The sequence below is a fragment of the Megalobrama amblycephala genome, linkage group LG3, assembly GCF_018812025.1.
Source record: "Megalobrama amblycephala isolate DHTTF-2021 linkage group LG3, ASM1881202v1, whole genome shotgun sequence".
Classification (NCBI taxonomy): Eukaryota; Metazoa; Chordata; class Actinopteri; order Cypriniformes; family Xenocyprididae; genus Megalobrama; species Megalobrama amblycephala.
The window spans coordinates 29,154,445-29,276,340 of NC_063046.1; the positions used below are offsets into that span (position 1 = coordinate 29,154,445).

At 37.2% G+C, this 121,896-nt stretch overlaps 11 protein-coding genes, 1 long non-coding RNA gene and 1 pseudogene across 30 annotated transcripts; 7 read left to right on the top strand and 6 right to left on the bottom strand.

Annotated features, from left to right (window-relative positions):
• The first annotated feature begins 3,905 nt into the window (after positions 1-3,905).
• LOC125265030 (low choriolytic enzyme-like) lies at positions 3,906-6,228 on the top strand. The gene is made up of 9 exons (XM_048184950.1): positions 3,906-4,061; positions 4,181-4,211; positions 4,290-4,352; positions 4,492-4,644; positions 4,725-4,842; positions 4,948-5,126; positions 5,531-5,612; positions 5,800-5,921; positions 6,083-6,228. The coding sequence occupies exons 1-9, from the start codon at positions 3,993-3,995 to the stop codon at positions 6,085-6,087; spliced, it is 822 nt and encodes a 273-aa protein (XP_048040907.1). The 5' UTR covers positions 3,906-3,992; the 3' UTR covers positions 6,088-6,228.
• A 4,121-nt stretch (positions 6,229-10,349) lies between these two features.
• LOC125265031 (low choriolytic enzyme-like) lies at positions 10,350-12,630 on the top strand. Its single transcript, XM_048184951.1, has 9 exons — positions 10,350-10,504; positions 10,624-10,654; positions 10,733-10,795; positions 10,935-11,081; positions 11,150-11,267; positions 11,373-11,551; positions 11,949-12,030; positions 12,138-12,259; positions 12,421-12,630. Exons 1-9 carry the CDS (start codon positions 10,436-10,438, stop codon positions 12,423-12,425), a joined length of 816 nt encoding a protein of 271 aa, XP_048040908.1. The 5' UTR covers positions 10,350-10,435; the 3' UTR covers positions 12,426-12,630.
• Positions 12,631-16,278: 3,648 nt separating this feature from the next.
• On the top strand, positions 16,279-18,338 carry LOC125264040 (annotated as a pseudogene).
• Positions 18,339-20,972: 2,634 nt separating this feature from the next.
• LOC125265026 lies at positions 20,973-28,672 on the bottom strand. Its single transcript, XM_048184941.1, has 2 exons — positions 28,510-28,672; positions 20,973-28,307 (listed from the first exon to the last, which is right to left on the bottom strand). Exon 2 carries the CDS (start codon positions 28,064-28,066, stop codon positions 22,304-22,306), a length of 5,763 nt encoding a protein of 1,920 aa, XP_048040898.1. The 5' UTR covers positions 28,067-28,307; positions 28,510-28,672; the 3' UTR covers positions 20,973-22,303.
• A 932-nt stretch (positions 28,673-29,604) lies between these two features.
• On the top strand, positions 29,605-32,763 carry LOC125265033 (low choriolytic enzyme-like). The gene is made up of 10 exons (XM_048184952.1): positions 29,605-29,642; positions 29,894-29,995; positions 30,178-30,181; positions 30,304-30,366; positions 30,457-30,600; positions 31,496-31,613; positions 31,794-31,972; positions 32,081-32,162; positions 32,243-32,367; positions 32,632-32,763. Coding segments are annotated over exons 2-10 (783 nt in total). The 5' UTR covers positions 29,605-29,642; positions 29,894-29,929; the 3' UTR covers positions 32,634-32,763.
• Positions 32,764-39,563: 6,800 nt separating this feature from the next.
• Positions 39,564-42,269, top strand: LOC125265034 (low choriolytic enzyme-like). Of its 3 annotated transcripts, XM_048184956.1 has the most exons (9): positions 39,564-39,579; positions 40,111-40,195; positions 40,333-40,336; positions 40,483-40,545; positions 40,636-40,779; positions 40,940-41,057; positions 41,250-41,428; positions 41,556-41,637; positions 41,719-41,851. In XM_048184956.1, the coding sequence occupies exons 2-9, from the start codon at positions 40,124-40,126 to the stop codon at positions 41,849-41,851; spliced, it is 795 nt and encodes a 264-aa protein (XP_048040913.1). In that variant the 5' UTR covers positions 39,564-39,579; positions 40,111-40,123. The 3 variants fall into 3 exon arrangements, with proteins under 3 accessions (XP_048040913.1, XP_048040910.1, XP_048040911.1); XM_048184954.1 differs by lacking the exon at positions 39,564-39,579 and adding an exon at positions 42,100-42,269 and having other exon boundaries at positions 40,137-40,336; positions 41,719-41,843; XM_048184953.1 differs by lacking the exon at positions 39,564-39,579 and having other exon boundaries at positions 40,098-40,336.
• LOC125265035 lies at positions 39,577-40,360 on the bottom strand. The gene is made up of 3 exons (XR_007184192.1): positions 40,327-40,360; positions 40,060-40,184; positions 39,577-39,981 (listed from the first exon to the last, which is right to left on the bottom strand). It is a non-coding gene; the product is annotated as an uncharacterized LOC125265035 (long non-coding RNA).
• A 13,389-nt stretch (positions 42,270-55,658) lies between the features above and the next one.
• Positions 55,659-64,563, top strand: c1qtnf4 (C1q and TNF related 4). Its single transcript, XM_048184957.1, has 2 exons — positions 55,659-55,884; positions 62,069-64,563. Exon 2 carries the CDS (start codon positions 62,074-62,076, stop codon positions 63,217-63,219), a length of 1,146 nt encoding a protein of 381 aa, XP_048040914.1. The 5' UTR covers positions 55,659-55,884; positions 62,069-62,073; the 3' UTR covers positions 63,220-64,563.
• Positions 64,564-66,750: 2,187 nt separating this feature from the next.
• ndufs3 (NADH:ubiquinone oxidoreductase core subunit S3) lies at positions 66,751-69,850 on the bottom strand. The gene is made up of 7 exons (XM_048184958.1): positions 69,694-69,850; positions 69,247-69,303; positions 68,786-68,883; positions 68,518-68,667; positions 68,140-68,265; positions 67,726-67,845; positions 66,751-67,009 (listed from the first exon to the last, which is right to left on the bottom strand). Exons 1-7 carry the CDS (start codon positions 69,746-69,748, stop codon positions 66,848-66,850), a joined length of 768 nt encoding a protein of 255 aa, XP_048040915.1. The 5' UTR covers positions 69,749-69,850; the 3' UTR covers positions 66,751-66,847.
• A 2,493-nt stretch (positions 69,851-72,343) lies between these two features.
• ptpmt1 (protein tyrosine phosphatase mitochondrial 1) lies at positions 72,344-74,376 on the bottom strand. The gene is made up of 4 exons (XM_048184979.1): positions 74,087-74,376; positions 73,917-73,997; positions 73,609-73,800; positions 72,344-72,720 (listed from the first exon to the last, which is right to left on the bottom strand). The coding sequence occupies exons 1-4, from the start codon at positions 74,231-74,233 to the stop codon at positions 72,589-72,591; spliced, it is 552 nt and encodes a 183-aa protein (XP_048040936.1). The 5' UTR covers positions 74,234-74,376; the 3' UTR covers positions 72,344-72,588.
• Positions 74,377-75,067: 691 nt separating this feature from the next.
• celf1 (cugbp, Elav-like family member 1) lies at positions 75,068-105,235 on the top strand. 16 transcript variants are annotated; one of them, XM_048184960.1, is made up of 17 exons: positions 75,074-75,376; positions 77,116-77,158; positions 78,571-78,638; positions 86,583-86,705; positions 90,856-91,043; positions 91,381-91,463; positions 91,714-91,762; positions 92,445-92,579; positions 93,315-93,394; positions 93,959-94,120; positions 95,458-95,527; positions 95,754-95,924; positions 97,454-97,570; positions 97,875-98,063; positions 99,088-99,231; positions 99,413-99,584; positions 102,909-104,856. In XM_048184960.1, the coding sequence occupies exons 4-16, from the start codon at positions 86,602-86,604 to the stop codon at positions 99,538-99,540; spliced, it is 1,620 nt and encodes a 539-aa protein (XP_048040917.1). In that variant the 5' UTR covers positions 75,074-75,376; positions 77,116-77,158; positions 78,571-78,638; positions 86,583-86,601; the 3' UTR covers positions 99,541-99,584; positions 102,909-104,856. The 16 variants fall into 16 exon arrangements, with proteins under 16 accessions (XP_048040920.1, XP_048040924.1, XP_048040919.1 ...); XM_048184972.1 differs by lacking the exon at positions 86,583-86,705 and adding an exon at positions 81,038-81,170 and having other exon boundaries at positions 75,076-75,376; XM_048184963.1 differs by lacking the exon at positions 78,571-78,638 and having other exon boundaries at positions 75,068-75,376; positions 97,457-97,570.
• A 164-nt stretch (positions 105,236-105,399) lies between these two features.
• nudt19 (nudix (nucleoside diphosphate linked moiety X)-type motif 19) lies at positions 105,400-110,652 on the bottom strand. The gene is made up of 3 exons (XM_048184978.1): positions 109,788-110,652; positions 107,407-107,614; positions 105,400-107,276 (listed from the first exon to the last, which is right to left on the bottom strand). The coding sequence occupies exons 1-3, from the start codon at positions 110,550-110,552 to the stop codon at positions 107,044-107,046; spliced, it is 1,206 nt and encodes a 401-aa protein (XP_048040935.1). The 5' UTR covers positions 110,553-110,652; the 3' UTR covers positions 105,400-107,043.
• A 1,581-nt stretch (positions 110,653-112,233) lies between these two features.
• On the bottom strand, positions 112,234-121,364 carry slc7a9 (solute carrier family 7 member 9). 2 transcript variants are annotated; one of them, XM_048184977.1, is made up of 13 exons: positions 121,287-121,364; positions 118,994-119,136; positions 117,507-117,654; positions 116,482-116,724; positions 116,280-116,405; positions 115,836-115,935; positions 115,427-115,471; positions 115,164-115,287; positions 114,550-114,653; positions 114,347-114,443; positions 114,033-114,182; positions 113,362-113,536; positions 112,234-113,119 (listed from the first exon to the last, which is right to left on the bottom strand). In XM_048184977.1, the coding sequence occupies exons 2-13, from the start codon at positions 119,093-119,095 to the stop codon at positions 113,058-113,060; spliced, it is 1,476 nt and encodes a 491-aa protein (XP_048040934.1). In that variant the 5' UTR covers positions 119,096-119,136; positions 121,287-121,364; the 3' UTR covers positions 112,234-113,057. The 2 variants fall into 2 exon arrangements, with proteins under 2 accessions (XP_048040934.1, XP_048040933.1); XM_048184976.1 differs by lacking the exon at positions 121,287-121,364 and adding an exon at positions 119,987-120,368.
• Between the last annotated feature and the right edge of the window lie 532 nt (positions 121,365-121,896).

Here is a 121,896-nt window from a genome sequence, read left to right on the forward strand (position 1 = left end):
CTTTGCTTGTCTGGCTGTTATGACTCAGTTAACAGCCCAAACAAAATCTAATATAAGAATTCAAGGGTCAAGAGCCAAACTAAAGCAAACACTCATCTCCACGATGGTCGCTTAAAAATTGTGATTTTCTCCTTTGGTGATTCTGCGTGTTCGTCTATATCGGATGTTCAGAAGACGTCAAAAAAAAAAGACGTCATAAAAACTTTCATTCTGGCCCCTCAGTGGACGTCTTTTCAACCTGAGCCAAGACCTCAAAAAGACGTCTTCTGGACATAACTTTGTTCAGTGGGAGCTTTCTCTCAGCCATAGGACCTGCAAAGTTTTTTTCTCTGGTGTGTGCTGCGGTTAGTCATACAAAAATATAATTTTAAACTGATAATAATGTACGATGCGCTGTGTGTGTGTCTGTCAGAGCATGCTAGCTGAGCGCGAGCTCAAACCAGAATACCCTTTTTGATGCTTGATCGAAAATATGTGAAAGAGTTTTTTTCTAGTCGACTAGTAGTTGTTCATTTAAGCTATTAGTTGACTAATCACATTTATATTAATATAATTTCTTAAATACTGGAGAGAATAAACCATAATAAGGAGCGTTTACATAATATAGGCTATATAGCACTCAAGGGCACGCATAATTGCCATAAAGAACCGGCAAAAGTAATGATTATGAGTGTGACAAAAACAGCAAGGAGACATTTTAACAGTGGCGGCTGGTGCAAAAAATTTTTGGTGGGGCGCAAACATTTTTTGTTTTAGAAATGCAGGAATGAATAGGCTAATTGTTAAATAATCATTTAACAAGTGATATAATAATGTATCATTACCGCTTATCTAAAACATGGAAAATTCATTATTTAAAGCATGCCATAGGGCTGGGATCTAAAAAAAAAATTCTGTATTTAATTTAAAAAAAAAAATTACATCCTGCCCAATATTGTCCTAGAAACAATGTTCATATTGAAGGCTATAAAAACAAACATGAATGTAACTGTGTAGTACATGCTATATTATGTGCAAAAAAGGGATCAAATCACATTAGGCCTAGGCTATATTCTAAAATTGTAACTTTACAATCTAAAAACAAAATGTTTTTTAAAGCAGAAGTTAAATACACTAAACAGTCTATTTAAATACCCTACAACAGTCACTTTACACAGTTACTGCTATCGTACAAATACACTTAGTTGTATTTTCAAAATTCTACATATGGCATAATTATGTTCGCCAACAAAAACGAATTTTCAACTACAAATATTTTTAGCAAAATGTGTTTTACTCATATTGAACTCCGTCTGTTTGGCGCGCATGCGCGCAGCGGCGCTCGTCCACGAAAGGTTGTGCTTGCTGAAGGCTCGTCCACGACTGACTGCAAAATGGAAATATTTTCTCGACTTTCTAACATTTGCAGATGGAGAATATATCTGTGAAGTGTAAATAATGCACTGAGGAAATTACTGGATGTCACTTCAGCATAAAAAAAAAATATTAATAGAAGTATGTTTGTGTCCACCAATCGCAGCACAAGTTAAGGTTACGTATGATGACGAAAGCACGTTAGTGCGAGCCCTCCCGGAACCCAAAGAGAATGCATTGAATCGCGCCACTACTGGCCAAGCCCTCATTTGAGCAGTTTGGGGGCGACAAAAAAATCGCCCATTGCAGATAAGAATTGAGGACGCTGATTGGCTAAATTTTATGTCACATCTTGAATATATTTATATATTGAATAGGTATTTGACTAAATTCTACAAAGACCCGCCTCCTTTGGGCGATTTCTCGATTGCCCCTCAGCTGAAATTGAGTGGTGCACACAGAGAGGACATATGGTGATTGTGAAAAAAAATATTTTCCACAGATGATTTTCTAATATATTACATCATACAAATATACATTTAAATAATTTATATGATTATTATTTTGCGTGTGTGGTTCAGGGAGGGCGGCGCCCTAGCGCCCTCTATTGGCCAGCCGCCACTGCATTTTAATTGTTTATTAATAAAGTAATGTTTTCTGAATCAGTGTCGGCTGCAAAGATGAAGTTGACATTGCTGATTCTCATTGCTGATCATCTGCTCATATGGACGCGCCTAGAGAGATAACGCACATTTCATTCGGATTAGGCTATATAATCAGAGTAGCCTCTTTCTTTTCGTGTTTAATTACTTCATTTTACTTAAAGTAGATATTTCAAGCTTTCTATAGATATATTTCTCATGTCTGCGAGGCAAGCAGCCTCTGAGTTTCGGTTCATTTAGCCTATAAGACGCGCTCCAGTTCACGCGCCAGTGATCGCGCCCGCGCCTCCATGTCATGATTTTATTGTCTGCTATATTTGCTTGTTATATATTAAATCCAAGCAATTGGTTGATGAAACATTGATTAAAATTAAGATTAACAATTTTTACAAAACGAAATTCACTTTAAAGAGAGGCTTTCTATAAAACAAAACTTAATGAAGTGTTTAAAATCATGTCTGACCCACTCCATGTCTCCCGATACATTTGCGCATCTTATGATGAATCTTACTCATGCTGTTCACTTTTCATAATCGAATAAATGGATTTAAAACATAACATAGGACTATTTAAACATAAATATGAAACTACGTTTTCTTTAATGGCTACCAACACAGTACAGAGAAATTTCATGTCGTGAGCAAGAGCGGATCATGAGTCAGGAGTCGCATCAAGAATAATTTATTCTTAGACTTATATGTAATATTGAGGGCATTCAATTTATTTGGCATATTTTTATTTTTATTTATTTATTTATTTTTTAAGTAACGCAATAGTTATTTTCCCTGGTAATTAGTTACTTTTATAATGATGTAACTCAGTTACTAACTCCGTTACAATTTGTGAGAAGTAACTAGTAACTATAACTAATTACTTTTTTAAAGTAAGGTGCCCAACACTGACCATAGGAAATGAATACAGGTCATTTTTGACCCATGTGTGTAAAATTGATGTAGACAAACAAAAACTGTGTTTGTTTATAAAGTGAGAAAGAAAAAATTTACATAATGATTTTTGTCAATCAAAAACAAGATATTTAAGGAATACCTGGAATAAATGAATGATAAAATAAATTTCTTTTAAATATTCAGCAAAGAAACACTCAACCGTTATTGAAATTACATAGGAAATGAATACGGGTCATTTTTGACCCAAGTTGCGCATTAGAAGGGGTTTTCATAGCTTGTGCATCAAAGGGTTAAAAACACACCAAATTAATATCATTGGCTTTTTCTTATCTCTTAAAATACTCCAAAGTAATATCATTGGCTAGTAATATTCACCCTAACAGTTATTTTCCATGATATCATCTATGGGGGCTCTTCTCCCACACCTCCTTCCCATGTACTCCCCGACCTTTCTGCCATATTCATTTCACCAATTAAAACTTCAGGTGTTGCTTATGTAAGGGACAATTTTCTTAGTAAGGGTGGCCGACTGCCAACTACTGTACATCTTTTACCTTAATCTCTCATGGCCTTCTGCCAAATGATGGTCAACACTTTTCCCATTGGACAAATGAAACATTGTATCAAAACAGTCAATACTCCCAGGAGGCATGAAGCCTTCACGTGACACCCTTTAATAATGGTCTTGTTCATTTGACAGCCGCCTGTTGTCTGGTGGAAAATTACCAACAAAATATGCTCAGTGAGCTCAGTTGACCCTTACAGTGAAATAGGCCAAGAGGCATCACAACACTTCTAGCTCTATCTCTTCTTGTGGATTGGCAGACATTGACCTTAAAAAAATGATTTACAAAATTACAGCACAAATAAAAATCATTAATTCAAAACTGAATTACTCATTTAAGCACTTGCACAAACACAAGCACATTTCTGCTTTTAAACCATGTGGTATTTTAGCGCTGAATTCATGAAGGCTGGGTTACTGCACAGAAAAGGAAGTTAAGGCTTTCTGAAGAGTATATAACTGTCAGCTCTGTTTGACCCAGAGGTTTCTCAGAAAGCTCTCATCATGTACTTGTTGGTGGTGGTCATCTCTCTACTGCTGAGCTCTGTTCCTGCTCAGAGTCGTACTATTCAGGTGAGAACAGTCAACAATATCCGACATGGAAAATAATAGCATCAGCATCTTCCTAATGGGAGCGGCTTTTCATTTTTAACCTTCGGTTTCTAATATACATGTTTAAAATTCTTGAACAGGATATAATTGAAAATATCTCCGGGGAGACAGGTAAGATGCACAGAAAGAAAAAAACTAAAATGTAATTTTTGCAGTGTTTTATTAATAATTCACTGATTCATATATCAGGTGACATCACTGAGAAAGATGATAATGCAGTGTCAACTATAATTGAAAACACCAAAAATGCAGGTACGAGTTTGAAGGCTATAAGTTGATGGTGTAGGCACATCTTTTGTGTATCAGTTCCTGGCAAATTCCTCAACTCTCTTTATCATTTAAATTATATCACCAGAATCAACATACTGAATTATTGTGCAATATACTGCAGGACTGGAACAGGACAGGCCTTTGATCAAGTTTGGAGACATCGCCGTAGCAAGCGGGCTCGAGAATGCAGATCCATGTACTGCTCGTGGGTGCAAATGGGATAGAAGCAGAGATGGAAATGTCTATGTGCCCTACGTCATCTCCAACCAGTACTGTAAGTGGCGATGTTCACTAAATTTGATATCATCTCATCAGTGTCACAATGTTCTGTTCAACAGTCTATTTCTTCCACAGCTCCAGCTGAAGTAAAAGTGATTAAAAGAGGTATGAAGTCTTTTGCGAAAGTTTCCTGCATTCGATTCGTACCTCATAAAGGGCAGAGGAACTTTCTCCGCATACAGTCTCATTCTGGGTAAACCTATCAAGGATCCTTTCTATCCCATTTCTGTGTATATGCTAAATGTCCTTTCCCTTTACATAGGCTAAATGTACGACTGATGTGTTATGTGGTCAACAGATGCTATTCATATTTGGGCCGCCAAAGTGAAGGACAGGTTGTTTCTCTCCAGAGTCCTGGGTGTGTCTATCACTATATTGTTCAGCACGAACTCCTTCATGCTCTCGGGTTTCATCATGAACAGAACCGCAGTGACCGTGACAAACACATCCGAATCCTTTATGAGAACATCTATCCTGGTATTTTTGTTAAGAATTCTTAAGAGAAGCTGGAAAAAAAAAAAAAAAATATATATATATATGTTTGAAATTAGGCTTACATTTTTACCTTTTTAAAATGGTTTACAAACATGTAAATATGTATTTAAAATATATAATATACATATGAATATAAATAGTATATTTTATAAATATATAGAGTGAAAAGTAAAAAGTATGAATATAAAGAAGTGATTAAGAAGATAGAGTTGAAAAGATAAAGTTGAAAAAGATAAAATAGAACAAACAATAAGAAAACAATATGCATAAAACAGGGCATATAGCATTTAGTCACAATTGCATGTCCTGTAGTCTAGATTAAACTTCACTGTGTTTTACCAGATTTACAATTACAGTCCTTAATACTTTCTTGTGCACTGTAACAGCAATGCAGTACAATTTCAACAAAGCAGACACCAACAATCTGGGTACCCCCTATGACTACAACTCTGTGATGCACTATTCAAGGTAAACATTCTTGTAGTGGTCTGTAGTTCAGAGGGGAATATATATATATATATATATATATATATATATATATATATATATATATATATATATATATATATATATATATATATATATATATATATTGGATGTGCTAAAAATGTAGTAAACAATGTTTACTCTTATTTGTTTATGTGTGTGGTTTTAGGAAAGCTTTCTCCTGGAATAATGAGCCAACCATGATTCCCATTCCTGACAGTAACGTTGTGATTGGTGAAGCTAAACAAATGAGCCCCAATGACATCCTACGCATTAACAGACTCTACTGCAGTACGTTCAGCCTTTCCTGTCATTTGAATAAAAAACAGCATTTGTGATTCTGAAAACTCCACCTTAGACCACTAGGCTAAGCATGTCAAGCAGGCTGGTGGTCTTTATAATTATTGTCTTTCATTTCATGTTCTTTCCTTCTTTTTCTTTTCTTTTCTCAGGTTAAGAAAAGTGCTGATGGGCTGTATGAAGAACATGTTTGTTCATCCTTTTTTTCCTAGCATTCTTTTTAAAGCTTTCCTTTTTGCACATCACAGTGTCAAGTGATTTTACTTATTCTATTATTATGCATCCTAAAAAAAAATTATAACAGCTTGTCTTTTTTCCTTTTTTGGCAATCCTTTTTCAGTAGTAAAGCTGGTGAATACAATAAACTGTGTTGTTGTCTTGATATTAACATCAAAAGAATGATTTCTGAAGGATCATGTGACTGAAAAGTAATGGCTGCTGAAAATTCAGCTTTGCATCACAGGAATAAATTACATTTCAAAATATATTAGAAGAGAAAACAGTTATTTTAAATTGTAATAATAGTTCACAATATTACTGTTTTTACTGTAGTTTTGATCAATAATAAATAAATGAAATGCTGCCATGGTGAGCATAAGAGACTTTCCAAAAAAAAATATTCCAGACTTGTACAGTGTACATCAGTTAAATTACTGATACTACAGTACAATAACCATAATAACTGTAATGTTCTCAATACACAGAGCAATATCACACTTTTCAGAAAATATCAGCAGCATCTTTATAGGACATAAATCTAAAATCTACATCAAAGAAAACTTTCAACAAAACAGCTAGATGATTCTGTAATTATCTGAGAAATGCACACACACTTCTACATAAGCATTCACATTCATTCGCTGGATGTACTAATTCACATTATTTCCCTTATCTGACCAGAAAAACATATATTATTACATGAATAAATAAAAAAACTCAATTAACCACAAGATGTCATGTTTAGTCATGTCAAAGCCAAAATGTTTGGCTTATGCAAATGTTGCAATGTCCTGGAGTAACTTTGGGCCTGTTATTACGAACTTAAATACCACAGCCTACCTAAATATTGTTGCTGACCATGTCCATCCCTTTATGACCAAAGTGTCTTCAGATGTCTACTTCCAGCAGGATAACGCACTATGTCACAAAGCTCAAATCATCTCAAACTGGTTTCTTGAAGATGACAATCAGTTTACTATACACTGTAAAAAAAAAAAAAAAAAAAAAAAAAAAAAATCCAAATTTTACAGAAAATAACTGTGATTTTTTTATGGTGAAATTTGAATTTAACAACTAACATTAAACAATTTAATCAAAGACCACATCCGGTATAAGTGAATCAGACCACTTCATGATGATTATATCATCACTAAAAAGCAACCAACATCATCCTCACATCCTCACTGGCTCACAAGAAAGCCCGCAAGTCAAGTGAAGTCGTCTTTATTTATATAGCGCTTTTTACATTACAGATTGTGTCAAAGCAGCTTTGCATTGATAACTGGTACATAATTTTTGCTGCACAGCAGCTCTTAAAGAGTTCTTATAGTGTCAATGCAGGCAGATCAAAGCACTGTTGAATAAATGTCAAGAATACTGTTGAATATCAAATGTCAAGTCAAATGTCAAGTGTCCCCAACTAAGCAAGCCAAAGGCGACAGCGGCAAGGAACCCAAACTCCAACAGGTGACATCAGGTGGCAAACAAGTGGCAGGCAAATAGGTGTTAAAATGGAGAAAAAAAACCTTGGGAGAAACCAGGCTTAGTCAGGGGGCCAGTTCTCCTCTGGCGAACAGTACTTTGTTACGAATCAGGTTGCTATCATAAGTCAGATAGGATCGCAACAATTGCTGCAAACAGATTTCTGAAGACAACCTGTCCAAGAGCATGAATTACTGGAACCATGTCCTGTGGTATGATGAGACTAAGATAAACTTGTTTGGCTCAGATGGTGTCCAGCATATGTGGCGACGCCCTGGTTAGGAGAACCAAGAAAATTGTGTCTTGCCGACAGTTAAGCATGGTGATGGTAGCATCATGGCCTGGGGCTGCATGAGTGCTGCTGGTACTGGGGAACATCGTAAACATTAACCATACTGTGTGACCATATAAGTTATAATATGATTACCTTAAATTATAATGAATTAAGTGTATCAACAGATAGCCATCACAAGTCAAAGAAGAAATTTCTTAGAAACATATTTTACCTAGCTGACGAGTATCACTCAGTCGCTTTGTGTTAAATGTCAAATGCAGTTACGCCGGGTTTTTGATCAGCGAATATGTGAATATGCAATTTGTCCATCATTAAAATGATGGTATCACATTAGGCTACATCATCATATGAGCGCTCAGTTTTTCCCTTTTTAAAATACGTTTGGTCAAAATCTCAATTTATAAAAGATGTAGTATTACTGTATGCACAGACTATTTAAGGCTATTTGTAGGCTATTGGCTATGACTAACTTAGATGGCAAATGCTAGCCCCCTCCCTCTCTCTCCGCCGCCGGTCTCAGGCCTCAAATGCATAAAATATGAAACTTTATAGACATACTAGTGTTTTTTTCTTAAAGACAACGTTGTACTTATTCAAACAACAAGATATTTATTTACCATTGCAAGATGTTCAGCTGCTCTGCTGTGGAACTTCAGTTCGCTGCACTCAGGGGGCGGAGTTAAGAGGTTTGACTGACAGTTTGAGCGGATCCAAAAAGATTTTGTCACAAGCTCTTTTTAATACTTTTATTAGGCTAAATATATTTACAAATCAGACAGACAGATGTAAAGGGTGACCGATAGCATTGATTTATTGAAGAAAATAAATCAAATAAAACACCTCCAAAAAAAGGGCACTTCGGACTGTAAGGACAAAAAGGGCATGTGCTCTGCACAGGTTGAGCCCTGCCTGTGCACGTGCCTGCTTTGGACACAGTTTTGACATGTTCACTTAGGGTGTAGGCTACTCACTTTTGGTGCCAGTTATTTTGACAATAATGGCTGTATGTTGAGTTATTTTTAGAGGACAGTAAATCTGTACTGCTATACAAGCTGCACATTGCTTATACTCTAAAGTATATCCAATTTTCATTTCTATAGTGTCCCTTGAGAACATAATGAAATAGTTGGTGAAATGTGAGGGGTGTACTCACTTTTGTGAGATACTATATATATATATATATATATATATATATATATATATATACATACAGTACAGTCCAAAAGTTTGGAACCACTAAGATTTTTAATGTTTTTAAAAGAAGTTTCCTCTGCTCACCAAGGCTACATTTATTTCATTAAAAATACAGTAAAAAACAGTAATATTGTGAAATATTATTACAATTTAAAATAACTGTTTTCTATTTGAATATATTTCACAAAGTAATTTATTCCTGTGATGGCAAAGCTGAATTTTCAGCATCATTACTCCAGTCTTCAGTGTCACATGATCCTTCAGAAATCATTCTAATATTCTGATTGTTTGTTCTAATATGTTGTTTGCTAGGGGGGTACGGGGGCATGCTCCCCCGAGAAAATTTAAATTTCCCTAGTGTACATATGTGCATTTTTAAGACGTTTTAAGGCCAACAAATTGGATAACAATTTAAAACCATGTCAACAAATAAATGCATGCACAGTTTTGAGGCAGCTTTAATCGCATGTTTGGTAATTTCATGACTTAACTTACAACAGAACAACGACGGAGCACGGTCGTACTTTCTTTTGCACTTTATTTAAGCTATAATAAAGTCATTATGCAGCGCGCGCCGGCGCATTTGCGCATCTTGAGTGCGCGCCACGAGCACAGTATAACGGCTGATTGGACAGTTATGTTAATTTTTCGGAGTTTTACCGACATAGCCTGACATCATCTAATCTGACCGCAATTCACTGTTGTTCAACTGAAACTCCCTCGTCGTCACCTAACGTTACCTTTTCCGCGCTCGTTTGACTTGAGCCTGGCGCTGAGGCGAAGTCGGAATGCGCCTCTGAAAAGTGTCCCGTTTGTTGTGGTCGTAAAGAGACAGTTCTATATAAACACAGCGTTTTACTTGGCGATGTTTAAAAAAAAAAAAAAAAGATTTTTATTTTTGGTATTTTATATGCTCTGTTGGTGGTTTGTGGAGTAGCATAGATAAAAATAATTCAGCAGAGGCGGGGATACATAGAAGGGGGGAAATCCCCCCGTCCCCCCTACAAATCGCACCCTGCATATATATATATATATATATATATATATATATATATATATATATATATATATATATATATATATATATATATATATCTCATAAATCAGAACAAATAAAAATCATTAATTCAAAACTGAATTACTCATTTAAGCACTTGCACAAACACAAGCACATTTCTGCTTTTAAACCATGTGGTATTTTAGCGCTGAATTCATGAAGGCTGGGTTACTGCACAGAAAAGGAAGTTAAGGCTTTCTGAAGAGTATATAACTGTCAGCTCTGTTTGACCCAGAGGTTTCTCAGAAAGCTCTCATCATGTACTTGTTGGTGGTGGTCATCTCTCTACTGCTGAGCTCTGTTCCTGTTCAGAGTCGTACTATTCAGGTGAGAACAGTCAACAATATCCGACATGGAAAATAATAGCATCAGCATCTTCCTAATGGGAGCGGCTTTTCATTTTTAACCTTCGGTTTCTAATATACATGTTTAAAATTCTTAAACAGGATATAATTGAAAATATCTCTGGGGAGACAGGTAAGATGCACAGAAAGAAAAAAACTAACATGTAATTTTTGCAGTGTTTTATTAATAATTTACTGATTCATATATCAGGTGACATCACTAAGAAAGATGATAATGCAGTGTCAACTATAATTGAAAACACCAAAAATGCAGGTACGAGTTTGAAGGCTATAAGTTGATGGTGTAGGCACATCTTTTGTGTATCAGTTCCTGGCAAATTCCTCAACTCTCTTTATCATTTAAATCATATCACCAGAATCAACATACTGAATTATTGTGCATTATACTGCAGGACTGGAACAGGACAGGCCTTTGTTTGGAGACATCGCCGTAGCAAGCGGGCTGGAGAATGCAGATCCATGTACTGCTCGTGGGTGCAAATGGGATAGAAGCAGAGATGGAAATGTCTATGTGCCCTACGTCATCTCCAACCAGTACTGTAAGTGGCGATGTTCACTAAATTTGATATCATCTCATCAGTGTCACAATGTTCTATTTCTTTCACAGCTCCAGCTGAAGTAGGAGTGATTAAAAGAGGTATGAAGTCTTTTGCGGAAGTTTCCTGCATTCGATTCGTACCTCATCAAGGGCAGAGGAACTTTCTACGCATACAGTCTAAATCTGGGTAAACCTATCAAGGATTCTTTCTATCCCATTTCTGTGTATATGCTAAATGTGCTTTCCCTTTACATAGGCTAAATGTACGACTGATGTGTTATGTGGTCAACAGATGCTATTCATATTTGGGCCGCCAACGTCAAGGACAGGTTGTTTCTCTCCAGCGTCCTGGGTGTGTCTATCACTATATTGTTCAGCACGAACTCCTTCATGCTCTCGGGTTTCATCATGAACAGAACCGCAGTGACCGTGACAAACACATCCGAATCCTTTATGAGAACATCTATCCTGGTATTTTTGTTAAGAATTCTTAAGAGAAACTGGAAAAAAAATATATATATTTTATGTTTGAAATTAGGCTTACATTTGACCTTTAAAATGTTTATAAACATGTAAATATGTATTTAAAATATATAATATGCATATGAATATAAATAGTATATTGTATAACCATATAGAATGAAAAGTAATAAGTATGAATATTAAGAAGCGATTAAGAAGATAGAGTTGAAAAGATAAAGTTGAAAAAGATGATAAAATAGAACAAACAATAAGAAAACAATATGCATAAAACAGGGCATATAATATTTAGTCACAATTGCATGTCCTGTAGTCTAGATTAAACTTCACTGTGTTTTTACCAGATTTACAATTACAGTCCTTAATACTTTCTTGTGCACTGTAACAGCAATGCAGCACAATTTCAATAAAGCAGACACCAACAATCTGGGTACCCCCTATGACTACAACTCTGTGATGCACTATTCAAGGTAAACATTCTTGTAGTGGTCTGTAGTTCAATGGAGTATGTATATTGGATGTGCTAAAAATGTAGTAAACAATGTTTACTCTTATTTGTTTATGTGTGTGGTTTTAGGAAAGCTTTCTCCTGGAATAATGAGCCAACCATGATTCCCATTCCTGACAGTAACGTTGTGATTGGTGAAGCTAAACAAATGAGCCCCAATGACATCCTACGCATTAACAGACTCTACTGCAGTACGTTCAGCCTTTCCTGTCATTTGAATAAAAAACAGCATTTGTGATTCTGAAAACTCCACCTTAGACCACTAGGCTAAGCATGTCAAGCAGGCTGGTGGTCTTTATAATTATTATCTTTCATTTCATGTTCTTTCCTTCTTTTTCTTTTCTTTTCTCAGGTTAAGAAAAGTGCTGATGGGCTGTATGAAGAACGTGTTTGTTCATCCTTTTTTCCTAGCATTCTTTTTAAAGCTTTCCTTTTTGCACATCACAGTGTCAAGTGATTTTACTTATTCTATTATTATGCATCCTAAAAAAAAAAATTATAACAGCTTGTCTTTTTTCCTTTTTTGGCAATCCTTTTTCAGTAGTAAAGCTGGTGAATACAATAAACTGTGTTGTTGTCTTGATATTAACATCAAAAGAATGATTTCCGAAGGATCATGTGACTGAAAAATAATGGCTGCTGAAAATTCAGCTTTGCATCACAGGAATAAATTACATTTCAAAATATATTAGAAGAGAAAACTGTTATTTTAAATTGTAATAATAGTTCACAATATTACTGTTTTTACTGTATTTTTGATCAATAATAAATTCTTGAAATGCTGCCATGGTGAGCATAAGAGACTTTCCAAAAAATATTCCAGACTTGTACAGTGTACATCAGTTAAATTACTGATACTACAGTACAATAACCATAATAACTGTAATGTTCTCAATACACAGAGCAATATCACACGTTTTCAGAAAATATCAGCAGCATCTTTATATGACATACATCTAAAATCTACATCAAAGAAAACTTTCAACAAAACAGCTAGATGATTCTGTAATTATCTGAGAAATGCACACACACTTCTACATAAGCATTCACATTCATTCGCTGGATGTACTAATTCACATTATTTCCCTTATCTGACCAGAAAAAACATATATTATTACATGAATAAATAAAAAAACTCAATTAACCACAAGATGTCATGTTTAGTCATGTCAAAGCCAAAATGTTTGGCTTCTGCAAATGTTACAATGTCCTGGAGTAACTTTGGGCCCGTTATTACCAACTTTAAATACCACAGCCTACCTGAATATTGTTGCTGACCATGTCCATCCCTTTATGACCAAAGTGTCTTCAGATGTCTACTTCCAGCAGGATAACGCACTATGTCACAAAGCTCAAATCATCTCAAACTGGTTTCTTGAAGATGACAATGAGTTTACTATACACTGTAAAAAAATAAAATAAAAAAAAATTCTACAGAAAATTTTACAGAAAATTAACTGTGATTTTTTTTATGGTGAAATTTGAAATTAACAACTAACATTAAACAATTTAATCAAAGACCACATCTGGTATAAGTGAATCAGACCACTTCATGATGACTATATCATCACTAAAAAGCAACCAACATCATCCTCACATCCTCACTGGCTCACAAGAAAGCCCGCAAGTCAAGTCAAGTCATCTTTATTTATATAGCGCTTTTTACATTACAGATTGTGTCAAAGCAGCTTTGCATTGATAACTGGTACATAATTTTTGCTGCACAGCAGCTCTTAAAGAATAGTGTCAATGCAGGCAGATCAAAGCACTGTTGAATAAATGTCAAGAATACTGTTGAATATCAAATGTCAAGTCAAATGTCAAGTGTCCCCAACTAAGCAAGCCAAAGGCGACAGCGGCAAGGAACCCAAACTCCAACAGGTGACATCAGGTGGCAAACAAGTGGCAAATAGGTGTTAAAATGGAGAAAAAAACCTTGAGAGAAACCAGGCTTAGTCGGGGGGCCAGTTCTCCTCTGGCGAACAGTGCTTTGTTACGAATCAGGTTGCTATCATAAGTCAGATAGGATCGCAACAATTGCTGCAAACAGATTTCTGAAGACAACCTGTCCAAGAGCATGAATTACTGGAACCATGTCCTGTGGTATGATGAGACTAAGATAAACTTGTTTGACTTAGATGGTGTCCAGCATATGTGGCGACGCCCTGGTTAGGAGTACCAAGGAAAATTGTGTCTTGCCGACAGTCAAGCATGGTGATGGTAGCATCATGGCCTGGGGCTGCATGAGTGCTGCTGGTACTGGGGAACTCTGCTTCATTGAGGGAAACATGGCTTCCAACATGTACTGTGACATTCTGAAGCAGAACACAATGCCCTCCCTTCAGAAACTGGGCCGAACGACAGTTTTCCAACATGATAACAACCCCAAACACACCGGCAAGATGACAACTGCCTTGTTGAGGAAGCTGAAGGTGAAGGTGATGGAGTGGCCAAGTATGTCTCCAGACCTGAACCCTATTGAGCACCTGTGGGGCATCCTCAAGCAGAAGGTCGAGAAGCACCATGTTTCTAACATCCAGCAGCTCCGTGGTGTCATTATGGAGAAGTGGAAGAGGATTCCAGCAACAACCTGTGCAGCTCTGGTGAATTCCATGCCCAGGAGGATTAAGGCAGTGCTAGATAACAATGGTGCTCACACAAAATATTGACACTAGTTTGGTCACAGTTTTGACATGTTCACTTAGGTGTAGGCTACTTTTGGTGCCAGTTATTTTGACAATAATGGCTGTATGTTGAGTTATTTTTAGAGGACAGTAAATCTGTACTGCTATACAAGCGGCACATTGCCTATACTCTAAAGTATATCCAATTTTCATTTCTATAGTATTGTCCCTTGAGAACATAATGAAATAGTTGGTGAAATGTGAGGGGTGTACTCACTTTTGTGAGATACTGTATATATATATATATATATATATATATATATATATACACACACACATACAGGGTGCGATTTGTGAAAAACGGACTCAGAGGGGGGGGGGGTGTTTTGAAAAGTTTTTTTTTTTTTTTTTTTTTTAATTTGTTAATTTAAACCACAGTAGAGCTATATATATTTTTGGTAGCTGTTACAGAAACATTTTTACAAAAAAAAAAAAAATCTTCTGATTTAACCTTGAGATTAGAAGTATTAGATAGCTTAGATATTTGCACTACAAAGACACTAATTCTTAATTTCTGATAGAAATGCAAAATCAATCGGTAGTTTATAACGACACACAAACCTTTACATTTAATCGCGTTTGGTCCCATTTATTTTTGATCACAGTGCATACACATACAAACTTTTAGTACAAAAGTGCGCACATTTGGAGAAATGCACATTTACCGAGAAAATTTTGATTTCCCTGGTGTACATATGTGCATTTTTAAGACGTTTTAAGGACAACAAATTGGATAACAATGTCAACAAATAAATGCATGCACAGTTTTGAGGCAGCTTTAATCGCATGTTTGGTAATTTCATTACTTAATTTACAACAGAACAACGACGGAGCACGGTCGTACTTTCTTTTGCGCTTTATTTAAGCTATAATAAAGTCATTATGCAGCGCGCGCCGGCGCATTTGCGCATCTTGAGTGCGCGCCACGAACACAGTATAACGGCTGATTGGACAGTTATGTTAATTTTTCGGAGTTTTACCGACATAGCCTGACATCATCTAATCTGACCGCAATTCACTGTTGTTCAACTGAAACTCCCTCGTCGTCACCTAACGTTACCTTTTCCGCGCTCGTTTGACTTGAGCCTGGCGCTGAGGCGAAGTCGGAATGCGCCTCTGAAAAGTGTCCCGTTTGTTGTGGTCGTAAAGAGACAGTTGTATATAAACGCAGCGTTTTACTTGGCGATGTTTAAAAAAAAAAAAGATTTTTATTTTTGGTATTTTATATGCTCTGTTGGTGGTTTGTGGAGTAGCATAGATAAAAAAATAATTCAGCAGAGGCGGGGATACATAGACCAGAAGGGGGGAAATCCCCCCCGTCCCCCCCTACAAATCGCACCCTGTATATATATATATATATATATATATATATATATATATAGTCTTATAAATCAGAACAAATAAAAATCATTAATTCAAAACTGAATTACTCATTTAAGCACTTGCACAAACACAAGCACATTTCTGCTTTTAAACCATGTGGTTTTTTAGCGCTGAATTCATGAAGGCTGGGTTACTGCACAGAAAAGGAAGTTAAAGGCTTTCAGAAGAGTATATAACTGTCAGCTCTGTTTGACCCAGAGGTTCCTCAGAAAGCTCTCATCATGTACTTGTTGGTGGTGGTCATCTCTCTACTGCTGAGCTCTGTTCCTGTTCAGAGTCGTACTATTCAGGTGAGAACAGTCAACAATATCCGACATGGAAAATAATAGCATCAGCATCTTCCTAATGGGAGCGGCTTTTCATTTTTAACCTTCGGTTTCTAATATACATGTTTAAAATTCTTGAACAGGATATAATTGAAAATATCTCCGGGGAGACAGGTAAGATGCACAGAAAGAAAAAACTAACATGTAAATTTTGCAGTGTTTTATTAATAATTTACTGATTCATATATCAGGTGACATCACTGAGAAAGATGATATACCAGTGTCAACTATAATTGAAAACACCAAAAATGCAGGTACGAGTTTGAAGGCTATAAGTTGATGGTGTAGGCACATCTTTTGTGTATCAGTTCCTGGCAAATTCCTCAACTCTCTTTATCATTTAAATCATATCACCAGAATCAACATACTGAATTATTGTGCATTATACTGCAGGACTGGAACAGGACAGGCCTTTGATCAAGTTTGGAGACATCGCCGTAGCAAGCGGGCTGGAGAATGCAGATCCATGTACTGCTCGTGGGTGCAAATGGGATAGAAGCAGAGATGGAAATGTCTATGTGCCCTACGTCATCTCCAACCAGTACTGTAAGTGGCGATGTTCACTAAATTTGATATCATCTCATCAGTGTCACAATGTTCTGTTCAACAGTCTATTTCTTCCACAGCTCCAGCTGAAGTAGGAGTGATTAAAAGAGGTATGCAGTCTTTTGCGGAAGTTTCCTGCATTCGATTCGTACCTCATCAAGGGCAGAGGAACTTTCTCCGCATACAGTCTCAAATCTGGGTAATCCTATCAAGGATTCCTTTCTATCCCATTTCTGTGTATACGCTAAATGTGCTTTCCCTTTACATAGGCTAAATGTACGACTTATGTGTTATGTGGTCGACAGATGCTATTCAAATTTGGGCCGCCAAAGTCAAGGACAGGTTGTTTCTCTCCAGCGTCCTGGGTGTATCTATCACCGTACTGTTCAGCACGAACTCCTTCATGCTCTCGGGTTTCATCATGAACAGAACCGCAGTGACCGTGACAAACACATCCGAATCCTTTATGAGAACATCTATCCTGGTATTTTTGTTTATTTATTTAATTTATTTTATGTTTGAAATTAGGCTTACATTTTACCTTTAAAATGTTTACAAACGTGTAAATATGTATTTAAAATATATAATATACATATGAATATAAATAGTATATTGTATAAATATATGAAATATATGAATGAAAAGTAATAAGTATGAATATTAGGAAGTGATTAAGAAGACTGCAAAAGATAAATTTGAAAAAGATGATAAAATAGAACAAACAATAAGAAAACAATATGCATAAAACAGGGCATATAACATTTAGTCACAATTGCATGTCCTGTAGTCTAGATTAAACTTCACTGTGTTTTTACCAGATTTACAATTACAGTCCTTAATACTTTCTTGTGCACTGTAACAGCAATGCAGCACAATTTCAAAAGAAAAAAAACTAACAATCTGGGTACCCCCTATGACTACAACTCTGTGATGCACTATTCAAGGTAAACATTCTTGTAGTGGTCTGTAGTTCAGATGGGGAATTATATATATATATATATATATATATATATATATATATATATATATATATATATACACCTAGTAAACTTGTTTATGTGTGTGGTTTTAGGAAAGCTTTCTCCTGGAATAATGAGCCAACCATGATTCCCATTCCTGACAGTAACGTTGTGATTGGTGAAAGCTAAACAAATGAGCCCCAATGACATCCTACGCATTAACAGACTCTACTGCAGTACGTTCAGCCTTTCCTGTCATTTGAATAAAAAACAGCATTTATAATTAAATAGCATTTATAATTATTGCAAGTCTTATTACAACTAATTTGTGTCTTTCATTTCATATTCATTGCTTTTTCTTTCTTAGGTTAAGAAAAGTGCTGATGGGCTGTATGAAGGTGTTTGATGTCTAAGTTCATCCCTTTTTTCCTATAGCATTCTTTTTTAAGCTTTCCTTTTTGCACATCACAGTATCAAATGATTTTACTTATTCTATTATTATGCATCCTAAAATCAGATACCTCTCAGTACATAAAAGATAATAAGATAATGATATTATTGATAATAAAAGATAATAATGTTCCAGTATCAGATGCTTGTGACAAATCAACGAAAGGAGCAAATAATGTGAACTCAAAATGTTCTTTAAAATGAGAAGTTGCTCAAAAAAAAAAAAAAAAAAAAAAAAAAAAAAAAAGCTTGTCTTTTTTCCTTTTTTGGCAATCTTTTTTTCAGTAGTAAAGCTGGTGAATACAATAAACTGTGTTGTTGTCTTGATATTAACGTCAAAAGAATGATTTCTGAAGGATCATGTGACTGAAAAATAATGGCTCCTGAAAATTCAGCTTTGCATCACAGGAATAAATTACATTTCAAAATATATTAGAAGAGAAAACTGTTATTTTAAATTGTAATAATAGTTCACAATATTACTGTTTTTACTGTATTTTTGATCAATAATAAATTCTTGAAATGCTGCCATGGTGAGCATAAGAGACTTTCCAAAAAATATTCCAGACTTGTACAGTGTACATCAGTTAAATTACTGATACTACAGTACAATAACCATAATAACTGTAATGTTCTCAATACACAGAGCAATATCACACTTTTCAGAAAATATCAGCAGCATCTTTATATGACATAAATCTAAAATCTACATCAAAGAAAACTTTCAACAAAACAGCTAGATGATTCTGTAATTATCTGAGAAATGCACACACACTTCTACATAAGCATTCTCATTCATTCGCTGGATGTACTAATTCACATTATTTCCCTTATCTGACCAGAAAAAACATCTATTATTACATGAATAAATAAAATAACTCAATTAACCACAAGATGTCATGTTTAGTCATGTCAAAGCCAAAATGTTTGGCTTCTGCAAAGATGCTAAAGACACAAATATTGTATATTGTTTGAAGTTTTTGAAAGGCACATTGTGAATCACACAGTGCACAAAACCAGGTTCACCTCTTCCTAAATGTCATAAAAGAACTCGTCATCAGATGATCCTTCCATTGCACACATTTCACTGGTTGGAAGCATTGCTCAGCCCACCCTGAGCAATGCTGATTTTGAGGAAGACAGATCATGTAGGTGAGTAAGAAATAACAGAACAATGTTGAGAAATTAAACTGATGCATACAAGAAACTGGCTAACAGCACAAATACAGTTTTAACCACAAGAGTGCCTAAAAAGGACATAACCTTTTGGAAACATGTGTGACCACCTCATTCTAGTGGTTAAGTGTGAGTAAATTAAGAGTCAAACCTAGTATGCCTCTCTGAAACTTATGAGCCCCTTTTAATGTAACAAGTAACAGGTGCAAAAGCAAAAGGTGACTTGACTTACAGTGTTTATACATTTTCATGATATTCAGACATGCATTTACAAAAGCAATTACCATGCAACACTCTCTAACATTATCAACATTACATTTATGCATGCAGACACTTTTAATCCAAGGCGATTTACAAGGAGTACATTTTTATCCGTTCATACATTCCCTGGGAATCAAACCCATGATTTTGGCTACTGTTTCAGTTACAGGAAAGCTATGAAAATCTAAGCAATTAATGTTAAATTGATTGTCTTCTGAATAAATGTTATGATTTTCTTCCGAATATTCTAACAAATGAAAAACATTTATAGAGCCCATCATTAATCCGTAGAATAAATCATGTTAGATTGGAGGCATTGGAGGCATTATAATGATATATTACTGTCATAGAACCCTCAACACAACAACAGCACTATATGTTAACTGTAACAGATTAGGAATTATTAACAAACAAATGTCAATGTATTATTGACAGTTAATTAAAATAATTTTAAATCATACCAAAGCTGACACTGGGGTGGTGCCCTTTCAAAGAGTACATCTTTGTACCTTATCTACTCCTAAACTGTAGCCTACATATTAGTATACATGGTACATAGCACTAAAAAACATATTTAGCCTGTTTTTTGTTTTTGTTTTTTAAAATTTACACATTTCAATTAATAGTAAAATTCCATCAGATTGAATTGAATAATCCTTACATATTATCAAAGTCCCTTTAAGACAAGTCATTTCACTCGGCGGCCATCTTTGAAACGCCTCTCGGGCATCCTGGGCATCATGCAATCTCTTTGAATGGGGATTGGGGAAACATAAAATTCTCCAAAACTGTTCGTCAACCTTACGATTAAATTTCATATTTGAAATCACCAATGAAATCTAACAACAACCGGCTCATAAATTTAGTTTCTAAACGCTCGAATCATGACAAAACTGTATTTTTCAGGCTGGATCAAGCTAATGCGCATGCGCAGACCTAAATGCGCGTCTCTTCGGAGGCGCGAGTCTGACTGTTTCTATAGAAACCGGTGATTCTAACGGCCGCTGAAGTGATGCGATGACTTTATCAGTCAGCGATTGGCTCTTATTTAGAAGGCGGGACTTATTCCGCCATATTGCGCGGTACACTTTCTCCCATTCAAAACAATACGAGTGACACGTCTTGTGTTATTCTATAGTCTTTGATATTATTCATATTATGAATTAAGAATTTTAAATGAGTAAAAAAAAAAAAAAAAAAAATAGAGACTAATAGAACATTTTGTATAAATCTTAACGGAACAAGTGAGTAGACCATTTAGTTTATGTGATTCATATTCATAAATTAAAAAAAAATGAATATGTTTAAATTTATTAATATGAATCACAAACTAAATGGTTCATTCCCTTCGTTCACTCCATTAAGATTTATACATAATGTTCTATTAAGCTCGTTTTCTAATTCTCACTTCTTAATAATATGTAAGGATTATTCAGTTGGGGTGGGATTTTACTATTAATTGAAATGCGTAAATCTTTGAAAAAGGCTTTTTTTTTTAGAGTGTAGTATCTTTTAAAAGGGCCACCCCAGTGACAGCTTTTGTAGGCCAACTTTTTATAATAAAATTTGTATATACTTTCTGCTGAATTCAAACATTTTATATTATTTCAACATAACATTATCCATAAGTAATTAAAGGACATTTTAGAAATGAGTAATGATAAAACACTGGGCTTATGTTCATGTGTGGACACTGGACATGTTGAAGTCATTTTAAGGTAGCACTTATTACTCCTATACAGTATAAAAGTGGAACAGTACAGTAAACTCTTTCCCCGCCATTCAAATATTAATATGAAAATAGCACTAATTTGGCTCTTTCCTAGTAACACATCTCTTAGACACTCAGGGGCTAAAATGTAACAAAGTACGCAATATGATTTTCTGGATAACTGAACTACAACATAAGCTAATGGATGTGTACTGGCTTCGCACCCAGCAAGCTAAACACATCCACTCAATAAACAGTCTTGACACCGGAGTCGTCGTTTTGATTTACTGAATAAATGTGTAAAACTGTAAAACAACATAACACAGAAGGAATACATAAATAAAATGTCACATGGTAAACGTCCAGTCCAACAATGTTCACCAGAAGACAGTTGTACAAAATGATTGTACAATATAAATTTCCCAATGCTATAACATGAAAACATCTACATGTACTTCCTCGCAATCATAATATATTAACAATCAAAAATAATCAAACTCTACTTACAGGCAGTGCCTCGTTAAGAGTTGTTAATCCGATGGACTGACACAGCAAATTAAAGTGCGCTACCATGTGCTTTGCACGTTGTTCTTTTTGAACCCCAGAAACTGAATAAAACATATTCAATCTGCAGAATATAAAACTACCAGTAGAGGGAGCAAAAACACCAAAACAGGCAAAGCCAGAACACTCCCCGTCTGGTATCACAAAGATACCATATACCCTAGCAATTATTGGATTAAACAGCCTGATCTGAAGACACAAGGTATACTAACTCAGATATAGGTCTGTGATAGATTTTTGTTGTCCCATGCTGAACAGTTTTCACCTCCACTTTTCTCACAATACCGTCTGTACTGGGAACAGCCTTCACAATTATCCCCATCGGCCACTCGTTTCTTTTGACTTGTTTGTCTTTGAGCAGTACAATGTCGCCTTCTTTGATGTTTGGATGTTTGTGAAACCACTTGTGACGGTTCTGAAGTGTTCCAAGATACTCCTTCCGCCACCTATTCCAGAATGTTTCTGCTAATGTTTGAACCTGTTTCCATTGACATAGGAGCATGTCTTTCTTACTGAAATCTTCTTGTGGAGTTGGAGGATTACCAGCCTTTTGTGTCAAAAGCATAGATGGTGTTAGGATGAAGGGGAATTCAGAATCTGTGGAGACTGGGACTAGAGGCCGTGCATTAACGATGGCTGTGACCTCAGACATGAATGTCACTAAGACTTCATGTGTAAGCTGTGAGTACTTGTTTTTCAAGAGCATTGAATCCAAGATTCGCCTTGTTAGACCAATCATACGTTCCCAGGCGCCACCCATATGAGAAGAGTGTGGTGGGTTAAAAACCCAGGAACATCTTTGCTCAAGTAGGTATTCTCTCACCTCTGTTTGTTCGTTCTCGCTCATTTTAAGCTCTCTAGAGGCACCAACGAAATTCGTCCCACAATCGGAGCGCAGCTGCTTGGCAGGACCTCTAATAGAAAAGAATCTTCTGAGAGCGTTAATAAGACTTGAGGAAGTCATCGACTCAATCACCTCTATGTGAACTCCTCTGGTACACATGCAAGTGAACAACACTGCCCACCTCTTGCTGTTTGCTTGGCCACCCCTTGTGCGGCGTGAGATCACCTCCCATGGCCCAAAAACATCTAAGCCGACAAAGGAAAAGGGTGGATCCATTTGCAGCCTTTCTGCTGGCAGGTCAGCCATTTGTTGTTCCTCCACCTTGCCTCTTAGTTTACGGCAAGTAACACACCTCCGAATAATACTGCTAATGCATCGTTTAGCCCCAGTTATCCAAAAACCATTGGATCTTATGGTGCCCTCTGTAAGATGTCTGCCCTGATGTTGCACACGTTCATGAAAATGTCTGACCAGTAGGACTGTGATGTGATGGTGAGCCGGAATGATGAGGGGATTTGTTTCTTTATCTCCTATTTCTGCTTGTCTGATGCGTCCACCAACTCTCAGCAAACCATTGCTGTCGATGATTGGATTCAACTTCAAAAGTGGACTATGTGACGGAATTTCACTTGCAGAAGTGATGCATTTCATCTCATCTGTATACACTTCTTGTTGTACACTCTTGATGATGATTTCCTCTGCTTTCAGAAGATCACTTACAGATAAACCCCTTGAGCACCAATGCCAACCTGTGCACTGACTATCGTTACTTGGTCCTGTGAAACAATGAGCAATGTGATGCAGCCGTGCCACAGCTCTGACGACTGTTCTCCAGTCTGAGAATTGCTCAAATCTTTTGGTACCTAGATGATTCACTTCAATCTGCGTAGACAAGACTTTAACCTCTGAGCGAACTTCAACATCTTCCTCTGGGTCAATAAGATCATATGAGTTTGGGTGATCAAAGAGCTGCTCTGATGGATAGTGCAAAAATGAAGGTCCTGTGAGCCAGGTTGTGGCCTCAAGCTTAGAAGATGAAACAGAACGAGAGCCATGATCGGCAGGATTTTGTTCAGAAGAAACGTACCTCCACTGTTCAGGCTGAGAAGACTGTCTGATGCGCTGCACTCTGTTGTTCACATATATATGGAACCGTCTTGACTCGTTATAGATGTAGCCTAACACTACTCTACTATCTGTGTAGAACCTTATTCTATCTAGCTTTAGATGAATCTCTTCTGTGATGAGTTCAGTCAGTTCGACAGCCAGGACTGCAGCACATAGTTCCAGCCTAGGAACAGAAAGATCAGGCTTTGGAGCCAACCTCGCCTTGCCAAGAACAAAGCCAACCTCTGTTTTCCCATACTGATCCGAAGCTTTCAAGTATGCAACAGCTGAGATGGCCTTCATGGAGGCATCCGAGAAGACACATATTTCAGTGTGTTTGGCTTCAGAAAGAGGAATGGATACATACATGCGTGGAATGTTCAGACTTCTTAGGTCTTGCAGCGAATGACACCACTGTGCCCACTCTTCATGTCTGCTTTCAGGCAATGGTGTATCCCACTCATGTGTCTGCGATGAGAGTTCTCTTAAAAGTAAACGGCCCTGGATTGTGATAGGAGCTAGGAATCCAAGGGGATCGAACAAGCTATTCACTGTTGACAACACTCCTCTACGTGTGTATGGTTTTTCAGTGTCGGGCACTTGGAAGGTGAACGTATCCGACATTAGGTTCCACTGTACCCCCAAGCTTCGCTGATCAGGTAAGTCATCCGTGGAGAGGTCAAGGCATTTGATGTCCTTAGCCAAATCTTCATTTGGAAAGGCATCCATTACTTTGGCTCTGTTTGCAGCAATTTTATGAAGCCTGAGGTTTGAAGCAGCTAGTGCCTCTTGTGCTCTTTTAAGCACATTGATTGCCTCTTCCTCTGTAGGAAATGACTTTAAGGCATCATCTACATAGAAGTCTTGTTCAATGAATTTCCTCACATCAGTGCCATATTCTTTCTCTTCTTCTCTGGCAGCTCGGCGAATTCCATAAATGGCCACTGCCGGTGAAGGGCTATTTCCAAATACGTGAACTCGCATCCTGTAGTCCACAACCTCTTTAGACAGATCATTATCACGATGCCATAGAAAGCGTAAAACATCACGACAGTCCTCCCGGACCAAGAAGCAGTGAAACATCTGCTGTATGTCGGCTGTGATGGCAACAGGATCCTTTCGAAATCTTATGAGGACTCCTAACAGGCTATTGTTAAGGTCAGGGCCAGAAAGCAGTACATCATTGAGGGATACTCCATCAAACTGTGCACTAGAGTCAAATACAACTCGTATTTGGTCTGGTTTTTTTGGATGGTACACACCAAATGATGGAAGATACCAGCTCTCCTGACCATCTTGTAAAGGAGGAGCTAGCTCTGCATGGTTATTGTCAAGTATTCTCTGCATGAATTCTGTGAAGTCATCTCTCATCTTTGGTCGTTTGTCAAGGTTGCGACGAAGAGACATGAAACGTCTTGCTGCATACTCCCTGTTGTTGGGTAAGCGTCTCCTTGGCTCACGGAATGGCAATGGTGCTACCCAGCTGTTACTTGAGTCCTTGAAGAATTCCTTATCCATAATGTCCAGGAATAACTGATCCTCAACTGAAGGTGCAAATTTATTGTCATCTTTGGTCTGCTGAAACAAAGACTGACCAAGTCTGCAGCTTGATAGGCTAGGTTTGTGGAACTGGGTTTTCTCATTAAACGTCTCCTTCAGTACAATGTGATTATTGCATGGACTGAAGTAGCTTGGTCTGCCATTCTCTAAGATGTGTGTTCTCATGCAGTTCACCGGAGAGGGCTTGTGGCACTTTCCTAGACACACATTTCCCACAATGACCCAACCAAGGTCCAATTTTTGCGCATACGGAGCATCATGAGGACCGTTGAGTTGTTTGCGGACTTTATGTGCTCGTATTATGTCTCTTCCCAGCAGAAGCAGTATTTCAGCATTTGGATCAATAGGCGGTATCTTGTCTGCTATCTCTTTTAGGTGGCTGTGATGCAGGGCAGCAACTGCGGTTGGTATTTCATCTCGGTTATCTGGCATACTATTGCATTCGATGAGAGTAGGAAGTGGAAAATTGATCTCACCATCTGCAGACTCAATGATGAACCCTTGAGCTCTTCTTCCAGTTGCTTGGACTACTCCTGCACACGTCTTTAATGTGTACGGAGCAGAAGTTCCTTGCACATTGAAACTGTCAAAAAATTCTGATCTGGCCAAGGATCTATTGCTTTGCTCATCTATAATAGTGTAAATCCGCCTGCCTTGGTCAGGGCTGCCAGCAGGATAAACATTCACAAGGCATATTTTAGAGCATGACTTCTCACTAAAACCTTTGCCACAAATCTTGGTGCACTTTGATGACACATCTCCACCGCAGCACTCCTCTTCCTCCCCGCCATGCAGTGAAGGAGGTGTAGAATCAGAACGCCACGGCGCTGGGCCTGGATGGAGAGCAGCCAGGTGTTTGTCACTCTCACATTCAGAACATTTAATTGACACATCACAATTCTTAGCCACATGTTTGTTAGATGAGCAGCATCTGAAACAAATAGATAGCTCCCTTAAGATCCTTTTTCGTTCCTCTAATGGCTTTTCTCTGAAGCCTCTGCATTTCTTGAGAGGATGAGGTTTACGATGTATAGGACATTGCTTCTCAACCTCGTTGTTTCCTCTCTGAAGACTCTTGGTATGAGAAAGGTTAGAGGAGGACATCACATCCGTTTTATGGACTGAAACAGGTTTCTGAGCATGACTTTCATTATACCTGATCTTTCCACCAGGGTTTATGGAAAGTAAAGAAAAATTGAAGCTAGGATCGTTGCGTGCTCTTGCTTCTGCACATACAAATTCCACAAAGAAGGAGAATGGTGGGAAAGAAACTCCATAAGTGTACTTGTAGTGTGAACCCTGCATCATCCACTTTTCTTGTAGTCCAAAGGGCAACTTTTGCACAATAGGATTAACTCCTCTTGCTGTATCTAGATAAGTGAGCCCAGGTAGATCACCGCCATTCTTAGCTGCTTCAATCTCTGAAAGCAAGTCTCCTAATTCCCGGAGTTTATCATGGTCTTTAGCTGATATTTTTGGAAAAGTCTCTATTTTTGTGAAGAGAGCTTTTTCAATAGCTTCCGGAGATCCGTAGGTCATATCTAGCCTCTCCCAGATGAGTTCAAGACCAGCTGGTAAGTTCCTTACATTCACAGACTTAATGCGACGGGCATGATCTGCTGAATCTCTCCCCAGCCATCTAATCAATAAATCAAATTCCTCACCTGCTGTGAGATCAAGGTTCTTGGTGGCATTGAGAAATGATGATTTCCAGGCCAGATAGTTTTCCGGACGATCATCAAATTTGTTAAGCCCAGATGTCACTAGCTGATTTCGTGTTAAAAACTTAGCTAAGTCATACGTGGCTACATCATGACTAGAGTGATGAGTAGGATGATTCGTGTCTCGTCTAGGATGGTGCATGGGCGCAGCTGGACTCTTAGAAGGGTGTGAGAAGCTATGTGGAGAGTGGGGGAATGGAGGTTTACTCTGCTGCCTTTTCTCACTGCAACTGCATTGACTGGCATTCCAAGAGGACAGAACATGATACACCGGTGAAGAAGGCTTTTTCTCTCTATCATCCTCTATATTTTGGGGTAATTCAGGCTTTGAATTCTCTGGTACAGTATCACTAGGTTCACTATGTTGTTTTACATACTCTTCAGTACGTTGCCTAGGACTTTGCTGTGGAAGGTGGAGAGTTGAACTATGTTGTGATCTTTTTACCTCTAGATCTGCGACTGCAGCTTCCATGACTGCCGCTTCTGCCATTGCAGCTTCAGCCTCTCTCTCCTTTTCCATTACGTCTAATGTTGCTTCAAGGCGAGCTTTCTCTATTTTAATTTCCATTTCCCTCTTTGCAAATGAGGCTCTTGCCTGTGCAGCTTCCGCCTTTGCTCTTGCTTTAGTCGCTGCCATACTAACCGTGGACTTGCTGGAAGTCACGGAACGTCGAGATGAAGCTGACTGACTTTTGTCATCTTCCATGACTGGTCCGAAATATAAGCTTGATGGATTTTACCGTGTGGATACTCTGCAGTTGTCGTGTTAGCCTCTATGCCGTAGATGACAATAGCAGGTGAAATCCAGCTTCCAAGATAAACAGCTCTTGTATGAAGCTTGCCTTTTTACTGTACTGGCTTCGCACCCAGCAAGCTAAACACATCCACTCAATAAACAGTCTTGACACCGGAGTCGTCGTTTTGATTTACTGAATAAATGTGTAAAACTGTAAAACAACATAACACAGAAGGAATACATAAATAAAATGTCACATGGTAAACGTCCAGTCCAACAATGTTCACCAGAAGACAGTTGTACAAAATGATTGTACAATATAAATTTCCCAATGCTATAACATGAAAACATCTACATGTACTTCCTCGCAATCATAATATATTAACAATCAAAAATAATCAAACTCTACTTACAGGCAGTGCCTCGTTAAGAGTTGTTAATCCGATGGACTGACACAGCAAATTAAAGTGCGCTACCATGTGCTTTGCACGTTGTTCTTTTTGAACCCCAGAAACTGAATAAAACATATTCAATCTGCAGAATATAAAACTACCAGTAGAGGGAGCAAAAACACCAAAACAGGCAAAGCCAGAACAGGATGATTACATTCAAGAAAGAAAATTAATAGGAATGTTATTACAAGTAAGGATGACTGGATACTCAATGAAGTAAAAACTCTTACTGTTTCTGGTTTGTCTGCATGTGATGGCACCATACTGAGACAGGGAAATTCACACCTGTTCTTCAGTCAAGATTGAAGGTTACACAAGACTGAACTCACTGAGTAATGAAAAAAAAAAACACTTGCATGTTTATCAGTTTTCGTTGAACATTTCAAAGATAATGTTTCTATCCAGACCAGCAAGTACTGTTTTGAGCATTTCCCAACTCTGAAAATGTGACCGAAGATATGAATGCAGGACTCATAAATTGCTGCGATCACAATTTTCAAACACTTTTATATTATTGTATTTGCATACAATATGACTCAGATTTGAGATGATAACTACAGATTTAAGTAAAAAAAAAAACGTTAGCTGGCAACAGCCAAAATCTAAAAAAAAAAAGTAGTTAACTGCAGTTGGTTAAGGCCTGTTCACACCAAGAACAATAACTACATGTATAACTATAATGACAACTATTTTAGTGTCCACACCAACGCAAAATAATCTGTTTATTATAAGCACACACTGCAACTCTGTCGTCTGCCGCTATAAATGCTTGAGCTCAAGGCTATAGAGTAGGTATTATACAAGGTGATATATACTGTAAGAATATATATTATAAGGTGATCAACTTGTAAAATAAAAAAAATGCAATATATGAAAAGATAATGTTTTAAGAAGGGAACAAATACAGTAACAGTAATCAGTTTCATTGACACATGCTCCTATGAAGGGAATTTCACACCTGTTCTTTTTCCAACAGGGTTAAACAAATCTTATCTCTTTTGCCCATATTTGTAAAGATCAGTTTGATATGGACTCAAACCAGGGTATAAAACATGTTGCTCTATGAATCTTGAGGGATTGAGGTGAGAACAGTGGTATGTTTGAGATTCCCATTTATGACATTGCTAGATTGTTTGAGCAGAATAGGAAATGAGGAAGGCAACATGTATTTATTACAAACTTAAATAGGTTGTGTACTATTTGATAATGATATGGTGTCCATCTGTACTTTTTATTTTAACACTTATCATGGCTTTGTATTCCATTTGAGATTTAACATGACAAATAGTGTACTTATCTGTAAATTCTGTCTCACCAAACGTCTGTGCCCTGGTTCTTTCTGCAGGTCTTTTTTCTTACTCATTATAGGTCTTTGGCTGTCATGTTTGTGACCAAGGTTACTTTTGGCCTGTTGGCCCTGCTGCTGGTCTTCTCAGCTGAGGGGAAGGTAAAACACATATTTATACATGCACGCACGTATAGTAGTCTGAAATGGTGCATACAATTTCTTTATATACTAACTCATGTAATATTAAAAAAATGTAATATGATTTCATTTGACTTCACTTATTTTCCAAATATTTTTCTCCATGTCCGTGTGTGTGGTGTTATGGATTTCCTCACATTCAGCCTGGTAAGTCAAATACTCCAGCATATGAGATTGTAAAAAAAGCTTTAAGATGAAACATTAAATGATTCGGCAAAGACACAACTGACTGAAGTAATGGAGAATGTTTTGATGTGTTTTTATAATAGTTGAGGACAAGTCTGCTGAGCTGTCTGTGTCTGAACTGCTGGACAGAGCCAACAGAGGCATTGGTAAGTACTCTCCACTTACTGACCAAGAGACATCAATATGTTGAAATTGTTCTTCATTAAAAAGTCCCAAATGAACTGTTTATGTGTTAGTTCCTGAACCTGATGAGCCCAAGCTAATGGATGACATTGCTGTGAATGAGAGAAATGCTGATCCCTGCACCTCCTATGGCTGCCTCTGGCCCAAATACAGCGACGGCAAGATTTATGTACCTTACGTCATCGCCAACCACTACTGTAAGTCACGGTTACACTTTATTTTACAGTGCCATAGTTACATTGTTATTACTCAAATAAGTACTGAGTACTATTAATTAACTACATGTACTTACTACAGAGTTACAGTTAGGGTTAGGGTTTGGTTTAGTTACTTGTAATTATGCATAAATTACTGTTATTACTATAGTAAGTATGTAGTAATGTGTAACTACAGCACTTTAAAGGTGACAGAGAGGATTTTTTCGTCGACTGAGAATCCAAAGACTGTTACTGAGTTTTTGAAATGAGCGCATGCGTAAGAACAACCCCCCTCCTTCACAGCTCACTTCAAAGGAACGCCTCCCAAAACTCGTGCACGAGTAGTGGAATACGAGTGTTTACCACCGGCATTCGCTGTGTCGTGTTTTTTGGATTCATTATGTCGGACTCACCGCAGGTAACTCATAATCTGCAGTTGTTACTCCTGTCTCCTGACAAAAACATTGCATGCAGCGCCTGTGGAGTGTGGAAAGTTACTGGAGAGCGCAGCCGCGCTCGTCTCTCATAAGGAACGTCACGGCAGTGATTGACAAGCCAGAGGACCAATCGTTTACGCGATGATCGCGTAAACGATTGGCCTCGTGCACAGATGATGTATATTAATATTATTACTTTCAGTGCACCTAATAAATAGTCTTTTATCAGTTAGTAAAGACAGTTTCAAGTAATATTGCAAAAATGTATAAAACAAAACATCCTCTTTAGCACCTTTAAAGTAAAGTGTTACCCAAGTCACTAATATTTTGATTTATGTTTTTACTCATTACATAAAGAAAAAAAGTAGGCCAAATTCTTGCTGAAGTCATGAAGCTGAGACATAATGAAAGGATGAACCTGTTTATAGTAGCAAGCTCTGACCTCTTTGCCCTTTCAGCTTCCCGTGAGCTGGAGATCATCAAGCGCGGTCTGGACTCTTTCTCCTACAGCACTTGTATCCGCTTCTTCCCCCGCAGCAATGAGAGAGACTATATCAGCATTGAGTCTCGCAGTGGGTACATATCTAACAACAACTAAAACTAACATCAGAAAAACCAACACAGAAATAGTTTCATGACAAATCAATCAAAGTCAAAATGTATTTTGTGATGAAAATTAGATCAAGGTGATGAAGAGATGAAGATAATATCTGAGATAGGTCAAAAATATACAATTTGTGGATCTCTGTCTCACAGATGCTACTCGTACGTGGGTCGTCAGGGTTATGCCCAGACTGTGTCTCTGGACCGTAATGGCTGCCTTTACCACAGCACTGTGCAGCATGAGCTGCTCCACGCTCTTGGCTTCAACCATGAACAGACCCGCAGTGACCGTGACAATCACATCCAAGTCGTCTGGGAGAACATCATTGATGGTACTGTTTTTGTTGAAAGAAGAATGCATGTATATTGTGTTGTTAGGTCAGCTTATTTAGTACAACAGATTTCTAGGACCACCAGTAAATGTTTTGTTTGCTCATCAGACATGAAGTACAACTTCAACAAAATCAACACCCTGAACCAGGGAACTCCCTATGACTACAACTCTGTGATGCAGTACCACAGGTGAGAGGAGATGAGGTTTCTCTCTGTGTAAAGTGTAACAGATTATAATCTAACTGCATCTTTGCCACTTGCTCTATTAGAACTGCTTTCTCCAAGAATGGCCTTCCCACTATGATTCCCATTCCTAACAATAATGTTGCGCTGGGCACATCTACTGAGATGAGCCAGAATGACATCATCAGAATCAACAGGCTCTACCAGTGCTGTGAGTGCAACGACACACACATTATTTCTCTTCTTCTCATTCTAGAACTCATAACATGCTTACAAAAGCAGTAAAAAAAAAAAAATACACATTACATTTGGTGGAAGATAGTTTGATTGGATAGATCTTCAAAACATAACCAAAAGGTCTTTAATTCACATTTAAATGTTCAGTTTTTTTATTTACAAATTTAAATGTAAGGCTTGATTAAATGAACTGTGTAATTGAATTGTTTTTTAACCTTGATGGTTTTCTCATTCATAGGAGCAACAGAACTTTCCTTCAGCACCCAGATTTGCAGCCCAAACTACAACAACAAAAGTTCACTCAAGTATCATGTTGACATCTATGCTTACTTGAATCACCAATAAATTTTCCAGTCAAAGAGAACATCAATCCCTTTGTTAGTTAATTTTTCAAAACTCTGGCCTGACTGACTGTGTGAATTTTTTTTTTAGAGAATTATAATATTATTATAAATCAGTGTGAATAATCAATTTTTCTGATGTCATCTATAGTTTGATATTTTAAAGATGACTATAAAGAAAACTATTTATAGTAATAACTATATTTTATTTAATTGACATGGGAACATTTTACAAACAGTTTCCAAAAGTTTAGTAGGCTTACCATATTCCTAAATTATTGAATGAAATTTTGAAGCTGCTGGGTCATATTTGGCTCAAAATTTCATGCTTATGTAATGTCCGTAAACACATTACACCCACTGTCAAAATAAATAAAAATAAATCTTGCTTTTCATATCCATACCAACAGCCTAATTGCGAGTGTGGTTTTGTACAACATGCAGATCAATGAACAAGAAATTAATATTGAAAAACTTATTCCCAGCTACCTTTACAACCACTTTTAAAAACATTAAAAATGGTTGTGACCATAGATGTGGAATCTGGACTTATCAATTGTACTTGCAATGTGGTGTAACAATTTTGAGAAATTCTACTTTTGTATTTTTTCCACCCAAATTATTACTAGACATTTAACTAAAAATGTTTGTTGGCAACAGCCAGAAATCTATCACAGTCACAGTATTTTATCTAATTACGTTTAAAATACAAATACAGTATTTGTACAGTACAGTATTCGTTAGTTTATCATGAGGGATGTACATTGCTTTGTTTTGTTGTTTTTTTTATTTTGATTGTTGTAGTTTAATATAAACATAACAAAAACACAATCAACATGATAATTCAGTTTTAAGATTCATAAGCCATAAGCCAGTTGCATAAACTGCTAAGTCTAGTCTTACAAGTTAGTCATCAAATTTTTTTCTTTAAGACTGTTCATAACTTTTTAAATCAGTTACTTAAAAAACTTAGATTGGTCTAATTTAATATCAAAAAGTAAAACTGATTACCCCTAACTGTTAGTTAATCACAGAGGTGTAAAGAGTACCTGAAAACAAACCATACTTGAGTAAAAGTACTGATACCTTACATTGAAAATACGACTTGAGTAAAAGTCTTAAAATATCTGATTTTAACATTACTTAAGTATTTTACTCATGCTGAATGTAGGCTCAGAGATGCACAGTGAAAATAAGAAACAATTGATTTGTAAGATGAGAAATCATGTTTATTTTTTTAAATCAAAATAAATCTGAACACCTCAATATTGCAATAAATCAAGGTCGACACAACCTTTTAAATGTCTACAAACTCTCAAGTCTCAGTTAAGCTCAAGTGCACAAAAAGGTCATAAGTAAACCAATATCCTTCAAAAAGGTCAATATAGCGGATAAATAAAACAATGTTAAGTAAAATTAAATAGTCAAAGTTTACTGTACGTGCTGGTTTGAGCCTCATCACCAGCTGCAGTCATTTCCTCATCTAATAAATCAAACACCTGCAATCAGCAGCTACCTGCTAATGCACTCGCATTCACGTAAAGTAGCCTTGTTGAAAAGTTTTGGGTGAGTAAAGGCAAAACACACAAGATATAGTACCTTCAATGACCTTAGATGGCGATATCGCGTCTTTATATCAGAAATAAACTGCTGCAGAAAAAGTTAGCTGCCATGAAAAATTTAATTTGCAATTGCATTACTCATCACAAATGTAGTGGAGTAAAAAGTACATTTACTTGCTCATAAATGTAGTCAAGTAGAGAGTAAAAGTTGCCAATATCTTTGATACTCAGTACAACTACAAATAGCCAAAAAGATACTTAAGGACAGTAACTAATTACATTTACTCAAGTATTTTACACCTCTGGTTAGTCATACTAGCTCTTAAGACACAGTCTTAACATAATGGCTATGTTATGCAACTGGTCCCAGGAGTCCAACGTGCTGGTAGTTGAATGATGTTGATCACAACAAACTCAGACATGAGTCAAGTCTTGAGATCTGACTCTCCTTTAAAGTCTAAAGGCAGAAATCCCTGAGAATACAGACACACTACAGTATGTCAATGATGCAGGTTCTTATTCAGAGCTCACAACAAATAGAAGGCCAAACTCTGCTCTCTAGCTTGAGAGAGGACAGAACCTTATGTTTGCAGCTAAGATTTGTCCAATGATGCCACATGGAGAGTCTGAGCTTATAAAAGGGTGCCTGCATTACACACCATTAGATTTGAATTGTCTAAGGGAAGATGCACAGGCATGCCCGAAGCATGGCAAGGAACCGGGGAAACACACATTCCCTTAAAATGTTCCCTTTTGAAAAAACTTGATGCTGCGTCAGTTTCTGACACTATGGGATGTTAATACTCTCTACGCCATGCTGATCAACGCCTGCCTGTGTGCAGTGAAGGTCACCAAACACAATCTTGTCCGGCTTAAGGAATGAAGGACTCGATGGGCCTTGAGCCTTAGTAACCTACATGCATCAGCAGCTAATTAGGACACATCATGTGACACCACAGCCTTGCTCCATAGAAAGCTAAGTGTTATAGTCTGTTATGCACCTCACCAGGACACAAATATTAAGGATCCAAACACAGTGTTTTATGAAGGGGTAATCCACAAATGAAGTCAAAAACAGGCAAATGGTCAAACACAGAGTGAGCAGTCCAAACAATGATATTCAGAGCACAGGCAAGCCGAACAAACAAGGGAAAACACAACAAATCCAAGAAACCAGAGAACAGGAACAACCTCAGGTGATAATCACAGGCACTCTAGCTTGTGACTGTGACATAGGCGATAGGAAAAAAAGCCTCGAAGCTTCCATGCTCAACCATTTCTAAAATGGGGACTCCTGCATTAGACCAGTCCAAGCCACAACTAGAGGACAGCCCAGAGCCCCTACAAGCAGAGCTATCAGAGGAGACCATAGACATAGCCTCAGCTAAGTTACAAAATAATTTATTCAGCATAATAATTAAAATTAATGAATGCTAACTTAATTCTGTCCAAAGTGTTTCAGTAAATAACAAATGATTTATTGTACAGATTAATTCTCGTGTTCAATAGCCAAAATAGCCAATAGTGTTCTTGCTGAAGTCATGAAAGTACCTTGTGCCTGCTGCTGAGTGTCACATCAAAAAATGTACAGTGTTTGAACAACATATCAAAAGTTCTACATTAATCCAGGATCCTGGTTTATAAATCCACTTAAATAACACTTAAATATAAATGTTGAATCTGAATGTTAACCCTTACTCTGTGTGAAAAATCTTGTAAAACTTTTGATGTTCCCAGTCAAAAATGACTGGTCTTTAAGAAATAGCTTATAAATCTCTTGTTATGCTATATTACCGTCAAATATTTGATTCAATTTTTTTTGTCAACTTGTTTTCTTTCAATTAGGACAGGTTTTGTATTTCTTTTTTGGAACTGATTGATAGTAGGCCTCATTGATCTGAGCTTATGCATCTCAGTTTTTGAGTGGAAAAACAGCATTATTTGTGGATAATTTTGTCAATATTCAACAAAAGATGCAACAAATTTGCATTGTTTATCAGACTAGCGAGCTTTATTGCTTAACCAGGAAGTTTGTTTTTAAATGCTTTTGTTTTGTACAAAATAGCATGTCACACTTGTGGTGTTCCCGATCAAAAATGACAGGCCTACAAAAATAGCTTATAAACATCCTGTTATGCTATATTATCACCAAATATTGGATTCAATCTTTTTGTTAACTTGTTTTCTTTCAATTAGGACAGGTTTTGTATTTATTTTTGAAACGGATCGCCTACACTCATTGATCTGAGGATAAAATTAGTCTCTCTGAAAAAGAAAGCCTATAATAGTTTGTGTACATGAACGTATGAGTGTGTGTGCATGTATCCAGCATGTCCGAGGCCTTTATCTTTGAGAGCTCACATGTACATATGTGAACTTGAACACAATGAACATATTCCTAAACAATAAATGTTTCTCTCAGATCAAGGAGGCCTATAATCAGTCAGTTTCAAAAATAAATACAAAAGCTGTCCTAACTGAGAGAAAACAAGCTGACAAAAAGACCAATATTTGGTGATAATATAGCATAACGAGAGATTCTTGACTGGGAACATCACAAGTGTGACATTGCACCATTTTGAACAAGATAAAAGCATTTCAAAACAATCTTTCTGGTTAAACATTAAAGCACACTAGTGTGATAAACAGTGCACATTTTTTCAGATTTGATTGAATATTAACAAAATTATCTACAAATAATGCTTTTTTCACTCTAAAACTGAGGTGCATACGTTTGAATCAATGAGGCCTGTATCAGTTCCAAATTAAATACAAAACCTGTCTTAATTGAAAGAAAACAAGTTGACAACAGGTGATAATATAGTGATAATATAGCACAACGAGAGATTTCTAAGCTCTTTTTTGTAGGCTGGTCATTTTTGACCGGGAGCACCACAAGTATAACAAGTTGAAAAAAAAAAATACAAAAATACAAAAATAATCCCAAAAATTTGGGGAAGTAGTTATACCCTTTGCAAGTTTTAGTCCAATACAATAACATTAACATTTTCAGAAAATACTCTCTGTGTCTACGTGACCTGAACACAACATAAGGGTTAAAAAGCATCCATTATAATGGGAGAAGGAACTTAAGGTTGTGATATCTGATGAGAATTGGGCTGAAATACATGCACACAGAATGACATGTAATAGAATCTGGAGAGAATATAATTGGATGGTGACTAATTGTTATTTTCAAATGCCCCAAATTGTAGCCAAATTTAATTTAAGTCAGTCCAGTGCCTGTTGGAGGGAGTGTGGAGAACAAGTAGCCATGCATACACACATCTTTTGGGACTGTCCTATTCTAGTTCCTTACTGGACAAATGTTTCATTATCCTGAACATTTTTATTAATTTGCCCAGAGACCCCTTTAATAGCTATTTTGTGAGTTAAACCAGATTTAAAGGATTAGTCCACTTTCAAATAAAATTTTCCAGATAATTTACTCACCCCCATGTCATCCAAGATGTTCATGTCCTTCTTTCTTCAGTCAAAAAGAAATTAAGGTTTTTGATGAAAACATTCCAGGATCCTTATAGTGGACTTCAATGGCCTTCAAACGGTTGAAGGTCAAAATTACAGTTTCAATGCAGCTTTAAAGGGCTTTAAATGATACCAGATGAGGAATAAGGGTCTTATCTAGCGTAAAAAGCGTATAAATGTATATGCTTTATATAAACAAATGATCGCCTTCCAAGTGCTTCCACCAAAACCGCACTTTCGTATTCTTCAAAAAGCTTACGTTGTATGTCTATTCTACTTATGGAACAAACAAGGCGCCAGTTCCATTTTTTCCATAAGTAGAATAGGGAAGGCGTAGGACAATGAAGAATACAAAAGTGTGGTTTTGGCGGAAGAACATCCAAGCCGATCATGTGTGTTTATAAAGCATATACAGTTGTATTTTTTTATTTTTTTTTTTGAAAATGACCGATCGTTTTGAGAAAGAATCGAGAAAGAGCTATCAATCTGTCAATCCTTTCTGTGTCCGGGCTGGGTGAGGTTTCCCGTGTTGAGGTGAATTATTTTATTATTATTTTATTTTAGATTGGCTGGTTAACTTTCTGTCATTTTTGAATATTTTGATCCCATGCAAGGTTGTTGTTCTGTGTTTATTGGTTTTGTTTTAGTGGTGTATTGTTACTATTTTTTAAATTATTATTATTATTATTATTATTATTATTATTTCATTTCTTTTCTTCTCTTCATTCATCTTGTCATGCTTTAAAAAACAGTAATACTACAAAAGTTTATGTAAAAATCAAAACATTATGTATCTTTGCACTTTGTACATGTTTTGCAAGATGCTGGTTAATAAAAAAGAAATTGTATTGTACTTGCAATGTGATGTAACAATTTTGAGAATTTCTACTTTTATATTTTTTTCCACACAAATTAAATTTCAGTTGATTACTAGACATTTAACTAAAAATGTTTGTTGGCAACAGCCAGAAATCTATCACAGTCATGGTATTTTATCTAATGATGTTTAAAAAACAAAGTATTTGTACAGTATTCCTTAATTTATCATGAGGGATATACATTGCTTTGTTTTTTTTTTTTTTTTTTTTTTTTTTTTTTTTTTGATTGTTGTAGTTTAATAAAGAAGTAAAAAAAAAATCATGCATTATATCTTTATTACTGTAATAAGATTTAATAATAAAGGTTATCCATCAGCTCTGATAGTTCATCAGGTTTATGTCTAACATGTGTTCCTGAACAAGAAATTAACATCGAATAACTTATTCCCAGCCGCCTTTACAACCACTTTTAAAAACATTAAAAATGGTTGTGACCAGAGATGTGGAATCTGAATTTATAAATTGTACTTGCAATGTGGTGTAACAATTTCAAGAATTTCTACTTTTATATTTTTTCCACCCAAATTAGATTTCAGTTGATTACTAGACAAAAATATATATAAATATATTATTTGTACAGTACAGTATTCGTTAGTTTATCATGAGGGATGTACATTGCTTTTTTGATTGTTGTAGTTTAATAAAGAAGTAAAAAAAAGCATGCATTATTTCTTGATTACTGTAATAAGATTTAATAAGAAAGGTAATCCATCAGCTCTGATAGTTCATCAGGTTTGTGTCTAACGTGTGTTCCTATGAAGCAACAAATGAGGGAATTTCACACCTGTTTTCTTTTTTAAACAATGTGTCAGCATGTTCACTGTACTACTGGTCATATCTGTAAAGTTTGTATTGATAATGTCTAGGTATATAAAGCCCACCTATGGCCATAGTGTTGCAGCGGCTTTGGAAATCTAAGGTAAGAGAACTGGTATGGTTACCCTCTCTACACAAAGTCTTTTATATTTCACCAAATTGTCACATTGTTTGAGCATCAGATGAGAAACGGCACAGGTTTATAATGATCATACATGTATGTGATTATAATTTAGATTAAAAATGTGTTGTGTTCCATTTTATCAGATATTCACATTGCATCTTCCTTGTGGGTCTAAAGTATTACAGTAACACAAAGAATTAATGAGAAGTTATGTTGCATATCAGTGTTATGCTGTTACTTTTTTTACATACAGTGTTTGCATGTCCTGTTTAATCAAGTTTAAAAGCCAAAGTAAAACTTTTGCTATGACATATTATAATGTGAGCCCTGTGATGGACTGGTCACCTGTCCAGGGTGTTTCTCTGCTTTTGCCCAGTGACCCTATATAGGATAAGCAGGTATAAAAAAAATGGATAGAAATTATATGTTTATAAATATTAGTAAACGAACTGAACTGACCTTCATTTGAGGCATTCTGCCTAAACAGCTGTGCCATGGTTCTTTCCATAGGTCTTTCGACACAATGTTTGTGGTAAAGGTTACTTTTGGCCTGTTGGCCCTGCTCTTCGTCTTCTCTGCTAGAGCTGAGGAGATGGTAAGACACACACACACACTTGCATTATGCACCTCTCTGATACTAATTATTGTTATAATGAAGAATGTAAAATGGTGAGTTTTGTTTCTTTTCCATGTTTGTGTTGTGTGTGGTGTTATGGTTTAACTCACATTCAGCTTGGTAAGTCAAATACTCCAGAAAACTGTACATAGGACATATAAAGTATTTTAAGATGAAACAATTCTGCAAATATTGTCAGTTTGTACATGATGAACTGATTTAAGTAATGGTTCAGTAGTGAACATGTTGATGTGTTTTTATAATAGTTGAGGACAAGTCTGCTGAGCTGTCTGTGTCTGAACTGCTGGACAGAGCCAACAGAGGCATTGGTACGTACTCTCCACTTACTCACCAAGACACATCAATATGTTGAAATTGTTCTTCATTAAAAAGTCCCAAATGAACTGTTTATGTGTTAGTTCCTGAACCTGATGAGCCCAAGCTAATGGATGACATTGCTGTGGATGAGAGAAATGCTGATCCCTGCACCTCTACTGGCTGCCTCTGGCCCAAATACAGCGACGGCAACATTTACGTACCTTACGTCATCGCCAACCACTACTGTAAGTCACTAATATTTTGATTTATGTTTTTCATTCAGAGCCCAAACAGAACCTGTACTGTTGCTAGATTTTAGTGAACAACCTAATGCTTCAGTCTTATAATCAGCGCAAAAGCATGCAAGTGTGAAGAAAGGCACATATTTGACCTTTGCCATTTCAGCCTCCCGTGAGCTGGAGATCATCAAACGTGGTCTGGACTCTTTTTCTTCTGTCTCCTGTATCCGCTTCTTCCGCCGCAATAATGAGAGAGACTATATCAGCATTGAGTCTCGCAGTGGGTATGTAACAGAGATAAAATCAGACATCACAGACTAGACAATAGATTATAGTGGAAGTCAGAATGAACATTTCATGATCAATCAACATCAACATGATCAAGCCTTAGAATGAGAAATACATTTGAGATCTAGGATGATGAGGATAAAGGATCCTTCTCTGATATCAAGAGATTAATTTTATTATTTGTACAGATGCTACTCGTACGTGGGTCGCCGGGGTAACGCCCAGACTGTGTCTCTGGCCCGTAATGGCTGCCTTTACCACAAAACTGTGCAGCATGAGCTGCTCCACGCTCTTGGCTTCAACCATGAACAGACCCGCAGTGACCGTGACAATCACATCCGAATCCTCTGGGAGAACATCACTAATGGTACATGTTAAATAACAGAATCCTTTTTGAAGTATGCAATTATAATGATTAGTTCAGTGCTATAGTGTGCATGTACTAGTCTAGCAGATTTCTGAAATAACCAGTAAATGTTTTGTTTGCTCATCAGACATGAAGTACAACTTCAACAAAATCAACACTCTGAACCAGGGAACTCCCTATGACTACAACTCTGTGATGCAGTACCACAGGTGAGAGGAGATGAGGTTTCTCTCTGTGTAAAGTGTAACAGATTATAATCTAACCGCATCTTTGCCACTTGCTCTATATAGAACTGCTTTCTCCAAGAACGGATACCCCACCATGGTTCCCATTCCCAATAGCAATGCTGAGCTGGGCAAGGCTACTCAGATGAGCCAGAATGACATCATCAGGCTCAATAAGCTCTACCAGTGCTGTGAGTGACACATTTCTCTCAAAAGAATAGACCCCTACTATTTAGTTTTGGATGTGTAAATGAGTGATGGCCAAAGATTGCATATATTACCATTATCAATAGCATTGTCTAGCAAATCTGCGATGAAAAATTACACTAAAAACATTTCCCTAATGTACACGTTACCTTAGTGAGTATTTATGTGTACTTTATGTTTAGCACAAAAATAAGAAAGGGGAACTTTAAACTGACCCTCGGTGATCTACCCATCTTTTAGGAGCAGTGGAAGTGCATTCAGCACCCAGACATGCAGCACAGAGAAAACAATTCACTGAAGATCCAAACTCTCACGGATGGTGTTGACTAATGTGCTGAACTTGCATCATTCTAAGCTAAATGTAAACCAATATAAATCAAATAAAAAGAATTTCTGCGAGTTTCTGTGAAGACATGCATCACTCACTGTTTTTTTGTTTTTGTTTTTTAAATAAAGTTATATTATTAATAAATTTAATTTAAATGTAATTTAATAATAAAATATAATAAATTACATTATTGTTCTATAATCTATATACATATTAGTAAGAAAACTCAAGCATAATTCTTAAGTCTTCAAAATTGTTCTGAAGAGGCTGATTGATACTGACCTAAGGTCAGTAATTATGTGATGTGGTATTTGCTTACATGGTTTTCAGCCCAGACAGTTTCAAGAAGCTAAGACATGAGGCTGAGACATGAGGAAAGGAAGCGAGGAAAGGAAATGAGGATGCACAACAGAACATGAGAAGCACCCCCTGTAGACTGGTTTTCCAATTTCCTAGAGAAATCCTTTTAGTTTGATCTGACAGCATTTCCATGCTGTCAATAGAAAGCCAATACATTGTTGGCAGATTCAAGTTAATGAGTGATCTTGTCACTTATATTTGAAAAATGATTCTTGCAAAAAAAAAAAAAGTGGAGAAAACACTCAAATCCACTGTAGTATTTTGACACATTTCGTTAAAATTCTCACACCATCTGATATGGGGTTCTGTGTTTGGGATGTGTTTAGATGGTGTTTCATCAGAAGAGGTCACAACAGAGTAGCATGAGACCAGCGTTTCACACTGTGTAAATTGGCTTAGTTTTGAATAAATTGCAGAACAGCCCTGCGTATCCGCCATTTTGGGGTAAAAGCGAGTCGGCAGTCCACTAGTTTATATGGCAACATCAGCTGCTTTGTTAAAAAAAACAAACAAACAAACAAAAAAAACCCATACATTAAAGCTGAAATCCAACCTGAATGATGACAACACAGAATAAAATACCATCACTAGTGATCATCAAATCATTTTTACAGTTTATTTTACACACTTTGTGTTTAAGTCTTCCACTTTTTTCACAAAACCTTTGCTCTCTAGAAACCCAGTCAGTTTGGGTTAAAATTCTTTAAAAGATCTAGTATTAGCATTATAAACACTGAATTATTAACATACGAAATTAATTAAGGACATGCATCAGAAAAATTGGGAATGTTGGACAATAAATATATGAATATAACAGCTTGAATTTGCAGTGTTGTCTAATGTCCATTGAAGCAAAAGTGTCCAAAAGTGGGAATTATGCGATAATGGACACAGCAATGCATCATGTATCATAAGATCATTATGTTTGTAGCGTGATCTATTAAAACGTACAATATATATACTTCAATTCAGATCTAGATATTACAAACCCGATTCCAAAAAAGTTGGGACACTGTACAAATGCACCAATGCACCAATGATGTGCCAAATGTTTTCTATGGGTGAAAGATTTGGACTGCAGGCTGGCCATTTCAGTACCCGGATCCTTCTTCTATGCAGCCATGATGTTGTAATTGATGCAGTATGTGGTCTGGCATTGTCATGTTGGAAAATGCAAGGTCTTCCCTGAAAGAGACGACGCTTGGATGGGAGCATATGTAGATCTAGAACTTGGATATACCTTTCAGCATTGATGGTGCCTTTCCAGATGTGTAAGCTGCCCATGCCACACGCACTCCTGCAACCCCATACCATCAGAGATGCAGGCTTCTGAACTGAGCGCTGATAACAACTTGGGTTGTCCTTGTCCTCTTTAGTCCGGATGACATGGCGTCCCAGTTTTCCAAAAAGAACTTCAAATTTTGATTCGTCTGACCACAGAACAGTTTTCCACTTTGCCACAGTCCATTTTAAATGAGCCTTGGCCCAGAGAAAACGCCTCCGCTTCTGGATCAGATGTTTAGATATGGCTTCTTTTTTGACCTATAGTGTTTTAGCCGGCAACGGCGAATGGCACGGTGGATTGTGTTCACCGACAATGTTTTCTGGAAGTATTCCTGAGCCCATGTTGTGATTTCCATTACAGTAGCATTCCTGTATGTGATGCAGTGCCGTCTAAGGACCCGAAGATCACGGGCATCCAGTATGGTTTTTCCGGCCTTGACCCTTACGCACAGAGATTCTCTGAATCTTTGGATGATATTATGCACTGTAGATGATGATAACTTCAAACTCTTTGCAATTTTTCTCTGATAAACTCCTTTCTGATATTGCTCCACTATTTTTCGCCACAGCATTGGGGGAAGTGGTGATCCTCTGCCCATCTTGACTTCTGAGAGACAATGCCACTCTGAGAGGTTCTTTTTATACCCAATCATGTTGCCAATTGACCTAATAAGTTGTAAATTGGTCCTCCAGCTGTTCCTTATATGTACATTTAACTTTTCCGGCCTCTTATTGCTACCTGTCCCAACTTTTTTGGAATGTGAGGCTCTCATGAAATCCAAAATGAGCCAATATTTGGCATGACATTTCAAAATGTCTCACTTTCAACATTTGATATGTTATCTATATTCTATTGTGAATAAAATATAAGTTTATGAGATTTGTAAATTATTGCATTCCTTTTTTATTCACAATTTGTACAGTGTCCCAACTTTTTTGGAATCAGGTTTATATTACTATTACTCCACTAGGTCTGAAATATATTGTTCGCTGCAAACATGATGATCTTAAATTAATTAATTAATTATTAATTTACTAATAATAAATGTGTAAAGTTGCATAAAATGGAAATACTCAATAAAGTAGGCTACTCTTTGGTTCAAATCCAACCCTGATAAAATCTCACCTGCCTGTAGCTTCCTAACCCTTCAGACCTTGATTAGCTTGTTCGGGTCTGTTTGATTAAGGTTGAAGCAAAACTCTGCAGGACTGTGGCTCTCCAGGTCCAACGTTCACCACCCCTGGTATAGACACCAACATTGATGAAGACAGACAACCAATGACAGAAAATTCTGAACTGAAAAAAGCAGATCAAACAAAGGGAGCTAATGAGATTATTAAAGAATGACAGGTGAATGAAATGATTAATTAAACTGACTAATTAAACTGACTGAAGAAAACAAAAAATGGTCCAACCAATGAAACACAGCATACAGTACATGTTTCAAGGTCACGTAAGGGTCTACTGAATGGCCCTGGCCTACTGAATAAGGTGCCTCATGTCTTGAGTAGAACCACTTTATGAATAGATTACATAAATTATGTCTTCCGAAAGGATCATTTTTAATTTTTGTTTTTTATTTATTTTTTGATCCATTTTTATTCTCTTTGAGTATAGTGATTTATAGTGATTTTTTGTTGTTTTGAATTTCAGAAAATGACATCCTAGTTTTAGAACGCATGTAAGTCAGAGAATGTTTCTTTGTGAGAATTGAATGGTATGATTCGTCTGTAAGATGAGATTCCATGTGTTGTGTGAAAGGAAGGTAAAGTTCCCTCTCCTGGCAGAGGGTGTGAAACAAACGCATGCGGGGGATGCATGAGGTGGTATGTGGCAGACTGCTGGTCTCTTAGCAACAGCACACGTACAGGAGCTATGAGAGATGAATTCTCTCTTCAAAGTGATATATCTTACATTTACCGATGGGATGATATCATCTTTAAAAAGATATATAATGTTGGTAGTAAAAGAGGGATTTCCTTCTCTAAACACATCCCTCACAATGCTAAACTGCCAACCTAACTTAAGCCCAATATTATGAACAGCATCTGGGAAATTTTAAAGACAAAAGATCCTCCAGGTTTGAGTGATCCCTTGTGTAATGATGTTGTGAAAGGGAGTAGTACACATAAAAATGACATTTACTCACCTTCATGTAACTGCAAACCTGTATGACTTTCTTTCATCTGTGGAACATTAAAGAAGATATTTTGAAGAAAACCGTGCAGTTTTGGTTACCATTGACTTCCACTGTATGGACATAAAAACAATTTTGAGACATATCATCTCTCAAAATATCATCTTTTATGTTCCACAAAAGAAAGAAATTCATACAGGTTTGGAACGCCAGTAAATGATAACAGGATTTTAATGTTTGGGTGAATATTTCTTTAAGTTTTTAATGAGTGCACCTGTGAAAAGGACTCTTTGCTATGCATTATCCACTAGGCTGAATTATTGTACACGTCATTTTATAATGATGGAATAATTATTCTTCCTATTAATAAGTAGGATAATGTAGTTTTGATTTGCAGATGTTTTAGAATAATGAACAAATTACTGACAAAAATAGGTCAGACGATGAAATGCGCACACACAAAATTTCATGACCTATTTACTCTGATCTTCCAGAAAATGAATGAACACACACACCACACATTTTTATATACAAAGAGCACATTCTTTTTCATTAGCTTCTCCTTAAATAGAGCAAATATCACAGAATATCATCCATGGTTCTCAATTATCCGCTGCAGTGTTTTCAGCAGCTCCCCCTAGACAACAGTGTGTTCCAGTTCATTCAATACTGTCCCTCTTCCACCCCCATCTGCTCCTCAGGAGGTGAAAATGGGTTTGAGAAGTCCCCCTGGGGACTGGATAAGCTACCTCCCTCTCTCTCTGATCTTTTGTGCTCGCTCTGCCTCAGTCTCTCACTTTGTGGCAGATGGCGGTTTATCAGTGAGAGCACCAGATCAAGACTCAAACAAATGCTCATAACAATTGTGAGAACCCCAAGTCTCCTTCTCTATTTATTTCTATTTATTTGGCTTGGAAGCCGTTGATTCTATTTTTATTTTTTTATTTTTTTATTTTTTTATTTTTTTATTTTTTGGAGGGGATCTTTTTTAGTACTCCCCATGAACAAATCACATAAGATTTCCTGGACTAATGGGAGGTGTGTCTTTGCTCTGATCTATAGCATCTTCGGATTGGGAGATGTGAAGATACACATTTCTGTGAACAATCCAAATCATATTAAACATGTGAGTGCTCAGGACTGTAATATGCTATCAATAATATTCTCAATTATTGATTGCACTTTGATCCATATTGACTGGACCTTAGAAATATAACCTTAGACTTCATGGTCTTTTCATGACTCGGCTGTGTAAACAAGTGTGGTAGGATTTAGATTGTGCCTTTACAAAATTAACTCTAATTCTGGTGCTCTATAACAGGGGTTTTCAAACTAGGTTCTAGGGACAACCAAGAGGCCAAAAGGGGGTGCTTGGGGGTCTGTGGAAAATTTGAGGACATTTTTTTAAGTTAACTTCTGAATTTAAGGTATTAAATATGCTTAACAGTAATTAAGCAATTTATATATTCCTTGTTTACCAAATTTTATAATGTTATATTCTGCTTTCTAAACTTGTCTTAAACCATGACATCAAATACAATTATTTTATTCTATTGACAGCCCGATATTTTATGTAGGAGGTCCTTCACTCACAAGTTGATCATCATACTTTGGAGCATCAAAAAACTTTGAAAAGTGTTCTCCCCCCAACCTCAGGGGCCCTTTCTTCGTACGCCGCTAACTCGGTTAGCTGGATTTGATTGATGACGATTTGGCATGATCTTGGATTGTTGGGTTCTTCAACACTCATCCTGGACTTGCTGCCATAGCAACATGTCCGTAAGCTTAAACCTGCTCGTGAGCAGGCATATTTAATGTAAACAGGATTAGATTGCATCTTTTTAAGTGGAATTGGTACTTAAAATTTGTCCCAGCCACTGCTAATTTATTTCAAGAGTACTCTACTTATCCAGGGACAATAATTTAAAATGCTAATAATTTACAAATTAATTTGAAAATAATATTATAAAAGTTGTATAGTCTATAATACTAAAGGCACAGCCAGTTTTACTCATTGAAAGATTTATTCGTGATGGAATAATTGCTTTACAATTGTATTGGAGTCTTACACACATGCTGTACAGTTATTCTGAGCCATGCATTAATTTGAATGGTAATGCTATTATGGGAGTGGCTTGATGCAGCGCAGGAGATGCAGATAACTTGATCTTGACTTTAATTAATTTTGAATTAAAACTTTAATTAATGCTGTCATGTAACAAATCTGATAAAAAAAAAAAAGATAAAATTAAATGAAAGCGAATTCCAACATTGAAATAAAAAATGTACACTACAAATGCTTGTGAATCTAAATAATTGGGAATAAAAAAAATAAATAAAAAAAAACAGTGCACATTTCATTTATCTGTTATAACATTTATGTCATAATGTCATTTTGTTCGCATGGCTGTTTCATTATAAAGGTCCAGAAGTTTTTCATCAGGTGTCTTTTCTACACTGAACAAAATTATAAATGCAGCACTTTTGTTTTTGCCCCCATTTTTCATGAGCTGAACTCAAAGATCTAAGACTTTTTCTATGTACACAAAAGGCCTATTTCTCTCAAATATTGTTCACAAATCTGTCTAAATCTGTGTTAGTGAGCACTTCTCCTTTGCTGACATAATTCACCTCATGGGTGTGGCATATCAAGATGCTGATTAGAGAGCATAATTATTGCACAGGTGTGCCTTAGGCTGGCCAGTGGCCACAATAAAAGGCCACTCTAAAATGTGCAGTTTTATCACACAGCACAATGCCACAGATGTCACAAGTTTTGAGGGAGTGTGCAATTGGCATGCTGACTGCAAGAATGTCCACCAGAGCTGTTGCCCGTGAATTGAATGTTCATTTCTCTACCATAAGCCCTCTCTAAAGGTGTTTCAGAGAATTTGGCAGTACATCCAACCGGCCTCACAACCGCAGACCACGTGTAACCACACCAGCCCAGGACCTCCACATCCAGCATCTTCATTTCCAAGATCGTCTGAGACCAGTCACCCAGCCAGCTGCTGCAACAATCGGTTTGCGTAACCAAAGAATTTCTGCACAAACTATCAGAAACCGTCTCAGGGAAGCTCGTCTGGCACTTTGGAGAGGTGTTCTCTTCAAGGATGAATCCCGGTTTTCACTGTACAGAGTAGATGGCAGACAGCGTGTATGGCATTGTGTGGGTGAGCAGTTTGCTGATGTCAACGTTGTGGATCGAGTGGCCCATGGTGGCGGTGGGGTTATGGTATGGGCAGGCGTATGTTATGGACAACGAACACAGGTGCATTTTATTGATGGCATTTTGAATGCACAGAGATACCGTGACGAGATCCTGAGGCCCACTGTTGTGCCATTCATCCATGACATCACCTCAAGTTGCAGCATGATAATGCACGGCCCCATGTTGCAAGGATCTATACACAATTCCTGGAAGCTGAAAACATCCCAGTTCTTGCATGGCCAGCATACTCACCGGACATGTCACCCATTGAGCATGTTTGGGATGCTCTGGATCAGCATATACAACAGTGTGTTCCAGTTCCTGCCAATATCCAGCAACTTTGCACAGCCATTGAAGAGGAGTGGACCAACATTCCACAGGCCACAATCAACAACCTGGGGTGCGTTTCCCAAAAGCATCGTTAGCCAACTAACATCGCAAGTTCCGTCGTTACTTACATAGTTCAACGATTTGGTGTTTCCCGAAACCATCGTTCAAACGAACATTCGCAAACTGCATCGCAAACTTGTGTGGTTGGAACGACAGCTCTCGAGCTGTGGTTAGAAGCATAGTTTCCTGTTTTTATGACATGTGAACTTGATAAATCGTTATCTTGAGCAAAATAAGCAAGCTGACATCAAATACAATGTATATCTTTTATTTCAAATATATACAAGTGTCATTTATATATTTTAGTTTGTCAAGAGATTTAAAGCACTGTTTTTGGAGAGTGCGCATGTGTACGTAAGAACAAGCATTTGATTTAATCTGGAAATAAAGCAAAATAACTGAGGAAAATGACAATTAGTCCTCTAATGCCATGTCTGTAATTTATAGCAGAAATTCTAGCATTAATTCAGTCTCAAACGGATTCATTTAAGGAAGTTATTACTCCACCATCTGCGTGACGTCATTCACCAACGTGGTTGAACGACAGGTTTGCGACAATACGGTTTCGGGAAACAGTCGTGACTAGCTAGTTGATTTGTTCAACGATGCATCATACTATGGTAGTTCAGCAGCGGGTTATATCGTTGTTCGGGAAACGTACCCCAGATCAACTCTATGCGAAGGAGATGTGTTGCACTGCATGAGGCAATGGTGGTCACACCAGATACTGACTGGTTTTCGGACAACTTAATCCTGACGTTTTAATCCATTCCACAAATTTGTTTGAAGAACCAAATTAGCCAGATATCAGTTATCACGATTAGAAGATCTAGCATCTGTCAAATCATCTCAGATGTTTTAAGCGAAGTATGAGGAACGGACCCCAGTTCTGCATCCTGCAAAGTTTGTTCACAATTCCTTTAAAGATATGAACAGCCATAAATGACTCAAAACATATCAGTCAGAAAAAGAACATTCACCATGACAGACAAGGAAAATTCCACACAGCTTAACAGAAACCATCCGACAAGGCACAAAACACTCAATAAGACACACAGTCACCCTTCTTGAAGTGATAAACTGATGGGGTGAGAAAGAAAGGGGGGGGGGAGATAGAGATTGGGTGAGGTGAGAGATTTGGTAGCCTGTAGATTATGCTTGAGAACATGCATCTATTTATTCTGTTTCTTTCTTGCTCACTATCTCTGTCATTCCCTCTCTCTTTGAAGGAGTTATTCTAAGGAGATTGAGAAAAATGAGCAGTGTCAGAGAGAGGATGGTGGGAAACTGGAGCTCAGGAAATTTGTTCCATCTAATCCCCGTAACTGGAGAGATCTGTCAAGGAAAATTCCCTCTCTGTCACTCACTCCCTCCACGATACACACACAAATGCACAGACACGTTTTTTGTCACGGATTGCTGCCATGAGGCATGAGGTTTGGCACCTCTCGTTCCAGAGCAGCTTGTCATGGTCTTAGCGTGAAATTGAAGGGATGTATTACTGATTTCATGTTGCTCAGTTAACTTCCCCTGGCTGCCATGCTCATGTAGCGCTGCTAGCAATGCTAATAAGCTAAACAACAGTTTGTGTTTGCCTCTTGACTAAACAGATTACAACTTGCTCCACAAGTCACTTTGTGAACCAAAAGGTGGTACATAGCTTCTCATTACATTTTGTGTTTTGTAAGGTGTTTTTTCCAGTGAGAAGTATGAAGTCATTCTATTCACTCTTTTAAAAAATATGTTGGGTTATTTTAACCCGTATTTGGTCAAGTATGGACAAACCCAATCATTACATTTAAAAGTTTAAAGGCAGGATAGGAAATTTGTTGCAGAAACATTTATGTTATACTGGTTAAAAGTCTCATCCTGATAGCAATCATCTGAACCAAAACAACAGCCGCTGCGTTCATACCATTAACTACCGTCATTTGGAAGAGATGGAAACCCGTGACGTTATACACGGAGTGATTTGTGACTCGAATTTTTGCATTCGCACAGCAGCATGAAGTGACAACCGCATTCTATAACCGAACTCACACCAGTACATTTTCATGATTCACAACCCCATTCTTGGAAAAAACGCGCTGTACGGAACTGGACAACTAGTTGTCTGTCATGTTATACAGTGCGAGACAGCCGCTATGCTAAGTGGTTTATTGTGTGTAGTTTCATTTTCGACAACTTACAGCGAGGGAGATGAGCTGTGTGTCATCTGATGGTTTTAGATCCAGAGCGGCTCCCGTCAGTTTTGTGTTCTATGCACGACTCAAATGCCGGGTCATGTAATGCCGCGAGTAACGTTAGCCTACAACGGTTAAATGTGTCCGGCTGGCACGTGTTTACATCGGAACTTATGTCAGTTGCTGGTTGAAGAATACAGGCTTGACTCTGGTGGTACCTTCATACAGACAGTATAAGTTGCTGTGGGATCAGGACATTTCGAGACTCACACCTGTAAGTAAATGCAGTTGTCAATCCCAAAAACGGACAGTGTGAATGTAGCCTATGTCAACACTATCAATGCCGAAATGAATCTGCAGCAGTCAGGTTGTACAGGTCAGTGCTCTTTAAGTTGTTAATGTTTCTAAATATTGTAATGTTATGTGCTTTGAGACATGAGTTTAGTTTAACGCTGTCTCTCGTGAGGCTTTTGTTTGCTCCTTGTTGTACTTATTCATGTGTTTTTGACGAGGCGTGGGTGGCTTTGGAGAGCGCTCTGAAATGAGGGTGGGATCTTATGCTTTCAAAGCTAGCTCGCTATTGCTATCTTCTTCGAAAATTACCCTACCTTTAAACCATTTTTAGTGTTTATTTTTTGTACTTTTTCAGCTTTAGCACATTTATATGGATATCAGAATGTAAATTTCAATGTAACATTAAAAAAAAAATACTGCAATACTGCATAATAATAACATATCATTTGACAGTTATATTCAATAATAAATTTTGTATTTGATTTATTCGGTTTATGTATTATTCTTGTAAGCTCTGTGATGAGCTATTATTTTGCTACTTTAATCCTATTCTTAAAGGGATACTTCACCCAAAAATGAAAATGAACAAACAAATATTTTTAGAAAAATTATCCATGTCTGTAATGCAAGTGGATAGTAACCCAAAGGTTGACGCTTCAGAAACCACAAAGAGATCACAATGGTAATCAATACGACCCCAAGCAACATCCTTTAATGGAAATGATAGGTGTGTTTGAGAAAAATAATATACACTGTGTGCAGAATTATTAGGCAAGTTGATTTTCTGACCATATTTTTTTTCCAAGCACATTTTACCAATTCCAATCCACATCAATCTTAATAACTACTATTAATATTGTATTTAATCATTTATAAGTGATATATAATTGTTCATGAAGGCTGGAAATGAAAAATGCCTTATATTCAGGTGTGCAGAATTATTAGGCAGGTTTTCTTTTACAGGCAAAATGAGCCAAAAAAGAGATTTAACTCAGACTGAAAAGTCAAAAAATATTAAATACTCATGAGAAGGACGCAATACTATTGCAGTACTAGAAATTGCAAAGTTAAAGCATGACCAAGGGACAGCAAAATGCTCATTGGGTCAGCGGGGTCATACAAAAACAGGTGGAAAAGAAAAGACACATGTTAACTGCAAAATAATTAAGAATTAAGGTCAAGAATTAAGTGTGAAACCATCAGGAACCCTTTAGTCTCCAGCGCCACCATTTTCCAGAACTGCAACCTACCTGGAGTCTCCAAGTGCAAGGTGTCAGGATCTCAGAGACTTGGGTTAGCTAAAGAATCCTAAAAAATGACCCACTCTTAATAAGAATCAGAAGCTAAAGTGTTAAAAAATGCATGAAGACTGGGTTTTTATAGGCCTTATAGACAGACAGCTTGAGAGTGACTCCTGAAGGACCAGCACCACATTCTCTTGTACCACTGTTTGAAGAATTTATCTTCCAGAATCTGGCAGTAAGGTGTGGGAGTTCACTTTTAGTCCATCTCTTATCCTGAAATGTCCGTCTTGCAATGGACTAAAAATGATCTTCCAAAACTTAATTCTTCACCTTAATTCTTAATTCTTTAGCAGTTAACATGCCTTTTCTTTTCCACCTGTTTTTGTATGACCCCGCTGACCCAATGAGCATTTTGCTGTCCCTTGGTCATGCTTCAACTTTGCAATTTCTAGTGTTGCATTAGTATTGCGTCCTTCTCATGAGTATTTAAAATTTTTAGTTAAATCTCTTTTTTTTGGCTCATTTTGCCTGTAGAAGCAAACCTGCCTAATAATTCTGCACACCTGAATATAAGGCATTTTTCATTTCCAGCCTTCATGAACAATTATATATCACTTATAAATGATTAAAAACAATATTAATAGTAGTTATTAAGATTGATGTGGATTGGAATTGGTAAAATGTGCTTGGAAAAAAAAAAATATGATCAGAAAATCAACTTGCCTAAGAAATTCTGCACACAGTGTATTTTAAACTTTTTAAACCATTACATTAGAGTAATGCTTACCTCACTCAACAAATCTTCCGCACCCTTGTACCACCCAAATCCACCTTCATTTTTTAACTTTAAGTAGTCCAGGGGGGAACTTAGAGCTCGACTTGAGTCTTGTGCTTGAGCCCTTCAAGCCAAATATGATTACCTCTTTTAAGCCCTGTATTCCAAAATGTGAGTTTGTGTTTAGAGGGAGTGTTCGATCTAAAAATAACTACCATCCTCAAAGCAGGGCATCAAAGACATCAGGCACTCAAAACGTCTCATTGAGTATTGAAGAGCTTTGCTTGGATTTGACCAACAGATATTAAATTAAAACAGATATGAATCATTGTGACAATTTGCATTATTGTCAGTGTAGCTCACAGATCAAACTGGATCAGGGTGAATGAACTCTGAATTTGACAGCTAGAATGATATCGCTGTATAAACACCTGTTGCAGCGAAATAGGTCAATTAAGAGCTCAGCCCAGGCAGCCATGATGTGGCTGAAGAGCTTTAAAGTGGCTGTGACTGAAGTTTAGAAGGAGTCTTTCATCATAATAGCATTTCACTTTAGTTTTCACGGCTGAGTCCGCTTGAGGAGGGGTTTGTGCAACCTGTTTTCTTCAGATGCTCATTTCAAGCAGCACTGAGTCACAGGAGGAGAGAGAGACAGAGAGAAAGCTCATCTCACCACATGACCCATGTGAAAGTCACAGAAATCCTCCAGACTTGAGCAGCCTTTGCACATTACAAGGGGACGATTCAATTTCACATCTGAATGAACACCTTCAAATCAATTACGCAAGAAGACACTACTGTATAATAACTAAATATAGCTATTATTGTCCCAAATGCTCATCTTCCAGAGACTACATACAAGCATTCATCGTGGCAAACAATGAGAGAGGGCCAGAATGAATGTTATGGAAACAGATTAATCCGCTCAGTGCCAGAACGATCAGGATGGGGAGGGGGGGCTGCTGGGCACAGGAACATAGACCCAGTCCATATGGTGCCTGCAGAGAGAGAGAAAGGAAGCAAGATAGAGAGAGATAAACAGACACTGATACCAAAACAGATTGGTCATTTGTGTTTAAAGTATAAAAACAAATATATTATTGAAAACAATTAAAAAAAAATTGGAATAGCTAACAAAATCTCAACAAAATAACAAAAGTCTCTCACTCAGTGTAAAATGTCTCTCCTCAGGGACTCTGAGTAATGACTGTTATTATGTGTAGTAGAGGTGTGAAATTACCATAATTGTTGTGGCAAAACTAAAGCCTGTGTGTATTACTGCTTGCCATTGCACTTGGGTCTTGTGAGAAAACACACATATGTAGGATTATTGAATCCATCCGTTTTCATATTGAGTGAGTTCATGTAAACTCATGCATATTCACAAAATTAGATCATAAGAGATCATCATGTCCAGTTTGGCTTGCTCTTAAACAGATGTTTGCTCATGTACACAGAGACAACACTCTCTGGAGTCTCCCTATTGATAATCCTTCCAGAATGGCGTTTGGTTTGTCTGCTCCAGAGCCCCCAATCAGCTTGCAGCACCCCGATTGCTCTTAAATCCTCCAATGACTGTATTGGAGAGTGTGTGTGTGTGTGTGTGTGTGTGTGAGAGAGAGAGAGAGTGTGCGCGCACATGAATGTGTGGGTGTGTGCTGCACCAGACATCAGCAGCAGGTTGAGAGCCGACACACAGAGGAAGCAAGAGAGAGAAAAAAATAATAAAGGGAGAGAAAGAAAAAGAGAAAAAGACACTCTTTCATTCAGTCCACCGAGAGAACTTCAAGACCGCTTCCTGCAGATCCGAGTGCACAGGTAAGCACAACAGCATGAGGATGTGGTCTCTCTTTATCCGTCTCTATCTTGTGATGCAGTGGCTATCGCACCCTGCCGTTTTGTATTCGTCTTTTATCTGATCGACGTAAACACTCTATCAGAGGTGCAAACTTATACGATCCGTCTTGGACCTCTCTGTGCTGCAGTTGTCCTGTCATTTTATGCCAATATGAGATGAGGGGAATTGATCAACTTCTGTGATGATGCTCTCTGGTTCTATCTGATGCTGACATTGCTATTGTTGAACATAGCAGAGAGCAGAGCTGCAACAGAGGTAAACCTTTGGCTGAACGCTTTGAAAACAGCACACGTGGGGTTGATACTAACAAAGCCAGGTCATACGCTCTCTGCGCTCATATCCACATCACCTCGGGACATCGTGAGCGAGGGACAGAGAGAGGCTCTTTGTTGCTGATAGTGATCTGATACGGATCTGCACTGCCAGGGAGATTTCCCCGAAGACACTAAAAGCCCATTCAGCTTGCGCATATGTGTGTGTGCGGAATCAGAAACTGCCTGCTGCCTGTCAAAGTGAATATTTACACAGACAAACTCATTAAAATTGTATGAAATGACTATCCGACTTCCCAATAAATGTCATTTTACCTATTTATAGATCTTAGCATGTAGGTTAAGATAGAGGAAGGGTATTGCACGTTTCCATGGCAGAATTTAAAAAGGAGCACAAGCGCTTGGATTCACACCTTCAGTCAATTCTGTTTTATTGTGTAAGAATCACTGTAAATGGAAAAAAAAAAACATATAACATATTTTAAGACTAAGCTCTATAAAATTACTGTAAATATTTTTAACCTTTTCAAGTGTTCAGGTATGTTGTATTTATTTTAAGGTGGTGTTAAGAAGAGTGAATTTTTTTGCTTATGGCATTGAGATGAATAACAAGATGATAGTCTGAGTGAGAGTCATTATTATTTATATGTATTTTAACGATAGGCTGCATGTGTGTGACATATTTCGTCATAGTCTAACAGAAGAGGTGTTTGGCAGCAGGTTGTTTGTACGCTGGGTCATTACCCATGTCATAGATGACAGATTACACACACACACACACACACACACACACACACACACACACACATAGGGCAGCAGGCGAGCCGCACCGTTAGCTAACTTTATTTAACTCGACTGCTACAGATTACACAGTGAAATACTGAAGCATGAAAAATATTCAAATTGATAGTAGTTCAATTTACAACCACTTATTAGTCTAATGGAATGCTATAAATGTGGAGAATGACTGATTATGTCTGTTACTGGGAGTTTCGGGAGGCGCCAGCTGTCGGGTTCAAGCCCTCATTACGCTCACAGAGTTGTGACTGTCATCGTTCCAATATTTAAATGGTTCCTCACTTTGTCTTTTATCTCTCTCCTGTTCTGCTTCTGTCATGGACTCATAAAACGGTATCCTTTTCTTATCCCCTGCACCTATATCCAACAAGACTGCTGTGTTTTGTCTGTGTGTGTTTGAGATTTAGAGTGTGCTGTCAGAATAGAGGGTGTGTGTGGCTTTGGCTGAATGGTTCAGTGAAAGTAGCAGTATCAGAGTGTTGAACCAAAGGCTGTTAGGGAAAGGGAGAGAGAAAGAGAGAAGAGATAACTGGGCCCTGGAGCACACGCTCACAGGCACTGTGCTCTTTACTGTATGCCGATACTCCACAGACCTTCATTAAACATCACAGTCGTGTCATACACACTGCCCTTCACTTGCTGTGTGGAGTTTCACAGGCAAACTGGGGCCAAGTGTGGGGCCACTCCTCTTTACCTGCAATCACGTTTAGCTTTAAATCACTTTAGTGCTCCTGGTGATGGATGTTAGTGTTTGCTTGAAAAAAGCAATTGTATCCACTGGCTGGAATATCAATAATGTATCGCCTCTCTCAGCAAAAGCTTTGTGAATGCTACAGGCCATCTAGTATCAGTCCATGGAGAAACATCCATTGGTGTCTGTGTATATTTACAAATTAATGCTATAGCACAATCTCTGTGACGTATTTACACTTGGTCACTGCATGTTTTAAGTTAGCATGAAACAGCATCTATCTTCTTTATTGTGGTGTATATCTGAGTAAAATGGTTTCTTGAATGAGAAATAATGTATAGGCCTAGGGTAGGAATTGATTTTTTCCATCAGTAATTGATTGGATTGTTGGATCATCGTCATTTGCTAATTGCTGCAATCTCATATGGTTGATGGGTTGCTGGAGGGGAGGTTTTTTTTACGTCAGTGCTCACGTCATCAGGGGAAAGAAGAGATGTCTTTGTGAGGGGAAGTTAATGTTTTTGATTAAAGATTACAAAGACACATGACTTTTAAAAAAAATTATGTGCATGTATAAATCCTTAATAATAAACATGGTCAGTTTTAATTTCATGGTGACTTCAAAACAGCTAAAGATAGCTGTCTGATCATGAAAAGACCAAGCATAGAAAAAAAGCATTGAGCCTATATACAAAATGCAAGTCAGCTAACTGTAAATGCATCTTGTTTTTCAGGCTATATAAAGTTCACTCCTCCTGCACGACTGACGTCAGCATTGACCAGGCCTGTTCACACCAACACAAATGTTTGGCATGAAAATTCAGTTAGATTTGTCCATGCGATATGTCTGTTCAGACCAAATAAAAAACTGCAGATAGTCTAAATGAAAATACAAAATTACACTTTCACAATTAGGTGGCACACTCAGAAAAGCAAAAATACCCTGGTTACTACGGTACACAAAATCTTCCTCTGCTATTTACAGTCTTCTATCCAATTCATAGATTTATGTAGCAGAAGCATGTCTGGGAACATGACCAAAAGTACACATCTTATTGGATGACCAGTTTTCTTCACAACATCAGACCATTAGAACATACCGAATATTCATCTAGGTGTGAACAGGCCTTAAAGGTCCCGTTTTTCATGGTTTTTTGAAGCTTTGATTGTGTTTATAGTGTGCAATATAACATGTGTTCATGTTTCGCGTGTAAAAAAACACAGTATTTTTCACATAATTTACTTATCTGTATACCGCTGTTTCCACTGTCATAAAAACGGGCTGATGACTTCCTTGTTCTATGAAGTCCCTCCTTCAGAAATACGTAACGAGTTCTGATTGTGCCAGCGGTTCCTGTGTTGTGATTCGACAGCAGCTTAGCGAACCTTGCCCGGAAAGGTCACGCCTCTTACCATAACGTGGAGATGCACGCGCTCAGTGTTATTGTAAACATGTCTTTAATTTTACCCTATCAATTTGAGCCGGAATCAGACCCGGTGATTGGACTGCGGGATGAAAATAACAGCGTTTCGACGACATGGCGACAAACACACTCTACAAACGCAACTCTTGTGTATTCCTGTGGGCGGAGGTTAGTCAAAAAACTGTTTTAGTGACGTCATTAAAGAAGGAAGTAGAGGGACGTAGTCCAAACTGGCCGTTCGATGTAGGCGACTTCTGTTAAATAAAATATCTCGCTTGGCATTGAACTTTGTGCTTTAAAATTTTACAGATTTTATTTATACTCTAACAACAACATTACACACTAACTAAAGTTTGAAACATGGGATCACGAAGAACGGGACCTTTAAGAGAGTCACTATGAATAAGACAAAAAACTCAAACACTAAATAACATTGACCCCCTATGTTAATTAGTCTTTGAGTTTTGTGGGTTAAATTTAAGAAGTGGGTTATATTTCCATATTGCAGAACAATAAATCAGATTTATGTTCATTTTGTGGAGACACATTGCGACCAGTGTTGGAATTACTGTAATATAATTACTTTTCCCTTGCAAAACTAAAATAAGAGATTACTCTTATTTTTTCTGTAATGTAATTACAGTTACTTCTGATGTAATTGCATTAAATACTGTATAGATTATAGAACAATTCTATAAAAACAATAGCAGATTTAACATCAAATAACGTTAAAATGTAAAATGTATGTTTTAGACCAGTTTCATGTCTATTCTTGTATTGTTCAACTGGATGAGGTTGATATGGGATTTAGAAGGTAATTAGTAATAAGTAATGCAATACTTTTTAGAGAGAGTAATAAGTACAGTAATATAATTACACTTTTGAAGATGTAATTAGTAGATAGATTAATTACTTTTTTAAAGTAACTTACCCAACACTGATTGAGACCAAGTGTAACTTAAATCAAGACCCAAGACTAGGGGTTAATTACTAAGCCTGTAAGCAGTTGACCTGCATAGGTTGTTTTACATTATAAGTACATTTTAAACACAAGTTAACAAAGCCTATAACCAGCTGAAAATAGTTTTGGACCTGGAAGTGGTGAATGTTTTAAAGGAGCCAAACAAAACCATACAAATATTATTTGTATAAGAAGACATAAGGGAATCTTTAAATGCATTAAAATGCATTTTTAGGGATTTTTGATCTCTTTTGAGCTGTTGCATATAGACATTTTGTGTTTTTGCTTCACTGAGCTGAAGGGTTTACTCCATGTATTCTCAGAGGATGTTGCAGTTCAGCATTGGGTGAAGATAAAGGTGTAGCTGAAAACACAAGAAAGGCATTGACAAATATTGATGTCTCCCTCCCCTGTGTTCAAATTGTTAGGGCATGAAAGCATCACTCAGCTAAAAATAGAGATCAAACAACAGGAAGAAAACGATATTTTATTGTTACTTTATCTGCAGGTACATTTTAATATCCTGTAACAAACATTAAATGTTAAACAAGTATGGAATTAGTAGCAAATATGGCGAGAATATTTCATAAATTATTTACATGATGCAAAGCCATTTCGTTTGAAACGGATGAAGGATACACATCACGATCATATAAAATCAAAATTTTCTTAAAACATCCTTCTTAATATAATTGCTTTTAGGGCAGCTAAGACAATGCAATTGTTGGAAAATCTTAACCACCTACAAATGCAGATTTTCTCGTGCGTTTCACATGAATATTCTTAAACTATTCTAATACCAAACAGAAAGCAGGACACTATTTTTAGCATGGCTTAGCTCACTGTTTCATCCGTGAAACAGAAGTCCAACTTCTCTGGCATCTCAGGAGATCTCATTAAAAGCAAAAACCTTTTTGCATTTTTATTCATATTTCAATGTGGCAGAGAGATGATGAGCTCCATCCATCTTTAAATCAAACGCTGCTTTAAGGTTTCATGTCTTAATTCATGCAGGAGGCACCGTCAACACTATAATCTGTGTCTTGTGGCTGTTAAAGTCTATTAAATAGAATAAAATATGGAAATATAGCATTGTAGATTGTGGGGGATGGTTGTTCCAGTAAAACAGGGAAAGCGGCAGTCCAGCTGTGTTGCTCTGTAATGGATCTCTGGGACACTGAATTTGTTGAACTGGTTTCACAGAGGGAGAAATGTTATGAAGGCTTTTTAACTGTAGTGTATAGACACAATATTCGCAGGCGTCATGCAGTATCGCATATACACAGCTCTCCCCTCAGGCACACGCTCCAATGGGGCGTAGTTCAGCGAATGGAGGGCTGGAGGTATCTGCGTCACAATATGAGGTGCTTTTTTTTCTTTCTTTTTTTTGCCGTCTATGTGCATATCTATAACAATCACTATCCAACCCTTCTTAACATTTAATATGAATCATTTGATGAATCACAACAAATGGGGTCATTTCACAGCAGCTCTCCTGATTTAAATAAAAATGCTTCAGAAGTGCATTTTAATACCCACATGTTCTTGTAGTCCTCTTGTTTCGTTCGCCATGATATTAGATGCACTATAAGATGGGTTAAAAATTTGCAGTGGGATTTGGGGATGGGACCCCCGAAAGGTATGCAGAAATGATCTGAAAATTTCAGTCACAGTGTTCTGCTGATCCAGTGTGTATCCTATTACTGCTTATCTCAGGGGAAAAGAGAGAGGGTCTGATAATACAGCTCTCATCCCGCTGCATCTACTAAAGGCACTGATCTGTTCTGTTTTGATCCCACCTCCTACTGGCACTTGTATGCATAATGATTGCTCTTTTTTTCCAAGCTCATGTGTCGGTAACAAACAGCAGCTATCATTTACAAGCTTAACTGAAAGTGATAATTTAAATAAGAGTGTTCAACAGTTTTTGTTTATGTTAACGGCTTCGGTTGATGATACTTAACAGAGCTGTTTTATTATTCTTTGTTCCCTTTGCAGTTACAATGCTGCCTGGTACCAGGCCTCTGCTACTGTGTGTGCTGTGTCATGTGACCACCACATGGGCATTCGCCCGCATGTCTGATGCCGTGGAGCTGCGGTCCGCGTTCTCTGTGGCACGTACCAGCAGCATGGAGGGAGGGCCGAAGATGGTCATCACCTTTGACAAGGTGTACGTCAACATTGGTGGCGATTTCGATCCAAAGGCAGGCTTATTCCGCTGCAGGATTCCAGGCGCATACTATTTTTCTTTCACAGTGGGGAAGTTCCCACGCCGAGACCTGTCGGTCATGCTGATGAAGAACCGCAATGAGGTTCAGGCGATCGTGTACGACGAGAACGCCGGAGAAGAGCGGAAAGTGCAGAGCCAGAGCGCCATGCTGCAGCTTGATTTCGGAGACACCGTCTGGCTTCGTCTTCATGGAGACCCTCGCTATGCTATCTACAGCAACACTGGTCATTACACCACCTTCAACGGTTACCTGATATACCCTGATCTGTATGGCTACCAAGAGCCTACACACAAAGTCCACGACAGTGATCATCAACCACCGAAAATCAGCGATCACTTACTGTCTGAGCACGAAAATACGATTACCAAAGACACTGTTGTGGGTATGAAAGAAGAGAGAAGGGATGAAGAGATAAAAGAGGAGGACGGGAGAAATGAAGAGGAGGAAGACGACGACCAGAGGTCGGCATTCTCAGTGGGCCGCACTCAGAGTATTGTGGGAGTGGATCAAGGGTACCCTGAGCACCAGCCCATCATCTTTGACACTGAGTTTGTCAACATCGGCAACAACTTCAACTTAAGCTCTGGTATATTCAAATGCAGTGTACCAGGAGCCTATTACTTCTCCTTCAATGCTGGCAAGCTGCCCCATAAGACCCTGTCAGTGAAGCTGATGAAGAACCATTTGGAGGTACAGACCATGATCTACGATGACAGCGACACTGAGAAGGCCCTGCAGAGCCAGAGTCTGATGTTGTCACTGCAGGATGGAGACACTGTCTGGCTCTACAGCCACCAGAGGGATGGGTTTGGTGCTTACAGTAATCACGCCAAGTATATCACTTTCACTGGCTTCCTGGTGTATCCTGAGCTCCACCAAAGCCCTCCTCAGCAGCAGAAACAGGATAAGACATTGTAGGCCAGTCAAGGAGCCAGTCTGTCTGTGGGTCTTTAGGAAGGGTAAGGTTTTGGAGGAGCGTTTGTGTGGAAAAGTGTGAGTTCCCTACACACAATCTTCTACACTCTCGAGACTGTATGCCATCACTCTTGTGGTTTTGCTTCTTCAGATTCCTTATTACAAAATCTCCAAAGCTTTTGTTTTTATTCTGTTTATCTGCTTTAGGAAGAAATGACTGAGTCAAGCAAGCAGCACCTATAACACATTGGTTAAACAAGGCCTACTCAGCATCCCTAAAGTTGCCATGAAATGGAATTTGTGATTTTTTGTTTTCCCTGTTGTCCATCTGGAATTGATTTATAATAAAGACTGCAACATTCCATAAAATAAGAATTGTCAATTATGATTTCATGGTGACTTTAAGACCTTTGATGCTGAGTTCTCACAAGAATATGATTAAAAATACATGACACTTTTAAATGAATATAAATCATTTGTAAAGATATTAATACAAAATAAAATAATCTGAAATTCTTAGCACTAAAGCACCTATCTCTGCAGAGGCAATTCATTAGATAACTCAAAACTGTGTTTCATAATCTCTCAAATTGAATAAAATTATTAAATGCATGCATATTTCAAATAAGAAACTGTGTTGTCTTTTAAGCTTTTGCACGAAAGATTTGCACGAGAACTCCATCTTCTGCTTTTTCATTCATTATTTTCAGTGTAAAATCAGTGTTCATGGCACGTGCACGCACACACACAAAAACAATGATGACAGCATTTGCCTTCCAATAAACCATAATTCATGTAGTTAGTCAATAATCTAAGTCTGGTTTTGGAACAGCACTACACATTTAAACTGAGGATCACTTCTGTAAATTCACTATATGGCCAGAAACTGCTGAATGCAGGCTGACAGCTTCTAAAGGAACAATGATTTTTTTTCACTGCCAAATACATGTACTGTACACCAACTGATGCTAATGGTTTTGAGGAATTGTACAACAAATATTGATGTTTCTATTTTGGGGGAAAATAATATCAAAGATATTAATCAGTTTATATAATTCTGATTTATGCTGTTGTGTGTATATGGCCATACAGATTTATTTAAGTGACAAAGCATATGAAGTGCACAATTCCAAAATGTAAATACTTTTGTGTTTTTTATCCATTTCTATATAAGTGAATGTTTGCATTTCTAATTTTGTGCCTGGTCTTATGTACTTTTCTGTATGTGTAGTATGAGCTACTTTGTTAAGTAATGTAAAGGTGGTTTCAGTGTACGCTGGATTCTTATTTTGGAAGAAGCCAGTCCTCAGAAGAAAGCCAAATAAAAACTCTGAATGTAGAACTGTTTCTTTTGTCTTGTATTTTCTTTATTAGTGTCCATTTTTAACATCTACAGTATTGTCACTCGTAACAATTATATCTTATCCTGTACAATGTTTTTTTTTTCAATAAAGTATTCAAATATCTTTAGAATCAGTCAAATCTGAATCAAGTAAATGTTTAAAATCCTTTCTAAAAAACATATTTCAACAACTTAAATCTGCAGAGGTACTTAATTATCTTAAGCGATAACAGTGTGTTCTTTTTGAATCCAGATGAGCTTGATTTCTCTATGAATGTCACAGCCTTTGTGAGGTCTCAGAACTAAAGTAGCCGATCAGATTATTTTTCTGTTATGGGGATAAAGGAGATGCCTGGGGAACTTTAAGGTGATTTTTTTTTGATTAAAGTTATAAAAAGCCTGAAAGTGAATCACTGTGTTTGGTGCAAACCATAAACAGAAACACCCAGATAATTACATTTTGTATCGACATGCTGTTGGAAGAACATACAGCAAAAACTATGAAGGAATGGCTTGGGAGAAAAGAGGGTTTCTATTCTAGAATGACCTTGTGAGTGACCAGACTTGAGTCTGACTGAAAAACTGACATTTTCCCCTCTAATTTGGGAAAACTGTTCAATTCAAATTTGACCAAATGATATTTTGAAATTTGAAATGTACAATGCTGCAAAAAGAACACTAGACTATAATTGCTACTAGCAGGCAAAATTTGGAAGATGGGAAATAAGTTTTTCAACCATGAATAAATGTTCTTAAATAAGAAATACTTTCATAAATGTTGAAATTGTCTTCTTGGAACATGGAAAAAATTAGGCAAAAACTTGAGAGCAATATATTTATAAAGACTAATGTTTTAAAAAACAAAATTAGTAGGTTAAAGTGTGGAGTAATAACTGTTAGGGCCAAATGGCCTGTGTGTGTGTGTGTGTGTGTGTGTGTGTGCATATATATATATATATATATATATATATATATATATATATATATATATATATATATATATATACATACACACAATAAAGCAAACATAAATGCCAGAGCCAACGACTGCAGCACACTGCAAAAAATGGTGTTCTTACTTAGAATTTTTGTCTTGTTTCCAGTCCAAATATCTAAAAATTCTTAGATCAAGAAGCATTTTCTTGACAAGTAAACATTTTCTTGTTTTTAGGAAAAATAAGTCAAAATTAAGTGAGTTTTTCCTTAAACAAGCAAAATAATCTGCCAATGGGGTAAGCAAAATAATCTTAATCCAAACTGAAAACAAGATTATATATCTTATTTTTGGTTTGAAATAAGATTATTTTGCTTACCCCATTGGCAGATTATTTAGCTTTTTTTTAAGGAAAAACTCACTCAATTTTGACTTATTTTTCCTGAAAACAAGAAAATATTTTGTACTTGTCAAGAAAATGCTTCTTGATTCAAGAACTTTAAGATATTTTGACTAGAAACAAGACAAAAAGCATTTTTTGCAGTGCAGAACCCCACTCATGGGGGAATGAGAGAACACACTAGCAGCAGACAGCTGACTTGCCACAAATTATAATGAGATTGATAAATGGAAAAGCCACAGTTAATTAAGAAATTTTTATACCTATAACTTTGCTCCGAGCAACATTACTGAATGGCAGTTAAATAATTTTGTGGCTAAAACTCTTAATTTTGCAGATAAAAATCTTTTTGGAAATATCCCATCAATATGACTTATCTTTTGTAGAGGTAACTGAGGTATCTAAAACCTTAGAGGCATTTGGCTATATGCACATTTAACTGCTGAATTACAAAAAACAGTTATCAGACATCAATGAACTTAAGATTTTAATTGATGCATTATTTATACACGCACTAAAATACCTTTTTATTAGAATGCCTGAAATGTATCAGTGTTATATATCTACTGTGTTATTTTTGCCACTCTTTTTCAATTAAAAAACCAAAGAGTGTTATCACAAAACATATTTATTGGGAATATATTTTGCTATTACTTCACACACACACACCTCTTACAATTGTATAATAAAAACATAATCCTGAAAATTCAGAGTTTTAAAAAGAGCTTATTTTTATGTGTGCGAGTCTGTTGTGTATACAGATACAACTATCAACTATCAAAACTAAAAGTTTTAATCTGTGTTATTACAAAAAAAAGAAGACATTTATAAATAAGAAATGAGATGCAGAAGCAGGAGTTGTTTCATTGTTTTATTCAGTTGTAGCACAGGGTCTTATTTACATAAATATGTTCTGATGATTACAGCTCTGAAGGGTCACAGCACAGAGGGAGGGTTACTTTGCTGGTTTGTCCCCAGACTCCAATTTGGGTGCATCTTTGGGCTCCCTGTAGGCTGGGAATGCTTCCCATGGACTGTTCAAGTCAAACTTACGGAACTCCTGAGAGAGCTCGACAGGTTCAGCCACAACCCGCTTCACTTCATCATCATAACGCACCTGAGAAAAGAGAAGAAGAAAATAGCTCAAGAAAATTGAATCCACACCCCTTTAAAGGAATGTTTAAAATTGTGTTGCTCTGTGCCTTTGAACATATACTGTCATTTAAAAGTTTGAGGTTACTTTTTATTTTATATTACTGAGTCTCTTATGATTACCAAGGCTACATTCATTTGGTCAGAAATACAGTAAAAACAGTAATATTGTGAAATATGACCATTTAAAAAGTGTTTTCTTTTAATGTACTTTAGAATGTAAAGTATTCCTGTGATGGAAAAGCTGAATTTTCAGCATCATTACTCCAGTCGTCAGTGTCACATAATCCATCAGAAATCATTCTAATATGATGATTTGGTGCCTAATGAACATTTCTTATTATTTTCAATAATATTTAATTATAATAATAATAATTAATGCTAATATTTTTGTGGAAATCATGATAAATAATTCTTTGGTGAATATAAAGTTCAAAAGAACAGTGTTTATTTGAAACAGAACTCTTTTGTAACATTATAAATGTCTTTACTGTCACTTTTGATCAATTTAATGTATCCTTGCTGAATAAAAGTATTAATTTCTTTGGAAAAAACAAAACAAAAAACATCTTACTGACACCAACTTTTAAATGGCTGTGTAACTGTGAAAAACATTTCTGAGGAGGAGATGTGGCAATCACTAGAGAGTAACAGACTTGACTTCATATTTAGTGCATTTACCTCCACATATCCAGACAAAGGAAAGTCTTTCCTGAATGGATGACCTTCGAATCCATAATCTGTTAAGATACGTCTCAGATCTGGATGGTTTGCGAAGAAAACTCCATACATGTCCCAAATCTGTAATGAAACATTCATTTCAGAGTGAAACAACAATGTCTCTAAAATTTGACAAAACAGACTTAATATCTGCATGCAACCACAGCTATGATACATGATCTCATGGACCATTGACAACCCACAAGACTCCCTCATTCAGAGTCATAGTAGGTGGGAAGTAGCTCAGGGGCTTTACTGCATGAGCACTGCAGCTTGTTGTGCCTGAGCATATGCTAGACCAAACAGACATCTATTTTGCAGTCTGAAATATACAATTGTCAAAACTTGTTCATGAAACCTCAGTGAGACGCATACCTCTCTCTCATACCAGTTAGCTGCCTGGTGCACAGACACAGAGGAGTCAAGGGGAGACAGCTCGTCAGTGTAGGTCTTCACTCGGATACGAGAGTTATAGCGCAGAGACAGCAGATTATACACGATCTGAAAAGGAAAAATTGGATCATCAATCCTTTGCAGAACAGTTCCAGAAATGTCCTGATTCTGATGGATGTGTATTTCCAATGCCAATAACTTTCACCATCCAGCCTACCAAAGTATGCATATTATGTGCAGTACTTTTATTTTCTTTTTTAATTATTTTAGTTAATTCTATTAAAATAAACTAACTTGTTTAAAACACAAAATCAAGATAATATTTTATGGACATTTCATAGTTGTGGTGAGCATGCTCACCTCAAAGCGATAATGCCTTGTAGGGACGTCCACAGCTGTCAGGTCAGTCATGTTGCTGAACTGAGCGTTTGTGTGATCTTTCAAGAAGGTGAGAACAGGTACGATTCCTTCTGGGTGGATCATTACCTCCAGCTCATTAAAGCAGGTGACCTAGGATTCAAACAAAAGGCTGTAAATAGAGCCATTTTGAAGAATTGCAGAGTGCAACTTTAATATACAATACTGATCTGTCATCTGAAGATAAAAGATAAACATGTGAATAACTGACCTGAACTTGTTGCACATATTTGGGGAGAATCTCTGCAATGTATTCACCAAACTCTGAAAGCTGAGTGTGGGTGACTGGATCCTTGGGCCTTACAGTAGCTAATGCAAAAAAGACATTTAGTCCCACACTTAATACTTAAATGGCTTTAACTACTACTAACATTTAAAATAATCATTAGATACAATGCACTTATTGTGTACATGCATGTTACATTGTATTTGAAAATTACTAGCTGTAAATAATTTCTGTAATTACCTATACATTTACACAGTTTACACTTTAACCCACACCACTACACGTGTCCCCAACCATAACTGTATCTCACCAATACAAGATGATCATCATAACATTGTACCTAACAAATTTGTTATGCAAGTACTAAGTAGTTAAAGACACCTAATATACAGCAACACGCACCGCTAACAACAATGACAGACTTCTACACATCTAATGTTACTCACGTCTGGTTTCAGTTGTCGTTGTTCTTGTCTGGACAATCGCAGCGCTCTGTCTAGCCACTATGAGAAAGATTAATGCATCATATAGTGTCATTACGGCAAGTTCAGATCAAGACATCAAATGAACCAAATTGGTTGCTTGTGTCCAATGAAATTCAAACCACAGATTACAGATTTCCAAATAATGCAAAAAAATATTCTCTCTAGAAGCGTGATGTCTTAATTTCGCGAATAAGAGAAACTGTATTTGCCTAATTGAGATTATAACACTCAGTCGAGACTGTCATTAGCGTTCTGTGTGTTTGTACTGTCTGCTACTGGAAAGGTCAACAGCGAAGAAAAGCCTAAAACACAGAGGAGCTTGTTTGGGTCCTGCACAGTGACAGTAATGGTTAAATGAGTAAATAATTCATCTTGAACATGTCTGTGCTGTTCTTGTTTATTTCTTACCGTTTAGACTTCTTCCAAAACCGCAGCGGACAAATCTAACCAAGGAGGCCGCCATCTTTACTTCCTCACCGCGTCCTTTCTCGCGCGATTTACTGATACTGATTCTGATGCTGATGCTGAAGTTACAGATGCATTTGGCAGTGCGCTGCTGCCATCTTCAGGCGCTACATTAGAGGCCATTAACCCTGTAAGCCTGACATGCGACGTAATAGTCGAACTGAACAATTTATTTTAGACAAAATATATTTTTGTATGTGTTTTTTTTTTATTTTTTTATTTTTTTATCATATTTCATACATCATGCTTTTATGGCCCATATAGTATGATATATATAGGACAAAATGGAGCTCTCGAGGAGGAAAGAAACATCTTTTTTCAGAGGCTAAACCTGAACACAAATAGGCCTATGCAATTTAGTGCAGTTGTTGTTTGGCCAAAATGTAAGATGAAATTCTGATGGTTTGTAATGTAAACCATTGAGATTTTTAGTACAACAGTATAACATACTTCTTAGATAAAACACATATAAATATCAATTGCAACTCTATATGCCTCCCAAAAATAAGTATTTTGATCAAAGCGTTGTAGAATGCAATGCAATGCAATAAACGTTCCTCAAAAGCTTGTTGTATCATATTTAATGATACATACACTTTAACATTATTTTCCTAAAAAATGATGTAAGGATAACCAGGTAAACCCAAGTTGCTTCAGTCCAGTAAATGTTCATCTTAAAGGATTAGTTCACTTTCAAATAAAATTTTCCAGATAATTTACTCACCCCCATGTCATCCAAGAATCGTTTAAAGCCCTTTGAAGCTGCACTGAAACTGTAATTTTGACCTTCAACCGTTTGGAGGCCATTGAAGTCCATTATAAGGAGAATAATCCTGGAATGTTTTCATCAAAAACCTTAATTTATTTCCGACTGAAGAAAGAAGGACATGGGCATGAGTAAATTATCAGATTATATTAAATTATTAAATTATTTGAAAGTGAACTAATCCTTTAAAAGACACATACACCACCTGAAGGTGGACAATTATAGATTTATACAAAAAGCCCTTTTACTTATTAAAAAAGTATGAACTATCAATCAAAGGGCAGAAGGGATAAAGTAAACTAACTTAAGTAAATTGAATGTAGAGAACACCAAGGAGTTGATTATTGATTTTAGAAGAAAATAAGAAGCGGTATTACCCGTGACAATTAAAGGTCTTATAAATTCAGTTCAGTCTTATATATTGGTGTCCACTTGTACAGTAAATTAAACTGGATGAAGAATAGTGTGTCTGTGTTAAAGAAGGCAAAATCCAGATTATTCTTTTTGAGGAATTTAAGATCCTTTGGTATTAGTAAGAAGCTTCTTTATGTCTTTTATCAGGGAATCTGCCCAGTGTTTTGTTTTATGCAGTGCTCTGTTGGGGACGTAGTATTACTGTGGATGACAATAACAGCATTATTAATAAAATTGGCTGGTTCAGTTATTGGCCTTCCTCCAGATACATTTGAAGTCACTGTTGAAAAGAGAACAAGGGCAAAACCTAAAAATGATTCTGTTATGAAGGTCATCCACTATATAATGTTTTTAGTGGACTTAAAAGCAGTGTTTTACTGAGCGATTTAGGTCTTTTATCCCTGCTGCAGTTAGGTTTTTTAATTACTGTACTTTAGTGATTGTATTTTACTATGTTGTATTTTTATAGCATTTTTTAATTGTCTTTTTTTTTATGTAATGTTTAATTGTTTGTACTGTTTTTTATGTGTATGTTGCAATGGTGGCAAATGAGCTTTCCCTTATTGGGATTAATAAAGCTTTCTAACCTAACCTAGATTGTGTGCAAAGGGTTTTTGAGCAATGTTTTGATCATATCAATAATTCAGAAGCATTAGAAACTCATGTAACAAATATGATACAGTAGGCCCTCTAGGGTTAAAAACACTGTTCACATATTTCACTAAATAGACCACAACATATCATCAAGAAACGTCTCAGCAAGGGTTTAGTATGTAGAACAATTTGTGGAGGTCCTCACAATACAGCACCCACACTAAACTGAGACTGTACCAGAGCTGTGTCCTTTCCAGTCTACTTTATGGCTCTGAATGTTGGAGAATGACAGTGAATGACATTATCAAATTGTCAACCTTCCACATGAAGAACCTCCAGAGAATTCTGCAAATCTTCTGGCCCAAAACCATCTCTAACCAACAACTACTTGCCTAGTGCAAGCAAGAAAGTATGAGAAGGCAATGGAGAAAGAGTGGACACGTCATCCGGAGGGTACAAGATGACACTGCCCGGATTGTCCTCTTCTGGACACCACAGGGTAAACAAAAGAGAGGAAGACCAAAGAACACCTGGCGCCGAACAGTGGAAGCAGGACTGAAGGCCCTGGCCTGAACCACACCTGGGGTACCATTCAGAAACTGGCCCAAAACAGTGAGACAGAAGTGGTGAATCTTTGTTACTGCTCTACATGCCACTGGGCATAAAGCTAAACTGAACTGATACCATTGTTTTGTCATATTAATTAAAATGCATTTCAAATGGATTAATAAGTCGGTACAGAACCAGTTGTACACATCTCTCTATTTCAGCTAAGACCGATCACCAAGAGCTCCAGATAAAAAACAAACAAATCTGATCTAATATTATTTGGAAATTTACTGACTAAACCATCTGAGGTGACAGAAATTACAAGATTTTACACACAATTTAACTGCTGATGGACATTATTAAAGTCTACTTTTTTGTATAGTACAAAAATTAAACGAATATATAAAAATATGCACTTTGACAAAGAAAAAACAACTTATTAGTTGTACAGTATATGAGATTGTACAGTATATGAGATTTAGCATAAATGTCAGCATTTGCACACTGTGTATCTTCTAGCTGGACTCTGAAGCACACACTTGCTTATAGTACTCCTGCAGCATCTCCAGCTGGGCTGAGCGGATCAGCACATGAGGCCGGACTGAGACCAGCATCTTACAGGCCTCCTCTGGACTCCAACAGTGTAGCTGTGAAAGGAGAATAGAGGTTAAACACAGGGCCATAACTTCCGTAGACACTGAGGGGGATAATATCCATTGATGCAAACTACTCAATTTTTTTTTTGTCTAATGAAACAGGCTTTCATTTTTGTGATTATTGTAGGCTAATTCATAACTGTGATGAGACAAGAAACATGAATAGAGCTGTTTTTGCCATATTAGGCACATGATTAAGAGTGATTGTCTGCATATTTTGAAATAAAAATATAATATATTGCAAATCGATTACTTTAAATTTAAATTCTAGTTATTTTAGGGTTATTCTCTCTTTATTCCCCTAAATCCTTATAATCAAGACCTATAATTATAACCTTGGTTTAACATCTAATGCAGATTCCAAAGACTGTCACACTCTTGAGTCTCCTAACATTTAACTTTAGATGTGACTGATTTTCTTGTCAATGTTTTATATAACTATGCATATAATTATATCTTCAGAAATAACTGGTTGATACAGGTTTAAGAAGGAACAAATTCACATTAAGAATATATTGTGCATCTCTCAGTGAAATTATTTCTGGTTTATTCCCAAAAAAAAGGTGAAGTGAAGCTGAAGTATAAAAATCCCTTTGTATTCAGCATGCATATGTGGGTTTCATGTAGAGAAGTGAACAGCATCACTTGAATTAACCTGTATATCAGTTTTCCCCTCTAAAATTCCCCACCAACAATACTGTGACAAAAAAAATTCCAGGTGTGTCTTGTACAGTGCTACATGAAAGAAAGTGCTAAAGAAATGTGCAACCATACAGAGACAAATATTGTTTACAGTGGTGACATATGACATACAGCTTTGGTATTGATGCTGCTGGTTTTATTATTGTTCATGGTTTTGGTTGACAGACTGATACCCACCCTGATGAGGTATGCAGCTGCAATAGTTGCACTGCGTGAGCGGCCGGCCTTGCAATGAATATAGACACTAGTGCCTTGCTCTCGATGTCTCAAGGCAAATTCCACACCCTTGTGGATGTGCTCTAGGGTAGGAACACCTGTCAGGTCCACTGTGTCGAGTCTGATCTGCTCAACGCCAACAGCTCGCCACTCCTGTTACATATATACATATACAGTATACACACACACACACACATATATATATATATATATATATATATATATATATATAGCTGGGAATGAGTGAATGAGTTAGCAGAGATACTTACCTCAGGTGAATTGCAAAAATATTTTGTTTCATATTCTTCATTCATGGTAATGACTCCTCTTACTTTCTCATTTTGGACCAACTAAAGCCAAATGAGATAAGAGGCATTAGCTGAGCCCTGAAACAGGACTGGACGTAACTCTCAAAAACACACTAAACGTCAAATCTTACCTCCTCTGTCATTGACCTGAATGGGAGAGCACCAAGAATGACAGTCGGATCCACGCGATTAAACCATTCCCTGGAGGTGACCTTTTCCATGACAACATTGTAAGCGAGTGTGGGATAAAATAAAATCCTTGCTAAAACACTGGACATCGTTCCTCATGTAAAAGAACGAAACATGTCACAGAAGTTTGCACTACGTACTCCTACATAAGGACTTTGCATATGAAAGAGACGTGCTGTACGTTTTTTTTCTTCGACGCCTGCCACAGATCCTCGACATTGCCCTCTTCTGTTCTGGAGATCAATTTGCTGGATACGTTTACCTCGTTTCCAATAGTATCCAGCGATTGGAAAATAACACCTATCTTTAGCTATTGATCAGATGCCATTGATACTGAAGTAACAATTTTTGTGTGAAGTGAAGAAACTTAAAATAAAAGGGATGGCCTACATTTGCAAGAACCATCTACATTAATATAAAAAAATGCAATGCAGCTAAAAATGCCAATAATAAGCATCACTAGTATTTCACTGAGAAAAGCAGGAATTTGTACGGTCTTGTTAGTTACACGTGCACAGTAATAATATGCAAACCTCTTTGGCAATAAACACGGATATGGATGGACATCAATGAACAATGATGTGTCTGTAGACGTGGTTAATAATGTACATTTACAGTGTGGATACAATGTATTTGTGCTTTCTTAGGATTATTTGCCATTGGGAATGCATTATATAACGCATTCTATAATAAAACACATATTAATACCAACACAACTGCACAGACATTAAAAGCACAGTTCACGTTAACCAGTCTGTCAGTTGCATACATTTGATGTTTATCTCCATGTCACACACGCAGACCTCTTGAGCTTTTATTGACTTCAGCGACCACGTGAGAGAAACGTTTATCTGTCTCTTTAAGAAGGGGGGAGTGTTTCAAACAATTCCTTCTAAGTACTGTTTTAAGTATTTATATGGCAATTTGTCATAAAAGACAAACAGAATTTGTTATTATAGTCGCGTCTATCAACGTTTTGACTCCAAAAGTACATATTTGCCCAGTACATTTCGACAGAGGCTCCACCCCAATCCCCTTTTAATAAATGTGATGGTGCATGCAGGAAAGACAGCCATTTTGCACCGTCCCTCCTTCACCCAGAAAGTAGGTTGTCGTGGGAAGACGTAATCAGAGAAAACTACTAATTCACAAATCCCACAAAACAATCATTCCCCTGTGTCAGCACAACATACCTACTCAGTTCCCTTCGTTTGAAAAAGGGGGCATCGAGGGTAAGTGTTGATTGTTCACGGTTGTAGCTGCGCGAGCTAACTGGTGGTTGTTTACGGTCGCTAGCACGCGCTAACATGCGTCATTATGTAAGAGCAGATCGACTACCGCGCGCCCACCGGGCTTATTTCGCTTATAGGTGCTGTTTTGATCAGAGGTAAATGCACGGTTGCTTCAAGAGCTATCTAAACGTGTGTAACCGTTCTGCTAAGTTTAGCATCATTGTGAAGTGTAACAATGATGCATCGTAATTAAAAAGATGCAGGTGATGAGCAGAACTCGGACAGGTCGTTCCCTGTGTTGCACGTGCGGTCTCAGAGTCGCATGTATTTTCAACTGTGATCGCTCTGAAAATTAAGAAACTAGAGGTTCCGTTGGAAAACGCATGGTCACTCCCCGGCTAAATTCATGTCAATGTAGCAAGTGTGTTAGTATAGTAGCAGTGTTGTGTTTTAAGCACATAAGGCCTGTCATGTTCTCCATTTTTAAGAAGCTACTTATGCAAGTAACATACAGCAGTGTGCTTTAATCGCGTCATTTAAAGGAAGTATCGATCCCAGCAAAAGTTATACCAGCGACTCTCCGAGTACTTGCTGCGAATAAAATGTCTACCTGATTTTTACTTGCTTGTTTCAAAGCTAACGTGTTAATAAAATATAAATACAACACGTCAAAGTACTTATGCGACCATCACATTCAGTGTCTGTTTGTATCGTTTAATTTGAATGTTGCTCATATTCTTGCTTGTTTCCACAAAGTATGTCAACAGAAATGTGTAAAGTTATATGTAGTGAGAAGTGTTAGTCTGCGTCTGGCCTGCTGGTTTGAGCACAGAGGCCTGCTGATTGCTGAACAGAAAGCTGCTGCTGTTCAGGACTGTCACGTGAACTATCATTTGATAAGAGCTTCATAATGCACACTTGTGCTTTCACTTCCAAGCCAAACCTTTATGTAGGTGTAATGCATAAAGCTTGAGTTGAGGAATCCGCATTACAGTCCTATAGCAGGACTAGTCTGTTTTTAATGCAGTGGACTGGACTGTGCTCTGTTGGGAACGCTTTATGTTACCAGTATTGCGACCTTCAGTTGTAGTTTGGTATAGAAACAATGAGTTATGTCTAGAATGGGAGACTTGTGGGTAAAAGCTTTTCATGGAAAGAGCAAAATAGGCTAAAAACATGCCATTGAATGAGACTGCCTGAAGACGGTCCATTTTGATTGATGTAATGGGATCTTTGGTGTTTTTGTTTAATTCTGCTGTGCTTGATAATGAACTTGGTTTCTTTAACCTAGCTGAGATTGTTGGGTGAAATTATTGGGATATTTTAGCCATAATGTTGTAATGAATATGAAGGCATGTCTGATTTTCTCCAACGAATAAATGGTATTATACAATTAGTATATAATATGGTATGAGAAAGTGTAAATTTTCTTAATGTACAGGGGCAATAGGCTATATGCTTGTATTCTGCTTTTGCATTTCATTACATAAGGCCAGTTATATCTGACCCGTTCAGTCTTTATCTGACTTTCTTGTAAGGTCTGTTTCTGTGAATTATTAAGGGAAATACCCAACTCTAATACAGGTAGTATAAATAATACACAAAGACTGAAAATTAGCCCCTGTGTTGTTCTCAGCATGATAATCTAGGTAAAGGACAGCGAGTCCAAAAATGCTGGGAATCAACAGATGTTTACTGATAAAAATGGCAGTCTAACCATACGACTGTTCTTTTTGCAGGTTGACGGGAGCAACGTTTCAGAATAGCAAGGCCACAGAGAGGGTAAGTGGATCTCACTTTTGTGTTAGTATGTATTACAATAGACTGTTTGTTAAGTGAGACATCATCATGTCATGTGTGAATGTGGGAAAGGTAGGTATTCATATTCCAAATGACTGGCACTCAGAAGAACACGATTTGACTAGAACCATCTGACAGCGCACACAAATGTTCAGCCAACAGATTAGTTTGAGAGGTCGCAAATGAGTTTATTTTCAGTTTATTTTCAAGTCTGATCACATTCCTGTTGAGAACTTCACTGTGTAAAACAAAGCAACTATTTTGATCCTTGAACTTCGGTTTCTATTCAGGTCTTTGTGATAGAAATTAGTAGCTGTGGCCTGTTTTCCTCAGACTATTTGGACGTTCAGTGCTTGTACTTCCTGGAGTATTGAAGTTGTAATGAGTTCCACCAGTGTCATATGTGTAAACTCTTACACTGCAGGTCCTCTCTTTTTTTGGATGTTTTGCTGTTAGCGTTTGGATAATTGGTGTCGAGTGTGTTTATGTCGGCTTAAATGATGTATTAGTCACACGTGGGGGTCCAATGTCATTTAGGATTTTGCACCTCCATTTCTGTCAATTTATGTCATGCTATTAGAGAGCTGCATGAAGCAAAATTGCATGAAATGAACTCTCTGTTCCTTAGTGTTTAGTGCTCAAAATTGAAGACAAACAGTTTCCTTGGTTACTTGTTAGTGCGCACACACACTCCTGAGTTGATGCTGCTATAGTGGGTCCTTCTTTGCAGTTGGATTTTTGTCCTGCATGGCAACACCTCCATTATCTGCAGCTGAGGGCTGACAGTTCCAACAGACTCTGCTCATATCTGCTCATGTTTTCAGAAGAGCGTTTGGTTGGAGAGTCTAGAGTGCAATTGTAGGCGTGAGTTTGAGCGCTTAGCGCAAAGTCAGGGGGGTTTATGTCTCCATTACAGGGGGAAGGGATGTGTGTCAGAGTGCAGGCTCTTTAAAGGAGCCATCAATCATCTACTGCTTTACCTTTAAGACACTCGTGAGGGGACTAAAATACTTGTACTGAGCCACTGAAAGTCTTCAGTTTCATTTTGTACTTAACATACTAATGCTTTCAGGCAAAAAGCTCTTTAGCTTTGACTTCTGTCAGATTTCGCTGTGGTAAGTTCATGTCAGACAGTTGCTGCACCGTGGCAGCTGTTAAATCATGACAACGCTCTCCAGGAGGGATTTACCACATGGAGGTCAGCAGCACCTGTCGGGAACATTCCTGTTTGTGCTCCTGCTAATGTGGCTAATGAATGCCATTAAATAATTATTTCTATACATTTAAACATCTTCAATAGTAATTTGAACATATTGTTACATATATCTCATTAATTTTTTTTTTCTTCTAGCATGTAGTGAAGGGACTATCTTTTATATTATGTGTCTTCACAGATTTTTCAATCACGGCATTCATTCGGTCTGCTCAGCGCCGCATGAAGTCAAGCACGTGTATTGACAAGGTATGGGTTTTAATTAAACCAATGAAGACCTGCAACCTCTTGATTGGACCAGTCTGTATCAATCACATTTTCTCCATACCATACAAGGTCACTGTATATAGCTGCTGACTCCCACCTGTGCGACGATCACCGAAGATGTTTAGGCGGCATTGTGAAACATAGTATTTGCGCACGCAAAGCAGATTTACGTGTCTAACTATTATAAGTTAACTATTATTAATTTGAGTTGTTAATTTTAACCTTTAATAATAATACTAGCTGACAGGGCTCCTGTTGAGAGAATTTTTGCCTTGAGAAAAATTAACATGCAGCTAGTTTATGACCTGATATTTATCCAAATTAATTGATATTGACTCAAGATTGTATTGTAATTGTTTAGCAAGTTTATGAATTGAAATCGTGAAATTGGTGTCAAGCACTAATAAATACAGTAGGCTACCAGTTATTGTAGCCGACTGGTCCGTGATAGACACCTGCTTTCAAATGCTCCCATGTGTATCTGCAAGCGCTCGATGAAGAGCGTCATTGATTACTATTTACAACGTTTTTGAAGCATTGATCATTGAAGCCAATCACAGACAAATCTGATGAGCGCGTGAACAGTGGCCAATCAGAGGTATTTACGAATCCACTCAACAGCGCTCAAAGCGTCACATTTTTAAAATTTCAGTAACTTGGTACCGAAGTCACCAACATCCAGAGTCTCTACTGTGAACCATCTTGCAAAATCTCTCGGTCAGATGTGACTAGAGTAGACAAACATGGTGGACGGTGGGCCAGAAGAAGTGGCGATAATAGCGTTTGGACTGCTTTTTACAGAAAATTTGTGGGGTACATTTTTTTTGGATGAAGTCATGTTATGCTTCTGTCTCCCATCACTAAGCTTTCTGATTTGGTATTGTTTTTTCTACATGACAATCTACAGAGTGTGCGCACGTTTGTCCCCCCACATTTCTGTCAGAAATCTCCCTCCAGAAATCTTTCCCAATATTTACAATTTGAGAACAGTGCAGCCCTGACGTTCTTCGGAGCAGATTCGATCACTAAACTGATTAGATAATCTGTAGAACCATCAAGACAATCTGGTCTTTAACTAGGATTGTTGGAAGGGGAGAATTGGGCCCAAAATCAGTCCGATTATCTTGTAGTGTGTGGGTGTCTTTAGTGATTGGTCTATATCAGTTAAATTTGTCTGTGCCGTTATAATATATACATTTCAGTATGCTAAGACACAGCTTGACTTTCTGTTGGACATGAATTTGAGCAGGAGTTTATTATGGTGGTCAGAGGTTGATTTGGCTGTGGTGAGAATTTTCTCCAGTTTGGCAGTGAAACGAGTGATTTTGCTGGAGGTCGATTGAGTCTCACTGTAACCATCCAAAACTGATAAACTGTTCAGAAAGAAAACAGGAAATGTCTGCAAAGCACTCTCTCTTGCCATATGGTAGGGTGTTTAAAGAGGCCATGTCATGAAAAATCTAATTATTCTTGATCTCTTGAAATAAAGCTAACTCAATTCCCTTCTCAGACCAAAAAGTCCATTTTAGTGAGACTGTCACAAAAACCACTTAGTCTGAAGTGAATTCATCCCAAAATGATTCAATTCAAATAATTTAATTCAATTTCTTCTGAAGAAACACACTTTATATGATGAATAGATTTAATTTTTCTTTTATTCACATAAACATTGATTTACGCACATGGAGCACAAATATAAGTAGACTCTAGTATTGAACTGAAATTTTGGCATTATGATAAAATCGTTGGGCCTCATTCATGAAACAGGAGCCAAACTAATTTGGTAATTAGCCGTTCTGATGTAAATTTTCATGAAAATATGTTTGTATTTTCAAAATGTTAGTTGGTACGAAAGAAATTTACACCTGTTCCCTACCACCTGTAAATGGTGTGTAAAACATTAAAACGTTCTGTGTTCTTTTAGGCAAACTCATGACGCTGTGTTTTGATGCACTGTGTACCATAATATTTCACAAATTCGTTTGCCTTGTCTTTTACATAAAACGCAGCGCTCGTCACTTTCATTGTTTACCCAGCCATCCAGTCATATTGGAGGAGGGGCGGGACAAATACTACACCAACCCTCCTACTTGTACAATGACTAAACAACAATGAAGAAGTTAATATTGCTGGTTACTGCATTTTTATATTCAGTAATGTTCTATAAAATAAGATGCAAGTAACACGTTACTGCTGTGGATATTCCAAATCATAGCAACCAAAGCGTCTCAGCTGGAAAAACGCTGCGCATCCAAAGTGCTTTCAAGCCCCACCAGCTGTCCTTTTTCAGAAGAGCACCTGACATTTTTGTTTCAGCTAGCTAAAAGGCTTTGATGGGCATGCGTTAATTTTTTTTTTTTTTTTTTTTTTTTTTATATAAGCAATATACTGGAGCCAAACCTGAGAAGGGTGTCCAGAAGATTCCACACCATTCCTGAACACATAATTTGCCTAGTTGTAATTCATAGGCTGGGATTATGGTAATTGTGAATCCGGAGGAGAGTTTTTGGAAAGGTCAGTTTTACACGCAAATTACTCTGAATTTACTCATTTACGGAAGGTTTCATGAATGAGGCCCATTTACTGGAACTTCACTGTGACAAATATTATATGTACATTTTTAAATATTTAGACCACTTCTATTATTGATTGATTATTTATATATATACACATTTCATTCAACTTCTGTTGTTAAATAAACCTAATGTAGGCCTACCTGAAGCCCTAAACCCCCTGGTTTACGCTGACATTAATATTACACTTGCTTTTTATGTTGCTAATACTACAGTAAAACACTTTCAGAAGTTGTAGGGATGCTTCCTTCTCTTAAAAAATAGAATGTGAAACATGTTGGTAACATCACTCAGTTTTTAAATATTTAAAATGATTCAGATTTATTTTACGCACTTAAAGCATTATTCTTAGCGCATTATGAATATTACGTTAACAGGTTATCGCATATCCCATTTTTCTTCAATATCGTGCAGTCTTAACATAGGCCTACTGCTGAAGAAATTATAAGGAAAAAATAACACTGCTGTATTATTAATAATAATATCAGGTTTTTTTTTTTTTTTTTTTTTTTTTGAAAAATAAACATCTAAAAGACATCTAAAAAAAACATCTAATATGACTCTCAAATAACCCAATCATAGTCATTAATGTCGGTCATTGCCGTTTAAGTTGATGCTGAAGAGCTAGTGAACACTGGTAAACTGAAGCGCTTTGCTAGTGGGTTAATAAACTCAACCAAACGCATTCTGTCTGAGATTAATTAGATATATACAACATAAAAGTAATATTACAACTTTCATGCACTCTTCCTGTGACAATGCTGAAACTTTGGCAACTAATGCACAAAGAATTTACAATTTGTTACAATAGTGTTCTCATTATGTTAAGTATATGTCAGATTTGAGCTGCACATCTTCCACTTACCTGCATTTTCTTTATCAAAGTGATTCAGCAATGACTGCGCTTTCAAATGTAGTTTCGCTTTATTTCACTGGTCTGGAGGACCGCACACTGTCCTAATGCTAACCAATCAGACCTCAGCACTACATAATGGTGAACACTGAGCTTGTGAAACTCCCAGTATGTGTGTGTGGTCTTCAGGATGATAGAATTAATGGAGGGTTCATGCACCAACGGCTGATTTTTATACCTGATCGATTTCTCTAAGCTGCTTTGGATTGTGGCAAAGATGCTTTCTGTATTTTGCAGTGCTGCTGTGAACGGCTGACGTGGGATGTTGCTCTGATCATGATGTAGTATTATACGTTGTTATTTTTGAAGTCATACAGTTAGAGGGACGAACAGGATGGAGGTAGTGTCCTATAGGGGTGGGGCCCTTTTGGAATTTCATGATTCGATTAAAGGGGACCTATTATGCCCCTTTTTACAAGATGTAAAATAGGTCTCTGATGTCCCCCAGAGCGTGTGTGTGTGAAGTTTTAGCCCAAAATACCCCACAGATATATATATATATATATATATATTTTTTTTATAGCATGTTAAAATTGCCACTTTTTGGCGTTGAGCAAAAACACTGTTTTTGTGTGTCCCTTTAAATCCAAATGAGCTGCTGCTCCCGGCCCCCTTTCAAGAAGAGGGCAGAGCTTTAAAACATCATGCCACAACAAAACAGGATCTCATGAACTGAAAATGTCAGAAACTGTCAGTAGCAGCATTCAGCCTTTTATGTTCGAACCGGAGTCAGACAATGATCTTACAGAGCCAGAGAATATATGCTGCATGGAGATAGAACAGGTATAGTTTAGTTTAATTACGGTTATAACTTATGTTGTCATCTTGCTTTTATCCTACAAGCCTGTTGTACCAGACCCATCTGAATGATGGCCAAAACTTTACTGATGAGTTTTATGAAGTTTATTGTATCACACAAAAGATGAAGCGTCCGTTTTTACTCAAGTAAATCACAGCATTAAAGTCTTATCCATAAACTCTCTCTCCCCCTTGCATTATCATCAACATACACAGCGAATTACACAAAAACACTTGCTCTCACCTTCATTACTGTTCATCCTTACATCCAACAACAAAACACCTGAGTTGCTTACGAGACATTCTTGTTGCTACAGCTGCTCCTACCTGGAGAAAATGGCAACATTGTACAACTCGCTCTGGTCAGAAACCATGCTAATGCAGCAGAGTCCGTCAACAGTCGTGGACTGGGTCTGAGCAATATGTTGTCAGACTGCTCGAAAATGAAAATGGCTTGTTCTGAGACACTGTGTTTATGATTTATGGGGATTAAAAAAAGGAGTGGGTGATTATTCGTATTTTGATTCGATATATGCATAGATTTGATTTTAGATTTGAATCTAAACATGTTTTTTTAATTTAAAATTGTATGTATTCCTTGAAGCCCCCCCTCCTTATATAAGAAAAGCTCTGCCCCCAATTGATTAAAGTTTAATTACAGCTATGAGTTATATTTAATATCAAAGTTTTGTTTAATTATTTTTCAATCTCATGTTGTAGTTCTACTTCAATCAATTTATAATATCTAAATATTTTACAATTTCATAATAAATTACATTTCCTGCATTTTAATTTTTTAGGATATTGGTAATACTAGTTAAATTATTTATTTGTTCACTTTGCTTTGCATTGTCTATTATATTGCGTTTTTAAGGGGCTTGTTTTGCTTTTTTTTGTGATATCTGGCAACCCTTCACTGTGGCCTTAATGAAGAGAGGGAAGAGAGCAGAAGGAAAGCAGCAGTATGCAAACTGAAAAGCAGCTACTGTTAGTAGTTATTTAATAAGGTAGTCTGCTTTATTATAAGGTGAACTGCATTATTATTTATTTACTCAAGCCCGGTTGAACTGAGACGGTGCCGTTGCTCAGCCTTTTAAATTCGCCTCTCATGGCGTGAGCATGCGTGAGTCTTGTGCATCATTTAAAATGTGCTTATCAGCTGGTTCTGATCAGTGGTCAATCTTTTGGAGTTAGAAAAATATAATACTCGGCGCCCTGTTGCATTCTTAATATTTAGTGATTCAGCCTCAGATACAGGATATCTTAATTCGCTTTTACATAAGGTATTGTTCGTTACCACCACGTTGAACCTATGCGTTGAACGCATGCGTGTAAAAAAAAAAAAAAAAAAAAAGCTTGACGTGTGCCTGGAATTATACATTATTTAATGATATTAATTTAATATTGATATTGGACCTATTGTTGTCAAGTAAGCCTAATTTGTCACCTGTTGCAAGCCTGTGCACGATCTAAACTGTCCTGGTGCTGCACTTTGTTCCGTCAACAACATTATTTTGAATTATGAATCGATTTTAATCGGTAGAGGACAGAATCGTGATTCATATGTAAGTCTTCTTTTTTTTTTTTTTCTCTCTCTCTCTCTCTCTCCCCACCACTAGTGCCTTATACTGATGTGTGGTTCATAAATGTCCATCTATACCCCTTTCTCTGATCGGTCAGCTGTGTGTGTGTGTGTGTGTGTGTGTGTGTGTGTGTGTGTGTGTGTGTGTGTGTGTGTGTGTGTGTGTGTGTGTGTGTGTGTGTGTGTGTGTGTGTGTGTGTGTGTTGTATTCTCAGCTGCTGGGTCGTTCCAGAAGCTTCGGTATAACTCCATTTGTCCACAGTGCTCTCTGTCTGTGCCGGTGTTCGAGAGTGAGTTTGTTGTTAGATGAACTGTGCTGACCATATGCTCTGCCTCCCTTCCCTCCTCCTCCCCTTCCACCCCAAAGGCCTATAACACTGCCTTACATAGACAGTCCATGAATAAGCCACATAATCACTCAGCACAGCAGTCATTAAAACATGGTATGGCCTGTGGTCTTGGAACATCCTAGCTACTCTCCCAGGGTCAGAAGCCACATCACAGCTGCATGGCACAGATGCATGGCAAGGGAAGATAAATTATTGATGTGCACAGTGTTGGGAAGCAGGCAGCTAACCAAAAGTTGCGGCGCTACTAGTTGTAATTCAGAAATAGTGTAGCCTTTTGTTATCAAGCTTGTTTTTGTTTTTGTTTTTTCCACCTAAATGTTGCATTTGCTGTTTTAATGGCTGGAATACACTACATGACTGTTGCTCAGATTTTTGCCCTGATTTACAGTATGGACAAGTTGATGCTAGTTGTCAGAAGTTGGAGACAGTCTGCAGATTTGAGCTGACAGATTTCACAGAAAACTGTGTACTAGAGTTGTGAAAAGTACTGACTTCGATACCATGTCAGTACTGAAATTTAAAAAATGTGATGCTTTGAGCGCTGTTGAGCAAATTCGTAATTTGACAATTGGCCATTGTCAAATTTCAAATTCAAACACTTCGGTGTGCTTTCAAACGCTCCTGTGCGTTGATCATTGTAGCCAATCACAGACCTATCTGATGAGCGTGTGAACATAATGGTCAATCAGAGGTGTTTACGAATCCGCTCAATGGCGCTCAAAGCGTCACGTTTTTAAAATTTCAGTACCGATTGGTACCGAAGTCAGTTCTTTTGACAACTCTTCTTTTGTTTTTTAGCTTCAAAGTTTGATTTCATCTAGTCGGAGGTTATAAAACATTTTTGATATTGAGCCGATTTTAGAACACATTGTTTTCATTTGTTATGCGTCTCCTAGCAACAAAGCACGCGTTTTTGAGTGAGTTTGTTCTGTTCGTAATGACTTGAAAGTCTGATACGGTGTGGTCCTTAGTCATTTAGTGTATGATGCCCAGTTTTTCCTCTAACTATTTACAAAGTTAGCAAATATATGATGCGTATTGTTTTAAAATCTGTTGTTAAAGGCCCCTGTTATTACATGGCCTGGCACAATGTTCCTGGTTGTTTCACCCTGATAGTGAGCCTATGCACTATTTCTGTCTGTATTATAAACACTGATATTATGTTACTGATGTATCCGTTGTATTTACTTTGACCTGATATATTTGATCTGATATGTGAATCTTTTTTGCTACTGGTAGTGTATGTGAGATTTTGTTTCTCAACAGAGAAAGAATATTTTACACAGTGCTGTTACAGCAAAGTACATTGAAAAATATACTTTGGGCCTAACATCTGGTTTGGTCTGAGCTTGAATTCTAATTTTAATGAATTCTGACCTATGGAGACCATTTTTTTCCCCTTTGAATGTGAAAAACCTTTGCGTTTGAGCTTCTACAAACTGATTACCTCCAATGAAAGTGAGAACAGCTTCCTCTCAGATTATAGTCTGTCATTTACATGATTTTGTACAGATCATCCAGGAAGTGCCTTCTCACTCTCCTACATATGTGTTTTCTGTGTGCATGCAGTTTTTGTGACATGAGGTTTGCATGCTGTCTATTCTGTCAGAAGACGTCTCTCTTGTTCTTTCTTTTTCCCTTCCAGTTTGTGTTTACCTGTGTATGTGTGTCTGATGTGTGTGTCCTGTAATGTTTGGTGTGTTTCTGTAGCATTTAACAAAGTCACTGGATGGATAGCATCGACGCTGAAGCCCTCTACCTGACCACAGCGCAGATCGGGCAACCTCAATGCGAGCTTTCCCTTCCTGCTGTGGAAGTACCTGCCCTTGGCGGGTAAGAACACATACACTCCACATCCTTTTACCCCAGGGGTGTGAGGATACCCTCCATCTACAGGTTTTCCTCAGTGGGAAACGAGTCTTTCAAGCAGCTTCTCTTTGAAGCTGAAACGAGAAGAAAAAATAACTTGCTCTTACTTTGTCATTGCTCCTTTTTCTAAATGGTAAGCATACCTGCAGTGAGCAGCACACCAGATGTCACTGCATGACTAGCGATGATGTCATCATGGCCTATTTAAATATCTGACAGACCGTTGATGAAGAAAAAAATGATTACATTCTGATTAATTGCTAAAACATTTTTGGAAGCATGTTTCTTTTATACGTTCCTGTATAAATGATTTATTTAAATTTTCTAAAATGAATAAGCATTTTATGAACTATATAACTTGTTTTTATTTTTTTATTTTTTATTTTTTTGGCAATTAAGGTGTTGTTTTAATGTTATTTGTTGTACTTATTATAGGTCCATTGGTGTTTTTGTGCTAAACAAGACCAAATAGTAGACCTCAGCCTGCCTGTAGCTTGTTTTGTTTGACGCCTTTTACTGCGAGCTTATAACATGACCCTTGTTGCATGACCCTATAGCAGCCCGTTCCTCCCTCTCTTCCGCCACCCCTCCATGCTGGAACAGTGCACTGTTCGTGGCCCGCTGCCGGAACACGATTGTGTCCCGGGGGCTCTTCAGCTCAGGGATTACCAGAGAGCTGCCTGTCCCCATTCATTCCTGCCGCTCACTCACGCTTATCAGCATCAATCTGACACTTTATTTATCTGACACTGCACTCCGTTCTGCTTTGCTAAGAGAAAAACTCACAAAAAAGTCCCCCTCCATCAGCACTTTCCTTTGTGGGAGCAGGGGTGCAGCTTTTAGTTGCCTGTCGGGCCTGTCCTAATCCTCAGTCCCAGCCCAGTGACCAGAGCTACGGCCTGTGTTTGTCATCCAGCACAGTGCCGAGCCTCATCGTTGTCTCTCTTTGCTCCATGTCGATTTGAGTTTTGTGGGGTCTAATCAGCCTCCATGAGGTGTACGCTTTCCTTTCTCTCCCAGCTGTTCCCATGTCACTTCTTACGACTTCTGAACCTTGAGAGACATTGTACTTGACGGAAAGTTGCTGTGGTTGTTTTAGTGTTTAAGTGTGAACAAGTCTGCTGTTTTTGTGGATTCTGTCAGTGTTCATTTGAGACTTACTGATTGGTGAAGTGCTGAAGAAAATGGCTTCCTTTAAGCTGGATTTTCTACCAGAGATGATGGTGGACCATTGCAGTTTGAGTTCCAACCCAGTGTGAGTACAGACTGTTCAGCTTGGCATAACTTGATTTTGGGTTTCACTCTAATATCTTAAGTTCTCCTTTTGATAGATGTTGACTGTATTAAAGGTGGAATATATCTTTATGAAGTTCAGGGACTGTTTAATTTCATTAATTAGGATGGTTTGTAAAATCTAATGAGTGATTTAATGGTTTGTTTACTACTTATTCTGAGCTGAAAGGCCAGTGATTATAAATGTCAGGCAGTATTTTCAGTGTTAAGGAGCTGAAAGTCAATGCCATTAGAAGTCTACAGTGAGGGATGGTAGTTCATGTTTACAACATAATCCTGTAGTAAAAACATTGTTTTTATATTATTAGACTGTATTTGGACGTTTCATAATCTCTGTACTGCTGCCCAAGAAAAACATAAAAAGGATGTTAAAAATCTGGAGAGTAGGATGTTTTATATGATTGAAGCATTATAAATTCTTGTTTGTGTGGTCTCATCTTGGAAATATTTCTCATAGTCAATGATTTATTCACTCATGATGATCAGGTTTAACATTCTCAACATTTTTTTAAAAGGAAAGTGAAATCCTTGTTTTACCTCTTGCTCTGCCATCTTGAGTGGCTGTTCTGTGTCTGTTATAGAATAAGATGTATTGCCCTTGATATTATATATAGGTTTACATATGAAATACAAGAGTTCATTCTTTGCTGTTGCAGGATGCTTCAATAAAACGTTTCAGTGTTTTGTCTTATTAAAGTCACAAGGGTTGTTTGTGATTCTCACTGTGAGATTTTACAAACTCAAAGGGAACAATTTAACCAAGAACAGGGCTAGAAACTGTTGACAGAGCTAGAGCTATGGTAAATTGCCTTCTCTGTCTTCTCTTTTTGTGTTACGTAAGATGCAGAGTTAATTGTTGCTAATGGTCTTCAGATTGAAGGCTGCATTCATATACTATTCATATTAATTTGCGTCAGTGGGAAAGAGATGACTACCACCTTGATTATCTCTTTCTTGTTTGTCAGATTGTTCTTCCATTCAGGTTTAGTAGTTTTTGTTGAATCAGTAGAATCTTCTCCAACAATGTGTTCTGATGTTTTTTGACTGGCTTCTTCCCAACAGTCAGGAACTGGTCAGTTCACTTGGAAAGAATTTTCAATCCTAAAATGTTTTCATCCCAGTGAACACCCAATGTTCCTCTGGTGCAGATTGGATGATCTTAGACAATCTGTTATCTGCTTGTCTGAACAAGTTCTGGTTGCTGGAAAATCGACAAAGTGGAAGGTTTTATAAGCTCTGCTGTCCTCTGATCAATAAAAGCCATTAATCTGGCTTTTAGCTGCTGGCTAATGCTGCTCTTTGTCAGCAGGACAATGCTGTGTTTTCTTAAAGTGGTCTGTCACTCCACTGATCAGCAGCTGCTAAAGAGAGTGATGAAGCTGTGCTTCAGGCCTGTCCAGTGACGTCACTCACTGCTTCCCCTCATGCTCCGCTCTGTCAAGCAGTATTGTCTTTTAACTCATTGTCATCATCATTCATATATATATATATATATATATATATATATATATATATATATATATATATGTTTGTTTTTTTTTTTTTTTTGGAGATATGAAATTTTTCTTTTCTCTTTTTAATATCCTTTTTTTGTGGTTTATCCCCTTAGCATTCCTGTAAAATTGGCCTAAGAAAAGGCATACCAAAAGTAAATTGCATGCTGTTCTTGAACCATTTGGAGTATATGCATGCTTTTGGTCTCTTTTGAAAAGTATGTGTACTGCGGGTGGTACAGTGGAACACTAACAGGTTATTGATTTAAGTCCAAATCTATTTTCTAAATCCATGTTATTCTCTCTCTCTCTCTCTCTCTCTCTCTCTCTCTCTCTCTCTCTCTCTCTCTCTCTCTCTCTCTCTCTCTCTCTCTCTCTCTCTCTCTCTCTCTCTCTCTCTCTCTCTCTCTCTCTCTCTCTCTCTCTCTCTCTCTCTCTCTCTCTCTTTTTTTTTTTTTTTCTCTCTTTTTTTGAGTGCAACACCCATGTTTCAACAATCAACAACTGATTTATAGAACCAATCCCTTTTTTTTTTTTTTTTTTTTTTTTTAATCTTACACTCGGATGTTTGTCACGATATGCTTCCGTTTCATCACGACTTAAAATCCAGTTAGTTGTAAACTATTAGTGCATGAACATTTTTCAATTGTTGCTTGCCTGAAATCTTGTGTAGCCATTTAAGGCTTCATATGTTGTTTGAGAAGGGATTTTACTTTTTTATGTTTGCACTTCACGTAATGGCTGAAGAATTATAATGCTGTGAATGCTTTAGGACTGCGTTTTCTGCTAGCTTGCATTGCTAATCACTAGTAAACATAAGGCAACAGTAACATTTAATTAATTAAGTAAAGTTTTTTCATAAGAGAACCATTTTACACCACTGCTCTGCAGCATTTACAATTTTTATTCACAGCTACAGTTTTAAACCGAATCAAAATTGAAAAGAAACTGTATCTGAATGATCATGTTTGCGTATGGACCAGTGGTCAACCAATATGGGCTTTTCAATGGATGATACTGGTGCTGAGCAAATACATTTTATATTGGCAAAGCTGACCAAGTGATAACGGTTATTTGGCAAATCAAAGCTCAGTCCAAAAAACAATCATCCAATTAATCAGCCAGACCAATCAGTCCTAATACTAGTGCGCAGTTGGTAGATAAGGCTAGTTGTAATTTTGTAATCATACTTGGGCAGTGGGCACGATAAGAGATCCTTTTGATGTGCAATGTGTTTGAGTATCATCATCTGTCAGAGAAACTGGAGACAATGAGGGCCATGTCCTTAAGACTCGCCAAGCAGACTTAGTTTTTTTTCTTTTCTGTAGAACCAAGAAGATGAATGGGTCTCTGGACCACCCAGACCAGCCCGACATTGATGCTATAAAGATGTTTGTGGGTCAGATCCCCCGGACGTGGTCAGAGGATCAGCTGCGTGAGCTGTTTGAGCCCTATGGTGCAGTTTATGAAATCAATGTTCTTCGAGACAGGAGTCAGAACCCCCCACAGAGTAAAGGTATACTTGACAGTCAGTACATTGTAGATTGAGATGTTCTATGTCAGTCACTCTCTAAAGACTTATATAGTCTCTTCCAAAACCTAGTGAGCTCATAGCACACACACACATGCAGTGCTGCTTAAAAAGACTTAAACAATTTGTCTTATGCAGCAGTGTAATTAAGTTGCTTAAGTTGTAATTGTGTTACTTTTTGGAACAGTCCTCATGTTGGGAACGTGCCAACGATTCCTTAAAATGCTGCTCACTAGGATTTGGAACAGAGTTCTAGAGATTGGTCTCAGTGGAAATGTTGTCATCTTGGTCATGGTTCATAGACCATTTATTGCATTTGCAGGTTGTTGTTTTGTCACATATTACACCCGTAAATCTGCATTAGAAGCACAAAATGCCCTTCACAACATGAAGATTCTTCCAGGGGTGAGAAAAGGATCTACTTTTATTTTATTGTATAAATAATCCATTAATCCTCAATCATGTGTGTCATCAGATGAGCTGGCCTTCTGACATTTATTGCTCTTTAAAATGCATCAAATCTACACATGTATTAACACTTTTATAAAAGCTTTTTTCAGTACACCCAAAGGAACTGTTAAAGCTTTTCAAACAGCTAATTTCTCATGGGGGCAGGGAAATGTCAGTGTTAAGTATTTTTTTTTTTTCTGTACAGATGCATCATCCCATACAGATGAAGCCTGCAGACAGTGAAAAAAACAATGGTGAGTGACTTGAATTTACTACAGTATTACAACAACGTTCATATAAACCTTTGTTCTAAATTTTAGGGTCAGTCAAAGAATCCTGAAAGAGATGTATCACAGGTTCACAAAAATTAAGCGGCATAACTGTTTTCAATACTTAATACATTTTCTTGAGCACCAAATTAGTATGTTAGAATGATTTGTGAACAGTGTTGCCAACTGCTTTCAATTGAAAGTAGCTAAAACTGGTAGCTAAATATCACTAGATTACATAATAATAATGAATATGAATATAGATCAGTGGGCAAAATAAGAGTCTAGATAAGGTTTATCCAAGAAGTTGCTAGATTTGTCCCTAAACTTTAAAAAAAAATCTCAAAAGGGGCGGGAAAGTCACTAAATCTAGTGACAAAATCGCTAAATTGGCAACACTGTTTCTGAAGGATCATATTAGTGATAAATTCTACTTTGCCAAAGTTATTTTGATTTGAAATAATATTTCACAATATTACTGTTGCTGTATTTTCAGTTAAATAAATGTGTTCTTGGTGAGCATAAGAGACTTCTTTCAAAACATTACAAAATATTACTGGACCCAAACATTTGAACAGGAGTGTATTGCTTGAGGAAATGTTCACAAAGACTGTTGAACAGCTGTGCAGAGGTATTGCTGTCATAACACATTTTTCTTGTGTTTCAGCGGTAGAAGATAGAAAGCTGTTTGTTGGAATGATTTCAAAGAAGTGTAATGAGAATGACATAAGGCTCATGTTTTCTCCATATGGTCAAATTGAGGAGTGCCGTATACTTAGAGGCCCTGACGGACTGAGCCGCGGTAAGAACTCTCTCAAGCGCATCTTACATTGTCACTATCAACAGACAAAGGAAATTATACACCCATCATGTGACCCCTCTGCAGTCTTTCCCTCAGTGCACTGGTAGCACACTAATAAACAACTTCATCAGTCGCTCTGCCCTCTCTCATTTAAGTTATTTCGAGGAGGTAGTGTTATGCGTAACTAATAGTTGCAGACACAACCCATCAGAGAAAAATGAGACTCAATTGACCCCTGTCGGCCCAAATGAAAATGGCTTCATTTAACCCAAACTCAATGTGACAACTGATACGAGAGGTTATATAACCGTAACTGCATGCAACAAATTGAGAATATATACGTGTTCGCTTTGATCAATCATCCATTTGGGAATTTTTTTTTTTTTTGTTCCTAGCTGTCATTTACCTGTGAAGTAGAAAATAACTCTATTAAGTTAACCAAAGTGTAACCAAGGGAACATAACGCACATTCATGCCCACACTATTTATTTTAGAATTGGCTTGAGTAAACTTACGGTCCATCACCATAGGAACTGCATTAGTAATAGGCACAACCCATTTTGACTCAGCAACCCTCGAACCGTTTTTCCAACGAGACCAGGACTGAATCAGGCCTGTTTTTGATGAGGTGTTTCTGCATGATTGTTTCATGAGTACTTATGGATGTTTATGCTTTAAACACTGAAGTTGGTGTCCTTTTGTGATCTTTCATACTTGTCAAATCTGTGTCCACAGGCTGTGCCTTCGTCACATTCACAGCTAGACAGATGGCCCAGTCTGCCATCAAATCAATGCACCAGTCACAGACCATGGAGGTAATTTCTGCATTTCAGCTTGATATTTCTGTGCTTGAGAGATAAATGCCTATGCACCAATGCATAGTATACAGCAGAGTACTGTTTCTACCATTCTACCAAACTATAAGTTACTACCATTGAAAAGTTTGGGGTCGGAAATATATATATATATATATATATATATATATATATATATATATATATATATATATATATATATATATATATATATATATATATATATATATATATATATTTTTTTATTTTTTTTCAGGGTTGTTTGAATAGAAAGTTTAAAAGAACAGCATTTATTTGAAACAGAATTATTTGTAACATTATAAATGTTGTTCATTCAGCAAGGATGCAAATTGATCAAAAGTATTACTTTTCTTCCAAAAGAGAAAAAAAAATCATACTGTCCCAAAGCTGAACAGTAGTGTATTATGAAAGGCTGAGATGCTGCTTTAACACACAATAACTTGCTGTTTACTCATACTGTTGGTTTTATTAGTCACTTTCCCTTTTTGTTTGTAAATTAAATTCTATGCTGCATTTTAATTTCTGTTTGCATGTGTCCCTTAGGGCTGTTCTTCTCCCATCGTAGTGAAGTTTGCAGACACGCAGAAGGATAAAGAACAGAAACGTATCACCCAGCAGCTGCAGCAACAGATGCAACAGCTCAATGCTGCCTCCATGTGGGGAAACCTTACAGGACTGAACTCACTGGGGCCACAGTACCTTGCAGTGAGTACACAGGACGGATCGTGTTGCTTCTGAGGTCTATGCACTTAGAAACCGCACCAGTGTTGAGGACTCTTTAAAACATGCAAACTGCACTGCATAAACTACGTGAAGCATATGCAGAATGAAAACATTTGTTTAGTACAGGAGAGCTGGTCTTTGCTCCATCTAGGGATGTCACAATATCAGTTTCACTAAATGATTATCATAGCCAAAATAATTCACAATTATCATCACAATATCTATAGAAAGTTTGAAAGAAAAAACAAATACTATCAGTCAAATTAATTTTTAACTTGGTTTGTTTTGTGTTCCCAAAAATCCCAAAAACTCCGACACTAACAAGCTCACTTTTTTTTTGGTGCAGGTAGAGCATCTCACTTTCGTCTGTCATCTCCTCTTGACGTTATTTTGTGCGGCAGTAGTAACTATAGACTGCGTCGTCAGCTTTTTTTTTTTTTCTTCGTTTTATGGCAAGTCAGGTGTTAAGGTGCAATACCGCCACCTCCTATGTTGGAGTGTCAACCAGATTTCTGGATTAATTATGATATTATCATAGGTGTGGTATTAACATATCAATATTTTAATTTTAATTATTTTTTTTTTTTTTAAATAAATATCACTAATCAATGCCCATATATTGTGACACCCCTAGCTCCATCCAAAATGTTTTTTGATTTACCCGAACTATAATGCATTATTATTTGCATCTGTAGTAATTAGATTAGATTCTACGAGAGCCTTGTAATTAAAGAATCCAATTTGCTTTAAAAAGGTTGCTGTGTTTTTCTGCTGTGTTTAAGCACATGGGCTGCAGGTCTGTGTTTGGCCAATATTTAGCTGAATTAAATTTGGCTTCTCAAAATCCTGATTGTCTATGATTGGTTACTCCCAAAGCTCCTAAAGTTACTGTTTAATTGGTTGTTTCCTCATGTAGGCCGGCATAGATGTGTAGCCCTGTTTGAATGTGTTAGTGCTGCTCCATGGGTGTGCTGTGAAAACTTCTTCTATCTTTATCTTTACCCCCTTCTAATTCTTCTCAGTCTCCTTATAATTTCTTTATAGCTCTTGAATGTCCACATTTCAATCCTTTTTGTTTCTGTCTTGTCCACACGTGCTCCTGCTTGTATTTATTTTGCCTTGTTGCCTGATTTCTCCTCTCCTCTCCTCTCCTCTCCTCTCCTCTCCTCTCCTCTCCTCTCCTCTCCTCTCCTCTCCTCTCCTCTCCTCTCCTCTCCTCTCCTCTCCTCTCCTCTCTCTCTCTCTCTCTCTCTCCTCTCCATCACAGTCCTGGATGCAGTCCTGACTCTCTCTGTTCTCTGTTTTGATGTAATGTCTAGCTTTATTTGCAGCTTCTACAGCAGTCTGCATCCTCTGGAAATGCGCTCAACAATCTCCATCCAATGTCAGGTGAGAGTCTGACGGGCTTCGCTTCACTCAGACCTGCTAGAAATGATAGTTAGTTAGCCACTTACTCAGTTGTATTGCAAACCTATAAAAGCATTGGTTCTGACTGCCTCTTAGCTTTAGGTCAATAAAAGGAAGTTGTGCATGTGAATGTTGGTGAGAATGAAGTGTGTGGTGTTGTGTAGTTATTGAAATCTTGATATTATGGATGGTCTGTGATCTGCGGCAGGTCTGAATGCCATGCAGAATCTGGCTGCATTAGCAGCAGCAGCGAGTGCTACACAGGCCACACCCACAGGTAGCAGTGCTCTGACCACCTCCAGCTCCCCTCTCAGCGTCCTCACCAGCTCAGGTACGCCCTCCGGACAGCACGCTCAATCTGCCTGGGACGCCTACAAGGGTTGGTCCCGCTTTTTAATCTCCTCCTCCTGTCCTTAACTTTTGCTTCTTATCAGTCTGTGAAATAGATTTGCTCTGCGGAAGTTTTCTGGCCAATAGCAAATTTCACTTTACAAAGTTCAAAATGTTTGCTTTAGTTAAACTTTTTACCTTCTTTATTATTATAATTGATTTCATTTAATAAAGCTACATTATAATTTTTTTTTTTTTTTTTTTTTTTTTTTTTTTAAATTAACATCATAAATGTTAAAGAAGAGTACATCATAAATCCATTTTCCATCTTATGCTGGGCACACACTAAAAGGTCAGAGACCACAAACATGAGGACAAAAAAACCTAAATTTAACCGTTTTGCTCCTAAAGTGTGTGGTGTGCCGTGATGTGACGACAGACAGCGCTCCACACACAAACAGATTTTCAACCAGAGTCCAGACTGTGAACACGGGAAATCTCACAAAATCTCTCGACTTTAGAATAAAAAATGGCGGACGAAAGGCAGGAAGAAATTGTGATGATAGTGTTTGGAATGATTTTGACAGAAAACAAAAGAAAAGGGTTTGCATGGGTGAAGTCGTGGAGAGTTCACTTTGTCTTAACTTGGTTCTGTGCCATGACTGCGTTTGTTATGCTTCATCTTCTGTCAGCTAGCTTTCTGATTTGGATATTGTGTCACGTGATAATCTCCAGAGTGTGCGTGCATGCGTTTGTCCTCGGGGTTCCCCCCACACATCAGGATTTCTGATCTGACTGAATCTGCTTGGAAGAACGTCGCCCCGATTGCAAATCGTAAATATTCAACATGTTGAATATTTACGATTCGCAAACGGGATGACGTTCTTTCAAGCAGATTCAGTCACTCTTAACACGCCTCACACCAAAGGAAAATCTGATAAGATAATCTGTAGAACCATCAAGATAATAGGGACATTACCTAGGATTGTCGGAAGGGAAGAAATTGGCCTAAAATCAGCCCGGTTATCTTGTGTGTACCCAGCATCAGCTGAAGAGGGTCAAAAGTTACAATAAAAGTGTAACTTTTATTAATTTAGGTTAATATTGGATTTTAAATATACTATTTTTCATGGTTTATTTGTTCATTTATGCTCCATGAATTAATGTTAGTTTATGCTTGATGTTATTTGCATATGTAGAAATGTACATTTACAGCATTTATTAATCTTGGTTAAAGAATTGTTCATTGTTAATAGCAGCTAATGGTAACAAATTGAACCTAAAGTGTTGCATTTTCTCCAAACATAAACATCTGTGTAATGTTTAAACATCTCTTGCTGTTCATGCATCAGTCTCTTGATAATTCCCATCAATTGCTTCATAGTGCTGTCTTTGTGATTTTAACTTGTTTTCTTTTTGCTCTCTGAAATACATGACTGCTCTCATTGCTGTCTGCTGTTTCTTCTCGGTCTCTTTTGCTTTACATGTCTGTGTAATGAGAGCATGTTAATTGGCAGACTGTCTGATTGCTTAGAAAAATGTGTCAGACTTGGTTCTTGTTTTCTCTCCTCCTTACAGCAGGTTCCTCACCCACCTCCAGTACTAGTTCTTCTGTGAACCCCATGGCGTCTTTAGGTGCTCTTCAGTCTCTTGCTGCGGGCGCTGGAGCAGGTCTCAACATGAGCTCCCTAGCAAGTAAGGAAGAAGAAACATTCATTGTTTTTTGTATGCGGTCAGGTGGTGCTGCTAAAGATCCTGTTTACCCAACTTATTAAAATCCATAGCAGGTGATGTGATCACAATACACTGAGAAAAAAAAAAAAAGAGCACATGAAGTTGCTTCTACATACATTTAATCCTTCGCTATTTTCAGAAACGCATGAGGATGTGTTAGTTTTAGTCATGTATTTGATGTAGTTTTAGTCATCTATTTATAAAACATTTAGGACCCCATTTACACCGATTTTTAGCACTGAACACTTGTGTTCTATCTGCACAGGCATGGCTGCTCTGAATGGTGGTCTAGGCAGTGGAGGTCTTTCTAATGGCTCGGGCAGCACTATGGAGGCTCTGACTCAGGCAGCCTATTCTGGGATCCAACAGTATGCCGCTGCCGCTCTGCCTAGCCTCTACAGTCAGAGTTTACTGTCCCAGCAGAACGTTAGTGCCGCTGGCAGCCAGAAAGAAGGTGAGTACATGGAGGTCTGATCAGCTTTGAGCAGCTGTTTATGCTAGCAGGGTCAGCTCTTAGGGTATGTGTTGGCCGGTGATGCTTTTCAGTGTGTGTGTGTGTGTGTGTGTGTGTGTGTGTGTGTGTTGATGTGGTTCTTGTGATCACCATCTTAAGGATTCATTTTTGTTTTAAATATGCTGCAACAGCAAGTCCCAATCAGAGTGCGGGTAAGAGATCATAATCACTCTCCACAATGTCCATTTTCTACATTTTTGGTTTGTTTAAAAGTATGTGGAGATCCATACCAGCAGCTCTTTGCCAATGAATTCAAGGAGCTTTCTGGGTTAAATACAACTTCAAGCCTGTCTGAATCATCTGTGGCATGCTTTTCTATGCTGGTATTTTATGTTACCAATTATTATCAATGTTGAAAACAAACAGTATTTTTTGTTGAATAGAAAGTTTGAATGCATTTATTTGAAATAGAAATATTTTGTAAAAGTATAGACGTCTTTGCCACATTTCATGAATTTAATGCTGATTAATTGCTGAATAAAAGTATTAACGTGTTTAAAAAGAAATCTTACTGACACTAGACTGTTGAATGGTAGTGTGTAGTTCAGCAAGGCCAATTTTTGTCACATCTATAATTTCAAGTCTATAACAAGATTTGTAAAGAAAAACTTGCCCATGGTAGTTATGGCAGAAACGCATAAACAGACCTTCATTCACCTAGAAATGTATTCCCACTTTAAAAGAGCAATTTATGCAATGGTACAAATCAAACAATAAACCATGTTTTACTGAATGCAATTAATATGCTATAACAAAATGCAAACCCTCCAGTCTGATAGTTTTATCAAGTTGGGGGACGTCTCTATTTTCTGTGGTTATTCGGCAGCATGCTTGAGTTGTATTTAACAGATTATTCTTTTAACTAGGCAAGGAGAATAAATGTTGAACCTTCATTAGAAATAAAAAGGTTGCTAGGCAGTCAAAAGTTATCTTTGTTTCTTTTTCTCTTTCTGTCTTTCTAAAGGCCCCGAAGGAGCAAACTTGTTCATCTACCATCTGCCACAGGAGTTTGGTGATCAGGATTTGTTGCAGATGTTTATGCCTTTCGGCAATGTTATCTCTGCCAAGGTCTTCATTGACAAACAGACCAACCTTAGCAAGTGTTTTGGTGAGTCGAGGCCTGTTCCAGAAACACTGTGCTTGCCTTGATTTTTTTATTTATTTATTTATTTATTTTTTGAGTTCAGACATCAGAAACAATCCTTAGATGTATATTCTGAGCTGTGGGTAACTATAACAATTAGAATTAGATATGTTAATACCCCGTTTTTTTCTTTTCTTTTCTTTAGGCTTTGTAAGTTACGACAATCCAGTTTCGTCCCAGGCAGCCATTCAGTCAATGAACGGTTTTCAGATTGGAATGAAGCGGCTGAAGGTGCAACTTAAACGATCCAAAAATGACAGCAAGCCATACTGAGTGCTTTTACTCTCAAATGGACTTGGTTTGAAAATGTTTTTCTGGTAAGTGGAGTGTGACGTTGGAAAGTTATAATGACCCCATCCACCCTTAACACCTGCCTTTCCTAATCCTTTTACTTCTCTGGCCTTTCCTACATATCTTCTCTCTTAACCTTAAAAACAAAGACAACATGCAAATTGTTAACATTATGAATTTGTTCCAAGGAGAAATGAGGTTTTTTTTTTTTTTTTTTTTTTTTTTTCACATTTATATATCTAATTGTTTTGTTGATCTTCTGTTTTCCCTCAAGTCTTTTTTTTTTTTTTTTTTTTTTTTTTTTTTTTTTTGTGCCATATTACAAGTTTGCTGTGTATAAATCTAAATCTTGCGTCAAAGGATGTTGCACAATGAAAGCCAGCCTGCGTGACTGCTTTCGGTCCCTTAGACTGTTGATCACCACGGTCTGGCCCCTGTAGATGTTCTCCTGTGTTTACACTAGACTCTTATATAGTACATTCGGACGGTGTAATACTGAAGCCTCCTACAATGCTGCCTTTCTAGAAAATGAAGGAGGCTTGCTGCATCGGTGCAAAAGATAATCAATCGGTCACCTGAATATTGTTTCGAGCATCTGGAAGTTCAGGCTGCACTCCACTAGACTCTGTTTTCATGGATGCCTTTTTATTTAATTCATTTATTTATTTCACTAATTTATTTATTTATTTTTTAATGTATCTGTGTCTTCACAATGAGGGTGATGTAACATTGCTTCGAAGTCTGTTTTATGTATTCTGTTGGAGGGCTCAGCTAACAACAGTAATGATGATGCTTTTTGCTTGTTTTTATTCACATTCATATTTTTACATTCTAAAAAGACAAACACTAAGCAAGGGTATTATATCACATGCTGGTTCATTCAGTATTGCTAGTTTGCTGGAGATGCTACACTTACTCTCAGGACATTCTCACCATTCTGTCAGACCAAAACTACTTGCCCATTATTCTCGCCTGGCACATGAAAATACCTTGATGATGAAATAAGTGATGGAGTGCTTCATTTCAGTTCATGAATCCTTTCTTAAAAGCCTCAAACAAAAGCAAAATGTTTTTTCTTGTTTTGTTTTTTTTTGACCCACGATTATTATTTCTATTCTTTGGAAGTTGCTGAAGAATCACATGGTAGCACATATGGTTATAAATGGCATTTGTATAGACTTTCTGAGCAAAGACACAATCTACAACATGACTTTTATTTTGATGGTCATTTGATACGTTATCCAACACCTCAATTCAAGAGGTTGGTCTTGAAGCATTTAGCAATATTTGCAATCTGGAAAACAGTGAGAGATGATATTGCCAAGAACAGAACGAAGGAAGTTTACAAGTGCTGAATTTAAGGCCACTTAATTGTCCGAATAATTTAACTTTTTGAAAGTTAGTTTCCCAACATTTTGTGGGGAGAGTTCAAGAAGTATTTTATTTTTATGCAGGTGGTCTCTTGTACTCTGGTATATTGAGACTCATCAGATTCAAAGTTGACCTTGTGATCGTGTATTCGAGTTACTCCATGCAGCTTCCTTTAGTTGATAATGGCAGTAAATAAGTGTTCAAACGTAATCAAATGTTAATGCCAATCTGAGTCCTGCAGGGTCGTTAGGTGAGAAGATTGTTTTTATGGAAATTGAGAAGAAAACATTATCCAGATAGTGTATATTACTTAACCTATTATGCCTTTTCTATTTTTATAGAGGTTTTATAATATTGCCTAAATAATTTCTCTGAATTAAAACGGTTGTTTAAAAAAATCACTCAAAAATTCAACAGTGTTTTTGTAGAATCCTTATGTCAAGTTTTGTGGATACATTCACTGATTGTTTAAACGACTGATGTGTGGCCCTTTTCACTAGTTGTAGTGTCGTCTGTTTAGTAAAAAAAAAAAAATTTTTTTTTTTTTTTTTTTTTTAAGTCTGAAGCAGATCCATGGTTCAGTCTTAAGTTCTCACTCAGTGTAATATCTCTAAACTAAGTACAATTATATGTGCAATGACAAATGCTGAAATGTGCTTTAATCAAAAGTCATTCATTTATTTCCTCACAGCATAACTTGAGCTCGGAATTGCAATTAGTAAAAATTGTATTAGATTTTTTTTTTTTTTTTTGGACATTTACCTCACTATTGTCATCACTGTTTGACATGCTTGTATTTATTAATGGTGCTTTTTATTTTCACTGATTTAATTGCAAATAAGCCAATTCTTGTTAACCTCACAATCTTTCTATTATCATCAAGTACGGACACACTTCTCAATCCAGGTGAGGAAATGTGTGCCACTACTGCGACTTGTACAGATATGCCGGTCTGTATGCCTTTCAGTTAGTTTGATACGTTAGAGACGCTTTAGACTGAACCCAGGTGTGAAGCCCCTCTTAAAGCCTTTAGATGCTAGTGCAGGGAATGCCCAGTCCCTGATCTGTGCCTCTGTTCAAATAAACACATGATTTACATGCAAAAACAAAATACAAAAACCATTTAGTGGAAGAAAAATGCGAAGGCCTCAGAAATGTCCGAGTTGCACCACGAATCACCATTTTGAACAATCCAAAGATTCTTGTGAACATGTTCTAGGCAGGGATTTTTGTTTGTTAGACAGAATCTTTTCATGGTTTTGTTTCTTTTATCCAGAGCAGGTTGACTGGCGTTTGTAAAGGTCTGCAGATTTGTGCGCCTTAAGAGCTCACAGGTGCAGAGTAGTTCCACATATGTGCCAAACACATCAAGTCTTAAATTTGTGTACACGTTTAACGATGATATTCTGTTACTCACTCTGTGTCCCATCATGTTGTTGTCCTTCACAGAGTTCAATGTAGCCAAATTTGTGTTACCCATGGCAGGTGTTTTGTGAATAAGAACCAATATGAGCAGCTCCAAATATGCATTATTCCACAGTCCCACACAATTCAAAGTTGAAGCACAAAATAAAAAGACTTTCACTGAAAGAGCTGAAACATTGAAGCACAATTTTTCTGTTCGTTTCTCTCTCTTTCCCTTGGTCTAAAATCAAAATGTGGTTGTGAGAAGTTGAACATTTTGAGTTCAAATTTGTTGTCGTAGCTGTAGTAGGCAGGTTGTGTTTTCTCGATGTTGTTTAATGTTAATCCCTTTGTTCACTATTGGCATGGTGCTTACCTTTCCCTCTTTCTTCCCACTTCATTGTTTCCTGTGTTGCATTCAGTGTTTTGTGTTTAGATCATGTGCATCTTTGAAAGCCCCCCCCCCATCCCCCATTGTAAAAATAATCATTCATGATTTTCTTTTTCATCCCTTCTCCTTTTTCCGTTGTGCTTTAACCTAGGTTTGTTATTCGTTTTTTTTGTTTTTGTTCTAGATATCTTCGTGCCCGTTTGTCATCGTTTGCCTAGCATGTCGATGTGACGTCAAAAGTTCATCGTCCAGTCCGTTGTCCTCTTCGCTTCTCTGACGCTTGAAATTTCACACTTGACCTTTTTTGTTAACTTTTGACGCTTATTGATTACTTATTTTGTTTGTTTCTTTGTGTGATGTTCATTTCTGTCATTTGTGCTGCCAATAGGGAGCGTTAGAAAGACTGCTAAAAGTGTAAAAAGTTTCATGAAAATTGTTCTGAGCAAAGAGTCTATTTTTCTAGAACGTACAAACATAACCACTAGATTTTTGCAGAAGCTTTTAATTTTCATTCTTTAATTTTTCAGATTTTTCTTTATCGATTTTTATTGTTTTAAGCAGTCTTCCTAGCGCTTCTAATTGTTTTGTTGTTTTTTTTCCTCAAAGCAGCCATTCAGTTTATAGAATCACTTTTGTGTGTTCAAGTGTGGGTGTGTTTCCCTTTCTCTCACTTGTTAGTTCTAAACCTTTTTAGAGGATGTTTTTGTCACATTTTGCTGAAATTGAGGATAAACTTTGTAATTTTGTGTTAGGTTAGTTGGCATGATGTAATTTTGGGAGTTTTTATTAACCGAGTGACATTACAATAGACACTTGAAATGCCTTTTTCTTCTTTGTGTGTCGAGCCAACATAGGCACATGTTTTTCATTTCTTTATTGTGTGAAAATCAGGATTAGTCTTGAAATAATGCATAGAATGAGCAGAGTTGAATTTCTTGTCACAGGTAAATATTAAGCATGCATGTTGTTTTTTTTGTTTTGTTTTTTTTGTAAGTGCACTGAAATCCTCAGCAAAATGTGATCTAGTTCTGTTTCAAAGAGTCAAGATGAATAAAGTGGTGCCAAAAGTTTTGCATGTTGCTGTTGGTTACATTTGCAGTATGATTCATATCATGTTCATGGCTCCTGCTACAATGACATTTGGTCTCATTTTGATGGTTTATGATTTAAAAAAAAAAAAACTATACAATGTGTGTTTAGGTTATGGGTTAAAGTGAGATTTTAATGTATACTTGTTACACAAATTGAAGTGGTTTTCAAATGAGTCCTTAAATATAAATGATTGTGCCTACAACAGCAAAAACACAAGCTCCTCTTAAGATGTTGTTCAGTTATTTTGTTATAACCATACAGTTGGTCTGTTTTACACTCAGCTTGCAGGCATTTTTTTTTCTTCTTCTTTCTTTCCTATACTGGCATCTGTACAAGTTGTGAAGTTCTGGAATTCTGGACTGATTGGTAGAGCTCAACTGCAGCTTTGCCCCCTAAACCTTTAGTTTGGGAGGCAACCCTCTAATGTCCAACATGTCTCCATGGATGAAGAGCTATAGTTTTTTTTGTTTTTAAAAGGTGTATTCTGACAGACTAATCTAATTGGGAGTTGAGGTGGTTGTTTTCTATTTAGATTTTAAGCTGCTGTTTTGTGAGTTTATATGTATTCTGAGAATTTCCTGTGGGATGTTTGTCATTACTGGTACAGAGTGATTGTATTTAACATTTAAGATTTGTACAGATTTTGCCTTTTCTACTTCATAAGTTGTTTCACAATGTAAGTCCCAGTAAGTGAAAGCATGTAGACTGTAACACCATGTCCAAACATCAACCTGTACAAAATAACCAAACCACAAAAAAAAAAAAAAAAAAAAAAAAAAAAATCAACTCCACAAAACAGCCTTTAACGGAAGGTTTTTTTTTTTTTTTTTTTAGTCGTTTTGTCATTCAAGTTGTGTGGTTTTCATTGGAAGTGTAGAGAGTGCAGAATTTATTAGATGTCTGAAACAAGTGTGTTGTGTTAAGTTGGTTCAGGATTTCATGCTACTGTCTCTACAGCAATCTAGCAAAGTGGACACATACAGTCATCTGGTAGTTTATCTTTAGTTTATGTATGATTAAACTGTTTGAAAAGATTCACACACATTGTGTCTGAATTCATTTGTTTTCTCAATTTAAAATGGTAGAAATGCACATGGTTTTATTTTTTCATTGAATAGTTTGACATCTCTTGATTCACGTTTCATTGTACTTAACACCCTAGATTTAAATGTTTAATTCTAGACAATATTAAGTTTGCAGTAGTTGCTACAGTCAAATTTATTGTAATTAATCGGTTATTTATATGCTAGCCATAGACCAATCAAACAAATTATACTATTTGTACACTTTTCAGGTTGTTTTTAGAGTCCTGTATTGTGCAAACTCAAAGCATGGAAAAGCTGACTGGGATGCTGACTGAGATGAAGACTGATTCAGGAACAGTTTCCCTTTACCATCTCATCTGCAATAATGAAGAACTAATATGACAATTCAAGCTCGAATATAGCTATTAAACTTTTTGAATTTGTTTGTAAAATATGACCTATACTGTGTTGTATTACAATATAGACAAGAAACAGAATCTGAACTTCTTTAGGAGTTCATGATGAAGTACAAAAGAATATTAACAGTCATCACATCAACAAAGTAGTAATTTTGTATTTTCTTTGACATCAGTTAAAGGGATCATATATCAAACTACATTTCATAGGTCAAGGGTTAAATCATTGTGTAGGGGAGAGCAGGGACGAAAGTACCATTTTTCACAATTTAATTTTAAAATGTTTTAGACAGAGATATATTTTTGCTGTGGTCAATAACTCAGTGTGGTCTATCAATACCAGGTGGCATTTTGTATAAATGTAGAACTGCTTCAGTATAATTTCACTTTGAACATAAGTTGCACATTGTTAATTTTGACCCCGTCAGGTGGGGCGAAAATAACGCACAGGTGGGTCAAAAGTAACACAACAATGCAAGCTAGATTTTTTGTGTTAGTCTTGTTTTTATTAAATATAACTGACTATGACCTTGTTGATATGTAACTGCAAACATATTTTGTCCTTTATCTTTGCAAAAAAAAAAAAAAAAAAAAAAAATTACATTTTCATTTTAAATTGAGAATTTCAGTTTCATCAAATGTTTCAAAAGTAACCCGACAGTACAAACTTGAATTGTTTAGAATATTTTTTTGGCAATGTCAATTTATTTTATAAAACATTTTTTCAATAGTTTGAACAATGTGAAAATTAAATTAAATTAGCATAATATAAATTCTCAACATAATGTAGCAGTAGTCATGTTTCCAATCCAGCTGTTTTTATGCATAAATTCAAAATATGCATAAAAACATCTGAATAGAAACACTGCAAATTCATAGGTGGATGTGGAAAAGCTACGGTATGGCTAAAAACTATTGCCTGGAAAATCCAGCCTCACCACTGTACCAGCGGATGAGTCTAGTCGCCACTGAATCAATTCGATTTCTAGGGCGGAGCAAATCCGAGCAAACAGGAAGCGGAGTAAACCAATCAGAGAAGGGCGGATATGACGTTAGCAAAGCGACAAGAGAGTCAACAGCGAAAAGTAAATAATTAATGTGTTTTTGCTCATTTAAAACTGAATTCACGGCTGAATAGAGCAAACTCTCGGGTCTCCAGAAATGCCCTCTCATAAACATCTGGCTAAATCAGACATCTGTCTGTCTTTCTGACCCTCACTTTTGGCATATTCTGCTAGTGTAATATGACACAAACATGTTTTAATAAATGCTGCAACGCAGAGAAAGCCACCACATTAGCAGTGGGGCAAAATAAACTCTTGTTGTCACTGGAGCGGGACGAAAGTATCATGTGTTACTTTCGTCACGACAGTAACTTCTGACATTTAAACCCGATTTACTTTCATACTGAAAAATACTGACAAGTCAAACTTCAGGATGTGTTAAATAACCTGTAGATTGATGATTATTGTGACGCATGAAACGAGAAACACAACTTGTAATTAGAAAAAAAAAGTACCACTTCAGCAGTTTATTTACCGTTTACGAAAACTGTTTTCCGGAGCTAACCACGGGAAACGATGATGAAATCACATGATATTTGGCAGCTCCGTCAAGGGTTGCGTGCTGAACGAGCTGTCATAACTTGAAATGCAAATGTAGTCAGAGCTCTGAAAAAAATCGCTTTGTTACTTTCGTCCCGGTTCTCCCCTACAAATGAACTAATTAAAAATTAATCTAGACAATATCCATCAGTCCTGCCACTGTGGGTAGCGACAGGTAAGTGTCAGAGTTTACTATTGTTTTTGGTGATGCCACCCACATCTTCACTGCAGAGAGGAGGCAGGTGGTTATACTTGGGTCTGATGTTCATATGGATGGATATTGAATATGGATCCTGACCGACAATGCGATGCATCTTTGCACTGTCCCGCTGGAGCTCTTCAAGACTTTTCTCAATTTTCATCACGCCACCACTCATTCCAGAAGTGTCCACTTTCTCTGGATACAGAGCGTCCCCTATGTATCAATTAAGGGGGGAAAAAAAAGTTCAGTTTTGTGCTTAGGTTCCTTAGTCAGAACACTCCTTTGTCCCATCAAGGGGCGACATTTAGCAGACACCTGTAGGAATTTATTATTTGGCAATTACCTGGTAAAATATTTGCAAAGCAGTCAGGTGACACCAGGTAAATAGGCAGCCACTGCTCACAGCCCTCCAAAGACCTCTGCCAGGCAAAGTGATGGAGATCTCTGAGAGCTGGAAAATGGCACATTCGTCCAAGGTCGTAGAACTGAGGTGGAGCTATCCAAATTTCTTTTGATTTGTAGCTGTGTAGCACTTCTGAGGGAGTGGACCACTGAGAGATAAGGCAGTTGTGTTATTACCCAACAATCAAGCATCAGTTGTACTCATCAGGCCGAGACTTAAAGGTGCAGTATGTAATAATTTTGTCCGCTAGAGGCCTATTCAAAACAAAGGCGTAGCTTGATGACGCCAAGTTTGAGCGCGGAATCTTGGGACATGTGGTCTTTACCTCAACAGATGGTGCAAAAGAATAGGGATTGGACTCGGGAAGAAATCATGTTCATGGATGCAATTATTAACGTTACTGTAGTATGAAGCAGAGCAGGACCGAGTGTGGTAGGAGGTGAACAAGGCCTCTGGAGCGATTGCGCAACTTTTATTATGCCACAGTCGCCGGCGCCACTTCTGCTATTCCGGTCGTGAGTATGAGGTAACACAGCTCTGTTTATCATATTAGATACATTTGAGAGTGTTGAAAATTATGTTATAATGTTACTCTGTCTCACAGCAGCCACTGAGTGAACGCACACTGTTGCACAGTGCAGTAAGCTGATCAATTTTAGAATATCAAATATTGAATGGCTTGTGTTGATAAATGGCATGCAATTCATTTTAAAACATATTGTATGATGGAGAAAATGCTGTAGGCTGTTACTAAAAATAAAGCTGTATCTGATAATGCTATGGTAGCTACTTGACAAAATAGTCTTTTCCTCTGAGGCATGGTAAAGGATGGTACTTGCAAAAAAAATCAAGAAAATTAGATTTAAACAATAAGACTAAACGTGTTGAGCTATATAACAACAATTAGATTTCTGTCTATAAATATATCAAAACAGTTGTTCCCTTGTCTATTAAAACGTGTAATATATTAAAGCGTCTTTGGTGTTTCCATGGTTTCTACAAAATAAAACCGGAAACCGAGGGTAAGGTGGGTATGACGCAATTGACAGGCGACTCCTCACATGTCCCGGAGCCTTGTTTAAAATTGCAATTTTCTCACAATTTACAAATAACGTAGTTGGAAATATTTGGGATATTGTAAGTACTCAAGTGAACAAAACATAGAACACTGGCCTAGTGGTTTCTGGATATTTTACTGCAAAAATATTATATGTTGCACCTTTAATTACATACATAGGCTACAATAGAGGGTATGCACGTGACGTCACCGCCGACCGTTACGACTGCGGTCACGCCCACTGAGTGGCAAAAGACTAAGCGGCAGCATTGGTTTTCTGCTTAAATGACGCGAAAAACACACAAAACATCCAAAACGGGAAAGAACTTTGTGATTGACTGTACAAATAGCTTTGACACAAAATCTGAGGTATATATTTAAAGACCGCCGAATGCTACAGAAAAAAAGCAAATGGATCACTGCAATGCAGAGAAACATGGATTTGCAGTTACCATTTTGTGTCAAATAGTTGGATTTTGAGGTAAAATCATACCGTATGTATTGTATTGTTATATATTATGTTGACAATTCATCAATTAAATATTTTCTTATCTTATATTCTGCATAATTGTGTTTTAAAATAAAAACTGACAAAAACTATAACTATATATGTTTTAGGGCTGGACAATATGACGATATAACATTGATATAAGTGATTATGCGGATTTAAACCTACCTATATTGTAGTTATATAAAATATTCACAGGCAGATTTGCTTTATGTATTTCCCCGCCGTCAAATCAGGCACATATAAATGTCAAGAAACACGACTCCTGGCTGCATGTCAATATCCATGGATTAGGTTTATTTGACAAGTTGTAAGTAACACGAGTCCAACCTTTAGTGTAATTCGTTTGTTTTACTCGCGTTTTCGCAGTTTTCCCTGTTAAATCCAGTCACGCAGCGGGTTCTTCTGCCACTCAGTCCAGCTGAGGGAGCGCGTTCCGGCGGGAAAGTGACGTCGATGCATGGATGGACTGGTACATGAATATTAATTACGTTCTGTGACGTTTAGCCACTTGCTGAACGGCGTTAAATGGGCGCGGCATAGCTGGCGAATGAGCGCTTGCCTTATGAATATTAATGAGGTCGCAGGTGAACGCTCCAGGAAATACCTTGACAAAGTCTTTTCAGTTATTTCGCTAGCTGGACACAAATTGGTCATGAACGCATGACGTGATGAAATACACGTTCAGTAAGTGTCTGCCGAATACAATTTTAAATATACGTTTGTAACCATATACCATTCGAATTCGAAACGCACCTTAAAATGAACGATTTCCTTGTCGTCGTGAAGCGTATATGGAGTCTCGTGTAGGCAGCAGATGTAAAACGCTGTGTCGTAGCGCCTCTGTTTGCCGTACACGCCTATGGGTGTCAGCCAGTTCCCCCATTCATGCAGAGCCCAGATGTTAGGCAGACACTGCAACTCCCTGCACATCTTAATAAAATTCGACGAGTTACCAATAACCAGAGATCTCCACTTTGACAGCACGTCTTTCTTCCACTGTCCGCTCAACCTGGTCAGGGTTGGCTGGGTGTCACTATAAGCATCATCTGTGTGCACGCGAATCCCGCTTTCCTCGTGTTTGGGAACCGCGAGGAGCACGCCTGACTCCTCAAACGTCTCTCTCACCGCACATATCCTGAAAGCTACATCTCCCGGGATCGGAGATCCCAGCTGAGCTCTGTCAGTGGCGAAAATGGGTGGCCTGGTCGCCGGCGGCTGCTTCACAACTCCAATGCCGTAGTTGGGCGCTTCCGTGAAGGCTTTAAAGATCTCCTGCCACTCGCTGGAGAAGTCAGACGAATCCACCAGCCCCCCGGGAAACACGTAGGCATTGGGCATGAACCCGCTGTGACCGCTGCGTTTCAGCAGTAGCACTTGATAATCGAAGGCAGATTTGTGCGCTTCTTCAGTGACTTTTTCCAGACCTGCTTTAAGAGAGTCCGCGCTCTGAGTGCGTCTCAGCCCGGCCGCCAAGATCACCGTCGCCGCCTCTCTCCAGTGTTTCAGCGCCGTGTTCATCTTGGCCTTCGCTTAAATGTTCAGTTACACTAATACCTTTCGAAAACTTTTTAGGCTTCGGTCAACTATGGCGTGAAGGACAGCACAGAGAAAATAATAAAATATTTATTATGTGTTTGGTGATTGAGCGCCATCTACAGCAAGGGAAGAACGCTTGCTTTTCATAATTTCATAATTTTGCCACATTCACATCAGGACGTTTTTATTATACTACAATTAAAAACGATTGAATATATTGATTTATGATTGCAACAAAGTCCAACAATACCTATAAATTCTGTGACTGTGAATCCTGATAAGCGCTGAAAAACTGAACAGGTAGGCGTACCACTTGACAATGTCTGACAGTTAGAAATTATTCCAGAGTAATGTCAAATAAATAGTAGTGTGTGGCCTAAAAGATAATTAGCTTAAATCAGATATTGGGAAAAAATTTGTTGACCACAGTGTTATTCCAACTGTATTATTCCAAACGCTTAGACACTGTTGCATGGGGAATGCCGCACTTTCAGTAGTCATCTGGCGTTTATTCGATTAGACTTGGTGGTGCTCCACCCTTAACAATATACATTCCACATTCAGTTCACGGTCTGCAGAGGGAGTGATAAAACAAAAAAAGAGAGGATACTCTGGCCAGAGAGGTGTGAAAGTGTGTGTGAATGATGGTGCACCAAGCAGACAAAATGCCTATTCTAAACAGGCACACAATGTAGATAAAGCCTAATAAAAAAAATGACCTTGAATGAATCTGGCTAACTATCCTGGCCTGGGTCATTGATGTGGCAAAAAGCAACAGTGCCACACCTGCGCCACGCATAACTCAAAATGGCAGAGATATCGCCCCACATTTCACTTTTTTTTCCCTTTTGCAGCATGTCACAATGGATTTCATCAAACTGAACTGATTCTGTTCCAAATGTATAAAATATTGTCTTGTGATTGTTAACGTTAAAAGTGGGATGAGTGTTTTCCAGTTAGAAAAACCTGAATAAGATGAATAAGGAATGGTGAAAGTCTAAGAAATGATTTGATTGTAGTGGTACTCATTTAAAAACAGCAAAGAAAATAATATATTAAAAACCAAATCATGTATGATGTTGAGTAAATAATGACAGCTGTTCAATGTGTTGGAGTATGGACAGCCCTCAACCCACATGAATTGTCACAGGTCACTCCAAGAAGGGCTGGACTGGGTGATGAGCAAATAATGTCTCTAACAAAAGCAGTTCTGTTAATACGGAGGATGTTCGTTCTACCAATCCGGACCATCTGAGTGGTGCGGTGAGATACACACTATGCACACTATTGGAAAGTGAAACACACTGAGTTCAAACCAGGTGTGCCTCTAATGCTGGCAGAGGCAGAAGAATCCCTTAGGGGGACCAACGAGGAGATTTGAGTAGACTCAACTGGTGGCTTAAAAGCCCGCTGTTTGCTCCAACTGATAAAGAGCGTGTCAGAACCGAGGAAGGATGGACGAGCGCCTCAGTGCTTAGTAGCAAAAGTGGGAATGCAACAGGGAGACTAATTAATTTATCCTGATGCTAAAGATGATTAAATTTTCCAGATTAATTTGACTTTCATACTAGGTACATTACTTTTACAGTCTACAATTAAAGATGAGTTGGAGGAATTTGACCACCTGGAAGTCCTCAACCCAGCAGAAGTCCGAGGGACATCAGGGGTTTTCTTTTAGTGCCCCTCGTCTGACCAGCCTTGTGAAGGCCTTATAGTCAGATCACATACATCAAGCTGGGGTTAGCTTTGTAAAAACTTTGTAAAATTATAAAAACAAATTAATCAAGTAAATATTAAAATTGTGACATTTTATTGAATAAAATTTGTTATTCCTTATTCGAAACATAATCATTGCTTATCTGCCTGGATCACTGCATCAAATTGCCACTGAAATGAAAATTCAAGGTGAGCAGTTAAAAAATGTGTGCATATTAAAATAGGCCTCAACAAAAGCTAACAACAGGTCTGTCTTTAAAAGTTATTGTTAAAAATCAGTTCACATATGGAGAAAACGAATAGGATTTTTACTTCCAGTATCGCATTGTTGCACTTTTACGAGTAGCTACAATTATAATAGGCTACTTAAAGACTAAGAATTCTTCTGCTGTGAAAAAATGACAATATATTAACACAATTAATGCATTTAAGTTCAAGGAACATGGAAAAGATATCATTACTATCCTGTACAACAAACTTATAAGCATATAATTACACAATAATAAGTTAGATAAACTGGAAGTCAGAATTTACAGACATTCATGGAAGTGTTGTGTCATTCTTGAAAGTAAAAACATCCCTGTGACCTGGGAAAGACTTTTAATACATTGTAAAAACAATGGATGGACTTGCATTCTGAATAATAATAATAATAAAAACTGTCCATATGCAGCCATGTTCCCTTTAAGGATCCTTTATCCACATTTCCACGGATCAATCTGCTGTCCATTTCTGACTATTACGTCTGTCTTTCCTCCAGTTTGACATCTGTCACTCAATCTTTTCAGCTGGAACAACTTGCAGTAGCAGCTGAAGGTGCATAGTGAGTGGCTCTGTAAGCGTTAACAGGTGAAGTTTAAGAATTTAGCATTTGGGTAGAGTTACTATTTAATTATTAAGCCATTTCTTGACTAAATGTTTAGGTAAGGGTGAACATCCACTAAAAATAGCCTTAAAAGTTATATATTATTCAGAAGAAGAAAAAAACACATAATTACAGATTTATCAAGGATCAAGACAAACATACATTTTGCTCGCTGGAATATATCCAAAAGTGTAATTTCCAGCTACTTACTCATGATTCGGCGAGTCCAGTTGAATTTGTAGTAAATGAAGGGTACATATAAGAGAAGACCGCCGACTATGAACACTGTGCAGTACAGGTACTCCCACTCAGGCTTGTCTATGATCGGAGCAAGAACCAGGTAACAGGACACAATCACTACCAAAGCAGGAATGACTATCGGCACCTGAGAGGAACAAAAGGAACACATTTTCATGTTGGGCAGCCATTTTACAATAGATTAGATTTATGGTTGATCCAGTCTATCCCATAGAGCTACATTTTTCCATTTAATTTCAAATGTCTATCACATTCGATAACAGAAACTATGTATGGACAATATAAAATACAGACAAAATTTGTGATCCAGAATGTTTTACTGCAATAGACAGGAAAGAAACAATCCATTATTTAGACACACCTCTTTTCCAAGTACAAAATTAATTCAAAACCATAAACAAAGGCACTTGCTTTGGTAAACGTTATAGAACAGAACACTTCTGTTCTAGCCTCTAGCTACTCTAGCCTTTTAGTTTATCGTTGGGTCTTATGACAAATAGCTTTTGATCTTCGTCATTTTAAAGTTGCTTTGGATAATAGCATCTGCTAAATGATTATGCTGAATGATAGTTTCTTTTATACAGCCATATGATGCTGTGTCACCATACATAATGAGCTCTGACCTTGACAGGTCTCTGAAGGTCCTTTCTAGTGAATCGCATAACGATGAGCACAAGGCATGTGAGCCCATAGAAAGCCCACTGAGCAAAACTGAAGTAATTGATGAGAGTGTTTATGTCTGCTGGGATGATGTAGATGATTGACAAGAAACCCTGTAAATCACATACAAGAACAAATATTTTATCACAAAACTAATATAATGTTAATGTGTTTGAAACAGTTTGCATAATTGATGTAATATGGCAAAATATTGCGATAAGCCTTGTCCAAAAAAAAAAAAAAAAATGTTGAGGATGGAATATTGCATGAGACTTACATTAAACATCAGAGCTGGAGAAGGAGTGAAACGTTTCACGCTGATGTACGACAAAAACCTAACCATGTGTCCTTCCCGTCCTGCCACATATGTCAACCTAACAGGTACAAACAGACACAACAGATAGTAAATGTCATGCCCAGAAAACAATTTTCAGCATGCACTTAATCCAATGTGCAAATTTTTATAAAAGATCTCCTAACCTGCCTGCAGTGAAACAGCTACCGTTGGCTGCACCAAAAGTGGAAAAGACCACAAACAGAGGCACAACCCATGATAATGGGTACAGCACTCTGTCACCAAAGGTCTGTGGAGAACCCAATGATTTAGTAAAAGAAACATTTTTAGAAACTGTCCTTGCAAAACAAAATTTGTTGGCTGATTACATATTTTAGAACTAGGGAAAATATTTATTCTCTGTAGAATTTAGAGTTTAGAGTTCAAAGGCCTGGAAATCACAGATTTAAAATTCCCTGATATTTCCAGGTTTCCCATGGTAGAACTATGACTATGACTATAACATATATATATATATATATATATATATATATATATTCTATTCATCCTGCTGTATATACAATACAAATCTGTATGTCTTCTGATCCAGATGTATACCACTTTAGTATTATTTATTTTATTTTACTTATTTATTATTTTTTTTCTTAGTTTACTTATTTAAATGTTTCTGTTCTCATGTCATATGTATGTGTGTACCAAGAGCTTCTGTAGAAAACCACAACAAATTCCTTGTGTGTTTGTGCACACTTGGCGAATAAAGCACATTCTGATTCTGATTCTGATTCCAATACACACTCACCACAGCAACGGCAGAAGACTGTAGAAGTTCAACAGGGGTCATGACAGTGAAATATGCAATGTTGACAAATATATAGCACACAGTAACCAGGGGAATCCCAATAAGGATTGCCAGGGGAAGGTTTCTGTTAAAAAATAAATAAATATACATTTATATATTAAACACTGTATGACAGACTAGATTTAATGGAGGACATGTAATTATGTAACTGTTATATTACAGATTTCACATGTTTTAGAAAAACAGAATTAATTCAGTCTCACTTGTATGGATTTTTCAGTTCTTCTGTTATGAAGTTAAGCTGATTCCTATGAAGAAAGAAAAGAGAACTTTGATATGAATTGCCATAGCTAACTTAAGCTTACTTCTGGTCTTGTACATGCTTCTCTCAGAATGATAAAGATGAATGATCTGGTAAAAGTGAATGATCTGGTGAAAGTCCAGGCAACTCAAAACAGATTCCACAGCATTTAAGGTTTGACAAGCATTTCATTATAAGATGATAATTTCCTTTATTATTAGATTGTGTGAATGATTCCTAGGGCCGAGAGCACACCAGAATGTTGATTCTATGAATCTACTGTATCAAGTTTCAAAAAGATGTACGCTGCTGCTTAACATTAGCCTCATATGCCACATGTGCAAGATTATATGAGCTCCTCAATACTTTACCATCCATCATAAGCCCAGAGACCATTGTAAAATGCAAGGCCAATTGCTCCAAATGATGTTTTTGCCCCTGCAAATGGGTCTTTAAGATTCTGTGTATTGCCTAAAAACAGTTATAACATAATAAAAAGACATATTTTATTGATCTTACATTGAACATTTACAGAGGTCACCTTATCTAAACACACATCTATACTAATCTTTGGGCATAGTCTACAATGAGTAATCTTTTACAACATAATCGAAAAAATAAAATTTCTTTGTTATCAAAGTGTATGTGATCTCAGTCCCTTTAATTGAATAATAAGATGCTGCTGTCCTTAACAAAGTCATATAAGTCAGTCAATAAAAACTAACATCATAAAAGATGAGAGTCACAAAAACAGATCTGGCATTGAGAGGTGGGGTGAAAGCAGGTTTGATTGTTCTCAGGGAACAGAGAGATACCTTGAGCCAACAGAACGATGCCTGAAACCACGATAATAGCAATAATCAAGAGTTTGGCTGCTGTGAAGAAGTTCTGCACTCTGTAGGCCAGCTTCACACTCAGACAGTTGACGAGTGTAATTATTACTGACGAGAGAACAAAGAGAGGGTTAGACCAAAATAATGTCATTGGAATATGAACAGGGCCTAGACTTGTACATACAGATACAAGCGGCAGCCAGGCATTTGATAACCACTTGAGGAGGAGTGCATCCTGGGTAAAATGGAGTGGAGGCGTACTCGGCACAACTCAGGGCAATGATGGCAAATGACGAAGGCTTCAACACGATGATTGTGGTCCAGGAATATAGGTATGCCGGCACTGGCCCAAAGCCCTCCATCAGGTATGAATACTCCCCGCCAGACTTCACGATCATTGTGCCTAGCTCGGCATAGCAGAGGGCCCCTGCACACACATGCACATGCAAACCTCTTAGTTTCTCAGTGTTCAAGTCGAGGTCAATGAGTCCATTACCGAAAGGTCTTCTGTAGGCAGAGTCAGTATTAAACTAAAGAGGATTTCTGTGTCTTGGGAATTTTCCTGAACAGTATGTGACTTTAAAAGACTGACTGAGGGTTTCTGAGTGAGTGAACATATCTGATTAACCTCCTTGACTTTGCCCAACTATAATCTCAGCAGAAAGTGCTGGATAAAATAAAGATTTAGTGTAGATTTACATATTTGTAACACAATGCGGGAAAACAACAGCTGCAATGAATGGAGCAAAACAAAAGAGTAACGCTTTACAATAAGAATTAACATTATTTAATGCATTGGGTATCATGAAGTAACAATCTTGGTTAATGTTAATTTATAAATATTTAACATCTCAGTTGTCAAATTCATTTTACTATGTATTTATGTATTATGAACAAAAATAAAGTAATATATAACTTAACTAACTTCAATTACATGCTGTAAAAGTACTGTTCATTGATAGTTTATCATACCTACTTAATGCATTAACAAACTGAGCCTTATTGTAAAGTGTTAACAAAAAAACATATCACAGATTAATAAAGCAGTAAACGTCTTGATGTTGCGTCATATGGTGAGATAAATATGACACGATGCATGACGTGATTATGCTTAATCTCACCCTTTTATCTTTGTTATGAGGGTTTATCAGACTTCTCAAGGCTTTTGTGCAAACTCATAGATAAAGTGTTTGTTTTGTGGATACTGACCCATTGTAGCCAGTACTCCGCAAGCCGCCCACACGCACAGAGATGGACCCACGGCTCCAGTTCCCTCCAGAACCGATTTGGGAGAAATGAAGATCCCTGAGCCAATCATTGTTCCCACTATCAGACAGATGCCACTTACGAGACCCACCTGAGACATTCAGACAGGGTTAAGGTTAAAGGGTTAGGGATTGATTATGTAATTAAGTTAACGTGATATTAAAATTAGGGATGCATGATATATCAATACCACACGGGTGGTAAAACTCATGGATTTTTTATTTGATCGTATCTGTTGGATTCTCATTTAATGCATTTTTACATTTAGGTTACCTTAGCCATTAAAGTTAATCCTTAAAACATGAATAATCTAGCATATCTCAACCATAAATATCCCACATGTAGCATTTAAAATGATTGATTTTAGTTTTTAGTGTTTTATTTTATAGAACTGCCATAACAAATAAAAATTCACCTTCTCGTATCTGCCAGATTTATTACATAGATTTATTACACTATACTTTTATACCTGCGCATCCCTAATTACAATGATCTAAATTATCTCAAACCACTTTAACACAGAGAAGATGAGGCTTCTACTTATATTGCCTGATTGCTTTGTCTAAATAAAGATAAACATAAAGAACAAGGGTTGCAGTAGTTTTAGAACTACCCAAAGTGATTCATATTACCGTGCAGATTTACATACAGTACAAATAATTCAACTTGTCATTAAAGGGTTAGTTCACCCAAAAATGAAATTCCTTTTATTATTTCCCTTATGTCTTTCCACACCTGTAAGACCTTTGTTTGTCCTCAGAACACAAATTAAGATATTTTTGATCCACACATAAGCAGCAATGACACTGCATTTTTGAGGTCCAGAAAGGTATTAAAGACATCAATAAAACAATCTTTTGTTCGGAGCACCAAAGTCACATGATTTCAGTGATTCAAAGCGGTCTTTTGAAATCGCCTTTATCAACTTTGTTGAAAAAGTTGTTATTTTGTTTTGTTTTTGCGCACAAAAAGTATTCTCGTCGCTTCATAACATTAAGGTTGAACCACTGTAGTCACGTTGACTATTTTATTGATGTCTTTAATACCTTTCTGGACCTCAAAATGTGCAGTGACGTTGCTGCTTATGTGTGGATCAGATACACAAATACAGATACACAGATCATCAAAAATATCTTAATTTGTGTTCGGAGGACAAATGAAGGTCTTATGGGTGTGGAACGACATGAGGGAGAAATTTCATTTTTGGGTGAACTAACCCTTTAATGAGAGTTAAAAAAAACGAACAGATGGGTCAGGAAGGGAAGGGATTACACCGCAATGATGGCGACAGGCACCGCCAGGTCAACCCACAGTTAAACCCTTCACACATGCATCGATTCCGGACAGAAACCAGTGATCATTAAACATTCTTCACATTCTTCTGTGTAATGTGCCCATAATGACTAAGATTCTCTTTCTCTCATACTCACATTCTGATGCAGAACCGCTGCTTTTGGCTGATCGTGCTTTTTGGCTTCCTCTGGGATGCGCCCATTCTGAGTGTTCGCCTTTTTCAGATCCTCGCCCATCATTCACAGGATCAACAGTCCAGTTTTAAATTTGTGCAGTCAGCCTGAATAAATACAGACAAAACTGTAGTATACTCTTAACTTCAAACTCGATTACATATTATGATCAATTGAAAATCTTTAATAAGTTAATTAATAAATAAACAAGAACAACATCTACTGAGCCTGAACCTGAACTAAAAGACAGATAGAAATGTAGGGAATCTGGATCTAAGGAATATAGCACATTTATTCTTGTTGTTTTGATGTCTTGCTCGCTTGTGTAGTTCATCATGTCAGATTACTTCAAGCATCCTAAAGGAAAAGTTAAAGGTTAAAGAAGACATTATAATGTTTTCGGTGTTGCTAATGCAAGTGAATGAGTGTCAAGATGTTATGAGCTCTCTGACAGATCTGTTTATTCATACACAATAACATCTGCTCCACATGCACTTCAGTTCAGATCATTTTGTCTCCTAGCAACTGTGGTGTGATAGTCAAAGGTTCAGTTTATACTATAGTCAAGGAGCAAAGACTATTGGCTGCAAAAAAAATGGGTACAAAAATATATAGGCTAATAAAAAATAAATACTATTAAAATACTGCTGTAAACTCATTAGAAGAGTTCACATACATTATTCAGTTTAATAATTAAACTTCTCTTAAAGTACTTTGCTAATAAAGTCAACTGTAAACAAAAACACAGTAAATACTTTAGTTAAGATGACTGTTTCCTTTTCTGCCAAACATTTATCAGAACTTGTAGAAAATATTTTTCACTACTCACAATAAATATCACATTATCTATAACTTTGCTATAATATTTGAACAAAAATAATGCATTAAATATTTTTCTGAGTGCAAATTTTTCAGGTGCAGTTAGAAAAGACAAACTATAAGTTAACTCAAGCTTACTTTCTGTGCCACCAATTCCACCGTCATATGAGAATCATGTTCAACTCGAGACGTGAGGCGAAAGACAAACCTGCAATGCTTTCAGTTTTTCCAGCAGATAAGTTTTGATCCATTAGCAAATTCATGTGTTTAATAACCAACAAAAGTGGGTGGGACCTTCAATGTTCAGTCATTCTCCTGGCTTGACCGTGATTGCAGCAAACACGTGACAAGAAGGAGGAGAGGGACCAGGATTGGCTAGAGGTGAGCAGGCTCTGACCAACACAATACTCCTTTGAAAGAGACACTTGATATGGTTTGGTTGGAAAGAGGGGGTGACAGCGTGAAGCCAAGGATAGACCAGAACACAGGCTTAGATCAAAAGCACTGCCAGTGCAACTCAGTACAAGCCATTGCTCAAATAAATACAGGCCAGTAAAGCTCCATGATGTCCATTATAAATACCTTATGGGGTGAATTCGGGTTAATTGGGACACTTTTTGCCATTGAAATGACTGGGAAAAAGAGTCCCAATCAACATTTTACAGTCAAGAAGAGCTTCTCTGACTGATCTACTCATCTTTACTGTCTCTCCTTTTCATTTGTTGAGTTCAAAAGCTCTGAGATGTATCTCTATTTGGCAATAGAGTTTCAAAGAGAGAGACAGGCATTTAATAGCTTGCTGTTGTATCATTATACATAAAAATACTTGATATGACAAATTATAAATGTACTATTGCTTATTGTTATTCGTGTTTGTTCAATACATTCATAAATGTTAATTTATTCAACTTGAATTGTTACAAATGTATTAATGTATGTAGAAATTAACAATGAAGAACGAAAAACACTGTAAGAGGGTGTTCATTGTTAGTTCATGATAGCTGATATGTAATGTATTAACAATGTATTGTAACCGTATTGTAGTTTTCCCATGTACACAAACTTCCAGCAATGTTACTATTTAACTACTTGCTTCAACAATTTCTAGTCTCCACATACTGCACATTATATATGATATAAACATATATCTGTCATTTGGCTATAAATGAAACAAACAGCATCAGTGTTCTCATTGCCATTCTTCAAAATGATAAACATGAACTAACCTTGAAATAAATCAGTTATTATTAAGCAAAGTGAACATGTCATGGCTGAATGACACACCACAAGATCGATCTACTTCCACCACAAAGCAACATTATTCTCGTACTTCCATTCAGTTTTCACAATATTTATTCATCAAGGACATGAAAGCCAATGATATAAAAATTATACATATATATCTAGTGTAGCCTACTCTTTTTACAAGATTCCTTACCTTTAGATGGGCTCCGTCTTATCCCAAACTCAGATCTGAATCTTCAAGCGATAACAGCAGGGATTATACACACTCATTCTGGGTGGCATCTGAGCAGCTAACAATTAACCCGGCTCTATATATCACAAATGACTGGCTTTGCACATCCTTCCTTCACATGCAACGCTGAAACATAGCCTACTTTATCTGATGACTGAACATTCAGAGAGAAAATAATTTTAGAATTAGTTATCCCAAACTATTAAATTAACTTGAATTCTTTTAATATGAGCATAATAAGTATATGAGCTCCATTTAAGCAGTTATTTTTAAATGTCTAAGTTATCTAAATATTTACTGACCTCATAAAATGACACATGCCCATGTTTTATTGTTTTGTTTTGTGATGGAGTGATTTGATTAACCATCATTTACACAGTTAAAGTTGTTAGAAAGATTTGAGTGTATGTGGTGCGTTATCAAAAAACGCTGTAATTGTGGCTCAATAGATGAGAAAATGAGTCAGGAGTCAGTTTAAATGACAGGGTTTCATTTAGTATAAAACAATATAGAATCTCCCACCACTGGCAAAATGAAACAAAGACACTTGAAAGGAAATCCCATATTCAAA

Excerpts from the sequence above, each read along its gene's own strand:
- LOC125265030 (XM_048184950.1), top strand. The coding sequence starts at position 3,993 with ATGTACTTGTTGGTGGTGGTCATCTCTCTACTGCTGAGCTCTGTTCCT. Across the intron at positions 5,127-5,530 it reads TTATGAGAACATCTATCCTG|CAATGCAGTACAATTTCAAC; the intron begins GTATTTTTGTTA and ends GCACTGTAACAG. Across the intron at positions 5,613-5,799 it reads TCTGTGATGCACTATTCAAG|GAAAGCTTTCTCCTGGAATA; the intron begins GTAAACATTCTT and ends GTGTGGTTTTAG.
- LOC125265031 (XM_048184951.1), top strand. The coding sequence starts at position 10,436 with ATGTACTTGTTGGTGGTGGTCATCTCTCTACTGCTGAGCTCTGTTCCT. Across the intron at positions 10,505-10,623 it reads TTCAGAGTCGTACTATTCAG|GATATAATTGAAAATATCTC; the intron begins GTGAGAACAGTC and ends ATTCTTAAACAG. Across the intron at positions 11,552-11,948 it reads TTATGAGAACATCTATCCTG|CAATGCAGCACAATTTCAAT; the intron begins GTATTTTTGTTA and ends GCACTGTAACAG.
- LOC125265026 (XM_048184941.1), bottom strand. The coding sequence starts at position 28,066 with ATGGAAGATGACAAAAGTCAGTCAGCTTCATCTCGACGTTCCGTGACT.
- LOC125265033 (XM_048184952.1), top strand. The coding sequence starts at position 29,930 with ATGTTTGTGACCAAGGTTACTTTTGGCCTGTTGGCCCTGCTGCTGGTC. Across the intron at positions 30,367-30,456 it reads CAGAGCCAACAGAGGCATTG|TTCCTGAACCTGATGAGCCC; the intron begins GTAAGTACTCTC and ends TTTATGTGTTAG. Across the intron at positions 31,614-31,793 it reads AGCATTGAGTCTCGCAGTGG|ATGCTACTCGTACGTGGGTC; the intron begins GTACATATCTAA and ends TCTGTCTCACAG.
- LOC125265034 (XM_048184953.1), top strand. The coding sequence starts at position 40,222 with ATGCACCTCTCTGATACTAATTATTGTTATAATGAAGAATGTAAAATG. Across the intron at positions 40,546-40,635 it reads CAGAGCCAACAGAGGCATTG|TTCCTGAACCTGATGAGCCC; the intron begins GTACGTACTCTC and ends TTTATGTGTTAG. Across the intron at positions 40,780-40,939 it reads CGTCATCGCCAACCACTACT|CCTCCCGTGAGCTGGAGATC; the intron begins GTAAGTCACTAA and ends TTGCCATTTCAG.
- c1qtnf4 (XM_048184957.1), top strand. The coding sequence starts at position 62,074 with ATGCTGCCTGGTACCAGGCCTCTGCTACTGTGTGTGCTGTGTCATGTG.
- ndufs3 (XM_048184958.1), bottom strand. The coding sequence starts at position 69,748 with ATGGCGGCCTCCTTGGTTAGATTTGTCCGCTGCGGTTTTGGAAGAAGT. Across the intron at positions 68,884-69,246 it reads AACGACAACTGAAACCAGAC|CTACTGTAAGGCCCAAGGAT; the intron begins GTGAGTAACATT and ends TTTTTGCATTAG. Across the intron at positions 68,266-68,517 it reads CAAGGCATTATCGCTTTGAG|ATCGTGTATAATCTGCTGTC; the intron begins GTGAGCATGCTC and ends TTTCCTTTTCAG.
- ptpmt1 (XM_048184979.1), bottom strand. The coding sequence starts at position 74,233 with ATGTCCAGTGTTTTAGCAAGGATTTTATTTTATCCCACACTCGCTTAC. Across the intron at positions 73,998-74,086 it reads TCAGGTCAATGACAGAGGAG|TTGGTCCAAAATGAGAAAGT; the intron begins GTAAGATTTGAC and ends ATTTGGCTTTAG. Across the intron at positions 73,801-73,916 it reads ATTTTTGCAATTCACCTGAG|GAGTGGCGAGCTGTTGGCGT; the intron begins GTAAGTATCTCT and ends TATATGTAACAG.
- celf1 (XM_048184962.1), top strand. The coding sequence starts at position 86,602 with ATGGATAGCATCGACGCTGAAGCCCTCTACCTGACCACAGCGCAGATC. Across the intron at positions 86,706-90,855 it reads GAAGTACCTGCCCTTGGCGG|AACCAAGAAGATGAATGGGT; the intron begins GTAAGAACACAT and ends TCTTTTCTGTAG. Across the intron at positions 99,232-99,412 it reads CAACCTTAGCAAGTGTTTTG|GCTTTGTAAGTTACGACAAT; the intron begins GTGAGTCGAGGC and ends TCTTTTCTTTAG.
- nudt19 (XM_048184978.1), bottom strand. The coding sequence starts at position 110,552 with ATGAACACGGCGCTGAAACACTGGAGAGAGGCGGCGACGGTGATCTTG. Across the intron at positions 107,615-109,787 it reads AGGAAATCGTTCATTTTAAG|TGGTCCACTCCCTCAGAAGT; the intron begins GTGCGTTTCGAA and ends CTTATCTCTCAG. Across the intron at positions 107,277-107,406 it reads CTTTGCAAATATTTTACCAG|GGGACGCTCTGTATCCAGAG; the intron begins GTAATTGCCAAA and ends ATTGATACATAG.
- slc7a9 (XM_048184977.1), bottom strand. The coding sequence starts at position 119,095 with ATGATGGGCGAGGATCTGAAAAAGGCGAACACTCAGAATGGGCGCATC. Across the intron at positions 117,655-118,993 it reads CAGCGGTTCTGCATCAGAAT|GTGGGTCTCGTAAGTGGCAT; the intron begins GTGAGTATGAGA and ends TGAATGTCTCAG. Across the intron at positions 114,654-115,163 it reads AGTCTTCTGCCGTTGCTGTG|ACCTTTGGTGACAGAGTGCT; the intron begins GTGAGTGTGTAT and ends GGTTCTCCACAG.